The 144179-nt window shown below is 45.5% G+C and overlaps 1 protein-coding gene and 1 pseudogene across 2 annotated transcripts; one reads left to right on the top strand and one right to left on the bottom strand.

The window, feature by feature from the left end:
* The first annotated feature begins 35786 nt into the window (after positions 1-35786).
* On the top strand, positions 35787-125230 carry LOC143815689 (dehydrogenase/reductase SDR family member 4-like). 2 transcript variants are annotated; one of them, XM_077295205.1, is made up of 9 exons: positions 35787-35888; positions 36169-36264; positions 36381-36558; positions 42071-42172; positions 71610-71680; positions 105895-105946; positions 111782-111916; positions 112087-112139; positions 124100-125230. In XM_077295205.1, the coding sequence occupies exons 2-9, from the start codon at positions 36176-36178 to the stop codon at positions 124212-124214; spliced, it is 795 nt and encodes a 264-aa protein (XP_077151320.1). In that variant the 5' UTR covers positions 35787-35888; positions 36169-36175; the 3' UTR covers positions 124215-125230. The 2 variants fall into 2 exon arrangements, with proteins under 2 accessions (XP_077151320.1, XP_077151328.1); XM_077295213.1 differs by having other exon boundaries at positions 124081-124238.
* A 10575-nt stretch (positions 125231-135805) lies between these two features.
* On the bottom strand, positions 135806-141292 carry LOC143794296 (piwi-like protein 1 pseudogene; annotated as a pseudogene).
* Positions 141293-144179: the final 2887 nt, after the last annotated feature.

The following is a 144179-nucleotide window of genomic DNA, read 5'->3' as shown; positions in this document are numbered from 1 at the left end:
GAGCTTAAATAGCGACACCCACTACTGATGGAATCAGGTGAAACAGGAAAGAGGATGACAAGTCCAATTCCACAAGCGGCCACCGGGGGAGCCCAGAATCCAAATTCACAACAGAAGTCTGTCCGAGATCGGTGTCTGATGTTCTCCTGCTGAGCATATGCTGCGCCTGAGGCCTGAGAGAGAGGTCATCTTAGTATGCCCGTGCCAGATAACACTGGACTTCATCAACCCGTGATGTCCTCCTGCCTTTGTCTGTTATCCTGAGACGTGTAAGCTTCCTTGATGTGTGGAATCGGGATCCTGGCATAATTATGTTTTGTTTATTTACTGTCATTTAATTTAAGTAAACTTTGTTTCTTGATACCTGAAGTTGTGCGATGTAATCTAGTTCTGCATATCACCATCTTGTCCACATGCTCAGCTGCCACAGACCCTGCTCGCTGCCCTTCCCTAGTCTGGGTAGGTCCAGGTTACTTTATTTGGTCCAGTGGGTCCACATTCCATTCCCACTTGGAACGCTCGCCCCACGTCGTCATGGTCTGGCAACGTGGAGGCGTTGGCTAGGCTGTGTCTGCGGTCGCAGTTATAACACTATGTCACAGGAGCATCAGATTTGAACCATGGAGCAAATGAGCATGTGCTGATCGAAAAAGGTGTGAAATTTGTTTCAGTCTGTCAGTGATTTGAGAATGGGAGGGAGGTCCTCCTTACAGCAACACAATAACCCAAAGCATAATATTAAAGCAACATTGGAATCGTTTAAGGGGAAAAATGTAAATGTTTTGGAGTGGCTCAGTCAAAGCCGATACCTTAATTCAATTGAGAATCTGTGGTTAGACTTGAAGATTGCTGTTCATCAGAGGAAACTATCTAACTTGAAGGAGCTGGAGCTGTTTTTTCTTGAGGAATAGGCAAAAATCCCAGAGGCAGGATGTGGAAAGCTCATAGAAACTTTTCCAAAGTAACTTGCAGCTGTAATTGCCACAATAGGAGGCTCTACAAAGTGCTGACTTTAGGTGATTAGGCATGCACACTGAAGTCTTCAGTTATTTTGTCCTATTTGTTATTTGCTTCACAGTAGAAAGAAAACTAAATGCTTACAGTTGTAAGCATGTTCATTACATGAACTTATGTAAACCCTACAAAAAAATTGTGAAATTCCAGGTTGTGAAGTAGCAACACATGAAAAATGGCAAAGGGGTGGATAATTTTTGAAAGCCACTGTAATTGCCTGCTGTTTTTATTTCTATTGTGGGGTGGTTTCTATGGTCCCAGTAATAGAAGTGTAATTCTTTATTTTTCATGAAGCTCCATGGCAGCCACTCGCAAAGCTGTGAAACAAGACTGAAAACATCTACAGCATAATGAAATTCTGCTTGTGCTTCAATACACAGCACAAAACAGGCCTTCCTGCTTCACCTTTCATTTCATTTAGAGCTCCAAAATGAGAACAAGGAAGTCTAAGGACGGGAAAGGAGTTTCGGACATGATAATGTAACACCCCAGGTAACTGGTTGTTACAGTGGCATTGCTTTCCTCTTGGGGAGAGAAATGTCATGCTTGGAAGTGAAGAAGGATCCCTTTATCAGGTAATCAGCACATACAACACTGTTCTGACTCCAGGCCAGAAGGGGTAGCTCTGAACCCGGTTTCAGGTGGAGCTTCCCTAGATATAAATATATATTCTGGCCTGTGGGTAGAGTTAGGGAGTTGGTCCAGGAAGACCAGAGGAGAAGGAGTCAGTAGCAGACAGTGAAGGAAAGAGGAGAGAAAGGAAAGCTGGGGCCATGCAGCCACGTGTGGTGCTGCAGCTCCTGGAAGGAAAGAGCCGCAGAACAGTCTGCAGAGACTGGTAGGGGAAGAGAAGCGCAGGAGAACTGAGGAGCTGGAGGGGAGCTGTGACTGGGCTTCTTTCTAAGCTGAAGTGCAGAATATCGGTAGCTGGAAGACCGAGGTTGTGGGGGTAACTTCATGCCCCATGGCAGAAACCGGTGGACAGCTGGATTTTAAATCACCTGTCCACCATTAACACCCGAAGACACAGTAGCAGATAGAGCCTGGAGTCATCTGAGGGACCCTGTAAAAAGGCTCGAGTTACCTGTCATGTGGGTAGTGTCCTACCAACAAGGGGGACAGAGAGAGCGGGAGGACCTTGTGTGAAGCCTAAGGTAGCAAGGGACTACAACACAGTCGTAGTGGAAGGCTTCCAACCCCACCTGGTTAGGGTGATTCCTGAGTCACTTCCAGGCCAGCCGGACCACACCAGCACCTGTGATCTGGACCCTGGACTGTGGCTGCCTTGTGCCAGTAAAGAGGTAAAGAGACTGCAACTTGTGTCCTCTGTATCTTTCTTCCCCACCTACCACCTGTCCCTACTACACCGGGAGCCCTGGGGACACCAGCTTCACCTGTGGGAAGCCATACCATGTTTGCTGCAGTGCCATCACCCCCAGAGGACCCCTTTAAGAAGCGTTGGTCATCCTTGACCAAATACCACAGGTGGCATCACGAATATTTCTTATTCTAAATACCTCTTTAAAGACCATCCCTTTAACTTGGACGCTCAGGGCCACGGACCGTGTCACTGCCACTGTGACCTCCCCTTTAATGACCACCAGACCCGGTACCGAGTAACCCCTAGACCTTGGCGGCCACTCCAATAATGCTGCTGCCGGTCTTCTTTATGTGTGCATCTGCAGGACTCTGACAAAAAATAAACACTGTAGATGAGTCCATGAGTTACTTCTTTCTCCTGTCTTTATGCAGAAGTCCAGGATAGGACAAGTGGAACAGCTCCTACCCCTGCAACTGGAAAATCCCATGATACTATCAGTTCTTCCTCAAGTTCATCAGAAAGTACCAACTGGAGCAACTCAAGACTTGTGGAAATCAGATACTAGCTTATCTGAGGAAAAATCTATTCAATTCTATTCTTTTCTTTGGCCCTTATGCTAAACCTGAGGCTGTATGGACAAATATGGCTTTTAGCAAGCAAACTAGCAGGTACAAAAACTGACAAGTAGGCCCATGTACTGTATAACATCAGATTCTTCCCTTAGTGCCCATTCAATAAAAAACACTTTTGCATCCCTTCTGGCAATGCCTGTTTGAACAAGCTCTTTTAGATGCATATCAATTAAAAAATGGTGAGGATCACACAGATCCCTCTGCTGCCACCCATTTGTCAAGGAATAGCATGCTTCCAACTGTCAAAGCAATCACACCATTGACTGAAAAGTGATAGACAAGGCTGTTTTCAGTAACAGTACAGTTATTGGGGAACTAACAGTGAGCATCTAGTACAGCCGTGGCCAAAAGTGTTGGTATTGGAACGCAAAAAAGGCAAATTGGACCACAAAAATAGGCCAGACAAAATTGTTGGCACCCTCAATTTAATACTTGGTTGCACGTCCTTTGGAATAAATAACTGCAATCAATCGCTTCATATAACCATCAACAAGCTACTTATACCTCTCAACTGGAATTTTAGACCACTCTTCTTTTGCAAACTGCTCCAGTTCTCTCATGCTTGAAGGATGCCTTCTCTGAACAGCAATTCAGTTTCAGTGTGAACTCTGAGCTTTCAGGGCAGCGTGAATTTCTTCAGAACTTGATTGGGGCTGTTTATCCACCATCTGGACTATCCTGCATTGCAACCTTTCATCAATTTTTCTCTGTCATCCATGTTTAGGGAGATAAGCTACAGTGCCATGGACTTGTAACCTTGAGGTTGTTGATATTATTCATATTGTTCAACAATTTTGGTTCTCAAGTAAGTGTGGAACACAAAGACACACAATGCAAAGAATGAGTCAACTTCTCCCCTTTTTATGTAGTTTCAGGTTTGATGTTTGTAGCGCCTCCATCCCGTTCCCGGTCCACACGCATTGCATTGATGCGGTGCACATCCTGCAGGCCTCCTAGCATGCCACTAACAGTGCGTGCACGGGTATTCCCGGTCTCGTAATGAAACAGGGAGCTATTTCCTAATTATGTGTCAGCCAATAGCTGAGTGTTTCATACTACTTCAGGCACCTCTGCCCTTAGGGAGGTGCCTGAGCAACAAGTGTTTCCTGTTGCTAGTTTTCAGGTTGCCTGCACCTACGCGTTTGCTCTGCTTGCATCTCGCTAACACTGTTTGTTTCCTCAGTGTGTCCTCAGTGCTTCCACACCACCTGGAACTCCGCCTGCTACCCGCTTGTGATACTTGTCTCCTGCCTGGTTCTTCGCTACTTGTTACACCTGCCTGCCCGCAAGTCTGGCAGAATCAGCTACCACGTACCCGGGGTCTAACTGGAGGTAGAATCTTGCATCTCCTGGGCTTTCCATTCTTGCCCTGTTTGAGGGGTCTTGCTACAGGAGTCAAGGGCTCGCTTAGTCACACCCCTTTCGGAGCCCTCCGGGTATTGGCCGAGTGGTTTCACAATTAGTTCAATAAACGAATGTGCACTTCACCATCTGTGCCTCTGTTTCCATTCTTTACAATTTTCATATTGCCCACACCTATTACTTGCAAGAGGTGAGTTTGAACGAGCATCATATGCATAAAACAAAGTTGTTTACCCACAATTTCGGAAAGGTGCCAACAATTTTAGCAAACCTATTTTGGGGGTTTGATGTGAAATCACATGCAATTTGCCTTGTTAATTATAATCTTTATTTTTATATAGCGCTATCATATTCTGCAGTAATTATGCAATTCTGCAGCATTATCATTGCTGTCGCTGATGGGGTTCACAATATAAATTTCCTATCAGTATGTCTTTGGAGTGTGGGAGGAAACTGGAGTACCCAAAGGAAACCCACACAAAAATGGGGAGAACATACAAACTCCTTGACCTTGCAGATGTTGTCCTTGGTGGGATTTGAACCCAGGACTCCAGCGATGCAAGGCTGCAGTGCTAACCACTAAGCCACCATGCTTATGTGTTTTAGAGTTGCTCAAATGCAAAGAAATTAAATAAACATGTGTAATTGCAGCGCCCCAGAGTCCTGGTCGTTGCAGTACTGTGGCTCCGCCGCTAAGGGGCTATGGTACGTCTGATGGCACTGAAGGAGTTCATCTGACCAGGTATCACAGACACCAATACATTTCACAGTCTGGCCTCCAGGGGGAGCTAAGGGCACTATTCACTAGGCCACTCCTCAAAGTCTGGTAAAACTGGGGGTTAGGTAGGAAGTTAGAGAGAAAGCTGACTGGGTTGGAACCAGGCAACACCTTGTGGCAGAGGGTGTTGTAGGAGAAGATTCAGAGGGGTCCCTGTCAGGGGTGGGATCCTGACAGAGGCCTAGCAACCAGAGAGAACATTACGGGACCGCGCCTGCACGATATAGCGGCGGTACCCCAAGAAAGGAACAAGAAGCAAGGTATATTGTGCTGAGTGAGAAACGAGATCAACGCAACAAGGAGAATACCAGTAGGAGTCGTGCTGTAAGACGAGGCAACATCCTATTGAGGCGCATAACCGGTGGCCGGAACGCCGAGGAAGTATAGAGCTCCAAGCAAAACTTCAAACCTACGGCAGGACAGTCAGTTACAGGCGGGCTGTCTCACCCAGACCCAGGAAGACTCAGGGGGGTAACAACAGGAGTGGGGAGACGCTAGAGTCCCGGAAGAGCTCCGAGCCTCCCCGTCATACGGGTGCGTCCTAACCATAAGATCCGGGGGACGTAGAGGGAGAACATCAGAATCGAGTTGTGAGGGAACACGAGAAACAGACACAACAGTTGTGGGTACTATCCCGCAAGCACAGCAGGGGAGGACCACAACACACAAGTGCAGGAAGGTAGGCACAGATTTCCACCTGCAAAGGGAACTCTGGAGGTGCCATCGGACCGGCCAGACTTGCGCAGCCCGGTTAACCGTATTCCGGATTGAGGACTCAGAAGCCTTCAGTAAAAAGGTAAAGAGACTGCAACCTGGTGTCCTCGTTATTTACTGCACCGCACTACCACCACCATCCACACCTATTATTTGGGCGCCCCTCAGCAGGGTCACGGACCGGGTCTAGCCACCGTGACAACCCCAGAACAGAGACTCAGAGGCCCGGTACCGGGTACCCCTCGGCCCTGCGGCAGTGGGGTCGCTGCAATCTTGGCGTCACGAACAGGATCTACTTAAGCCTGAAGGATCAGGTCATGTGTGCCTTGGAACTGTGATTTATTATACTTGGACTGTGACTTATTACAAAGACTGTGCTGTGCCAGTTGCCGCCAAAATCCGCCGCCATTATAGCGCTGAGGAGAGCGCAGGAGAAGAAGAGGGGCGTGGAGTGGGCGTAGACGAGCTGGAGAGCGCGAAAGACAATGGTCGCCCAGTCTAAATATTTCTGCACCGTGAGGACGTGTCCGTCAGCAGCCGAGATCCGCCTCCTGATTCTCAATGGTGGGCGGAGGCAGAGAAAACGAAACCGCCCACGAAGGAGAGAGCGGGAAAAGAACCAGGAAGCGACTCACGTGGAGGACGCCATGGCCAGCAGCTCGGAACCCGAATGTGGGGTGGAAGCAGAAGTCTCCCCCAACTACCCGGACGAATACTGCAGCCAATTCTCCACGGATAGCATTGACCTCTTGCAGGCTGAGATGGGAGACTTGATCCATCAACTTTTTCAGCTGAACATGAAGGCCCAAGCTCCGCACCAGGTAGCGCCGGAAGGAAGTCCTCTGGCATCGGATCCTGTGCCGCTGCCGGAGTTGTTGCTGAGGCCCTCGCCGACACCGCCAGCGGAACCCGTCGCGGAGGAGAAGCCTGCATTGGCTGGTGAGTTCGCCGACCCCGTCCCGCTAGCAGAGGGCTTGTTAGTAGGCCCCGTTGCGGCACCCCCTCTCCCTGGGACCCATAGACGCCAGCGCCTGTTGCCATGGGAGGAGGCAACGGGTATGGAGCACCTCCTGAAGGCCCCGATTCTGCCAACTACCCTGCTGTGTGAGGCCCATGCGGAGCGCACGGTATGCCGCTGGGTGAACCCAGGATCCAACCTCATGGAGTTCCCCGGGGTGAAGACACGGGAGGGGGAGATGGTACAGGCCCTGAGCTGGGAGGAATATCAGGCCCAGCTGGCACGGCAGTGGAAAGAGAAGGAAGAGGCGTACCAGGCCGGGCTGGAGGCATACCATCAAAAAGACCTGGCGGTCAAGGACCGGGCCCACAAGGACCCCACCGCTCACCAGGCCCCGCGCAGACAGGGCACCATCACCACCTTCAAGCTCCGCGGAGGCTGGGGCTTCATTAAAGAGCCGGGCCTGTATGCGGAGGTGTTTGTCAACTGAAGGGACGTGGAGTCGCATCTCAGAGAGGGCCACCCAGACCGGGATCTCTACCCGGGGGACGAAGTCAGTTACACCAGGCACTTTGGGGAAAAGGGGTGGTTTGCCCTGAATGTCCACAAGAGGCAGAACCCTGTGACACCCCCGATTAAGGTGACAGTGAAGCTGACCCCTGTAGCAACGGTGCCCCCTTGTGGCCAGCCCATGGTCATCACCAGGACCACCGAGGTCACTCCAACGTGCACTATGGTCAAGACCACGACATGCAGCATCGTCACCTCAACCACCCTTGTGGCCAAGGAGGCACATCTTCAGGTGGGTGGTGCTCTTGCTGCTCCAGAACTGAAGACAGTGGGTACGCAGACCCCCAGATGGGACAACACTCCCCCTTATGCAGTACCGGGCGGTGGGCAATATCCACAGGGGTTGCCTCCGCCGGTGCTGCCTCCTGAATGGTTCCAGTAAATATCCTAACACTCTGTGAATGTACATAGTTAACTGTTTCTACTGTTTTGCTGCTAAAACCCGTTTAGGGTTATTCTTAAAGGGATCCCTTTGTTGACCCGGGATCCCTATTGTTTTTGTTTGTTTTCTACTTTTGCACAGTTATCAAAGGACTGCCGAATCATGGACGGTGAATGATTCAAAAACTGATTCTGTAAATAGTTTGCACCTTCTTAAAGGTGCTCTCTACTGGTTTTACATGAAGAAGGGACACTTTGCGAAGATACTGTTTTTTGAAAACATTACTGGAGTCCTTATTGCGAACAGACTTGCAGCTTGAGAAGTTGCACTACCTCATAGAGACTTGGTCCCCTCTTAAAGGGGATGTTCATTGATAGTACTTAGAGAATGATGATACTCTAAAAAGAAAAGTAATAACGATGGTGGTGGTAGTGCGGTGCAGTAAATAACGAGGACACCAGGTTGCAGTCTCTTTACCTCTTTACTGAAGGCTTCTGAGTCCTCAATCCGGAATACGGTTAACCGGGCTGCGCAAGTCCGGCCGGTCCGATGGCACCTCCAGAGTTCCCTTTGCAGGTGGAAGTCTGTGCCTACCTTCCTGCACTTGTGTGTTGTGGTCCTCCCCTGCTGTGCTTACGGGATAGGATGGAGGATGGAAGGCCGACGAAAAAGACAAATCAATGCCCATCTTAGCACAAAAGATCCGCCAAAATCTGGACACAAACTGGGATCCTCTGTCAGACACAATATTTTCAGGGATGCCGTGCAAGCGAACCACATTCTGAAAAAATAGAGGAACCAAATCGGAGGAGGAAGGCAACTTAGGCAAGGGCACCAAATGGACCATTTTGGAAAAACGATCACACACCACCCAGATGACAGACATTCTCTGAGAGACTGGAAGATCCGAAATAAAATCCATGGAAATGTGCGTCCAAGGCCTCTTCGGGACAGGCAAAGGCAAAAGCAAACCGCTGGCACGAGAACAGCAAGGCTTAGCCCGAGCACAAATCCCACAGGACTGCACAAAGGAACGCACATCCCGCGACAAGGAAGGCCACCAGAAGGAGCTAGCCACCAAATCTCTGGTACCAAAAATCCCAGGATGTCCTGCCAACACCGAAGAATGAACCTCGGAAATAACTCTGCTGGTCCATCTATCTGGGACAAACAGTCTCTCTGGTGGGCAACGGTCCGGTCTATCCGCCTGAAATTTCTGCAGCACTCGTCGCAAATCTGGGGAAATGGCAGACAAAATCACTCCCTCTCTGAGGATACCAGCCGGCCCTGAAACTCCCGGAGAGTCAGGCACAAAACTCCTAGAAAGAGCATCAGCTTTCACTTTCTTCGAACCAGGCAGGTACGAGACCACGAAATCGAAACAGGAGAAAAACAACGACCAACGAGCCTGTCTAGGATTCAGCCGCTTGGCAGACTCGAGATAAATCAGATTTGTGTGATCAGTTAAGACTAGGGTTGAGCGAAACGGGTCGGCAATTTTCAGAAGTCGCCGACTTTTGGCAAAGTCGGGTTTCATGAAACCCGACCTGACCCCTGTGTGGGGTCGGCCATGAGGTCGGCGATCTTCTGAATCTGGAATCGGAATTCCGATACCGATTCCCAATATGTTTAAGATATCGGGAATTGGTATCGGAATTCAGATTTAAGTGTAAAATAAAGAATTAAAATAAAAAATATCGCCATACTTACCCTCTGACGGGCCCTGGTACTAACCGGGAACCTTCCTTCCTTAGAATCAGCCTTCCAAGACTTTGCACTGACGTCGCGGTGACGTCGCGGCTTGTGATTGGTCGTGCGGCCCCCATGTGACCGCTCGCGCGACCAATCACAAGCCGCGACGTCACCGTGACGTCACCGAAGGCCCTGGAAGGGCTGATTCTTAGGAAGGAAGGCTGTCGGAAAGAAGCAGGGCGTGTCCGAGGGTGAGTATATACCTAATAGGAATATACTCACCCTCGGCTTCATTCCGGCAGCCTTCCTTCCTAAGAATCAGTCCTTCCAGGGCCTTTGGTGACGTCACGGTGATGTCGCGGCTTGTGATTGGTCGCGCGAGCGGTCACATGGGGGCCGCACGACCAATCACAAGCCGCGACGTCACCGCGACGTCACCGCAAGGTCTTGGAAGGCTGATTCTAAGGAAGGAAGGTTCCCGGTTAGTACCAGGGCCCGTCAGAGTGTAAGTATAGCGATATTTTTTATTTTAATTCTTTATTTTACACTTAAATATGGATCCCAGGGCCTGAAGGAGAGTTTCCGCTCCTTCAGACCCTGGGAACCATTGGAAACCCAATGCACTGCATTGGGTTTCGAGTTTCGGCCGACCCCGACCCCGACTTTTTTATAGGATCGGCCGATTTCACTCGACCCGACTTTTGAAAAAGTCGGGTTTCGTGAAACCCGACCCGATCCTATAAAAGTAAAGGTCGCTCAACCCTAGTTAAGACCACTACACGATGCTTAGCTCCCTCAAGCCAATGTCGCCACTCCTCAAATGCCCACTTCATAGCCAACAACTCCCGATTACCAACATCATAATTTCGCTCGGCAGGCGAAAACTTTCTTGAAAAGAAAGCACAAGGCTTCATCACAGAGCAATCAGAGCTTCTCTGTGACAAAACAGCCCCTGCTCCAATCTCAGAAGCATCAACCTCGACCTGAAAAGGAAGAGAGACATCAGGCTGACACAAAACTGGAGCCGAAGAAAACCGGCGCTTCAGCTCCCGAAAGGCTTCCACGGCTGCAGGAGACCAATTAGTCACATCAGAACCCTTCTTGGTCAAATCCGTCAAGGGTTTAACCACGCCAGAAAAATTAGCAATGAAATGACGGTAAAAATTAGCAAAACCCAAGAACTTCTGAAGACTCTTAACAGATGTAGGCTGAGTCCAGTCATGAATAGCCCGGACCTTGACTGGGTCCATCTCAATAGTAGAAGGAGAAAAAATAAAACCCAAAAAGGAAACCTTCTGTACTCCGAAGAGACATTTAGAGCCCTTCACAAATAAGGCATTAGCACGCAGGACCTGAAATACCATCCTGACCTACTTCACATGGTACTCCCAGTCCTCAGAAAAGAACAAAATGTCATCCAGATACACAATCATAAATTTATCCAGATATTCTCGGAAGATGTCATGCATGAAGGACTGGAACACAGAAGGAGCATTAGAGAGTCCAAAAGGCATCACCAAGTACTCAAAATGGCCTTCGGGAGTATTAAATGCTGTTTTCCATTCATCCCCCTGCTTAATGCGCACAAGGTTATACGCACCACGATGATCTATCTTGGTGAACCAACTGGACCCCTTAATCCGAGCAAACAGATCAGACAACAATGGCAAAGGATACTGAAATTTGACCGTGATTTTATTTAGAAGACGATAATCTATACAAGGTCTCAGAGAACCATCCTTCTTGGCCACAAAAAAGAATCCTGCACCAAGAGGGGAGGAGGACGGGCGAATATGTCCCTTCTCTAAAGACTCCTTTATATAGCTCCGCATTGCGGCATATTCTGGTACAGACAAATTAAAAAGTCGTCCTTAGGGAACTTACTACCAGGAATCAAATTTATAGCACAATCACAATCCCTGTGAGGAGGCAGGGCACCGGATCTGGGCTCATCAAATACATCCTGGTAGTCCGACAAAAACTCAGGGACCTCAGAAGGAGTGGAAGAAGCAATTGATACCAAAGGAGCATCGCCATGAATCCCCTGGCAACCCCAACTTGACACAGACATAGCTTTCCAATCCAGAACTGGATTATGGGCCTGCAGCCATGGCAGACCCAACACGACAACATCATGCAAATTATGCAGCACAAGAAAGCGAATCACCTCCTGATGTACAGGAGTCATGCACATGGTCACTTGAATCCAATATTGAGGCTTATTCTCAGCCAATGGTGTAGCATCAATTCCCCTCAGTGGAATAGGGAATTCCAAAGGCTCCAGGACAAAACCACAGTGCCTGGCAAACAACAAATCCATCAGATTCAGGGCAGCACCTGAATCCACAAAAGTCAAACCGAGTAGGATGACAAAGAACAAATTAAAGTAACAGACAAAATGAATTTAGGCTGTATAGTACCAATGGTGACAGGTTTAGCGATTTTTTTAACGCGCTTAGAGCATGCTGAGATAACATGAGTTGAATCACCACAGTAAAAGCACAAACCATTTTGACGTCTATGATTTTGCCGCTCAATTCTGGTCAGAACTCGGTCACATTGCATAGACTCAGGTCTCTGTTCAGAAAACACCGCCAGATGGTGCGCAGATTTGAGCTCCCGCAAACGCCGATCAATTTGAATGGCCAAAGCCATTGAGTCATTCAGACTTGCAGGAGTGGGGAACCCCACCATAACATTCTTAATGGCTTCAGAAAGACCTTCTCTGAAATTTGCAGCCAGGGCACACTCATTCCATTGAGTAAGCACCGACCATTTCCGAAATTTTTGACAATACACCTCAGCTTCATCCTGGCCCTGAGAAAGAGCCAGCAAGGCCTTTTCTGCTTGGTTCTCAAGATTAGGTTCCTCATAAAGCAGTCCAAGCGCCAGAAAAAACGCATCCACATTCAGCAATGCAGGATCTCCTGGCACCAGAGAGAAGGCCCAATCTTGAGGGTCGCCACGTAACAAGGAGATAACAATTTTAACTTGCTGAGCGGAATCACCAGAGGAATGAGGTCTCAAAGATAGAAATAATTTACAATTATTCTTAAAATTCAGAAACCTAGATCTATCTCCAGAAAACAACTCAGGAATAGGTATTTTTGGCTCTGACATAGGGCTATGAACAACAAAATCCTGAATGCTTTGCACCCTTGCAGCAAGATGATCCACACTAGAAGTCAGACTCTGAATATCCATGTCTGCAGCTGAACACAAAACCACCCAGAGATTAAGGGGATGAGAGAAGCTGGACAGACTGCAGCAAAGATAGAGAAAAAAAAAATTGTACTCAGGGCTTCTCTTATCCCACTTCTGCGATGCATTAAACACTTTTTTGGCCTGCTGTACTGTTATGATCCTAGTGGCTGAGGATCACAAAACGGACTAGCTAAGTTTATGAACATAGACACGAGCTCTAGGGAGGTGGTAACTGGACTGACCGCAAACCTGATCCTAACCAACACACTAAAGGAAGCCGGTGAACGTGCCTAAAATCCTGGACGTCTCGACGCAGCCTGAGAAACTATCTACTCCTGGAGGGAAAGTAAGACCTCACTTGCCTCAAGAGAAATCACCCCAAAGATATAGGAAGCCCCCAACAAATAATAACGGTGAGGTAAGGGGAAAACACAAACGTAGAAATGAAAACAGATTAAGCAAATGAGGCCCGCTAATACTAGATAGCAGAAGACAGATAGGGAACTGTGCGGTCAGTAAAAAACCCTATGCAAAATATCTACGCTGAGAATACAAGAACCCCCACACCAACTAACGGTGTGAAGGGAGAAACTCAGCCCCCTAGAGCTACCAGCAAGCAAGGAAATCAGATATTAGCAAGCTGGACAAAAATAAACCAAGAAACATGTGACCCCTGATGGTCAAAAAATGAACCAAGCAAAACTTAGCTTCTCTTGAAGAGACTGATAACGAAGGACTGCAGGAGAGCTCCAAAATAGCACTGAAGACATTGACAGCAGGCAACAACTGAGAGTCCAGGTGAACTAAATAGGAAACCAGCTAAGAGATAACGAGACAGCTGATCCTGCCTCAGACCTGCAGAATGACACAAAGAACCACCAGAGGGAGCCCAAAGACAGCACTCACACAGTACCAGTTGTGACCACAAGAGGGAGCCCAAAAACAGAGTTCACAACAGTATCCCATGATCCCCAGGAAGGCTCTAACTTGTTTTTTTTACCACGGTCTCAGCCATGTTTGAATTGCCTCCACTTTACTGATTTGGGGTTTGATCTCTCCTCTACCTGCTACATAACGCAGGTATTTGGCTTCTCCTTTCCCCAAGGCTCATTTCTATGGGTTTATTGAAAACCCCACCTTCCTTAGAGCATCAAACACCACCTGGACCTTTTCCAGATGAGTCTCCGAATCTGGGCTAAAGATAACAATGTCATCCAGGTATGCCACGGCGTATTGCTTATGGGTTGCACAGATTCTATCCATAGCTTTCTGGAAGGTCACCAGAGCTCCCTGCAGTTCAATCGGCATCCGGACATACTGAAAGCATCCATCCGGCATATAAAATGTATTATTCTCCTTGGCTTCCTGTGCCATGAGGATCTATCAATTTCCTTTTGTCAAATCCAAATTAAAATCCTTGCGGGCCTAAGTCTCTTGATTAGCTCATCCACATGTGGCATTGGATGTGGATCGAACTTGGAGACATCATTCAACTTCTGATAGTCGTTGCTGAACCTCCATTCACCTTCAGGTTTTGCAACCAGGACAATCGGGTATGACCAAATGCTCTTGGATTCCTCAATGACCCCGAGTTTTAACATGCACTCCACCTCCTTGGAGATCACTTCTCAACGGGCCTCCAGAATCTGATAAGGCTTCACACTTAAGCGCACCTGTGGCTCCGTCAGAACTTCGTGTTCTACGACCTTCATGCACCACGGTAATTCTGAGAACAGATCCCTGTTCTTCTGGAGCAACTCCCGAAACTGCTATTTTTGGGCCTGCAACAGTGTCTCCACTATGGCAACATTTCAACCTCACCTTCTGGCTGGCCCAGCAAGCACAGAGTTCCAGCTGGCTCTCTGTCTTGACATGACTTGAAGAGGTTGATATGGTAGACCTGATATGGTTTCCGTCTTCCTGGTTGATGAGTATTATAATTTACATCACCAAGCTTCTCCACCACCTCGTATGGCGCTTGCCATTTGGCAAGAACTTGCTCTCCATAGCAGGAATTAGCACAAGAACTCAGTCTCCCGGAATTAACTGACTCACTCTGGCTGACCAGTTGCAAACCCTAGCCTAAGCTTCTTGTGCCTGGAGAAGATGTCCTTTTACAATGGGCATCACCTTCGCAATCCTCTGCTGCATCAGTGCCACATGCTCAATGGTGCTTCTGTGGGGCATGACTTCTGCTTCTCTCCAGGAGACCTCGAAGATGTCAGCCATACAAAAATTTGAATGGCAAGAACCTCATAGAGGTCTGTGGAACCTCACGGATGGAGAACAACAGATATGGTAAAAGACTGTCCCTGTCTCTACAGTCCTTTTCTATGGCTTTTCTCAGCATGCACTTCAGTGTTTTATTAAACCTTTCGACGAGGCCATCAGTCTGAGGAAGGTACACTAAAGTCCTCAACTGGGAGATTTGCAGGACCTTGTATAACTCCCGCATCACCTTACTCATAAAAGTTGTTTCCTGTCAGAATCTCCTTTGGTAAACCTGTCCGGGAAAAACATGGACCAATCAGCCGTCTATACATTTTGCGGAGGAGCTTCTTAGGGGAATTGCTTCAGGATAGCATGTGGCATTGTCCAGGATGAAGAGTATAATACAAAATCTTAAGGACAGAACTCATTACATACACAGTAGTTCTAGGCCTCTGTACCTGAACCACCAAAGGCAGTAGCCATGGAAATACTCACACCAAATTGAAAACACGCAAGAATTGAGTAAACAATCCACCAAAAAGATAAAAAGACACATATTTTTATTATGCTCAATGTATAAAAGGCACTATTAGAACACTAATATCCATATCAATGACAGAGTTTCAATAACAGGGAAACAGGTGCAACAAGAAAAAGTATAAAGGTATGTGCACACACTGCAGATTTGGCTGCGGGTCCACAGCGGATTTGGCCCTGTGGATCGGCAGCAGTTTTCCATGCGGTGTACAGTACCATGTAAACCTATGGAAAACAAAAACCACTGTGCACATGCTGCGGAAAATTCCGCGCAGAAACGCAGCAGTTTATTTTCCACAGCATGTCCATTGTTTGTGCGGAAATGCAGTGTTTCTGCACCCATTGACTATACATTGAGTATGGCAAATCCGCACGTCAAAAGACGCAACGCAATCCACAACAAATCTGCAAGTAATCCGCAAGAAATCTGCATCAATTCTGCAAAAAAACAGCAACCATTTTGGCATGTGTTTTCTGCCAAGAGATGCGGATTCTGTGCGGAAAAATCCGCAACGTGTGCACATTGTTATGATCTGGTGGCCTAGGAGCAGCATGGACGAGCTCTGGAGTAGGTGGCCTCTATACTGACCGCAGACCCTGAACTTAACACCGCAACTATAAGTAGCCGTGGGATGTTCCTGTCACTCCCTCGACACCTCGTCACAGCCGGAGGACTAATTACCCCTAAAGAAAGAAACAGGAAAACTATCTTGCCTCAGAGAAAATCCCCAAAGGAAAGACAGCCCCCCACAAATATTGACTGTGAGAGGAGAGGGAAATTACAAACGCAGACTGAAAACAGAATTTAGCAAAGGAGGCTACTAAAGAAAAGACAGGACAGAGTACTGTGCGGTCAGTATTAAAATACTACAAAAATCCACCACAGAGAACACAAAAATCTCCACACCTAACTAAAGGCATGGAGGGTAACTCTGCGACTCCAGAGCTTCCAGCTTGGCTGAATAAATCCATACACAGACAAAGCTGGACAAGAAAAAACAGCAATTCACTGAACTATAAAGTCCACCGCATGTGGACTGCAAAAACAAAGCCAGGACTTATCTTTGATGATTTGGACAATCCAGCAGGAGAAACCAAGCAGAGATGTGAATCCTCCAGAAAAAACAATGGACAACTGGCACTCACTAAAGGGTGAAGCCAGACTAAATAGCCCCGTCCAAAGTGGAAACACCTGATGACTGCTGTGAAGGACAAACATCAGCACTACCACTTATAACCACCGGAGGGAGCCCAAGAGCAGAACCCACAACAGAATTCACAACAGCACATACATTTACACGGCAGGTACAGCATATTAGGTTAGAGCTCAATAGTCACACCCATAGATAATACCAGCGCCGTGCTACTGGCAGCCCATTGCAGTAGCAGCTATTCGGTTTGTTTCTGTTACAGTTGCCTGTTGCCTGTTCTTGTGGACTTTCTTTTGGACCTTCTGAACTTTGATGGACCCCTAATTTTAATCTTGGATTGATGGATGTTTTATACCCTGTGGATCGCACTGTTCCTGCATGATGGACCACTGTGGGAAGGTGGAAACCACTCACCACAACCAACCAAATGCCTTTGGAAATGCAGCTCTGGATCGGCACCCGGATCTGCCACTAGTACGTACTTCCCCCGCTGCAGCCCTGACGAAGAAGGTCCGGAGATCTTCGAAACGCATAGGAAATTGTGGTCCTGTGCGGTATCCGTCCTTTGCTCTTTGTTTTTGGTGACGTCACCCAAACCACGCCCCCTCCCTTTACCGCTCCTTGCAGCGGCTTTTTTCCAGCCCATGTGTGCCGGCCAGCGGCGCTCCAGGCGCGCGTGGTGGGCATACACTCACCAGGGAGGACGCTCCCCATACCACCAGATGTTTGTGCCGCCCCACGCTGCCTTTTTGGACATTGCACCACTAGTTATCTGGGCCGCTGGCGATCCTGTTCCAACACCCAGTAGGACGGCGACAGCTTTTGCTAAAACACGCCAGCACCTATACAAGCAGCCATACCATTATTCAGTAAGTGTGCTTTTTCTACTAACATTTGTTACGCACTTTTATGTGAGATTTCGGCCATAATAGGCATTTATACTGGTTTTTCTTTCTTTCTGTTTTTATTATTCGTCATTGGTTTGCTGATATTGGTTATACTCCTATTGTGTTGTACGTCTTGCCAAGTTAGACGTTCACTTTTTATACCCATGTACTGCTCTATCTAGTTAGCGCGGTGTCCTAATCCATTTATTATTCAGTTTTGTAAGCTAGTCATTGGCAAAGCAGCTGGGCCTGATGGCCTCAGTCCACGTGTCCTCAGAGCATGCGCAAACCAACTGTGTACTGTCTTCCAGCTCCTGTTTAACTGGAGCCTACAATTACAGAGTTTATCAATGCTGTGGAAGACCACCTGCCTGGTGCTGGTTTCCAAGATCACTTCTCTGACTTCCCTACACGACTATTGTCCAGTGGCCTTAACATCACATGCTATAAAGTCGTTGGAGAGAATAGTACTTGCCTACTTGTGCCCGAGAGTGAGGGCCTACATTAACCCCCTACAGTTTGCATACCAGCAGAGATTCAAGGTGGATGATGCTGTAGAGTCTCTGCTACACACAGTACATTTATTCTTAGTCAATGATGGAACTGCAGTGCGCGCCATGTTCTTTGACTTCTCAAGTGCTTTCAATACCTTACAGCCGCCCTTACCATGAAATAAGTTGACTGATATGTCGGTAGATGAGGGGATGGTGAACTGGATAAACGACTACCTGACTGACAGTTTGCAGTTTGTAAGGATGGGGGAGGTGGTATCTGGCAGTGTACAGAACAGTGTTGGAGCACCTCAGGGTACAGTGTTGTAGGGGGCATTGTGGGGGACGGGGGGGAGGAATATAGAAGGGTGGTTTCTGACTTTGTGGATTGGGCCAGACTAACTGTCTAGAACTAAACGTGAAGAAAACCAAAGAGATGGTGGTGAGTTATAGAAGGAAAAAGGATGGTTACTTACCGATCACTATTGCTGGCCAGGAGGTGGAGATGGTTGAGAGCTACAAATATTTGGGGGTTCACCTTGACGGCAAACTTGATTGGAGGCATCATATGGAGAAGGATTACAAGAAGGGAATGAGCAGGCTGTACTTTCTATGGAAGCTCAGGTCATTCAAGGTGTGCTGTAAAATGCTCGAAATGTTTTACCAGTCCGTTGTGGCAAGCGCCATCTTTTTTGCTATCATTTGCTGGGGCAGCAGTGTGTGAGTAGCTAACGCTAATAAGCGCAACAAACTTATCAAGAAGGCAAGCGCGGCTGTTGGCCTCCATCTTGACTCTTTTGAGGAGGCAGTGGAAGATAGGATTCAGAAAAAGTTTAGGGCTATAATGAACAATAATACACACCCACTACACGTGCTGTTCTTAAAGCAGAAGAGCACATTCAGCAGTCATCTAATTCTACTTAGGTGCAAGAAGGAGAAACTCAGGAAACCATTTGAACCTACTGCTAAGGGGATATATAAGAATTTCCTAAAGGTGAAAAATGACAGTGACCTATGGCTGGTGCACTAATGGCAATGATCACAGATTTAATACCTACACTCACCCAAATTTGTTTGCTACGTAATGTGGTTAGTCATGTGCAAGATCTGTGTCTAGTATTTACTTTATGTAATGCTATTTGTAATGTTGTAGTTTTGGAAAGGCTGTTTGTAGCGCTCCTGTAATACCATAATTTCCCTCGGTATCAATAAATTGTATCGTAAATAGAGATGAGCGGTGTTCGAGTCGAACTATTCGCCAATTTCAAATTCCAGCTGTTTTGGGCGGTGTTTGAGCCGTTCGACGAACCCGAACAATTTGCTTAAAATTCGGCTGTTTGAGTTTCTGTTCGATAACTGTTCGTTCACCAAAAGCCTAGCTTGATTTGCACATTAAAACTGTTTATCATTGTTAATGGACTGTTTCAGTGTATAGTGGGCGGGGGGGGGGATAGATCTGTGCTGAAATAACGCCGATCTCCATTTTTTTTTTCTTTCCCGCATTTACAGAGGGGCGGTGCAGTCTCTCAGCCTATCAGCAGTGCACACACAAACACAGCAATGTGCATGTGATGCACACAAGCAAGGGCATGTGTCATTGGCTGTGTATGTCACATGTCCTTGCCCTATAAGAACCAGCCATTTGCCCCATCGCCACCATTTCCTCACTGCTGCAGCTTAGTGTTAGACGGCACCGCTGCTGCTGTGGGCGCTATACAGACTAAGAGTGTTTTTTTTGGAGTGAATTGTCAGAGAGATAGGTTTAGGGAGTCGAGAGGAGTCAGGACTAGTTGTAATATCAGCCCTTTTCAGGGTAGGTTACAGCAGTTCATAGCACTGCTTGCCAGGCAGGTCTGAGCCAGTGCTCTGCAAGTGTTAGTCTGTGTAATCTGGTTCAGCCAATCCTTTTGGGCTAGTAGCATTGTCTGATAGTCATCTGAGTAGCCTGCCTGTGAAGCTAGCCACACCGCCTGCGTATCTCAATTTTTACTGCATCTAAACCAGTAAATCAGTTTGGGGTTTAGGGCTTAGTAGCAGTGTCTGCACGTCAGCAGAGTAGCCCACCTGTGAAGCTAGCTACATCCCCTGTGTATCTCAATTTTTACTGCATCTAACCCAGTAAATCGTTTAGGGGTTTGGGGCTTAGTAGCAGTGTTTGCACGTCAGCAGAGTAGCCCGCCTGTGAAACTAGCTACACCGCCTGTGTATCTTTATTTTCACTGCATCTAATCCAGTTAATAGTTTTGGGCCTAGGAGCAGTGTATGCACGTCAGCAGAGTAGCCCGCCTGTGAAACAAACTATACCGCCTGTGTATCTCATTTTTTACTGCATCTAATCCAGTTAATAGTTTTGGGGTTTTGGGCTTAGTAGCAGTGTTTGCACGTCAGCAGAGTAGCCCGCCTGTGAAACAAACTATACTGCCTGTGTATCTCAAATTTTACTGCATCTAATCCAGTTAATAGTTTTGTTCCTAGGAGCAGTGTCTGCACATGTCACGGGGGTACTGGGTAGACTACAGCTGATTACCTGGGCCCCTGCAATATCCCTCAAACTAGGGAAACCCTGTCTGTCTCTCTCCCAGAGTTTAGACTGAAGGTGTGCATGTCTGGGCCGCCAGGCCTGACCCTGAGTCCTGTTTCAGTACTAAGCTGAAACCTCCACCCGCCACCCAGTGATAAGACCTCTCACCAACCCCTACAGAAAGCACAGACAGGGGAAACCAAAAAACGCACCACGCCGCAAACACACAGGAAAACACTATAATGTGCACAGGGCAAAACAATACAACTATAGGAAGGAGAAATATAACGAAGGTTAAAACACCACTTAGCTTAATGCTGCAAGGCACAGCACAGCAGGAGGAAACACCAGATTCACTGGACTCAGCAGTAGAACAACAGTTCCCTGCAAGCTCCTTCTCCCAGCTTGGTCGCTTTAGAATGAACTAACACCGACAGTCAGCTGATGAACCAGGTGACTATTTAAAGGATGGAGGGAGTGGTCACCACAAGCATCAGCTGACCCAGCAGCAATGCAATAACACCAGCGGCCACCGGGGGAGAAAAATGCATTAACCCTCGATGACCAGAAAGGAAAAAAGGTTTTAAACTGAGGCAAACCAGATCTGCCACAAATCCAAAATTGGATCGTGACAGTACCCCCCTTTCAATGAGGGGCCTCTGGACCCTCAACACTGGACCTCACCAGTAAACAACCTACAGTGAGAACGTCTCAATTCACCAGAGTTCACCTCCTCAGTCACCTGACCCTCAGGTTTACGGTAGACACAGCACGATGGAGATGACAATGTGGGCGGCACAAATCTCCAGAGCGCCGACCTGTGGAATGAGTTTTGTATGGGCATTACTGAGGGTAACTCCAACTGGTAAGTCTTCGGACTGACAATGGCTGACACCCGATATGGCCCGATTACCCTTGAACTCCAGATTCCAATTCCACACTTCCACCTGATATTTTTGGTGGACACCCATACGTAATCATTCACACACAGGTCCGGACCTGAATGTTTATTTTCACGCATGCGACTGCCACAAGATGGTGAACTTTTAACAGAACCGACAACAGAGGCGTCCCCCTGTGTAGCCAAACTCACTCTCCCACTATGCATCGAGGGAACCACCACCCTCCTCTGACCCCTCCTCCTAAGAGGTCTCTGACATACTGGATTTGAATGTTGTGAGGGTAGAGTCTTGCCCCTACTCCCTTCAAGCACCTCTACTGCCCCCACTGGAGAAGAAGGGGTAGGTTGTAAAAGGACGGCAGAGATCGTAGTTCCCGGACAGCAGTCATCACACGACTGACCCCAGCTGACTACTTCTCTAGACCGCCAGTCTATGACCGGGTTGTGTCTTTTCAACCAAGGGAGACCTAAGACCATGGGAGTTGGTATGCCCACCAAGACGTAGCATGACAGGGACTCTTCATGACAAGCTCCTATACGCAGATGTATATTGTCTACGATTTGGGTAATGCTCCCCTGGCTGAGCGGGGCAGAGTCTAAGGCCTGAATGCTTAAGGGTCTTGCTAGCGTCCTACTCATCAGGCCATGGGTCTGGACAAAATGAGCATCGACCAAATTGACTCCTGCTCCACTATCCACAAGCACCGGAACATTCTCAGTTACCCCACCAACAACCACCTCAGCAGGTAAGGTACACTGAGACGAGAAAATGGAGGAAATATACACTCCCTGGTCGCTTCCTTCCACACAACCATGGGGACGCGGCTTTTTAGATGGAACAGGAATTTTGGCACGAGCTGGGCAGACATTGATAAAATGACCAGTCTGCCCACAGTAAAAACATGCCCCCACACCACGGAGAACCCCAGACAACCCGGTTTGGAAACCAAATCCTCCCACCTGCATGGGTTCGTCCGCCTGGTCAGGTATGTCCTCCTCCCTAGCAAGGACTACAGGGGGCACATTTGTTGTATGCCTCTCCCTCAAGCGTCTATCCACCCGGATGGCAAGGGACATGGTGGCCTCCAACGATTTGGGGGTGGCGTACTGTACCAGAGTATCTTGCAACCTAGGGGACAGACCCTGCACAAAATGGCTCCTAAGGGTCGGGTCATTCCACTGTGTGTCAGTGGCCCACCTCCTGAACTCTGAACAGTACTCCTCAGCCGGCCGACCCCCCTGCTTGATATTACGGAGTTGGGATTCCCCCAAGGAAACGCCATCTGGATCACCAAACACCAGCGCCAGAGCCGTAAAAAACTTGTCCACCGACCGTAGGGATGGTGAACCTGTTGACAGTGAGAAGGCCCAGGATTGGGGATCACCTTTAAGAAGGGAAACGATGATTCCCACCCGTTGATCCTCACTCTCTGATGAACGAGGGCGGAGCCTGAAGTGTAACTTGCAGGCTTCCTTAAAAACCAAAAATGTATCTCTCCCTCCAGAGAACCTGTCTGGGAGAGATATCTTGGGTTCGGGTTGAGCCTGAACCTGAGCAGAGGCCCAGAGCCCCAACAATTGCTGCAGCTGCTGCACCACATCACCACGCAGATCCTTAAGCTCAGTGTTGAGAGTCTGGAGCAGTTGGGCAAAGGCCTGCATTTGAGCCATGGCTCACCAGAAAAATTTGACGGTCGGTGTTAATGTCACGTGGGTACTGTGTAGACTACAGCTGATTACCCGTGCCCCTGCAATATCCCTCAAACTAGGGAAACCCTGTCTGTCCCTCTACCAGAGTTTACACTGAAGGTGTGCATGTCTGGGCCGCCAGGCCTGACCCTGAGTCCTGTTTCAGTACTAAGCTGAAACCTCCACCCGCCACCCAGTGATAAGACCTCTCACCAACCCCTACAGAAAGCACAGACAGGGGAAACCAAAAAACGCACCACGCCGCAAACACGCAGGAAAACACTATAATGTGCACAGGGCAAAACAATACAAATATAGGAAGGAGAAATATAACGAAGGTCAATACACCATTTAGCTTAATGCTGCAAGGCACAGCACAGCAGGAAGAAACACCAGATTCACTGGACTCAGCAGTAGAACAACAGTTCCCAGCAAGCTCCTTCTCCCAAGCTTGGTTGCTTTAGAATGATAACACCGACAGTCAGCTGATGAACCAGGTGACTATGTAAAGGATGGAGGGAGTGGTCACCACAAGCATCAGCTGACCCAGCAGCAATGCAATAACACCAGCGGCCACCGGTGGAGAAAACTGCATTAACCCTCGATGACCAGAAAGGAAAAAAGGTTTTAAACCGAGGCAAACCAGATCTGCCACAAATCCAAAATTGGATCATGACAGCACATCAGCAGAGTAGCCCTCTATACCGCCTGTGTATCATAATTTTTAATGCATCTAATCCAGTTAATAGTTTTGGGCCTAGGAGCAGTGTCTGCACGTCAGCAGAGTAGCCCGCCTGTGAAACAAACTAAACGCCTGTGTATCTCAATTTTTACTGCATCTAATCCAGTTAATAGTTTTGGGCCTAGGAGCAGTGTCTGCATGTCAGCAGAGTAGCCCGCCTGTGAAACAAACTATACTGCCTGTGTACCTCAATTTTCACTGCATCTAATCCAGTTAATAGTTTTGGGCCAAGGAGCAGTGTCTGCAAGTCAACAGAGTAGCCCGCCTGTAGAACAAACTATACCGCCTGTGTATCTCAATTTTTACTGCATCTAATCCAGTAAATAGTTTTGGGCCTAGGAGCAGTGTCTGCACATCAGCAGAGTAGCCCGCCTGTGAAACAAACTATACCGCCTGTGTTTCTCAATTTTTACTGCATCTAATCCAGTTAATAGTTTGGGGCCTAGGAGCAGTGTCTGCACGTCAGCAGAGTAGCCCGCCTGTAGAACAAACTATACCGACTGTGTATCTCAATTTTTATTGCATCTAATCCAGTTAATAGTTTTGGGCCTAGGAGCAGTGTCTGCACATCAGCAGAGTTGCCCGCCTGTGGAACAAACTATGCCGCCTGTGTATCTCAATTTTTACTGCATCTAATCCAGTTAATAGTTTTGGGCCTAGGAGCAGTCTCTGCATGTCAACAGAGTAGCCCACCTGTGAAGCTAACTACGCCGCCTGTGTATCTAAATTTTTACTGCATCTAACCCAGTAAATCCTTTTGGCCCTAGTACCACAGTTTGGCCACTCAGCTCTGCTCGGTTTTCATCCATCGTTTTTTGTGCCAACAACTACAGATCAGATACAGAGTTGCAAATTAGTTAAGCACCAAAATGAGTGGCAAAAGGCCTGCTGCTGGTGGAAAGGGGAATAGGGGTGTTGGAAAGGGAAAAAAAGTAGAGCTGTAGAGCTGTTTATGCATACTATAGCCTGGGAATCAGAGGTCTGCTCCAGAGCTTCTGTGAATCCAGACAAGGAAATGATCTGCACTGATGCCCAGAATCTTTGTGAGTCGGATCCAGGCCCAGATGAAGAAGGTTCTGGGCATAATGTAGACCCTCATTCCCAAACTGTAACTCCTGTTGGTGGAGACAATGAGGAAGATGATGATGAGACTGAGATACCTGATTGGAACGAAAACTTGACTTTTCGGTCGGGGCAGGAAGAGGTTGGCTCTGAGGACGACAGGTGTGAGAACACACAGGATGATGATGACGAGGTTGTAGACTCCACTAACTGTCAACCCCCAGTCCGCCAGTCCATGAGGTCAGCAGAGGAGGTGGAGGAGGATGCTAGTGATGAGTCTGATGACGAGGTAACGGTGCGCCTTCCTGGACAGAGACGGAGTACTGGAAGCACGTCAACAACTGCATCCTCAACCCCAACTGTGCCTCAGACCAGAAGTCATGGTGGCTCTTCAGGTCGCACGGGCTCTAAGCCTTGCATAGCCTGGGCATTTTTTGACATCGCAAAGGATGACCCAACTCATGTTGTCTGTAAGATTTGTCAACAAAATCTCAGTAGAGGCCAAAAAATCACTAGCTTGAGTACTTCATGCATGAACCGTCACATGGATATGAGGCAAAACTTGCAGTGGGAAGCTCACTGTGCTACAATGCGGCCCAGTGGGCCGGGTCAACCACTGTCTGCCCCATCAAGTGCATCCACGTCTTCTTCATCCTCTGTGACTGTGGGGACAGCAGTCGCACTTGGTTTTGGATGCAGACCTTCCACCTCTTTACCCGCAACAGCCAGTGTGATTGGCAGGTCATCAGGACATTTGCAAGTGGAAACACCTGCTGGTGTTGAGCGCTCTCCGACATCGACACCACATTTTGATCAAGGCAACATAACATCTCCGCCTGCACCTTCCTCACAGACCAGCAGTTTGCCGGGGACACCCTACTCAACTCCATCTAAGCACGGCAGCCAGCCCTCAGTCCCTCAGATGTGGACAAGTAAAAGACCATTTCCTCCTAGCCATGAGAAAGCTGAGAGGTTGAATTTCTCCATCTACAAGCTGTTGGCTACAGAAATGCTGCCTTTCTGCCTGGTGGACACAGAGGATTTTCGAGACCTTATGTCCGTCGCAGTGCCCCAGTACCAGATGCCCAGTTGCCACTACTTCTCATAGAAAGCTGTGCCTCCGCTACACCAGCATGTCGCACACAGCATCACCGCTTCCTTGAGAAACTCTGTGTGTGACAGGGTGCATTTCACCACAGACACTTGGACGAGTAGACATGGACAGGGGCATTACATGTCGGTGACTGGGCACTGGGTAAGTACGGCGACATCAGGAGAAGGGGCTGCTGTCCAAGTCTTGCCATTCCCACGAGTTGCTCGTCGATCCTTTGCATCTAGAAGTTACTCCACTGCTTCTGCCTCCTCAACCTCCTCTCGGTCCTCCACCTGCACCCAAAGCCTGTCTGGTAATGCCATCCACATTGTATCTGCGCAGAAGGAATTCTGCACACCTCCTCACTATGCTGTCACCAGGGCTCAATAGCATCAGGCAGTGTTTACATTGAAATGTCTGGGAAATGTGAGTCACACAGCTGAGGAGTTGTGGTCAGCTCTGGAGACTGAGTTCCATCAATGGTTGTCTCCACCTGCAGCCAGGGAAGGCTGTGTGCGACAATGCTGCAAACCTGGATGCGGCCCTTCACCGGGGCAATGTCACACACGTGCCTTGTATGGCTCACGTTTTGAACCTGGTTGTCCAGCAATTTTTATCCCACTATCCTGGACTAGATGGGCTTCAGCAGAGGGCACGGTTGCTGTGTGCTCACTTCCGCCATTCGCATGCCGCAGCTCGACGACTTGCATCTTTACAGAAGTCGTTGGGCCTGCCAGTTCACCGGCTGAAATGCGATGTGCCCACACGGTGGAATTCAACTCTGCACATGTTGCAGTGACTGTGGCAGAACCAACGAGCCCTGGTGCAATACGTTATGACGTATAGCCTGGGCCAATGAGATCAAGAGGTGGGGCAAATCACACTGCAGGAGTGGTCTCAGATCAGGGACCTATGCACCCTTCTGCACAGTTTTGAAATAGCAACGAAGATGTTTAGTGCTGACAATGCCATTATCAGCATGACCATTCCGGTGATTTACATGCTGGAGCACACCTTACACAGTGTCCGGAGTCATGTGGTGGAACAAGAGGAGGAGGAGGAGGAACAGGAGGAGTCATATGCGGAAGAGATCATATCTCCAAGGTCAAGAAGGTTGGCAGCACCAAGGCGGCTGGCATTGGAGGCTGGGGGAGAGGCATTACCGAGGGCGCATGGTAGCAGCCAAACTGTTGAGAAAGGTGCAGTCGGCGAGGAATAAGTGGAGGACGAACTGGTGCTGGGCATGGAAGACTCCTCAGATGAAGGAGACCTTGATCAAATTTCTGTTGTGCGAGGTTGGGGGAAGAGGGCAGACATAGGAAGCATGATTCTCACCTCGCCACCACCAAGATAACAAGGACTTGGTCCTCCTGGATGCACAAGACACATGAGTGCCTTCTTGCTGCACTACCTGCAACATGACACTCGGATTGTCAGAATCCGAAGTAATGCCGACTACTGGGTTGCCACACTCTTAGATCCCCGGTACAAAAGCAAATTTGGCGAAATAATTCCTGCCATAGAAAGGGATTCACGTATGCAGGACTATCAGCAGAGACTGTTACAGAATCTAACATCTGCTTTTCCACAAAACACCAGTGGTGCACGTAGTCAATCTCTGAGTTCTAACTTTCCAACCGTGGGACTATCGAGTCATCACTCTAACCGTAACAGTAACATCGTATCTGGTGGCAACAGCAATTTTTTCCAATCGTTTCAAGATTTTTTTAGACCATCCTTTGCAAGGCCACAGGAGACAAAAAGTCTGATGCACAGCCAACGCCTAGAGAGGATGGTACAAGAGTATCTCCAAGTTAACATCGATGCCATGACTGTGGAACTGGACCCTTGCTCATTTTGGGCTTCCAATCTTGAAAAATGGCCTGAGCTCGCCACTCACGCCTTGGAGATCTTGTCGTGCCCTGCAGCCAGTGTTCTCTCTGAATGTGTGTTCAGCGCTGCTGGTGGTGTGCTGACAGATAAGCGCACGCGGCTGTCCAGTGACAATGTAGACAGAATAACATTCATCAAGATGAAAAAATCCTGGATCCGCAAGGAGTTTTCTACCCCTGTGTTATCTTGGGGAGACTAAAAGCTTGATGATTTTTGAAAATCATCTCATCAACCGTTTTAAAAAAAACTCTGGCGAAATTGATGCCATTCAAGTGGTGTCTGTGGCTGAATTTTTTGAAAAAATGGAGACTCTTTGATTTAGTCCCCTTGCTGAGTTTTACATGACATTGCCATCGTCAATTCCAGGTGGGTGGGGTCATATGCGGAGTTGTTTACTCATACTATGGCCTGGGATTCAGAGGTCTGCTCCAAAGTTTCAGTGTCTGCTACTCAGCAGAGTAGCCCAGCCACCCACCGCCTGTTTACCTAAGTACTATTTTTAACTGCACCTGGCCCAGGAAATCCTTTTGGGCCTAGTTGAATTTAGTGCTACTCAGCAGCGTACCCCACCCATGAAGCAAGCTACACCGCCTGTTTACCTAACTACTATTTTTTAACGGCATCTGGCCCAGGAAATCCTTTTGGGCCTAGTAGAATTTAGTGCTACTCAGCAGCGTACCCTACCCATGAAGCAAGCTACGCCGCCTGTTTACCTATCTACTATTTTTTAACTGCATCTGGCCCAGGAAATCCTTTTGGGCCTAGTAGAATTTGGTGCTACTCAGCAGCGTACCCCACCCATGAAGCAAGCTACACCGCCTGTTTACCTAAGTACTATTTTTTAACGGCATCTAGCCCAGGAAATCCTTTTGGGCCTAGTAGAATTTAGTGCTACTCAGCAGCGTACCCCACCCTCCTTTTTGGGCCTAGAAGAATTTAGTGCTACTCAGCAGCGTACCCCACCCATGAAGCAAGCTACACCGCCTGTTTACCTAACTACTATTTTTTAACAGCATCTGGCCCAGGAAATCCTTTTGGGCCTAGTAGAATTTGGTGCTACTCAGCAGCGTACCCCACCCATGAAGCAAGCTACACCGCCTGTTGATCTAATTACTAATTTTTAACTGCATCTAGCCCAGGAATTTGTTTTGTACCTAATAGCATTTTGTGCTACTCAGCACAGTACCCCACCCATGAACCAAGCTACACCGCCTGTTTAGCTAACTACTATTTTGTAACGGCATTTGGCCCAGGAAATCCTTTTGGGCCTAGTAGCAATTTCTGCTACTCAGCAGAGTACCCCACCCATGAAGCAAGCTACACCGCCTTCTTTCTTTCTCAATCTAACCACTCGGCTCTGGGGTGTCCACTCTCCCTCCAGCTCTCTCCTTCTCACAGGTGGACTACCGCTTGTTTTCACACTGTGGCAAATCTTTAGGGCCCAGGCATAAGAAGTCGTCGAGGTAATGGATAATATGTGCCGCCTTACAAACGTCTATGACGACACATTCGAGGAAGCAACTAAGCGCCTCAAATAGTGAGCAGGATATGGAGCACCCCATGGGCAAACAGCGATCTATGTAGTATGCTCCTTCACACAAGCAGCCCAATGGGAGGACACTATTCGGAGGCACAGGTAGTAACCGGAACGCTCCCTCAATGTCTGTTTTGGCCATTAGGGTGCCCCTTACCAACTTCTTGACCCGCCTGATTGCCTCATCAAAGGAGGTACAGTACATAGTACTGTACTTGGTTCCGTGTCGATATTGTCGTTTACTGACCTGCCCCTTTGATATGACAAATGGTGGATTAGTCTGAATGTATTGAGTTCATTTTATGGCACAACTCCCAACGGGGGTACCACTAAGTCTTCTAAGGAAAGTGTTCTGAATCGACCTGCCGCCATTCTACCTAAAGGTATTTATTTTTATTTTTTTTTTGTCAAGACGTCTGGGTGTTGGTAGAGTGAGTTTAGATTTTTACTCCAGCCTTTCTGGATTTTAGAAGGGCATGACATGCCTATATCTGTGTCTCCTCCTCCTTTTACTCCTCCACCTCTTTTCTTTTCGCATGACTATGTGTAGTTGTGACTTTTCCATGTGTTTGTTGTGTCTTCTGAGCAGTTTGTTAGCTTTTGGACACCTTTTAAGGTGTTTTCTATGTGTTTTCCATGTGTTTGTATGTGTTTGTGTTTGCCTGCCATTGGTTTCAATGGGGTTCGATGGTGTTCGTCGAACGTTCGGCGAACAGTTCGTCAAATACGTCCCTGTTCGACAAAACGAACTGAACCCAAACACTAGGGAGGTGGCTCATCTCTAATCGTAAAGTAAAGTGACAGTGTAATAGTGTATCAAGGGGAACAGTGCGACCTAATCGGCGTTTACATAGTCATTTTAGTATGAAGTCATAATACTCAAGAGTCCCGCTTTTGTGTACAACATTTTTTGGCTTTTACAATTGTTATAAAGCTTAATAAAAGACTTCTTTGTACACACAGTTGATAGTAAACCATTTGTCAACGTTAGGAATAAGTTTACCTTGGTTCTGTGTCTCAAATATTTTGACCCTTATTTGTTGGCTTTTCCTTCCACTGGAAAAGCCACATATTATTATTATTATTATTTATTTATATAGCACCATTAATTCCATGGTGCTGTACATGAGAAAGGGGTTACATATAGGGTTATAGATATTGTTTACAGTAAACAGGTTTACAGTGACAGACTGGTACAGAGGGGAGAGAACCCTGTCCTTGCGGACTTACATTCTATGGGATTTAACTGTGTGAAAACACTAGGAGAGGCAAATAAATTCCTACAATATCCAAGGACTGTCCCTGAGATTTATTGATGGGCATTGCAAAAGCCAACATGACACGAAACTGACACCTTCGCATCTGGACTGGCAAGTTTTTATTTTTGGAAATCAGGTCAATTCTTGGAAAAAGAACTATCTGACCCTTTGTTTTTCCATTTAAAGCAATGGCATGAATAACGTTTGCTTTTAGGCTTTTCACATAAAGCCTTATGCCATTACAAAGGTCACGCTTTTTGTTAAGATTACCTAGGAGAATAATTACAGCTCCTGGTTTCAGCTTTAGTTCATGAGGAGGCATCCCAGTGGGATTCAAAGAGTTAAGAAACTCTACAGGGTAATCTGTAAGAATCACACCCTCCTCTTCCGCAATTGTGTTAATGGAGCGATATGTTGAGTGTCCACCTTGAACTTGACTAAGAATCTTGTAATTCAAGGCATGAGCGTCATCATTCAATGGCACAAGAATTGCTTTATTGGCAATTACTTCTACCATTGCATCAGTAATCTCAATTGAGTCGCCAAAAATAGCTGTAATTAAATCAATAAAAGAATTTGGGATTTCAATTGTGTCTTCTAGTAGACCATATATATTTGACAACTCAACTCTCCATTGCCAAGTTTCAGTACCCATGAGTTGTACTCAATTTCGTCCTGAGACATTCTCATATTCTGTTGTAACTGGAACCATGAAAACTGATTCCAGGATTTTGAGTATTTAATGGTGGACTGTACAATTTTGGCTCTTTTTCCACCTTCCACTATTGGTGGGGTTTGACAAAAGTCACCACCGTTTATGAAAACTTTTCCACCAAATGGTCAATTTTTTCCACATATGTCTTGAAACACATTATCCACAGCGTTCATATTAAAATAGGGAGTCATTGCTACTTCGTCCCAAATAACAACAGATGACTCCCTAAGCTCCTTTGCTTGTAGTGAGGTTGGCTTCATTTTTGACACTGTGGTCTCATTTGTTGTAATTCCAAGGCCAAACTTGGAATGGTAGGTGCTACCATTTTGTAGTAATGTAGTTGCCAATCCAGTGGAGGCTACTGAGCAAATAGACTTATTTTCTGCTTGTAGCATCATGTGCAAGCAGTTGTACAAAAATGTCTTCCCACTGTCTTCTGGGCCGTCCAGAAAAAAACAGTGTGAGCTACTGTCATCTGGCTGTGATGCAGTATTGACTGCTTGCATAATTGCATCGAAAGCTGATTTATGAGCTTCATTAAGCATAGCTTTCAATTGCTCAGCCTCCTGCTTTATTACAACATAATTCAGTTGATACAGTATTTCATCTGGAACATTTACTGGAGTTGGCAATCCGTAGTCAGCACACGACTTTTTATTGCTTAAGAGCACTTCACTAATATCACAAAGAGCCAGTTGCTCAGCAATTTCTGGAGTATACCGCCTGATGTAAATTCGGTTTTATATTTTTTCCATAATGCCAATGGTTTAGCTGGTTCCCCATATACACAAACTAGAGCAAATAATTCACAAAGTTGGTAGGGCATTTGAAAGGCGATTGCATCCGTTATACCGTCTTCCCATTGGGAATCGACTTCCTAAAGATGAAGATCAATGCACGCATTTTTATACATGTCATGTACGGCTCCATTGACAGTCCTTAAGTCAGCATAAGACTTTGCTCTTCTTACGTGAAGTAAAAGGAGTCTTAGGTAATACAGCTCACCATCTGTTAAAGAGAATGTATACATTCGGGCAATTGTTTTCCCAAATTGAGCCAGTCATTTTTTCCATCCTTCTGGTTCAGCTTTTCTGTCCCAGACATAGTGTTCAGGGATTTCACTGTACAAATACTGAGGGGTGGAAGCATCAACTCTGTTTAGCTCAAAATAAGCCTGCAGAGTAGAGGCTTCTGAGTCCAAAATAACCATATCCACATTACCATCATCGAAAAACGCTTGCTGCAAGTTTTCAAGGTGAACAGCAAGCCTTTTAATGGTATGTGAAGCATCATGCATTTTATTTTTTCGGATTCTCCACATGCCCTCAGGTGCGCTTATATAGCGAGAATCTAGGTACATGGCTGGTTCATTCCAGTTAAATGTATCAAACTTGATATTGGCGCAGTCATGTCCTTTGTATACATATTTGAAAAGATAGTTAACACTTTTTATTGAAGCACATATATCAACATTGATTGGCTTCCAATGAAAGTGGACAGTAAAATTACTGGTGTCCCAGCTTTTAGCCCTTGGTGTAACGCAGCATTATGGATGTGATCCATAACGCCGACATAACTGTCGACGCGTAGTGCCTTTTGATTTTGTTTTATATATTCGATCCTGTCGGATTCAATTTTGGCGCAACTGTCAACGATAAATTGTTGCCTCAACTTCCTCGCATTTAAAAGGGGATTGAACTCATCACGAATGGCAAGCCTGTATGCATAGTACTGCAACAGGGTGATTTTTTCTTGTCGATCTTGATCCACTGGTATGGATGGTAGATGAATGTCACCAATTCCTTGATGTTGCACACTTAGGGCAATTGGAGTTGTCAAATTTATTGTCCATCCAATGTCCCCATATGGGAATAGAAGTGGATATGTCATTGTATTACACTTTCTGTGAAGAAAGCTGATTTGAACAGTTTGTTTTTCACTTTTGAGGTGAACTCTGATGTCACTATTAAATGGGGGTTCACCACCCCTCTTGCATTTTGATATATTATAGCTACTTCATTGCACCTTGGTGCATTGTAGCGCCTCTGGTCATCATTGTAGTCATTTATAATTGACATTGTTATTTCGAGTGGATCGCGATTTTCTAATTCAGCAATCCACTCTTCCTCTATTTCAAATTCCCTCTTCATTGTGAAGGCTCTTGCGAGTGGGTTAATTGCTTTAATTTTCTCTCTAAGGGTACCGTCTCACAGTGGCACTTTGGTCGCTACGACGGCACGATCCGTGACGTTCCAGCGATATACTTACGATCTCGCTGTGTCTGACACGCTACTGCGATCAGGGACCCTGCTGAGAATCGTACGTCGTAGCAGATCGTTTGAAACTTTCTTTCGTCGTCAAGTGTCCCGCTGTGGTGGCATGATCGCATCGTGTAACAAAGGTGTGCACGATATTGTATACGATGTGCGCACAGTAACCAACAGCTTCTACATCGCAAATATGTCATGAAATTATCGCTCCAGCGCCGTGCATTGCAAAGTGTGACCGCAGTCTACGACGCTGGAGCGATAATGGAGCGACGCTGGAGCGTCACGGATCGTGCCATCGTAGCGACCAAAGTGCCACTGTGAGACGGTACCCTAAGAGATGATACATCGCTGACCCCCGATCATGTGATGGGGGTCAGCGATGCGCTCATTTCCGGCCGCCCGGCCGGAAGCACCGGTTAAATGCCGCTGTCTGCGTTTGACAGCGGCATTTAACTAGTTAATAGCGGCGGGTAAATCGCGATTTCACCCGCCGCTATTGCGGGCACATGTCAGCTGTTCAAAACAGCTGACATGTCCCGGCTTTGATGCGGGCTCACCGCTGGAGTCCGCATCAAAGCGGGGGTTCTGACCTCGGACGTACTATCCCATCCGAGGTCTGAAAGGGGTTAATATCAGCCAATTATTATTATTCAAATACTGAGGATAAGTGTTCTGTACCCAAATATTTTTGCATTTGGAAAAAATTACATAATAAATTGTTGGTTTCACTTTTTTTTTTTATTACCAGTGAAAAATTAAATATTTTTTGTGGTGAAGCAATATTTTACTGGAAAATATATATTAATTCCTGTGAATCATCTGAAGGGTTAACAAACTTCCTGACAGCAGTTTTGAATGATTGTCACTGTCTAATTTATGTCTCCTCTCTCTGTAATTCTCCCTCTGTATATTGTGCCTCCTCTCTATACTGTTCCCTCTCTATAATAAATACAACCCTCTATAATGTGCTCCCTTTCCATACTATTCCTGTCTTTAACATACCCCCTTCCCTATGCTGTGCTCCCTGTTTATTCTGTGCCGTACTGTGTATACTAAGCCTCTACTCTGTACTGAATCAAAATAGCTAAATGTAGAAAGACAACCTTTATCAAATAATTTCCAGGCACAAGTCCCACAGTAAAATGCAGACATCATAAAGAGCAGGAGAGGACAAACAGTGGAGCACGCAATGTGCTATATCGTTATAGTCCAAGTCATACATAATCATGATATGAGCAGGATGTTTGTTAACGTAATTATAAGGCAAGCATGCCATAACAAACCCATAATGGTACTGTCCTGCTGCAACACCGCCAGCCCCAACATGCATTTTGGCGCACTGTCTGGAGGTGGCACCATCCAAGCAGAATAAAGCTTGTTTTTCAACATTTATCTATTTGTTACTCTACATTGTTGTGGGCTCATTACCATTTATCTTCTTTTTCCCTGCTCTATATTACCTCTTCTGTATACTGCCTCTTGTCAAAACGGTGCTCCCTGTCCATACTGTAATCCCTCTCTATACATCCGCTCTCTTTACTATACCATCTGTCTACATTATGCCCCCTGTCTATACTGTGTTCCCTCTCTATACACCCCATCTCTTTTCTATGCCCTCTGTCTATACTATACCCCCTGTCTATATTATGCCCCATTTATCCTATCCCCACTGTTTATGCTATATAATCTTCTTTATACTTCCTTTTGCCCATCTTGTGCTCCCTATCTATGTCCCCTCTCTATACTGCCTCCTGTCCGCATCTTGTCTCCTCTCTCTACTGCGCCTTCTCTATACTTCACTAATTCAATACTTTGCCCCATGCTGCCTCTCTATATACATTCTCTCTAAACTATGCCTCCTCTCTATACTGCCACCATATCTATATTATGCACACACACAAATGTAAGGAAAAAAAATAATGCAGGTAACTTAATTTAGCAAACGGGCAGAAATACTACAGAATATCTGCAACAACAAAATCTCACCAAATACTCATCATGGGAACATAGGGTTACCTTTCTGTTTTCTGCATCGTGACATTTTGTGTGTTAGTTTAAGAAAGGCTACATCCATATTGTAGTAAAATCCTATTTCAATATCCTGTATGTGATCTATGACAGCTAGTGTGTTCAGGGTTAAACTCGATGACCTACGTGTCATTTTGCTGTACATGTGGGCTGATTCTTTGTAGTAGGTGTGGATTTCTGTTTACCTTCTCAATTTTATCTTGTCAGATGTGTTAAATAGTGAGAGCGCAGCTTTCAAACCACAGACGGCTGGAATTAAATCTCCGATCAGAATCAGGTATATTTTGTATCTTTGCCTTAGGTACTGCAGAAATTATCCTGACAGTAGTATCCTGCAATTTAAAGAGTTCTACAGGCCATTCTGAGTTATAATCCAGTGATATCAGATCCTGTTGATTTAAATGTTTTAATTTGTACTAAAATTGATTTTCTTGCTTCAAATTCATTTTCAGATTCTCTTTTTGAACTGAGAAAGCATATTGCAGTAATCTAATATAATCAATATATTGGGATTTTTTTTAGATTTCTATTTTGTTCCCTCTTCTCAATTTTTATAGCTTAGCAATGCATTCCGAAATGAAAATAAAACCGTGCGATGAAAGCAAAAAAAAATTACACGAAAAGGTTGCCATCGTGACAGGATCCACATATGGGTATGTCTGTGATCAGATAAAAGTTCTGATACCACTATAAAAAGAATGAAGCACAAAAATATTTGGTCCATTTTTTTTTTAACTAGTGATTTTGTGTAAACTTTTTTTTGTTTTAGAATTGGCTTTGCGATAGCCCGACGCCTAGCTCAGGATGGTGCTCATGTCTTAATAAGCAGTCGTAAGAAAGACAATGTCGAAAAAGCTGCTGAACAACTAAAGGATGAGGGACTAAGCGTCTATGCTATACAGTGTCATGTTGGCAAAAAAGAAGACAGAGAAAGATTAGTGGCAAAAGTAAGAGAACTGGGATGTGGAATATATTAACAATATTATGCTTCTGATGCAGGGGTGGGCAATTAATTTTCCCGAGAGGCCACATGAGAGACCGTGACTGTTCTGGAGGCCAAACCAATATTCTGAAATTAATTCTACTCAATATTAATATCGATATATTATAACTCTATTATTGATAATTATATTAATATTAATTGTATCATGTAATAATGAGCAGAATTAAGTTTGCTGACACCCCCTATATATCGTTTGAACACGAGTACAGCCCCTTCTGTATATCGCATGAGCCCCCACAGCCCCTTGTATACTGTAAGAACCCCACACAACCTCCCCCATATTCATGAGCCCTACATCTTCCGGCCCCATATGTGGCATGAGCCCCACACCAGCCTCCCCCATATGCGGCATGAGCCCCACACCAGTCTCCCCCATATGTGGCATGAGCCCCACATCTTCCCCCACCCCGGCATGAGACCCACATCTTCCGGACCCATATGCAGCATGAGCCCCACACCAGTCTCCCCCATATGTAGCATGAGCCCCACACCAGTCTCCCCCATATGCGGCATGAGCCCCACATCATCCTCCCCTATGTGCAGCATGAGCCCCACATCAGCCTCACCAAAATGCGGCATGAATCCCACACCAGCCTCCCTATACCCAGCATGAGTCCCAGAGCCTCTCCATACACTGCATGAGCTGCACACAGCCTCCCTATATACACTGCATGAGTCCCCCATAGCCTCCCCAAGTACAGCATGAGGCCCACATAGCCTCACAATTTGCAGCATGACACCCCCATAGCCACCTCATGTGCAGCATGTCACCTCCATAGCCTCCTTATGTGCTGCATGTCACCCCCATGGCCTCCCCATGTGCAGCATGTCACCCTATCTGCAGCACCTTGTGCAGCATGCCACCCCATCTGCAGCACCATGTGCAGCATGTCACCCCATCTGCAGCACCATGTGCAGCATGTCACCCCATCTGCAGCACCATGTGCAGCATGTCACCCCATCTGCAGCACCATGTGCAGCATGTCACCCCATCTGCAGCACCATGTGCAGCATGTCACCCCATCTGGAGCACCATGTGCAGTATGTCACACCCATATGCAGCACCATGTGCAGCATGTCACCCCATCTGCAGCACCATGTGCAGCATGTCACCCCATCTGCAGCACCATGTGCAGCATGTCACCCCATCTGGAGCACCATGTGCAGTATGTCACACCCATATGCAGCACCATGTGCAGCATGTCACCCCATCTGCAGCACCATGTGCAGCATGTCACCCCATCTGCAGCACCATGTGCAGTATGTCACACCCATATGCAGCACCATGTGCAGCATGTCACCCCATCTGTAGCACCATGTGCAGCATGTCACCCCATCTGGAGCACCATGTGCAGCATGTCACCCCATCTGCAGTACCATGGGCAGCATGTCACACCCATATGCAGCACCATGTGCAGCATGTCACCCCATCTGCAGCACCATGTGCAGCATGTCACCCCATCTGCAGCACCATGTGCAGCATGTCACCCCATCTGGAGCACCATGTGCAGCATGTCACCCCATCTGCAGTACCATGGGCAGCATGTCACACCCATATGCAGCACCATGTGCAGCATGTCACCCCATCTGCAGTACCATGTGCAGCATGTCACCCCATCTGTAGCACCATGTGCAGCATGTCACCCCATCTGTAGCACCATATGCAGCATGTCACCCCATCTGGAGCACCATGTGCAGCATGTCACACCCATATGCAGCACCATGTGCAGGATGTCACCCCATCTGCAGCACCATGTGCAGCATGTCACCCCTTCTGCAGCACCATATGTAGCATGTCACCCCATCTGCAGCACCATGTGCAGCATGTCACCCCATCTGTAGCACCATGTGCAGCATGTCACCCCATCTGCAGCACCATGTGCAGCATGTCACCCCTTCTGCAGCACCATATGTAGCATGTCACCCCATCTGCAGCACCATGTGCAGCATGTCACCCCATCTGCAGCACCATGTGCAGCATGTCACCCCTTCTGCAGCACCATATGTAGCATGTCACCCCATCTGCAGCACCATGTGCAGCATGTCACCCCATCTGCAGCACCATGTGCAGCATGTCACCCCATCTGCAGCACCATGTGCAGCATGTCACCCCATCTGCAGCACCATGTGCAGCATGTCACCCCATCTGCAGCACCATGTGCAGCATGTCACCCCATCTGCAGTACCATGTGCAGCATGTCACCCCATCTGCAGTACCATGTGCAGCATGTCACCCCATCTGCAGCACCATGTGCAGCGTGTCACCCCATCTGCAGCACCATGCCCACCCAAACATCCCATACTCATGAAAAAAAAGAACACCACTTACTCATCTCGGTCCCATTCCCCGGGACTCTGCTTCTCTCCCTGCATCCGGTGCACTGACTCTCCACAGTACCCAGCTGATGCGATAAAATGACATCATCGTGTCAGCAGTTTCACTCGCTGATTGGTGGAGGAAGTAGCCGGAGGTCTCTTCTCTATCAATGCAGTCAGCAACTGTGGAGACAACAGAGACATCGAGCGGGCGGGCACGGTGCGGACCGTGGCCCTCTGGTTTCCAGCCCCCCGGCTGTCTAAGGGTATGTGTCCACGTTCAGGATTGCATCAGGATTTGGTCAGGATTTTCCATCAGTATTTGTAAGCTAACCAGGAGTGGAACAATTAGAGGAAAAGTATAATAGAAACACGTCACCACTTCTGCATTTATCACCCACTCCTGGTTTTGGCTTACAAATACTGACGTAAAATCCTGACCAAATCCTGATGCAATCCTGAACGTGGACACATACCCTAAGTCTGCGGTCCGGACTGAGACAGCCAGAGGGCTGCAGTTTGCCCATGTCTGTTCTGATGGGTCTTTATCTCCGAAGCTTAGTCAAGAAATTATTTGTTTTCTATAAAATACAGTTTTTACTGTGCATTTATATATCCAAATAGTTTCATTATTCTGTTTTACTATCTTCTATTGTTAAACAAAATAAAGCACACATACAGTACAGCAAACTTTCTCTTTTTGCATATATATATATATATATATATATATATATATATATATATACACAATATATATATGGTGTGTATATATACCGTATATATTAAAAAAATATACGTATATATACAGTATATTGAAAAGCATGGCTTACTGTACTTTTCTATATAGTTAAGTGTTATTCTCATCTATGATATTCATAACATATTCACCGCACTCTGGGAAATCTTCTCTGGGACATCTTTCTTCAAAGTAGAATCCCTGATCCAATCCCACCCCATCTGCTGCCTAGAGGCTGCCTAGATTGTAATGCATGTGACCTGTTTTTGTAATATGAGATAGCCTATAAACATAACATGAACATTAAATATAAATACCCTTTACATATATATTCTCTCTCTCGTACATTATACATTGTAAATACATTATATTCTGCATATATCGTCTATATACATATATATACTAAATATAATATATTCACAATGTATAATGTACTGTATATACAGGTGCTTCAGGCAAAATTAGAATATCATCAAAAAGTTAATTTATTTCAGTTCTTCAATACAAAAAGTGAAACTCATATTATATAGTCATTACAAACAGAGTGATCTATTTCATGTGTTTATTTCTGTTAATGTTGATGATTATGGCTTACAGCCGATGAAAACCCAAAAGCCATTATCTCAGTAAATTAAAATACTTTATAACACCAGCTTGAAAAATGATTTTTAAATCCAAAATGATCGCCTGCTGAAAAGTATACGCACTCAATACTAGGTTGGGGCCCCATTTCACCTTTTGTATTGAAGAACTGAAATTGACTTTTTGATGATATTCTAATTTTTTGAGAAGCACTTGTATATATAAATAAATAAATAAATATATATATATATATATATATATATATATATATATATATATATATATATATATATATATATATACAGGGGTTGGACAAAATAATGGAAACACCTGGAAATATCAACAAAAGTTAGTTTAATCTGGTGTAGGTCCATCTTTTGCGGCGATTACAGCCTCAATTCTCTGAGGTATGGATTCATACAAGGTGTGAATTGTTTCCAAAAGGAATTTTAGCCCATTCTGCAGTTAAAACACCCTCCAGTTCTTTGAGCGACGATGGCGGCGGAAATCGATGTCTAACTTGAATCTCTAAAATCGACCATAAATACTCAATAATGTTGAGGTATGGGGATTGTGGGGGCCAGATGAGATGCTCAACTTCTTTAGAATGTTCCTCATGCCATGCTTTAACGATTCTAGCTGTATGAATTGGTGCATTATCATCCTGAAAGATGGCGTTCCCCTCCGGGAACAGTGCTTGAACCATTGGATGCACTTGGTCGCCCAAGATGCCTAAATAATCTTGGCTGTTAATTCTCCCATGAAGGGATATCATTGGCCCGGCGGATCTCCACGAAATAGCACCCCAGATCATCACAGAACCTCCACCATGTTTTACGGTTGGGAGAAGGCAGTCTGGATGGAATGCTTCTTTTGGCTGTCTCCAAACGTACACTCGGCCGGAGGTCGGAAATAGGGTAGACGATGATTCGTCTGAGAATATTGCATGTTTCCACTGCTCGAGGGACCAATTCTGGAGGTTTCTACACCACTCTAAACGCTTGGAAACATTTGTCATTGAGAGCAGCGGTTTTCTAATTGCAGCTCTTCCGTGGAATCCAGATTTGTGCAGCTCCTGACGAACAGTTTTCGTGGAAACTGTGTTCTGTAGGTGTTCATTGAGCTCAGCAGTGATTTTCGGAGCTGTGGTGTTGCGATCCTCTCTCACAATTCGCTTTAGAGTCCGACGGTCTCTCTCAGTCACCTTTGACTTTTGGCCGGACCTGTGCTTTGCTGCAGACATTTTTTCTTCTCTTTCAAATGCAGTCATTACTTTGGAGACAGTACCTCTTGCTACACCAAGCATTCGGGCACTTTCTGTTACACTTGTGCCTGCCTTACGAGCACCAACAATTTGGCCTCTTTGAAAATCTGAGAGGTCTGCCATTGGTATCAGGTTCTCATCAATGTTCTTACAATTATGCAAAACAAACAGTTAATTTACATACACATATCACATAACACAAATAATCAACTACAAAACATTACCATATGTCACGGTTTGCATGTTCATCACATGTTCGAAGATTATGATGCGAAAACGTTAGGTGTTTCCATTATTTTGTCCAACCCCTGTATATATATATATATATATATATATATATATATATATATATATATATAATAAATGAATTGATAAATAACAAGCATTGTTGCTAAATTGTGGCAATCCCTGACAATGCGTTGGCATATAAAATAAGTAGATTCTGTTTTATCCAACATAAATATTTTTTTAATGTATTACTTTATCACTATTATTTATTGTTTGGTAATGAAGATGTTTAAGCTCCAAAATGTTTCAATTTGTTGCTACCTTTGTTAGGCTCTTGAAGTATATGGTAAAATTGACATTCTTGTCTGTAACGCTGCTGTAAATCCATTTGTTGGACCAATATTTGACACCACGGAGGACATGTGGACAAAGGTGAGCATAAAATTCTAATAAATATAAAAATAATATATGTCTCACTAGAGGAGACTTATAATGTAATTATCATTTGTACATTTAAGTTATGGAAATTACATTTGGAAAATCCCGACTCAATGTACTAATTTCTATGGATTAAGTCTAATTTTCTGTGACTTTGTTCTACTTACTTAAGTCTAGACACCTACTATAGCATATCATGCTTTTTACAGTATATAAAATAAGCAAATTTTGCTTAATACAGTGGGGAAAATAAGTATTTGATACACTGCCAATTTTACAAGTTTTCCCACCTACAAACAATGGAGGGGTCTGGAATTTTTATCGTAGGTACACTTCAACTGTGTGAGACAGAATCTAAGGAACAAAAAACAGACAATCCTATTGTATGATTTTTACACAATTAATTTTCATTTAATTGCATGAAATAAGTATTTGATGCAATAGGAAAACAGAACTTAATATTTGGTACAGAAATCTTTGTTTATAATTACATCAGGTCAGATGTTTCCTGTAGTTCTTGACCAAGTTTGCACACACTGCAGGAGGGATTTTAGCCCACTCCTCCATACAGATCTTCTCCAGATCTTTCATATTTCAGGGTTCATGCTGGACAACATTGTGCTTCAGCTCCCTCCAAAGATTTTCTATTGGGTTCAGGTCTGGAGACAGGCTAGGCCACTCTAGGATCTTGACATTCTTCTTGCAAACACACTCCTTAGTTGTCCTGGCTGTGTTTTTCAGGTCATTGTTATGCTGAAAGACTTAGCCACTAGCCACAGCCCATCTTTAATGCTCTTACTGAGGGAAGGAGGCTGTTGTCCAAAATTATCCTGTCCCCTTTGCAGAAAAGCATCCCCATACTAAGATGTTTCCATCACCATACTTCACGGTTGGGACAGTGTTCTTGGTGTTTTACCCATTCCATTATTCTTGCAGAGCCACTCCTTAGTTGCCCTGGCTGTGTGTTTCAGGTCATTGTTATGCTGGAAGACCTAGCTCTTACTGAGGGAAGGAGGCTATTGTCCAAAATTGTCCTATCTCCTTAGCAGAGAAGCATCCCCATACTAAGATGTTTCCACCACCATAATTCACGGTTGGGACAGTGTTTTGGTGTTTTACTCATTATTCTCCCTCCAAACATAGTGATAGCAGTTGATTTCAAAAAGTTCTATATTGGTCTCATCTGACCACATGACCTTTTCCCATGCCTCCTCTGTATCATCCAGATGGTCACTGATGAGCTTCAAATGGGCCTGGACATGATCTGGCATGAGCAGGGGGACTTTGCTTGCCTTGTAAGATTTTAAAACAAAGCAACATAGTGTGTTACTAACAGTAATGCTTGAGACTTTTGAGACTGTGATCCCAGCTCTATTCAGGTCATTGACCAGGTCCTTCTCTGAAGTTCTGGGCTGATTCCTGACCTTTCTCAAAATCATCCTTACCCCACGTGGTGAGATCTTGCATGGAGCCCCAGACCGAGGAAGATTGACAGTCATCTTATGTTTCTTCCATTTTCAAATAAGTGTGTCAAAAGTTACTGCCTTCTCATCAAGCTGCTTGCCTATTGTCCTATACGCCATCCCGGCCTTGTGCAGGGCTACAATTTTGTCCCTGATGTTTTTGACAGCTCTTTGGTCTTGGCTATGATGGAGAGGTTGGAGTGTGATTGAGTTTGTAGACAGGTGTCTTTTACATAGGAAATGAGTTCAAATAGATGCAATTAATACAGGCAATGAGCGCAGAGTAGGAGGGCTTCTAAAGTAAAAACTAACAGGTCTGTGAGAACCAGAATTCTTGATTGTTGGTTGGTGTTCAAATACTTATTTCATGCAATGAAATGCATATTAATTATTTAAAAATCATACAATGTGATGTTCTGGTTTTTACTTTTAAATTCTGACTCTCACAGTTGAAGTGTACCTACGATAAAAAATACAGACCTTTCCATTCTTTGTTGGTGGTAAAAGTTCCAAAATCTGCAGTGTATCAAATACTTATTTTCCCCACTGTATATGTAAAGTAAAATATGTTTTACACTTTAATTGTAGTTTTATATTCACTGGTATTCATAAATTAGAAAAATAAAGAAGCATCATAAATGAATGTATACATATTTTTGCATACTTATTATTGAATTTAGGCCACATAAGTCAGATTCGTAGTCACAATATGAAGCTAATGGCTCGAAATACAATATCTATAATGGGACCCTCAACTTACCATGTGATATGCCATCTATAATACTAGCATGCTCTTAAGTGGCAAGATATACCTCCACATCCTCTCCCCCAGTTAAAACTAGTTACTTTACATTTTAGATGCAATTCATGATGTTATATGGATGGTTGTAGGTGGTATGTGTATGTAATACATTCATTTTCGTGCCACTTTCCTGGGACCTGTAATGTTTTTATTTTTCAGTTGATGGAGCTGTGTGATGGTATTTTTACCATAACCAGTTTCCTCGTATCATGTTCTCATACGCTTTTTGCATTTAATAGCCCTCTGTGTCTGTACTGTTACATAATTAGGCTGATAACTGGTTCATGAGGAATTACGTGAACACCTAATTTCTTACACTCTGCCTGGCCCAAACAATGAAAGCAATTGTTACCATCCACCTTTCGTGTCTCTCCTTTTCCCTCATAGATTGTAGCTTGCGAGCAGGGCCCTCATTCCTCTTGGTATCGCTTTTGATGGATGTGTTTATTTTTATGCTGCAATGTCTATTGTCTTCATAATGACATAATCCTCTTCGATAAGCAAATAGACTATCTCCAAGACAAGGCTCAGGATCCTCTCCATCATGTGATTCTTTTCCATCTTCATCTTTCATATATCACACAGGAGTGAGGCCTGACCCGAGTTTGAGTTGATGACAACGTGCTGGACAAACCGTCTACTCCTACATCATTTCAGAGCAGCAGAGGGGGGCTGGTCATGTGACCGACTGATGACGTCATAACACCCACAGGAAAAAGAAGAAAAAAACAGTTCAGCACTTAAAAGGTTAACACCGAGGGGGCTCCGGATTGGCATGACAATAACATAATGGCCATTTCACGGTCCAACGTCAGCGGCTCAAAGAGGTTCTGAGGTGGCTGGGTGTGTTACAATGCTGTATCCACATCCTCACATGTCATGTGTAGGACACAATGATGGCACACACTGAACATTCTCCGAGGTCAGCCGGTACCACACCGGCAGCCCCCCTCCTCCTCACGGCCTGGGTTACTGATCAAACGCCACTCAGTCGTTCTCTGTGCTCCTGACAAAGGCCCGACATTGGCTCAAACATCGGGCTTTTATCAGTGGCACAGAGGACTGAGCAGCGTTTGACCGGTAACCCAGGCCATGAGGAGGAGGGGGGCTGCCGGTGCGGTACCGGCTGACCTCAGAGGATGCGCAGTGTGTGGCGTCATTGTGTCCTTCACATGACATGTGGTGATGTGGATACTGCATTGTAACGCACCCAGCTGCCTCAGAACCTCTTTGAGCCGCTGACATTGGACCATGAAATGGCCATTATGTTATTGTCATGCCAATCCGGAGCCCCCTCGGTGTTAACCTTTTAAGTGCTGAACTGTTTTTTTCTTTTTCCTGTGGGTGTTATGACGTCATCAGTCGGTCACATGACCAGCCCCCCTCTGCTGCTCTGAAATGATGAAGGAGTAGACGGTTTGTCCAGCACATTGTCATCAACTCAAACTCGGGTCAGGCCTCACTCCTGCGTGATATATGGAAGATGGAGATGGAAAAGAATCACATGATGGAGGGGATCCTGAGCCTTGACTTGGAGAATGTCTATTGTCTGTACAAGTCCCCTCTAAAATGTAAAGTCCTTCAGAATATGTTGGCGCTAACGAAATAAAACTATTATTATTATGGCTTTGTGTTGATTTGCAGCAACCAAAAAAGTGAATTTTGCAATTCTTAATTTTTTTACGCTTACAGTTAGAAATGAGTGAACCTGAACTCTAAAGTTCGGGGTCCGTACTAGACACTTAGGTGCTGTACTCCATACATGGACATCTGCTAGAAGTCCAGTGTACTGTTTAGATTCAGATACAGAATAAAGTTCATTGATTGACTGCACTGCACTTACGAAGCCATCACAGACATGTCAAATATTGACATTTTCTGTGATTTGCCAACGCACTATGTGACCTGGCCTGATCTCACCTCTCATGATGAAATAGCTTAAATACCTGGCCTCTTCCTACCCAATAGCACATTTCTAGGGATTTATTGTGAATACTGCTATCCTCAATGCATCGAGGATCGCCCACAGACTTGTTAGGGATTAACCGGTAGGGTAGTGCAGCACTGATTAGGGTCACCAGGTGCAACAGGTCAAACATCTGGGAGCATGGGAGTTTGTTGCAAGCACACGCCCAGCGGTGGACTCGCTGAGCCCTTACAGACAATGTCACTCCCAAATGTGCCAGAATTTCAGTTTTTAATTTGACATATTTTCTGGAATTAGAGGGCTACACTGTAATACACCTTTTGGGGTTCTCCAGTCAAATAGGGGGCCAGCACCTCTGCCCACCGCTCGGGCGGTAGCATATCACGCTCCGCTACCTGCTCGAACATAGTCAAAAAGGCTTTCACATTAACCTCCGGGGTCACAAACAGACAGTAACATATAAGACCATCCCAGCAAATACCCAGGATGGTGCACATTACAGAGTGTCACTCTTCCTCTGGCTCATTAGGATTAAAGCAGGTGCAACGTTAGGGCTTCCACGGCTGACAAACCCCAGCAGTGGCACCCCGCTTTTGTAGGGCGCCCACCGAGAGGAGGTCATGATAATCTTAGGAAGCTGACAGTCCATTTATGTTAGAGTCCAGGTGACCTGATTTTCCCAACCTTGATTCTGTAAACGTCTTTGAGGGTTCAGTAATGCTCAACGGAGCAGCTCTGTATTTCGTCAGTTCGAGCCATGATGCCATGGCTACTGAAATGTAGAGTCTCTTTTAACACAAGAAGAGCCTTAATTTTATACAGTAGTTCACAATTCTCATTCAGGTAATCTTCCACAGTTTAATTCCTCTTGGTCCTTTTCGTCATCCTTCATGATGTTCTGGGCATCCCAACGTACCAATTCCTGTATCAAAACCAACCACGTGTCAGTGGCCCTGTATTTGACTTGTCGAAGCTGGCACAACTCCTAAAGTTGCCGTTTCTTGTTGCGGCTGTATATCCGCTCTGGTCCTCCTCCCAAGGCCGAGCTGGTGGGATTGGACATGGTAGCGTTCACTACCTTCTATGTCTGCCTCACCTATGGTCTGCTGGTTCTGTCTATATGCCTCCCTGGTTGTCGAGTCCTGGATGGTGTCTACAAACACCAGTCCCCTGCAGCTCATCCAGATCTGCAGCACTGAGTAGTATCTCACTGCTGCCACCAAAATGTGGAGACATGGGAGGTTAATGGGTGCTATAACCCGCTAGCCTGAGACCATCTGGACTAGGGATCATCCCACTAAATGCCTATTCTCCTTTCCTGTGGGCATAATACTATTCAGACAATGCAGGGTGAGGGTAAAACAATGTGGCAATAATTTATTGAACCATAAAACAGACAGTTACATATAGGATAGTCCAAGCAACTATGCAGAATGGTGCACATTAGTCTCACTATTCCGCTGGCTTGCCAGGATTAGAGCAGTTACAACTTGGGGACTTCCATGGCTGACTACCCCCAGTAGTGTCACCACCGCTTTTGTTGGGCACCCATTGAGAGGGTGTAACGACAAGCTTAGGAAGCTGACAGTCCATTGATGTACAAGGCCAGGTGACCTTATTGTCCCAACCTGGATTCTCTAAACATTTTTGAGGGTTCAGTGATGGTCAATGAATTAGCTCTGTATTTCTTCAGTTGGACCCATCATGTCATGACTAGGGTTGAGCGAAACGGGTCGTTCATTTTCAAAAGTCGCCGACTTTTGGCTAAGTCGGCGTCTCATGAAACCCGATCCGACCCCTGTGCTTGTCGGCCATGCGGTACGCGACTTTCGCGCCAAAGTCGCCTTTCAATGACGCGAAAAGCGCCATTTCTCAGCCAATGAAGGTGAACGCAGAGTGTGGGCAGCGTGATGACATAGGTCCTGGTCCCCACCATCTTAGAGAAGGGCATTGCAGTGATAGGCTTGCTGTCTGCGGCGTCACAGGGGCTATAAAGGAACGTTCCCGCCGACCGCCATCTTACTGCTGCTGTTCTGAGCTTAGGGAGAGGTTGCTGCCGCTTCGTCAGAAGCAGGGATAGCGTTAGGCAGGGTCCACTAACCACCAAACCGCTTGTGCTGTAGCGATTTCCACTGTCCAACACCACCTTCGGTGTGCAGGGACAGTGGAAGCTATTTTTTTTTTTTTTTTTCCTCAGCGCTGTAGCTCATTGGGCTGCCCTAGAAGGCTCCGTGATAGCTGTATTGCTGTGTGTACGCCACTGTGGAAACCAACTGCTTTTTTCAAAGCACATATCCTCTTGTTCTTTCCTTTCTGCACAGCTATCTTTTTTGTTTGTCCACACTTTTTATTTAATTTGTGCATCAGTCCACTCCTATTGCTGCCTGCCATACCTGGCTTACATTACTGCAGGGAGATAGTAATTGTAGGACAGTCCCTGTTTTTTTTTTTTTTTTTTTTTGTGGAAGATTAAGATTGGTATTTCTGCTACAGTGCCATCCCTGTGTGTGCCATCTCTCACTGAGTGGGCCATAGAAAGCCTTTTTATTTTTTTCCTTGATTTGTGTTCTAAAATCTACCTCAACACAAAAACACTACATCAATCAGTGGGAGAAAAATATTGGCCTCAGTCAGGGCTTGTGTGCCACTCCTGTGTGTGCCATCTCTCATTCAGTGGGCCATACAAAGCCTATTTATTTTTTTGTTTTTTTTAATATTATTGGGTTTCTAAAGTCTCCGTGAAAAAAAAAAAAAACATAAAAAAACAGTGGGAGAGTAATATTGCCCTTTCAGCTTGTGTGCCAGTCTTGACTCCTGGGTGTGCCACCTCTCTCTCTCTAATTGTGGGCCATAGAAAGCCTATTTATTTTTTTGCTTTGTTTAATATTATTTGGTTTCTAAAGTCTCCCTGAAAAAAAAAAATACATAAAAAAACAGTGGGAGAGTAATATTGCCCTTTCAGCTTGTGTGCCAGTCTTGACTCCTGGGTGTGCCACCTCTCTCTCTCTAATTGTGGGCCATAGAAAGCCTATTTATTTTTTGGCTTTTTTTAATATTTTTTGGTTTCTAAAGTCTCCCTGAAAAAAAAAAAAAACATAAAAAAACAGTGGGAGAGTAATATTGCCCTTTCAGCTTGTGTGCCAGTCTTGACTCCTGGGTGTGCCATCTCTCTCTCTCTAATTGTGGGCCATAGAAGGCCTATTTATTTTTTTCCTAGATTTGTGTTCTAAAATCTACCTCAACACAAAAACAGTACATCAATCAGGGCGAGAAAAATATTGGCCTCAGTCAGGGCTTGTGTGCCACTCCTGTGTGTGCCATCTCTCATTCAGTGGGCCATACAAAGCCTATTTATTTTTTTGTTTTTTTTTAATATAATTGGGTTTCTAAAGTCTCCCTGAAAAAAAAAATACATAAAAAAACAGTGGGAGAGTAATATTGCCCTTTCAGCTTGTGTGCCAGTCTTGACTCCTGGGTGTGCCACCTCTCTCTCTCTCTAATTGTGGGCCATAGAAAGCCTATTTATTTTTTTGCTTTTTTTAATATTATTTGGTTTCTAAAGTCTCCCTGAAAAAAAAAATACATAAAAAAACAGTGGGAGAGTAATATTGCCCTTTCAGCTTGTGTGCCAGTCTTGACTCCTGGGTGTGCCACCTCTCTCTCTCTAATTGTGGGCCATAGAAAGCCTATTTATTTTTTTGCTTTGTTTAATTTTATTTGGTTTCTAAAGTCTCCCTGAAAAAAAAAATACATAAAAAAACAGTGGGAGAGTAATATTGCCCTTTCAGCTTGTGTGCCAGTCTTGACTCCTGGGTGTGCCACCTCTCTCTCTCTAATTGTGGGCCATAGAAAGCCTATTTATTTTTTGGCTTTTTTTAATATTTTTTGGTTTCTAAAGTCTCCCTGAAAAAAAAAAAAAACATAAAAAAACAGTGGGAGAGTAATATTGCCCTTTCAGCTTGTGTGCCAGTCTTGACTCCTGGGTGTGCCATCTCTCTCTCTCTAATTGTGGGCCATAGAAGGCCTATTTATTTTTTTCCTAGATTTGTGTTCTAAAATCTACCTCAACACAAAAACAGTACATCAATCAGGGCGAGAAAAATATTGGCCTCAGTCAGGGCTTGTGTGCCACTCCTGTGTGTGCCATCTCTCATTCAGTGGGCCATACAAAGCCTATTTATTTTTTTGTTTTTTTTTAATATAATTGGGTTTCTAAAGTCTCCCTGAAAAAAAAATACATAAAAAAACAGTGGGAGAGTAATATTGCCCTTTCAGCTTGTGTGCCAGTCTTGACTCCTGGGTGTGCCACCTCTCTCTCTCTCTAATTGTGGGCCATAGAAAGCCTATTTATTTTTTTGCTTTTTTTAATATTATTTGGTTTCTAAAGTCTCCCTGAAAAAAAAAATACATAAAAAAACAGTGGGAGAGTAATATTGCCCTTTCAGCTTGTGTGCCAGTCTTGACTCCTGGGTGTGCCACCTCTCTCTCTCTAATTGTGGGCCATAGAAAGCCTATTTATTTTTTTGCTTTTTTTAATATTATTTGGTTTCTAAAGTCTCCCTGAAAAAAAAAATACATAAAAAAACAGTGGGAGAGTAATATTGCCCTTTCAGCTTGTGTGCCAGTCTTGACTCCTGGGTGTGCCACCTCTCTCTCTCTAATTGTGGGCCATAGAAAGCCTATTTATTTTTTTGCTTTTTTTAATATTATTTGGTTTCTAAAGTCTCCCTGAAAAAAAAAAAATACATAAAAAAACAGTGGGAGAGTAATATTGCCCTTTCAGCTTGTGTGCCAGTCTTGACTCCTGGGTGTGCCACCTCTCTCTCTCTAATTGTGGGCCATAGAAAGCCTATTTATTTTTTTCCTTTTTTAAATATTATTGGGTTTCTAAAGTCTCCCTGAAAAAAAAAAAAAACATAAAAAAACAGTGGGAGAGTAATATTGCCCTTTCAGCTTGTGTGCCAGTCTTGACTCCTGGGTGTGCCACCTCTCTCTCTCTAATTGTGGGCCATAGAAAGGCTATTTTTTTTTTTTTTATTTTTTTTTTTATTAGTGTTTGGTTTCTAAATTGTCCCTGAAAAAAACATTTTATCTTATTTGGTTTCTAAAGTCTCCCTGAGAAAAAAAAAAAAAAAAATTAGGTGGGAGAATAATATTGACATTAGTGCTTGAGTGACAGTCCTGCGTGTGTGTCATCTCTGTGATTTTGTGCCACAGAAAACAGAGTGTGTAACATTGTGCCTGATTTTCCTTGTGGTCTCACCAACCTGTTAAGGGATATAGAAATCATACTGAAGTTATAGCTCACCGTGTAAGTTGTTTGACAGCAACAAATAAAGTTACTTTGGTTAATTTTTTAAAACAATGAGGAAGTCTGGTGCAAGAGGTCGTGGCCGTGGGCGTTCATTGTCAGCTGGTAATGATGGTAGTGGTAGTGGAGCATCAGGTGGTCGTGGGGATAAAAATATTCCACCTAAGTCTGGAGCTGTGGAGCCAGTTTCGTCGTCTGGCTACAAAAGGCCTCGAACGCTCTCTTTTCTGGGAGTAGGAAAAACGCTTTTAAAGCCGGAGCAGCAACAGCAAGTTTTGGCTTACATTGCAGACTCAGCCTCTAGCTCTTTTGCCTCCTCTTCTGAAACTGGTAAATGTAAAAGCAGCGTGTCGCTTGTGGATGTTCACGGTCAGGGACAAGTCGCTTCCTTGTCCTCCTCAGCAAAAACTACAACAAGAGAGAAGGATGCAGCAGGCGACACAACGGGTCACTCCATGGAGCTCTTTACACATACCGTCCCTGGCTTAGAAAGTGAAACACTTAACAGGCCATGCCCATTACAAGTAGATTCTGACATGGAGTGCACTGATGCACAGCCACAGCCAGAGTACTATGCTGCTCCTTTGACTCAGACCACCACATTGCCCTCTCAGGGTACAGATCCACAATCAGACCCTGATGAGACTATGTTGCCCCGCCACGAACGCTATACCACAGACCGACACAGTGACACAGACGAAGTTGCACACGAGCTCGAAGAGGAGGTAATAGATGACCCGGTTGTTGACCCCGATTGGCAGCCATTGGGGGAACAGGGTGCAGCCAGCAGTAGTTCAGAAGCGGAGGTGGAGGAGGGGCCGCAGCAGGCATCAACATCGCAACAGGTTCCATCTGCCGGGCCCCTATCTGGCCCAAAACGCGTGTCAAAGCCAAAACCTGTTGGAGCACAGCGTTGCCATCCGGTTAAAGCTCAGTCTGCAATCCCTGAAAAGGGATCCGATGCTAGGAAGAGTGCAGTCTGGCATTTTTTTAAACAACATCCAATTGATCAGCGCAAAGTCATCTGTCAAAAATGTTCTAATAGCTTAAGCAGAGGTCAGAATCTGAAAAGTCTCAATACTAGTTGCATGCATAGACACTTAACGACCATGCATTTTCAAGCCTGGACTAACTACCAAACGTCCCTTAAGGTTGTAGCACCCTCGGCCAATGAAGCTAGTCATCAACGCAACATCCCTTCCGTCACTGTAAGGCCACCATTTTCCGCACCACCGGCAGTATCTGTGCAGGTTTCTTTGCCAGCCAAAAGCAGTCAGGGTCAGGGAATCACCAGTTTTGTAGGCGGAAATATTGCATCTAGGGCACCGGCGGAAACAATACCGTCTCCAACCGTCTCTCAGTCTGCCATGTCCACCGGCACACCCGCAAGTTCCACGATCTCCATCTCTCCAGTTCAGCTCACACTACATGAGACTCTGGTTAGAAAAAGGAAGTACTTATCCTCGCATCCGCGTACACAGGGTTTTAACGCCCACATAGCTAGACTAATCTCGTTAGAGATGATGCCCTACCGGTTAGTTGAAAGCGAAGCTTTCAAAGCCCTGATGGAGTACGCTGAACCACGATACGAGCTACCCAGTCGACACTTTTTTTCCAGAAAAGCCATCCCAGCCCTGCACCAGCATGTTAAACAGCGCATCGTCCATGCACTCAGGCAATCTGTGAGTACAAAGGTGCACCTGACTACAGATGCATGGACCAGTAGGCATGGCCAGGGACGTTATGTGTCCATCACGGCACACTGGGTGAATGTGGTGGATGCAGGGTCCACAGGGGACATCAATTTCGGGACAGTTGTGCCTAGCCCACGGTCTAGGAAACAGTTGGCTGTAGGCGTTCGCACCCCCTCCTCCTCCTCCTCCTCGTCCTCCTGCAGAAGCTACAGCTCTTCCACAGACCGCAGTCGGCCAACCACTCCATCGGCAGATGACACTGTTGCACACCAGTTGTCCCATTATGGGCCAGCTACTGGCAAGCGTCAGCAGGCTGTATTGGCTATGAAGTGTTTGGGCGACAACAGACACACCGCGGAAGTTCTGTCCGAGTTCTTGCAACAAGAAACGCAGTCGTGGCTGGGCACAGTAGATCTTGAGGCAGGCAAGGTAGTTAGTGATAATGGAAGGAATTTCATGGCTGCCATCTCCCTTTCCCAACTGAAACACATTCCTTGCCTGGCTCACACCTTAAACCTGGTGGTGCAGTGCTTATTGAAAACTTATCCTGGGTTCTCCGACCTGCTCCTCAAAGTGCGTGGACTTTGCTCACATATCCGACGTTCGCCTGTACACGCCAGCCGTATGCAGACCTATCAGCGGTCTTTGAACCTTCCCCAGCATCGCCTAATCATAGACGTTGCAACAAGGTGGAACTCAACACTGCACATGCTTCAGAGACTGTGCCAACAGAGGCGGGCTGTTATGTTTTTGTGGGAGGATACACATACACGGGCAGGCAGTAGGATGGCAGACATGGAGTTGTCAGGTGTGCAGTGGTCGAAGATACAAGACATGTGTCAAGTCCTTCAGTGTTTTGAGGAATGCACACGGCTGGTTAGTGCAGACAACGCCGTAATAAGCATGAGCATCCCCCTAATGCGTCTGCTGATGCAAAGTTTGACGCACATAAAGGAGCAGGCGTCTGCACCAGAGGAAGAGGAAAGCCTTGATGACAGTCAGCCATTGTCTGGTCAGGGCAGTGTACAGGACGAGGTAGCGGGCGAAGAGGAGGTGGAGGACGAGGAGGATGATGGGGATGAGTATATTTTTAATGCCGAACCTTTCCCGGGGGCACTGGAAAATGTGTTGCGTGTCAAGGTGGGGTCCGGTTTTTTTGAGGGACACAAGTGACGTAGATTTGCCTGCAACTGCCCCTCACCCAATCACAACCGGAGATTTGACAACTGGAACTTTGGCCCACATGGCGGATTATGCCTTACGTATCCTAAAAAGGGACACACGCATTACGAAAATGATGAACAATGACGATTACTGGTTGGCCTGCCTCCTTGATCCACGCTATAAAGGCAAATTGCAAAATATTATGCCACATGAGAACTTGGAACTAATATTAGCAACCAAACAATCAACTCTTGTTGACTGTTTGCTTCAGGCATTCCCAGCACACAGCGCACGTGATCGTTCTCACACGAGCTCAAGGGGGCAACAGACTAGGAGTGTTAGGGGTGCACACATCAGAAGTGGCGTTGGACAGAGGGGTTTTCTGACCAGGTTGTGGAGTGATTTTGCTATGACCGCAGACAGGACAGGTACTGCTGCATCAATTGAAAGTGACAGGAGACAACATTTGTCCAGTATGGTTACTAACTATTTTTCATCCCTTATCGATGTTCTCCCTCAACCGTCATTCCCATTTGATTACTGGGCATCAAAATTAGACACCTGGCCAGAATTGGCAGAATATGCATTGCAGGAGCTTGCTTGCCCGGCAGCAAGTGTCCTATCAGAAAGAGTATTCAGTGCTGCAGGTTCAATATTAACCGAAAAAAGGACTCGTCTGGCTACACAAAATGTTGATGATCTAACATTCATTAAAATGAACCACAACTGGATTTCGAAATCTTTTGCCCCACCTTGCCCGGCCGACACCTAGCTTTCCTATGAAAAGCTCTTGCCTGTGGACTACTGTGAATTACTTTTCTAATGTCTAATTTGCTGCAGCTGATTGTCCAGCATACGACATGTTTACACCTCCCTAAATGGCCAAACTCCCCACACGGGGCCGTGGTATCGCGACTTGGCGCAAGCACCCGTGAGACTGCTGTTTGTCTGAAGAGGTGGGTGTACTCGCTTTTGGTCGACGGCATTGCTACTGGGTTCCTCATAGTACAATAAAGTGTCTCTGGCGGTGGTGGTGCGCACCCAACGTCAGACACACTGTTGTAACATGAGGGGCCTTGGGCCTGTAACGCCGGCCACAAGAGAGTTCACCCACCCCCAGGTCAAACATTGCTCTACCACTTCCACAGTTATCTCTCACACTTCCACCAATGTTAAGTCTATGCGCTGACATCCTTCCATACCTGCCACTGACAATACCATTGTGTTGACATGTATGATGGTACTTAACATAGTCAGGGGCAGTGTCCTCTATTTACCACAGTAAATACTTTGCGCAAAATTGGTAGGTCTGAAACAACGCAGAGGATCCCACCCCTGAACCTAATGATTGCACCCTTTAGTGTTTTTGTTTTGTTTTAATGCGAGACATTCACATTTAGTTGTTGTTTTGGACTACTAACTGGCAGACACTCATTACAATCGGCCTCCGTTGACCAGACCACTGCTGCCCGTGTACCCCTGTAACTAATAATAAAGTGCCTACAGCCAGCCCAATTTAATTATGTTAGGCCTTCGAAGCCTGTCTGCGGTCCCTCCTTCCACTAGGCCTCCACTGACCAGACCACTGCTGCCCGTGTACCCCTGTAACTAATAATAAAGTGCCTACAGCCAGCCCAATTTAATTATGTTAGGCCTTCGAAGCCTGTCTGCGGTCCCTCCTTCCACTAGGCCTCCACTGACCAGACCACTGCTGCCCGTGTACCCCTGTAACTAATAATAAAGTGCCTACAGCCAGCCCAATTTAATTATGTTAGGCCTTCGAAGCCTGTCTGCGGTCCCTCCTTCCACTAGGCCTCCACTGACCAGACCACTGCTGCCCGTGTACCCCTGGAACCAATTATAAAGTGCCTACAGCCAGCCCAATTTAATTATGTTAGGCCTTCGAAGCCTGTCTGCGGTCCCTCCTTCCACTAGGCCTCCACTGACCAGACCACTGCTGCCCGTGTACCACTGTAACTAATAATAAAGTGCCTACAGCCAGCCCAATTTAATTATGTTAGGCCTTCGAAGCCTGTCTGCGGTCCCTCCTTCCACTAGGCCTCCACTGACCAGACCACTGCTGCCCGTGTACCCCTGTAACTAATAATAAAGTGCCTACAGCCAGCCCAATTTAATTATGTTAGGCCTTCGAAGCCTGTCTGCGGTCCCTCCTTCCACTAGGCCTCCACTGACCAGACCACTGCTGCCCGTGTACCCCTGGAACCAATTATAAAGTGCATAGAGCCTATTTTTTAATTTAATTTAATATTAATAAAGCCAGGATGAACTACGATATACCACGCTATGAGCTACCCAGTTGACAATTCTTTCGCGAGAAAAGCCATCCCACCCCTCCACCTGCATGTTAAAGACCGCATTGTCCTTGCATTCTGTCAATTTGTCAGTCCAAAGGTATACCTGACAACAGACACATGGACCTGTAGGCCTGGCCACGGAAGGTTACGTGTCCTTTGTGGCTCAATGGGTTAATGTATTGGATGCATGGTCCACACAGGGGACAGCCTGCAAAGTCTGTCTGCAGTCCCTAATTCAAGTTGGCCTCAACTGAATAAAGCTGAGCTTCTACCTTCTGGCTCAGATTAACTGCTGTTTTTAAAAAAATTGGCTTTTCCGTCCTTCTAAAGGTGTCTGCCCCTGCCTGGTGTTGTCCTCAACTGAATAAAGCTGAGCTTCAACCTTCAGTTCCAAACATACAACCAAAAACTGGTACAATACAAAAAGTGGCCTCCAGCTACAAAAACTTTCTCCTACAAGTAGTTAAATGACAGTTTTTTTTCCAGTGAAAACACAGATATGGCATCCAACGAGTGTTGTCCTGTCTCGTCTTCTTTATATTATTGCCAAGAAGCTGCAACTGAATAAAGCTGTGCTTCAACCTTCTGTTCCAAATTACCATTTTTAAAAATGCAATTGGCTGTTCCGGCCTACTAAAGGGGTCTGCCCCTGCCTGGTGTTGTCCTCAACTGAATAAAGCTGAGCTTCAACCTTCAGTTCCAAATTACCATTTTTAAAAATGCAATTGGCTGTTCCGGCCTACTAATGGGGTCTGCCCCTGCCTGGTGTTGTCCTCAACTGAATAAAGCTGAGCTTCAACCTTCAGTTCCAAACATACAACCAAAAACTGGTACAATACAAAAAGTGGCCTCCAGCTACAAAAACTTTCTCCTACAAGTAGTTAAATGACAGTTTTTTTTCCAGTGAAAACACAGATATGGCATCCAACGAGTGTTGTCCTGTCTCGTCTTCTTTATATTATTGCCAAGAAGCTGCAACTGAATAAAGCTGTGCTTCAACCTTCTGTTCCAAATTACCATTTTTAAAAATGCAATTGGCTGTTCCGGCCTACTAAAGGGGTCTGCCCCTGCCTGGTGTTGTCCTCAACTGAATAAAGCTGAGCTTCAACCTTCAGTTCCAAATTACCATTTTTAAAAATGCAATTGGCTGTTCCGGCCTACTAAAGGGGTCTGCCCCTGCCTGGTGTTGTCCTCAACTGAATAAAGCTGAGCTTCAACCTTCAGTTCCAAACATACAACAAAAAACTGGTACAATACAAAAAGTGGCCTCCAGCTACAAAAACTTTCTCCTACAAGTAGTTAACTGACAGTTTTTTTTCCAGTGAAAACACAGATATGGCATCCAACGAGTGTTGTCCTGTCTCGTCTTCTTTATATTATTGCCAAGAAGCTGCAACTGAATAAAGCTGTGCTTCAACCTTCTGTTCCAAATTACCATTTTTAAAAATGCAATTGGCTGTTCCAGCCTACTAAAGGGGTCTGCCCCTGCCTGGTGTTGTCCTCAACTGAATAAAGCTGAGCTTCAACCTTCAGTTCCAAATTACCATTTTTAAAAATGCAATTGGCTGTTCCGGCCTACTAAAGGTGTCTGTCTGCCCCTGCCTGGTGTTGTCCTCAACTGAATAAAGCTGAGCTTCAACCTTCAGTTCCAAATTACCATTTTTAAAAATGCAATTGGCTGTTCCGGCCTACTAAAGGTGTCTGTCTGCCCCTGCCTGGTGTTGTCCTCAACTGAATAAAGCTGAGCTTCAACCTTCAGTTCCAAATTACCATTTTTAAAAATGAAATTGGCTGTTCCGGCCTACTAAAGGGGTCTGCCCCTGCCTGGTGTTGTCCTCAACTGAATAAAGCTGAGCTTCAACCTTCAGTTCCAAACATACAACCAAAAACTGGTACAATACAAAAAGTGGCCTCCAGCTACAAAAACTTTCTCCTACAAGTAGTTAAATGACAGTTTTTTTTCCAGTGAAAACACAGATATGGCATCCAACGAGTGTTGTCCTGTCTCGTCTTCTTTATATTATTGCCAAGAAGCTGCAACTGAATAAAGCTGTGCTTCAACCTTCTGTTCCAAATTACCATTTTTAAAAATGCAATTGGCTGTTCCGGCCTACTAAAGGTGTCTGTCTGCCCCTGCCTGGTGTTGTCCTCAACTGAATAAAGCTGTGCTTCAACCTTCTGTTCCAAATTACCATTTTTAAAAATGCCATTGGCTGTTCCGGCCTACTAAAGGTGTGTGTCTGCCCCTGCCTGGTGTTGTCCTCAACTGAATAAAGCTGAGCTTCAACCTTCAGTTCCAAATTACCATTTTTAAAAATGCAATTGGCTGTTCCGGCCTACTAAAGGTGTCTGTCTGCCCCTGCCTGGTGTTGTCCTCAACTGAATAAAGCTGAGCTTCAACCTTCAGTTCCAAATTACCATTTTTAAAAATGCAATTGGCTGTTCCGGCCTACTAAAGGTGTCTGTCTGCCCCTGCCTGGTGTTGTCCTCAACTGAATAAAGCTGAGCTTCAACCTTCAGTTCCAAATTACCATTTTTAAAAATGCAATTGGCTGTTCCGGCCTACTAAAGGTGTCTGTCTGCCCCTGCCTGGTGTTGTCCTCAACTGAATAAAGCTGAGCTTCAACCTTCAGTTCCAAATTACCATTTTTAAAAATGCAATTGGCTGTTCCGGCCTACTAAAGGGGTCTGCCCCTGCCTGGTGTTGTCCTCAACTGAAAAAAGCTGAGCTTCAACCTTCAGTTCCAAACATACAACCAAAAACTGGTACAATACAAAAAGTGGCCTCCAGCTACAAAAACTTTCTCCTACAAGTAGTTAAATGACAGTTTTTTTTCCAGTGAAAACACAGATATGGCATCCAACGAGTGTTGTCCTGTCTCGTCTTCTTTATATTATTGCCAAGAAGCTGCAACTGAATAAAGCTGTGCTTCAACCTTCTGTTCCAAATTACCATTTTTAAAAATGCAATTGGCTGTTCCGGCCTACTAAAGGTGTCTGTCTGCCCCTGCCTGGTGTTGTCCTCAACTGAATAAAGCTGTGCTTCAACCTTCTGTTCCAAATTACCATTTTTAAAAATGCCATTGGCTGTTCCGGCCTACTAAAGGTGTGTGTCTGCCCCTGCCTGGTGTTGTCCTCAACTGAATAAAGCTGAGCTTCAACCTTCAGTTCCAAATTACCATTTTTAAAAATGCAATTGGCTGTTCCGGCCTACTAAAGGTGTCTGTCTGCCCCTGCCTGGTGTTGTCCTCAACTGAATAAAGCTGAGCTTCAACCTTCAGTTCCAAATTACCATTTTTAAAAATGCAATTGGCTGTTCCGGCCTACTAAAGGTGTCTGTCTGCCCCTGCCTGGTGTTGTCCTCAACTGAATAAAGCTGAGCTTCAACCTTCAGTTCCAAATTACCATTTTTAAAAATGCAATTGGCTGTTCCGGCCTACTAAAGGTGTCTGTCTGCCCCTGCCTGGTGTTGTCCTCAACTGAATAAAGCTGAGCTTCAACCTTCAGTTCCAAATTACCATTTTTAAAAATGCAATTGGCTGTTCCGGCCTACTAAAGGTGTCTGTCTGCCCCTGCCTGGTGTTGTCCTCAACTGAATAAAGCTGAGCTTCAACCTTCAGTTCCAAATTACCATTTTTAAAAATGCAATTGGCTGTTCCGGCCTACTAAAGGTGTCTGTCTGCCCCTGCCTGGTGTTGTCCTCAACTGAATAAAGCTGAGCTTCAACCTTCAGTTCCAAATTACCATTTTTAAAAATGCAATTGGCTGTTCCGGCCTACTAAAGGGGTCTGCCCCTGCCTGGTGTTGTCCTCAACTGAATAAAGCTGAGCTTCAACCTTCAGTTCCAAACATACAACAAAAAACTGGTACAATACAAAAAGTGGCCTCCAGCTACAAAAACTTTCTCCTACAAGTAGTTAACTGACAGTTTTTTTTTCCAGTGAAAACACAGATATGGCATCCAACGAGTGTTGTCCTGTCTCGTCTTCTTTATATTATAGCCAAGAAGCTGCAACTGAATAAAGCTGTGCTTCAACCTTCTGTTCCAAATTACCATTTTTAAAAATGCAATTGGCTGTTCTGGCCTACTAATGGTGTCTGTCTGCCCCTGCCTGGTGTTGTCCTCAACTGAATAAAGCTGAGCTTCAACCTTCAGTTCCAAATTACCATTTTTAAAAATGAAATTGGCTGTTCCGGCCTACTAAAGGTGTCTGTCTGCCCCTGCCTGGTGTTGTCCTCAACTGAATAAAGCTGAGCTTCAACCTTCTGTTCCAAATTACCATTTTTAAAAATGCCATTGGCTGTTCTGGCCTACTAAAGGTGTCTGTCTGCCCCTGCCTGGTGTTGTCCTCAACTGAATAAAGCTGAGCTTCAACCTTCAGTTCCAAATTACCATTTTTTAAAATGCAATTGGCTGTTCCGGCCTACTAAAGGTGTCTGTCTGCCCCTGCCTGGTGTTGTCCTCAACTGAATAAAGCTGAGCTTCAACCTTCTGTTCCAAATTACCATTTTTAAAAATGCCATTGGCTGTTCCGGCCTACTAAAGGTGTCTGTCTGCCCCTGCCTGGTGTTGTCCTCAACTGAATAAAGCTGAGCTTCAACCTTCAGTTCCAAATTACCATTTTTAAAAATGCAATGGCTGTTCCGGCCTACTAAAGGTGTCTGTCTGCCCCTGCCTGGTGTTGTCCTCAACTGAATAAAGCTGAGCTTCAACCTTCAGTTCCAAATTACCATTTTTAAAAATGCAATTGGCTGTTCCAGCCTACTAAAGGTGTCTGTCTGCCCCTGCCTGGTGTTGTCCTCAACTGAATAAAGCTGAGCTTCAACCTTCAGTTCCAAATTACCATTTTTAAAAATGCAATTGGCTGTTCCGGCCTACTAAAGGTGTCTGCCCCTGCCTGGTGTTGTCCTCAACTGAATAAAGCTGAGCTTCTACCTTCTGCCTCTTATTAACTGCTGTTTTTTAAAAAAATTGGCTGTTCCGGCCTACTAAAGGTGTCTGTCTGCCCCTGCCTGGTGTTGTCCTCAACTGAACAAAGCTGAGCTTCCACATTCTGGCTTTCGCCCTATACTATCAGATATTAAACTGCATTTGGCCTACTAGTGTGGTTAGGCCCTTGAAACAGTGTCTGCTGCTCTTGGGTTTGCTACTCCACTGAACAAAGCAATTCCGCCTGTTTAGTCCTGTTACCAATTTTGAACTGCATTTAGCCTACTTTATTCTTTGGCCCTATATCTGTTTCCTCCTCATCCTGCCCATTGCCCAGCCACTGCTAGATGAGTCTGCTGGTACATTGACCTAGACCACTACATTCCCCTTATACTCTACACAGCCAGAATCTGACCCTGCTGAAAGTAAGGTTCCCCTTCCCGCATGTTATACCACCTTACACAGGGACAGAGAAGAAGGTGCAGATGAAAGTGCAGGTTCCTTCATCAGGTGGGGGGGCATACTCGTTGGCGACGTCACTGGCACAGGGCCCCTCAGAGTACGCAAAAGTGTCGCTGCTGGTGGGAGGCGCCCCCGCCATGCAAACACACCGCCGTACTTTGAGGGGCCCTGTGCCAGTGCCAATGCGAACGAGTGGGCCCCCCCTGCTTGCTCAGGATCACAGCACTTGCAACGTTGAAATACTTACCTTTCCCTTCAACACCGCCGTGACGTAGTCCGCATTTCCTGGGCCCACGAAAAACTTGAGCCAGCCCTACTCCCCCCACAACTTTTGCCAAATGACCCCCAATTCCCTATGCCCAACTATTATTATAAAGTTAATTAAGATTGACAAGCTTCAGAAACAAGAATGGATGTTTTTGGCATTAAAATGGGCACTGTAGGTGTTTTCCTGGCCTCCATTCACTGCCGACTATGCTTCCCCATTGACTTGCATTGGGTTTCGTGTTTCGGTCGATCCCCGACTTTTAGCGATAATCGGCCGACTGCACTCGACTCGACTCTGGACAAAATCGGGTTTCACAAAACCCGACTCGATCTTAAAAAAATGAAAGTCGCTCAACTCTAGTCATGACTACTGTAATGTAGAGTCACTCTTAAAACAGGCAGATCCTCCTTTTTATAGTTCACAACTCTCATTCAGGCATTCCTCCATAGGCTTGGAGGAAGGTGGAAGGACACCATCCCTCAGTGCTAGATTGTTCAAACTGCATGCATAGATTGTCCTTCATGTTTGCAGAGCACCAATAAGTAGAGATGGGCGAACCCGAACAGTAAAGTTTGGCATCTGTACTGAATATGTACTGTTCGGGCATGGACACCAAATGAATATTGCACTAGGAAGTCTGTGTTACTGTTCAGATTCGGCCCCACAAACACCAGGTGTTTGCACATGACAGCACAGTAAGCACTGATTCTGATCGGCGGTAAAATCATTACCGCCAGTCAGACAGCCGTGGTTCCCACACTGTCAACAGTGAGCCTGCAGCTATGATTGGAGGTAAAAAGTTTACCTCCAGTCACTGGCGTCGGCTGATGGAACTACTGCTCCCATCAGCCTACACCTGCTACCTCTAATAACAGCGAGAGCAGGTGTGACTGATGGGATTATTCATCAACAGCCACCTGAGCCCTAAATAAATAAATACAAAATAAAAAACACCTTTGGCTCCCCTGTATTTTTGATAACCAGCCAGGCAACTGACAGCTGCAACCCTTAGCTGTCAGCGTTGGTAAGGCTATTTATCAACAATAGAGGGGTCCCCACATCCTTTTTTTAATTACAGTATTTAAATAAATAATAAAAAAGGCAAGGGGTTCCCCCATTTTTGATAACCAGTCTTGATAAAGCAGACAGCTGGGGGTTGCTATTCGCAGACTGGTAAGGGTCCATGGATATTAGCCCCCAGCCTAAAATAGCAGCCCACAGCCACCGATTTGATGCACCAATTCTGGCTCTTTGCCAGGCTTTTCCCACTTTCCCTGCATGAGGTCACCTCTGCTTACTGATGCTGCGCTCGCTGCATCTCATTCATCAGTGGTTTTCAGGCTGGATTGTCGCATCATGGCACTGTTGTGGTTGAAAACTAGTATTCCAACAGACATCGATTATGGTGTGCGACAGAACATCGGAAAATTGAGGGATATTGTTGTTTTATTTTATCACAGGAGACAAGGGATTCAATGAAATGTGCATTAGGTAATTATAACTGTATTTGTTATTTTTAAATAAAAAAGGAAAAGTGTGTTCTGTTTTTATATAAAATAAAACACTTTTTTCTTGTTGTGTTTTTATTTACAACTAAAGGATTAGTAATGGAGAGGTGTCTTATAGACACTTCTCCATTACTAATCTGTGGGATTAATGTCACCAGACAATGCGAAGGTGACATCAACCCCACAAATATGAACCCCAATAGCCACAGCTGCAGGGCAAGTGGGAAGAGTTGAGCAAAGCACCAGAATTGGTGCATCTCATTGATGTACCTTTTCTAGGTGGCTGTGGACTGCTATTTTTAGGCTGGGGGGGCTAATATCCATGGCCTCAAACCAGCCGGAGAATAACAGCTCCCAGCTATCTGCTGTAGCCAAGCTGGTTGTCAAAAATCCCCCATTAATAATGTAAAAAACAGCATGGGGACCCCTTTACTCTTGAATAACTAGCCTTGCTAATGCTGACATATGAGGGTTGCTGACCCCATCTGTCAGTTTAGCCTGGCTGGTTATCAAAATACAGAGGAACATGAGTAATTTTAAATTATTTATTTAGAACGCAAGCAGCGGCTGATGAATACTCCCATCAGCTGTCGCCTGCTCTGACTGTTATTATTGGCAGCAGACATGTGGCTGATGGGAGCAGTTGTCCCATCAGCTCACACCAGTAACTGGAGGTAAACTTTTTACCTTCAGTCACAGCTGCAGGCTCACACTGTCATTTCACAGAGTGGGAGCTGCTCCTGTCTGACCAGTGGTAATGATTTTACCACCGATCAGAAGCAGTGTTTTCCACGCTGTCATGCACATGACAGTGTGGCAAACACATGATATTCCCCCCCCCCAAGTCAAGTGAACGTCCGGGTTCGGGTCTTAGTACTGTTCTGATACCCGAACCCAAACTTTTTTAACTGTTCGGCCGAAACTGCCAGGGGTCCGCTTATTTATTCCAATGGGTGATCAGCATATTAGCAAACTTTATTCAGTTATCCTGTGCCTTCATTTTCCAAGTAGAACAATGCTAGGACTACAATACTATGACAGATACAATAGCTAATCAGCAGCCATTCAACAAAGGGCAACCATTGAACATTGAGGGTATGTGCACACGTCAGGATTTCTTGCAGAAATTTTCCTGACAAAAAAACGGACATTTCTGCAAGAAATCCACATGCATTTTTTTCACATTTTTTGACGCGTTTTTGATGTGTCTTTGATGCGTTTTTTGTGCGTTTTTTCCCAGATGCATAGAATTGCGGGAAAAACGCAGAAAATCCGCAAAATTAATGAACATGCTCATTTTTTTTACTGCGGTGCATTTTTTTTTTTCGCGGAAAAAAACGCATCCATGTGCACAAAACATGCAGAATGCATTCTAAATGATAGAATGCATAATGCATGCATTTTTAATGAGTTTTTATAGCGTTTTTAGCGTGAAAAAATGTGAAAAAAAAGCGAAAAAACCTGAACGTGTGCACATAGCCTGAGGGTATGTGCACACGTCAGTATTTCTTGCAGAAATTTTCCTGACAAAATCTGGACACTTCTGCCAGAAATCCGCATGCGTTTTTTTCGCTTTTTGTCATGCGTTTTTGACGCGTTTTTGACGCATTGTTGGTGCGTTTTTTGTGCGTTTTTTCCCAAATGCATAGAATAGCGGGAAAAACGCAGAAAATCTGCAAAATTAATGAACATGATGCTTTTTTTACCGCGTGTGCACAAAGCATAAATACAAATACCACTGATACATATCAGACACAAACCTATCACAGGGTTACACCCTTATAATGGACATAGATCACAGGGTAAAACTCCACTACTCAATATATCCTACAACAACCACGGAGTAGATATAAACCCAAAGGCATAATTTACTAAAAAATATTACAATTTTATTATAAATATGAAATACACAATAGTACACACAACTATATAGACAAGGTACACATAGAGCTCATGTACGTGGAACATAAAGCACTGTAAGTTACACCATGAGCACATCAACAGACAAAAACCTGTCAATACTGAAACCATGTCAGGTTCAGATAGTAAAACATGAAGGTATGCACGTGTTCCATCTAACCCTATTTGTCTGTTGTGCTCATAATAATAATAATAATAATCTTTATTTATATAGCGCCAACATATTCCGCAGCGCTTTACAGCTCATGGTGTAACTTACAGTGCTTTATGTTCCACGTACATGAGCTCTATGTGTACCTTGTCTATATAGTTGTGTGTACTATTGTGTATTTCATATTTATAATAAAATTGTAATATTTTTTAGTAAAGTGTGCACAAAACATGCAGAATGCATTCTAAATGATAGAATGCATAATGTATGCGTTTTTAATGAGTTTTTATAGCGTTTTTAGTGCGAAAAAAACGCGAAAAAACCTGAACGTGTGCACATAGCCTTATTCAATTGACAGTAAGAGTCAACATTCATTCTTGCATGAACAATAGCCCATGTTCTTGTGCCTACTGAAATAATGTGTCAATAATATAGAGTAAATGGTGTGTCATCACACAGCTGCTACAGTGAAACTGCAAACGGACTTATTAGATTAGTTAATTTTGCCAGCTTTGATGAATTTCTGAGTACAGATCACCGAAAAAAAACACAAATCTGTCAATGAGTGAATGGAAAAAAGCAATCAAGTTATGGACTGTGGAAGAGATGTGTATGACCAGAATGAACACCCATTTCCAGCAGGTGATACCTAGCACCTATCCTTACACTAAAAACAGCTAACAGTAGAGTAGTATTAATAGGGATTAGAATTGATGTTACCTTGATTTTCTTTTTTTAGGTTGCAGCAGCAAGGATTATAATTTATAAGGCAATAATCCCTGACTAGATTCCTGTAATACGTTATCCCTACTGCAACAGCTCACCATAGACGAACTGCAGATAGGAGCAGTATTATTGCAGAATATATAAGGGATTTAAACTGGTCCTGAAAAGATTTTTTCTTGTACATGGCAGCAATAAAATCTGAAGGACTGCAAGTAACACTACCAGCTTTGATGAATTTCTGAGACAGATCACCGTAAAAAACACAAATCTGTCAATGAGTGTATAGAAAAAAGCAGCAGCAAGGATTATAATTTATAAGGCAATAATCCCCAACTAGATGCTTGTAATATGCTGTCCCTAATGTCACAGCTCACCGTAGACGAATTGCAGATAAAAGCGGTATTATAGCAGACTATAGAAGGGATTTAAACCGACTCGAAAAAGATTTATTCTTGTACGTGGCAGAAACAAACTGCAAGCTTTGATGAATTTCTGGGTATGGATCACCATAAAAAATACATGAATTTGTCAATGAGTGTATGGAAAAGAGCAGCAACAAGGATTATAATTTATACAAATCAGTTTTTTGCTCCTAATGTCATGATCAGGAACAAAAAAATTTAAGCGACCAAAAGGATGTTTTAGTTATAAAACGTAATATTTATTAAATAATAAAATAAAAACACTTAAAATTTAAGGAATACATGCTGGGAAAATGGAGGTTAAGATGGTAGACAAATTCATAAACAGCAGCAAGGTATATACAGTAAAGTAACTTTTCTCTGTTGCAAACCATGTATCACAATCCATAAAGTAAATAGATAATTCATCCAATAGTCTAAAAATCACAAAAAGAGTATACAGACAAAAAAAGTTTCTAACGGTGCTAGTGCCTGTACAAAAAGGTACAATGAAACTTTTAATCTGCTAATACTGGTCAAGCACTAATGAATTCATGAATATCATGATTAAAATAAATCAACAGATGTCAAAAGGAAGACACAAAGTGTAATTTTAGTGTTTGACCACTAGATGGAAGAATCATATAACAAAATGAATAGCAAAAATTATTTTCTTTAAAAGCGATCAAAAATTGTGATGAAAATGCAAAATCTTCTCACTATAAGCAATACTCAATACGACCTTATGGCTGCAATGTATGCATACATCAACAGTGGGTATGGAAAGTATTCATACCTCTTTAAATTTTTCACTTTTTGTTTCATTGCAGCCATTTGGTAAATTCAAAAAAGTTCATTTTTTTTCTCATTAATGTACACTCTGCACCCCATCTTGACTGAAAAAAACAGAAATGTAGTAATTTTTGCAAATTTATTAAAAAGTAAAAATGAAATATTGCATGGTCATAAGTAGTGATGAGCGAAATTGCTCGCGACTACTCGTTACTTGCCCGAGTATCACTGTACTCTGTGTACTCGGTGAGCACCGAGCATTTCCGGGATTACTCGGCAGGAACTCGGGTCTCCATTCTGTATTTATGGTGGTCTTTAGAGACCCAATCAACATGCAGGGATTCTCTGCCAAGCACTGTAACAATGCAGCCATCTTTGATGTGGTCATGCAGTGATTGGCTGGCTGCACAGCATCATCAGTGGTATAAGAGACCGGACGCCGCCCTGCTCAGCGCATTCTGCTCCGGAGTCAGCTAGTGTAGGGAGAACTGCTGAGAGATAGGGTCAGAATTGTTCTTTATAGTTAGTGTGGGTCTGCTAGTGTTCAATCCACAAATCCAGAGAAACCAACAGTCCTTTTTAGGGCTAATTCAGGGGTATATAGATTGCAGCGCTAGGTATGCAGGGAAGTCTATGTGCGCATATCCACGCCAGTGCAAGGCCTGCAGGCACTGTATGTGAGTATATAGATGTCACTGCATACATCAAAAAGCTCCATTACTGTCCTGCTGCTGCTTATTTTATATATACCTAGCTGCAGGTATCCGTGGCAATTTTTTTTTTCTTCACCTTATACCTGCTCATTTTATTATACAGCAATCCATGGCCCCATTTTTGCTACCTTTATTTGCTTGGTCATGCTGCAGACTACAGCCAGGTCAATGCAAGAGCATGCAAATCTAAGAATGTAAAACCTTTTTTTTGGTCCCAGGTATCAGATGTGAGTGCGCTCAAAAATCTGTCCTTTTTTTGGTACTATCTAATATTTTGTAGTGTCTTACAACATTTTTTGACACCATTTTGCTGTCCCAAAAATCTGTAGCTGGCCCAAAAATATTTAGCTACAGTTCTTATATTTACCACTGTGAGTTGTACGTCACATGCTTCGCATATCATTGTGCTAAATATATTTAAATTTTAGTACTCCAATTTTTTTTTAGTGTCATAGCCAACTTATTGACACAATTTTGGTGTGCCCAAAAAAATAAACGCCACATTTTGATCAGTCTGTTATCTCTGTCTAACGCCTGGTGTATCTGTGGTGTCCAAATCCTTGCTTTGCAGGCATACATTGCATTGTTTTGTCTCCTAGCTTTGGTCTACTCAGTATTTAGTGTTTTCAAAAATTTAACTAACTTCCGAGGTCACAGGGGTCGCAGCTGTGAAGGGGCCTGGAGTGGTTGCGGGCCCTCCCAGTCCAGCAAAGAAACAGCTGACTCCTGTCTGTGAAAGTTAGACAAGAGGGAGCCACTTTCAGGTTCACTACAAGCAACAATGCTGCTGGACTCAGCCTCCTCCTACCAGTGTGTGTTATGAATCTGCACTGACTGATCCTGCGATTCCCGGCCATGCTGGAGCGGAGAGAGAACTGAAGTCTTCAGATATTTTTGACCATCAGAAGCCAGCAGGTGAGGGGGAAGCCTGGACCAGCATGGTGGCAGGCAGGGCCACTGTTTGTGACCAGCAGTAGCCAGCAGGTGAGGGGGGGCTGGAGCAGCATGGTGGCAGGCAGTGCCAGGGTGTGTGACCAGCAGTAGCCAGCAGGTGAGGGGGACCTGGAGCAGCATGGTGGCAGGCAGTGCCAGGGTGTGTGACCAGCAGTAGCCAGCAGATGAGGGGGGCCTGGAGCAGCATGGTGGCAGGCAGTGCCAGGGTGTGTGACCAGCAGTAGCCAGCAGGTGAGGGGGGCCTGGAGCAGCATGGTGGCAGGCAGTGCCAGGGTGTGTGACCAGCAGTAGCCAGCAGGTGAGGGGGCCTGGAGCAGCATGGTTGCAGGCAAGGCCACTGTTTGTGACCAGCAGTAGCCAGCAGGTGAGGGGGGCCTGGAGCAGCATGGCAGCATGGTGGCAGGCAGTGCCAGGGTGTGTGACCAGCAGTAGCCAGCAGCTGAGGGGGGCCTGGAGCAGCATGGTTGCAGGCAAGGCCACTGTTTGTGACCAGCAGTAACCAGCAGGTGAGGGGGGCCTGGAGCAGCATGGTAGCAGGCAGTGCCAGGGTGTGTGACAAGCAGTAGCCAGCAGGTGGGGGGGGCCTGGAGCAGCATGGTAGCAGGCAGTGCCAGGGTGTGTGACAAGCAGTAGCCAGCAGGTGAGGGGGCCTGGAGCAGCATGGAGGCAGGCAGTGCTGGGGTGTGTGACCAGCAGTAGCCAGCAGGTGAGGGGGGCCTGGAGCAGCATGGTGGCAGGCAGTGCCAGGGTGTGTGACCAGCAGTAGCCAGCAGGTGAGGGGGGCCTGGAGCAGCATGGTTGCAGGCAAGGCCACTGTTTGTGACCAGCAGTAGCCAGCAGGTGAGGGGGGCCTGGAGCAGCATGGTAGCAGGCAGTGCCAGGGTGTGTGACAAGCAGTAGCCAGCAGGTGAGGGGGCCTGGAGCAGCATGGAGGCAGGCAGTGCCGGGGTGTGTGACCAGCAGTAGCCAGCAGGTGAGGGGGGCCTGGAGCAGCATGGTTGCAGGCAAGGCCACTGTTTGTTACCAGCAGTAGCCAGCAGGTGAGGTGGGCCTGGAGCAGCATGGTGGCAGGCAGTGCCAGGGTGTGTGACAAGCAGTAGCCAGCAGGTGAGGGGGGCCTGGAGCAGCATGGTGGCAGGCAGTGCTGGGGAGTGTGACCAGCAGTAGCCAGCAGGTGAGGGGCGCCTGGAGCAGCATGGTGGCAGGCAGTGCCAGGGTGTGTGACCAGCAATAGCCAGCAGGTGAGGGGGGCCTGGAGCAGCATGGTGGCAGGCAGTGCCAGGGTGTGTGACCAGCAGTAGCCAGCAGGTGAGGGGGGCCTGGAGCAGCATGGTGGCAGGCAGTGCCAGGGTGTGTGACCAGCAATAGCCAGCAGGTGAGGGGGGCCTGGAGCAGCATGGTGGCAGGCAGTGCCAGGGTGTGTGACCAGCAGTAGCCAGCAGGTGAGGGGGGCCTGGAGCAGCATGGTGGCAGGCAGTGCCAGGGTGTGTGACCAGCAGCAGCCAGCCGGTGAGGGGAGCCCCATTTGAAAGTTGCATCGGGGCCCATAACTTTGTAGTTACGCAACTGGTTGTAAGTGTGTGGGGTTTTTTTTTTTTACATATTTTTAGCTTTTTCCCACCCCATTACAAACCCAAATAGCCATGAAAGACCTTTGCTGAACATTTCAGCATTAAATCTTTTTTTTTGTTCATTTCCCTGGTAGCTGGGCCTGACATATTAGCCTGGTACTAGGATAATACAGTCTCTTGCCTACACTGTATAGCTGAAATTGGCTGGAAAGAAAAAAGAAGAAAACTGGGAGCCTCTTTCCTATATCAAGTGATCTAATTTCTTCAGATTTTCAGAGGCCGGACACTTTTGTTTTTCAAAATGTAATTTTTTTCATATTACTAGTATGTTTATTTATTTTCTGTTTTTTTCTCCTTAGGTGTTTCATGTAAATGTAATATCGACATTTTCTATGATCAAACTTGTAGCTCCTCACATAGAAAAACAAGGGTAAGAAAATAAGTATACAATAATGAAACTGCTATAGCTTTGTTCACAATGGCATCCTAAAGAACCCCACTCATTGGTTTTCGGTTTTCATTAGTTTAATATCTGCAGATTGTACTATACTTGCTCTCAAAAAGTGCTGCTGAGTAGGATCCAGTCCTGTGGCCAGGACCCAGTCCAGTGGCCAGGTTGTTAATGTCTGGGTGATGGACACAAGCTCTGAGTACCGCCTTTTACCTAACTGCCTCCACAGCTCATTTATTTAGACAGTGTGGCGTAATTGTTGGCATGTGATGGACATGTGATGTCACACCAGTCTGGCTAATCAAAAGAGCTGCAAATACCGTCAAGTAGAAAGTGCTTCACAAATCTGCTCTGTGTACTGAGATTACTGACTGGGTCCTGTGAATCAATTTGCACCAGCTCTACTTGTAAGCCTAAACAGTCCATGACAGATATGTTCAATGGATATAAATAAGACACACATGCTTAAAATACCAGATTATTGTCATGAAAAAAAATAATACCAAGAAGAATCTTGTCAGGACTTTTTCCACATTATATGTCACCAAAAGTCTGTACAAATCCATTGAGAAACCAACTGAAGTCATCTTGTGATGGAAAATAAAAAAAGAAGCTATTTTCCATTTTTGGGTTTATTATTTTTCCTCTCCTTCTTCCCAGAATCATAGCTTTTTAATTTTTTTTGTTGAAATAGCCATATGAGTATTAGTTCTTTTGCAGGATGAGATGTATTTTTGGATGAAAAAAATTCATTTTATTATAAGGTGTAAAGGAAAGCTGGAAAAAAAATTCAAACTGTGGCAAAATTGCAAAAAAATGCTCAATTATGCAATTGTTTTTAAAGTTTTTATTTACCATGTTCACTATATGGTAAAAATTAACTGGCAATTAGTGTTGAGCGATACCTTCCGATATCGGAAAGTATCGGTATCGGAAAGTATCGGCCGATACCGTCAAAGTATCGGATCTAATCCGATACCGATACCCGATCCCAATGCAAGTCAATGGGACGAAAATATCGGAATTAAAATAAACCCTTTCTTTCCTTGTAGGTTAATTCTACATGAAGGAAAACAACTAAGAATAATGTAGGATGTATTGGGGGAGGTGGCGGAGACATTAAAGGCACAGAGGTTTAGCCCAAACAAATAGAATAGCAGGTTTTTTTTGGGTTTTTTTATGACGTTCGGCGTTAGAAAGATTTTGACTATTTTTTTTTTTTTTATTTTGTCAGATATTGATGTTTCACTACTTCCACGTCCTTCACCTTCTTTTTTACTTCTCCCACACTTTCTTCTTCATTATCCTCATCATCAGCTTCTTTGACATCAACTATCTTCACCTTATTCATCTTATTCTACCTCTAATTTTTTTTTTTACATTGTTCATATTCTTTTTATTTAACTATTATCTTTTTCATATTCAACTTCTTCATCATATTCTTATTTGTGACAGGCATTCCCGTAGTTGTTATCTATAAAAGTTTGAAGATTACACCTTCCGTTCTGCCTGTCACAAAAGAGTTACATTTGTCCGCGTTCAGTTTGGCCTGCAGCATCAGGCTTTATCCAGGGGCACCACGAGGAGGAACGGACTCACCCCCATACACTGCTTAGTCTTCTTCTGCTTATAATTTAGATAATATCTTTTGCTCTGATATTTAGTCTTATGCTTAATGTTCTTCTGCTCTTTGTTCTGCAGCCTCTTGTTCTTCTGCTTCTCAGTCTCCCATGTCGTCGTCGTCTCCAGGGTCGTCGTCTCCGGGGTCGTCGTCATCGGGGTCGTCGTCATCGGGGTCGTCTTCAGGGTCATCGTCTCCAGGGTCGTCATCATCTCGGTGGTTGTCGTCTCTGGTGTCGTCATCATCTTAGGGGTGGTCTTCCGGGTCATCGTCTTTAGGGTCTTGAACTTGGAAATGTAGCAGAAGGTACAAGAAGGCTGAGAAAATGCCGAGAAACAGCTGATGGAACTGGAACTCGGATGGCTACCCGAAGGTCCAAGAGCCAATGGAACTACCGTGGACCAGCTGACGTTACTGGAACCCGGTTACTAAGCAGGAGGTACCCGTGCCTGAAAGCACTACCAAGGACCACCTGACGTTGGTGGAACTCGGATACCCAGAGGGAGGCACCTAAGCCAATATCTCTGCCCGGAACCAGCTGACGGTACTGGAACCAGGATGGGGAGCAGAAGGTACAAGAGCAAAAGACACTGCCGAGAACCAGCTGACGGTACTGGAACCCGGATGGGTAGCCGAAAGTCCAAGAGCCAATGGAACTACCGAGGACCAGCTGACGTTACTGGAACCCGGTTACTAAGCAGGAGGTACCCGTGCCTGAAAGCACTACCAAGGACCACCTGACGTTGGTGGAACTTGGATACCCAGAGGGAGGCACCTAAGCCAAAGGCTCTGCCCGGAACCAGCTGATGGTACTGGAACCAGGATGGGGACCTATTCAAGCTTGTCTTCCTAGAGCCCCAACTGGCGGTGTTAGAGCCCAGGGTCAGCAGAAGGAGGAGCAGGGGGAGGGGAGTGTAGGCCGAAGCCTGCACTGGCGGCAGCTTTGGGTCTGTTGTGCCTGCGTGGCGGTCGCAGGACACGTTGCCGGCTACACAGCAGGGGAACAGCTGGCGGTGCTGAACCCCACTGACACATTGGCGAGGTGTTTGGCTCTGTGCAGCCAGCACTTCCGGACAGCAACTAGCGGTGTTGGAGCCCGGGCTCTGCCGGTGGAGCAGAGTGTAGGCCGAAGCCTAATTGAACCGATTTCAAAGGTAACCTTTAACCCCCCCTCAGGGGTTACAAACTAGAAGAGCCACAGCTTATGCAGCAGTAGTGCCGCACAAGTCAAAGGTTGCTCTTTTAATTTTTCTCCTTGCACACGCCGAATGAAACACGTATAACATTTAGCCCTTTATACAGTCAAACTGTGTTGGAGGCGTGAGTTCCCTTCGTAATGAGACGCAGCACAGCTGACAAAAATGCCACCTTGGTGCTTTGCGCGGCCTCCTGAGCTTCGTTATTTGTTGCACAGGAGTCTGCGCTGTCGTGTTATCCCTTGGCCTTGCGCTGTTAGCGCTGCCCATCTTCTGACATCATTTCATGTCGGTTGTTGCGGTTTGCGATGACCATGAATCCGACCCACGCAGTGTCTTTACATAGTTAAAACACTGCGGGGCTGGGATTCATGGCCTGGCGCAGTACATATGTTCGCCTCTCGCACTCGGGTCCTTACACCCGCTTCAGACTGTGCGGCGTCAGCTGATCCCTTATCGCATGCCACGGCCATGAAGCCGCACAGTCCGAAGAAGGCGGAAGGAGATGAGGGATAGGCGAAGAAATGCACCGTTCATGCCCGTCAATCACACCCTCGCAGTCAAAATAAATAAGACACCGAGGGGCGTTGTGTGGGTCAGGGCGGACGCAGAGGCGCAGGCAGCCAAACAATGATGTCAGAAGACGGGCAGCGCTACCAAGGGGGTTGCAGCGTGTCATTACAAAGGAAAGTCACACCACCGGGACGGTTAAATGGTCACACAGAGGACACATTTCAGACGTGTTTTCAGTTCCATATGTGCGAGGAGAATACGTTTATGAGCCACCTTGCACACATGCAGCATTACCGCTGTACGAGGTGGCTGTAAAACGTACAAACGCCTGGGGGAGGGGGGACAGGTTCCCTTCAATTTCAGTTCTTGTGTCTGCGTGGCTGTCGCAGGACACGTTGCCGGCTACACAGCAGGGGAACAGCTGGCGGTGCTGAACCCCACTGACACATTGGCTGGTGTTTTTCTCTGTGCAGCTAGCAGTACCGGGCCCCAACTGGCGGTGTTGGAGCCCGGGGTCAGCAGGAGGAGAGGGAGCAGAGTGTAGGCCGAAGCCTGCACTGGCGGCAGCTTTGGGTCTATTGTGCCTGCGTGGCTGTTGCAGGACACGTTGCCGGCTGCAGAGCAGGGGAACAGCTGGCGGTGCTGAACCCCACTGACACATTGGCTGGTGTTTTTCTCTGTGCAGCTAGCAGTACCGGGCCCCAACTGGCGGTGTTGGAGCCTGGGCTCTGCAGGGGGAGCAGAGTGTAGGCCAAAGCCTAATTGAACCAATTTCAAAGGTAAACTTTAACACCCCCTCAGGTGTTACAAAGTAGAAGAGCCACAGCTTATGCAGCAGTAATGCTGCACAAGTCAAAGGTTGCTCTTTTAATTTTGCTCCTTGCACACGCTGAAAGGAACACGTATAACATTTAGGCCCTTACACAGTCAAACTGATTTTGAGGCGTGAGTTCCCTTCGTAAAGAGACGCAGTACAGCTGGCAAAAATGCCACCTTGGTGCTTGGCGCGGCCTCCTGAGCATCGTTATTTGTTGCACAGGAGTCTGCGCTGTCGTGTTATCCCTTGGCCTTGCGCTGTTACCGCTGCCCATCTTCTGACATCATTTCATGTCGGCTGTTGCGGTTTGCGATGACCATGAATCCGACCCACGCAGTGTCTTTACATAGTTAAAACACTGCAGGGCTGGGATTCATGGCCTGGCGCAGTACATATGTTCGCCTCTCGCACTCGGGTCCTTACACCCGCTTCAGACTGTGCGGCGTCAGCTGATCCCTTATCGCATGCCACGGCCATGAAGCCGCACAGTCCGAAGAAGGCGGAAGGAGATGAGGGATAGGCGAAGAAATGCAGCGTTCATGCCCGTCAATCACACCCTCGCAGTCAAAATAAATAAGACACCGAGGGGCGTTGTGTGGGTCAGGGCGGCGGCATAGGCGCAGCCAGCCAAACAATGAGGCCAGAAGACGGGCAGCGCTACCAAGGAGCTTGTTGCGTGTCAATACAAAGGAAAATCACACCTGAGGGACGTTTTAATGGTCTCAGAGGACTCATTTTAGACGTGTTCAGTTCCCCATGGGCAAGGAGAATAAGTTTCCGAGCCACCTTGCACACATGCAGCATTACTGCTGTACAAGGTGGCTGTAAAACATAGAAACACCTGGGGGAGGGGGGACAGGTTCCCTTCAATTTCAGTTCTTGTGTCTGCGTGGCTGTCGCAGGACACGTTGCCGGCTACACAGCAGGGGAACAGCTGGCGGTGCTGGACGCCACTGACACATTGGCTGGTGTTTTTCTCTGTGCAGCTAGCAGTACCGGGCCCCAACTGGCGGTGTTAGAGCCCAGGGTCAGCAGGAGGAGGAGCAGGGGGAGGGGAGTGTAGGCCGAAGCCTGCACTGGCGGCAGCTTTGGGTCTGTTGTGCCTGTGTGGCGGTCACAGGACACGTTGCCGGCTACACAGCAGGGGAACAGCTGGCGGTGCTGAACCCCACTGACACATTGGCGAGGTGTTTGGCTCTGTGCAGCCAGCACTTCCGGACAGCAACTAGCGGTGTTGGAGCCCGGGCTCTGCCGGTGGAGGAGAGTGTAGGCCGAATCCTAATTGAACCGATTTCAAAGGTAACCTTTAACCCCCCCTCAGGGGTTACAAACTAGAAGAGCCACAGCTTATGCAGCAGTAGTGCCGCACAAGTCAAAGGTTGCTCTTTTAATTTTTCTCCTTGCACACGCCGAATGAAACACGTATAACATTTAGCCCTTTATACAGTCAAACTGTGTTGGAGGCGTGAGTTCCCTTCGTAATGAGACGCAGCACAGCTGACAAAAATGCCACCTTGGTGCTTTGCGCGGCCTCCTGAGCTTCGTTATTTGTTGCACAGGAGTCTGCGCTGTCATGTTATCCCTTGGCCTTGCGCTGTTAGCGCTGCCCATCTTCTGACATCATTTCATGTCGGCTGTTGCGGTTTGCGATGACCATGAATCCGACCCACGCAGTGTCTTTACATAGTTAAAACACTGCGGGGCTGGGATTCATGGCCTGGCGCAGTACATATGTTCGCCTCTCGCACTCGGGTCCTTACACCCGCTTCAGACTGTGCGGCGTCAGCTGATCCCTTATCGCATGCCACGGCCATGAAGCCGCACAGTCCGAAGAAGGCGGAAGGAGATGAGGGATAGGCGAAGAAATGCAGCGTTCATGCCCGTCAATCACACCCTCGCAGTCAAAATAAATAAGACACCGAGGGGCGTTGTGTGGGTCAGGGCGGCGGCATAGGCGCAGCCAGCCAAACAATGATGCCAGAAGACGGGCAGCGCTACCAAGGAGCTTGTTGCGTGTCAATACAAAGGAAAATCACACCTGAGGGACGTTTTAATGGTCTCAGAGGACTCATTTTAGACGTGTTCAGTTCCCCATGGGCAAGGAGAATAAGTTTCCGAGCCACCTTGCACACATGCAGCATTACTGCTGTACAAGGTGGCTGTAAAACATAGAAACACCTGGGGGAGGGGGGACAGGTTCCCTTCAATTTCAGTTCTTGTGTCTGCGTGGCTGTCGCAGGACACGTTGCCGGCTACACAGCAGGGGAACAGCTGGCGGTGCTGGACCCCACTGACACATTGGCTGGTGTTTTTCTCTGTGCAGCTAGCAGTACCGGGCCCCAACTGGCGGTGTTAGAGCCCAGGGTCAGCAGGAGGAGGAGCAGGGGGAGGGGAGTGTAGGCCGAAGCCTGCACTGGCGGCAGCTTTGGGTCTATTGTGCCTGCGTGGCGGTCACAGGACACGTTGCCGGCTACACAGCAGGGGAACAGCTGGCGGTGCTGAACCCCACTGACACATTGGCGAGGTGTTTGGCTCTGTGCAGCCAGCACTTCCGGACAGCAACTAGCGGTGTTGGAGCCCGGGCTCTGCCGGTGGAGGAGAGTGTAGGCCGAATCCTAATTGAACCGATTTCAAAGGTAACCTTTAACCCCCCCTCAGGGGTTACAATCTAGAAGAGCCACAGCTTATGCAGCAGTAGTGCCGCACAAGTCAAAGGTTGCTCTTTTAATTTTTCTCCTTGCACACGCCGAATGAAACACGTATAACATTTAGCCCTTTATACAGTCAAACTGTGTTGGAGGCGTGAGTTCCCTTCGTAATGAGACGCAGCACAGCTGACAAAAATGCCACCTTGGTGCTTTGCGCGGCCTCCTGAGCTTCGTTATTTGTTGCACAGGAGTCTGCGCTGTCATGTTATCCCTTGGCCTTGCGCTGTTAGCGCTGCCCATCTTCTGACATCATTTCATGTCGGCTGTTGCGGTTTGCGATGACCATGAATCCGACCCACGCAGTGTCTTTACATAGTTAAAACACTGCGGGGCTGGGATTCATGGCCTGGCGCAGTACATATGTTCGCCTCTCGCACTCGGGTCCTTACACCCGCTTCAGACTGTGCGGCGTCAGCTGATCCCTTATCGCATGCCACGGCCATGAAGCCGCACAGTCCGAAGAAGGCGGAAGGAGATGAGGGATAGGCGAAGAAATGCACCGTTCATGCCCGTCAATCACACCCTCGCAGTCAAAATAAATAAGACACCGAGGGGCGTTGTGTGGGTCAGGGCGGCCGCAGAGGCGCAGGCAGCCAAACAATGATGCCAGAAGACGGGCAGCGCTACCAAGGGGGTTGCAGCGTGTCATTACAAAGGAAAGTCACACCACCGGGACGGTTAAATGGTCACACAGAGGACACATTTCAGAAGTGTTTTCAGTTCCACATGTGCGAGGAGAATACGTTTATGAGCCACCTTGCACACATGCAGCATTACCGCTGTACGAGGTGGCTGTAAAACGTACAAACGCCTGGGGGAGGGGGGACAGGTTCCCTTCAATTTCAGTTCTTGTGTCTGCGTGGCTGTCGAAGGACACGTTGCCGGCTACACAGCAGGGGAACAGCTGGCGGTGCTGAACCCCACTGACACATTGGCTGGTGTTTTTCTCTGTGCAGCTAGCAGTACCGGGCCCCAACTGGCGGTGTTGGAGCCCGGGGTCAGCAGGAGGAGAGAGAGCAGAGTGTAGGCCGAAGCCTGCACTGGCGGCAGCTTTGGGTCTGTTGTGCCTGCGTGGCTGTTGCAGGACACGTTGCCGGCTGCACAGCAGGGGAACAGCTGGCGGTGCTGAACCCCACTGACACATTGGCTGGTGTTTTTCTCTGTGCAGCTAGCAGTACCGGGCCCCAACTGGTGGTGTTGGAGCCCGGGCTCTGCAGGGGGAGCAGAGTGTAGGCCAAAGCCTAATTGAACCAATTTCAAAGGTAACCTTTAACACCCCCTCAGGTGTTACAAAGTAGAAGAGCCACAGCTTATGCAGCAGTAATGCTGCACAAGTCAAAGGTTGCTCTTTTAATTTTGCTCCTTGCACACGCTGAAAGGAACACGTATAACATTTAGGCCCTTACACAGTCAAATTGATTTTGAGGCGTGAGTTCCCTTCGTAAAGAGATGCAGTACAGCTGGCAAAAATGCCACCTTGGTGCTTGGCGCGGCCTCCTGAGCATCGTTATTTGTTGCACAGGAGTCTGCGCTGTCGTGTTATCCCTTGGCCTTGCGCTGTTAGCGCTGCCCATCTTCTGACATCATTTCATGTCGGCTGTTGCGGTTTGCAATGACCATGAATCCGACCCACGCAGTGTCTTTACATAGTTAAAACACTGCGGGGCTGGGATTCATGGCCTGGCGCAGTACATATGTTCGCATCACGCACTCGTGTCCTTACACCCGCTTCAGACTGTGCGGCGTCAGCTGATCCCTTATCGCATGCCACGGCCATGAAGCCGCACAGTCCGAAGAAGGCGGAAGGAGATGAGGGATAGGCGAAGAAATGCAGCGTTCATGCCCGTCAATCACACCCTCGCAGTCAAAATAAATAAGACACCGAGGGGCGTTGTGTGGGGCAAGGCGGCGGCATAGGCGCAGCCAGCCAAACAATGAGGCCAGAAGACGGGCAGCGCTACCATGGAGCTTGTTGCGTGTCAATACAAAGGAAAATCACACCTGAGGGACGTTTTAATGGTCTCAGAGGACTCATTTTAGACGTGTTCAGTTCCCCATGGGCAAGGAGAATAAGTTTCCGAGCCACCTTGCACACATGCAGCATTACTGCTGTACAAGGTGGCTGTAAAACATAGAAACACCTGGGGGAGGGGGGACAGGTTCCCTTCAATTTCAGTTCTTGTGTCTGCGTGGCTGTCGCAGGACACGTTGCCAGCTACACAGCAGGGGAACAGCTGGCGGTGCTGGACCCCACTGACACATTGGCTGGTGTTTTTCTCTGTGCAGCTAGCAGTACCGGGCCCCAACTGGCGGTGTTAGAGCCTAGGGTCAGCAGGAGGAGGAGCAGGAGGAGGAGCAGGGGGAGGGGAGTGTAGACCGAAGCCTGCACTGGCGGCAGCTTTGTGTCTGTTGTGCCTGCGTGGCGGTCGCAGGACACGTTGCCGGCTACACAGCAGGGGAACAGCTGGCGGTGCTGAACCCCACTGACACATTGGCGAGGTGTTTGGCTCTGTGCAGCCAGCACTTCTGGACAGCAACTAGCGGTGTTGGAGCCCGGGCTCTGCCGGTGGAGCAGAGTGTAGGCCGAAGCCTAATTGAACAAATTTCAAAGGTAACCTTTAACCCCCCCTCAGGGGTTACAAACTAGAAGAGCCACAGCTTATGCAGCAGTAGTGCCGCACAAGTCAAAGGTTGCTCTTTTAATTTTTCTCCTTGCACACGCCGAATGAAACACGTATAACATTTAGCCCTTTATACAGTCAAACTGTGTTGGAGGCGTGAGTTCCCTTCGTAATGAGACGCAGCACAGCTGACAAAAATGCCACCTTGGTGCTTTGCGCGGCCTCCTGAGCTTCGTTATTTGTTGCACAGGAGTCTGCGCTGTCGTGTTATCCCTTGGCCTTGCGCTGTTAGCGCTGCCCATCTTCTGACATCATTTCATGTCGGCTGTTGCGGTTTGCAATGACCATGAATCCGACCCACGCAGTGTCTTTACATAGTTAAAACACTGCGGGGCTGGGATTCATGGCCTGGCGCAGTACATATGTTCGCCTCTCGCACTCGGGTCCTTACACCCGCTTCAGACTGTGCGGCGTCAGCTGATCCCTTATCGCATGCCACGGCCATGAAGCCGCACAGTCCGAAGAAGGCGGAAGGAGATGAGGGATAGGCGAAGAAATGCAGCATTCATGCCCGTCAATCACACCCTCGCAGTCAAAATAAATAAGACACCGAGGGGCGTTGTGTGGGTCAGGGCGGCCGCAGAGGCGCAGGCAGCCAAACAATGATGCCAGAAGACCGGCAGCGCTACCAAGGGGGTTGCAGCGTGTCATTACAAAGGAAAGTCACACCACCGGGACGGTTAAATGGTCACACAGAGGACACATTTCAGACATGTTTTCAGTTCCACATGTGCGAGGAGAATACGTTTATGAGCCACCTTGCACACATGCAGCATTACCGCTGTACGAGGTGGCTGTAAAACGTACAAACGCCTGGGGGAGGGGGGACAGGTTCCCTTCAATTTCAGTTCTTGTGTCTGCATGGCTGTCGCAGGACACGTTGCCGGCTACACAGCAGGGGAACAGCTGGCGGTGCTGAATCCCACTGACACATTGGCTGGTGTTTTTCTCTGTGCAGCTAGCAGTACCGGGCCCCAACTGGCGGTGTTGGAGCCCGGGGTCAGCAGGAGGAGAGGGAGCAGAGTGTAGGCCGAAGCCTGCACTGGCGGCAGCTTTGGGTCTGTTGTGCCTGCGTGGCTGTTGCAGGACACGTTGTCGGCTGCACAGCAGGGGAACAGCTGGCAGTGCTGAACCCCACTGACACATTGGCTGGTGTTTTTCTCTGTGCAGCTAGCAGTACCGGGCCCCAACTGGCGGTGTTGAAGCCCGGGCTCTGCAGGGGGAGCAGAGTGTAGGCCGAAGCCTAATTGAACCAATTTCAAAGGTAACCTTTAACACCCCCTCAGGTGTTACAAAGTAGAAGAGCCACAGCTTATGCAGCAGTAATGCTGCACAAGTCAAAGGTTGCTCTTTTACTTTTGCTCCTTGCACACGCTGAAAGGAACACGTATAACATTTAGGCCCTTACACAGTCAAACTGATTTTGAGGCGTGAGTTCCCTTCGTAAAGAGACGCAGTACAGCTGGCAAAAATGCCACCTTGGTGCTTGGCGCGGCCTCCTGAGCATCGTTATTTGTTGCACAAGAGTCTGCGCTGTCGTGTTATCCCTTGGCCTTGCGCTGTTAGCGCTGCCCATCTTCTGACATCATTTCATGTCGGCTGTTGCGGTTTGCGATGACCATGAATCCGACCCACGCAGTGTCTTTACATTGTTAAAACACTGCGAGGCTGGGATTCATGGCCTGGCGCAGTACATATGTTCGCCTCTCGCTTGGGTTCTTACACCCGCTTCAGACTATGCGGCGTCAGCTGATCCCTTATCGCATGCCACGGCCATGAAGCAGCACAGTCCGAAGAAGGTTGAAGGAGATGAGGGACAGGCGAAGAAATGCACCATTCATGCCCATCAATCACACCCTCGCAGTACAAATAAATAAGACACCGAGGGGCGTTGTGTGGGGCAAGGCGGCCGCAGAGGCGTAGGCAGCCAAACAATGATGCCAGAAGACGGGCAGCGCTACCAAGGAGCTTGTTGCGTGTCAATACAAAGGAAAATCACACCTGAGGGACGTTTTAATGGTCGCAGAGGACTCATTTTAGACGTGTTCAGTTCAACATGGGCAAGGAGAATAAGTTTCTGAGCCACCTTGCACACATGCAGCATTACTGTCGTACAAGGTGGCTGTAAAACGTAGAAACACCTGGGGGAGGGGGGACAGGTTTCCTTCAATTCCAGTTCTTGTGTCTGCGTGGCTGTTGCAGGACACGTTGCTGGCTGCACAGCAGGGGAACAGCTGGCGGTGCTGAACCCCACTGACACATTGGCTGGTGTTTTTCTCTGTGCAGCTAGCACATCTGGGCCCCAACTGGCGGTGTTAGAGCCCAGGGTCAGCAGGAGGAGGAGAGGGAGCAGAGTGTAGGCCGAAGCCTGCACTGGAGCAAGTTGAAAGGGAAGCTTTAACCCCCCTCCAGGCGTTTGTAGCTGAAAGAGCCATCTTGTACAGCACTAATGCTGGAAAAGGTAAACTTAGCTCTTTTAATTATGGTCCTTGCACATGCTGAACCTAACACTTATGAAAAGTGTCCCCTCCTACCGTGATACCGTCCGGTAGGTGGAACTTTCCTTTGTGATGTGACGCAGCACAGCCGTCATTCTTACCCCCTTTGGCGCCGTGCGCCGCCTCCTCAGCGTTGTTTGAATCAGTCCCGGAGCCTGCGCTGTTAGGTTAGCCCTTGGCCATGCACACATTTTGCGCTGCCCGTCTTCTGACATCATTTGGTGTCAGGCTGGCTGCGCCTGTGCGGCCGCGCTGGCCGAGATCCCGCCTCGTACTGTCTTCTGATTTAATCCCACTGGGGGCCTGAGATCCGTGGCCATGCGCAGTGCATATCCTCGCCTCTCACTGCCCTCCCTATGGCTTCTTAAGACTGCGCGGTGTCACGGCCGTGGCATGCTATTAGGGACCAGCTGACACCGCACAGTTTGAAGAAGCCGTAGGGAGATGAGTGAGAGGTGGAGGTTCAGATATGCACTGCGCATGTCCATGGATCTCAGGCCCCCAGTGGGATGAAATCAGAAGACAGTACGAGGCGGGATCTCGGCCAGCGCGGCCGCACAGGCGCAGCCAGCCTGACACCAAATGATGTCAGAAGACGGGCAGCGCAAAATGTGTGCATGGCCAAGGGCTAACCTAACAGCGCAGGCTCCGGGACTGATTCAAACAACGCTGAGGAGGCGGCGCACGGCGCCAAGGGGGTAAGAATGACGGCTGTGCTGCGTCACATCACAAAGAAAAGTTCCACCTACCGGACGGTATCACGGTAGGAGGGGACACTTTTCATAAGTGTTAGGTTCAGCATGTGCAAGGAGCACCACGAAAAGAGGCACTTTTTCCCTTTGCATCATTACTGCTGCACAAGGTGGCTCCTTCAGTAACAAACGCCTGGGGGGGGGACAGGTTCCCTTAAATTTAATGTGTTGTGCCTGCGTGGCGGTCGCAGTACACGTTGCCGTATACACAGCAGGGGAACAGCTGATGTTACTGAACCCCACTAACACATTGGCGAGGTGTTTGGCTCTGTGCGGACAGCACTTCTGGACGGCAACTAGCGGTGTTGGAGACCAGGGACAGGTGGAGGAGGAGGAGGTGGAGGAGGTAGGAGGAGGTAGGAGGAGGTAGGAGGGATTGCCACACACACAGCAGGGGAACAGCTGACGTTACTGAACCCCAATAACAGAGGAGGGACTGTTGACTGTGCGTACAGCACTACCAGGCAACAACTAGCAGTGTTGGAGCCCAGGGACAGGTGGAGGAGGAGGAGGTGGAGGAGGTAGGAGGAGGTAGGAGGGATTGCCACACACACAGCAGGGGAACAGCTGACGTTACTGAACCCCAATAACAGAGGAGGGACTGTTGACTGTGCGTACAGCACTACCAGGCAACAACTAGCGGTGTTGGAGCCCAGGGACAGGTGGAGGAGGAGGAGGTGGAGGAGGTAGGAGGAGGTAGGAGGGATTGCCACACACACAGCAGGGGAACAGCTGACGTTACTGAACCCCAATAACAGAGGAGGGACTGTTGACTGTGCGTACAGCACTACCAGGCAACAACTAGCGGTGTTGGAGCCCAGGGACAGGTGGAGGAGGAGGAGGTGGAGGAGGTAGGAGGAGGTAGGAGGGATTGCCACACACACAGCAAGGGAACAGCTGACGTTACTGAACCCCAATAACAGAGGAGGGACTGTTGACTGTGCGTACAGCACTACCAGGCAACAACTAGCGGTGTTGGAGCCCAGGGACAGGTGGAGGAGGAGGAGGTGGAGGAGGTAGGAGGAGGTAGGAGGGATTGCCACACACACAGCAGGGGAACAGCTGACGTTACTGAACCCCAATAACAGAGGAGGGACTGTTGACTGTGCGTACAGCACTACCAGGCAACAACTAGCGGTGTTGGAGCCCAGGGACAGGTGGAGGAGGAGGAGGTGGAGGAGGTAGGAGGGATTGCCACACACACAGCAGAAGAACAGCTGACGTCACTGAACCCCAATAACAGAGGAGGGACTGTTGACTGTGCGTACAGCACTACCAGGCAACAACTAGCGGTGTTGGAGCCCAGGGAGAGGTGGGGGAGGAGGAGGTGGAGGAGGTAGGAGGAGGTAGGAGGGATTGCCACACACACAGCAGGGGAACAGCTGACGTTACTGAACCCCAATAACAGAGGAGGGACTGTTGACTGTGCGTACAGCACTACCAGGCAACAACTAGCGGTGTTGGAGCCCAGGGACAGGTGGAGGAGGTGGAGGAGGTAGGAGGAGGTAGGAGGGATTGCCACACACACAGCAGGGGAACAGCTGACGTTACTGAACCCCAATAACAGAGGAGGGACTGTTGACTGTGCGTACAGCACTACCAGGCAACAACTAGCGGTGTTGGAGCCCAGGGACAGGTGGAGGAGGAGGAGGTGGAGGAGGTAGGAGGAGGTAGGAGGGATTGCCACACACACAGCAGGGGAACAGCTGACGTTACTGAACCCCAATAACAGAGGAGGGACTGTTGACTGTGCGTACAGCACTACCAGGCAACAACTAGCGGTGTTGGAGCCCAGGGACAGGTGGAGGAGGTGGAGGAGGTAGGAGAAGGTAGGAGGGATTGCCACACACACAGCAGGGGAACAGCTGACGTTACTGAACCCCAATAACAGAGGAGGGACTGTTGACTGTGCGTACAGCACTACCAGGCAACAACTAGCGGTGTTGGAGCCCAGGGACAGGTGGAGGAGGTGGAGGAGGTAGGAGGAGGTAGGAGGGATTGCCACACACACAGCAGGGGAACAGCTGACGTTACTGAACCCCAATAACAGAGGAGGGACTGTTGACTGTGCGTACAGCACTACCAGGCAACAACTAGCGGTGTTGGAGCCCAGGGACAGGAGGAGAAGCAGAGGAACACAATGTAGGCTGAAGCCTGATTGGAGAAAATCGAAAGGGAACCTTTAACCCCCCCCAAGGCATTTGTAGCTGAAAGAGCCAGCTTGTGCAGCAAAAAAGATGCAAAAGGAAAAGGTGGCTCTTTTCATGATGCTCCTTGCAAACACAGAACTAAACACTTATAAAATGTGTCCCCTGATACCGTGTGACCGTCCCGGAGGTGGGACTTTCCTTCGTAATATGACGCAGCACAGCCGTCATTCCTACCTCCTTGGCGCCGTTCCCCGGCTCCTCAGCGTTGTTTGATTCCGTCCCGGAGCCTGCGCTGTTATGTTATCCCTTGGCCAGGCACACTTAGCGCTGCCCATCTTCTGACATCATTTGGTGTCAGGCTGGCTGCGCCTGTGCGGCCGCGCTGGCCGAGAGCCCGCCTCGCAGTGTCGTCTAATGTAATCCCACCGCGGGCCTGGGATCCGTGGCCATGCGCAGTGCATATCCTCGCCTCTCACTCCCCTCCCTACGGCTTCTTAAGACTGTGCGGTGTCACGGCCGTGGCATGCTATTAGGGACCAGCTGACACCACACAGTCTGAAGAAGCCGTAGGGAGATGAGTGAGAGGTGGAGGTTCAGATATGCACTGCGCATGTCCATGGATCTCAGGCCCCCAGTGGGATGAAATCAGATGACACTGCGAGGCGGGCTCTCGGCCAGCGCGGCCGCACAGGCGCAGCCATCCTGACACCAAATGATGTCAGAAGACGGGCAGCGCTAAGTGTGCCTGGCCAAGGGATAATATAACAGCGCAGGCTCCGGGACGGAATCAAACAACGCTGAGGAGCTGGGGCACGGCGCCAAGGGGGTAGGAATGACGGCTGTGCTGCGTCATATTACGATGGAAAGTCCCACCTCCGGGACGGTTTTATGGTATCAGTGGACACATTTTATAAGTGTTAAGCTCTGCGTGTGCAAGGAGCTAAACAAAAATAGCTACCTTTTCCTTGTGCAGCATTACTGCTGCACAAGGTGGCTCTTTCAGTAACAAACGCCTTGGGGGGGGGGGATAGTCTCCCTTACATTTCAGTTGTTGTGTCAGCGTGGCGGTCGCAGGACACATTGCCGGCTACACAGCTGGGGATCAGCTGACGTTACTGAAACCCAATAACACTGGGTCGTATGTTTTGACTGCAGACGGCACTTCTGAGCCTCAACTGGCGGTGTTGGAGCCCAGGAATTTAAGTTCGGGTGGTAGAAAGATGAACACAACAGGAGACCTGGATACTGTAGACAGTCACCTAATTATTTAATCAGGAAGAGGAGTGGCAAATTCCTGCGAGATCCAGGCCTTGTTCATTTTCAGGAAAGTAAGCCGGTCAACGTTATCGGAGGATAGTCGCATGCGACGGTCAGTTAGTACACCACCTGCAGCACTAAAGACACGTTCCGATAATACACTGGCCGCAGGGCAAGACAGCACCTCCAATGCATACTGGCTTAGCTCTGGCCATGTATCCAGCTTTGAGACCCAAAACTTGAAAGGGGAAGAGCCGTCTGGGAGTACAGCAAGAGGGCAAGACATGTAGTCTGTCACCATCTGACGGAACCGTTGCCTCCTGCTGACTGGAGCCGTCTGTGATGGTGTAGACTTTTGTGGCGGGCACAGAAAACTGTGCCACAGTTGGGCCATACTGCTCTTGCCTTGGGCAGAGGCACTGCTTCTGCTCCCTCTTTGTGCAGAGCCTCCACCACTGCCTGGACGCACTGAGCTGCTTTGGAATGCACTAGCAGCACTTCTCTCACTTGGAATGGAGAAGATGATGGAATTGACCAGTGTGTCTTGGTACTCCCGCATTTTTCGCTCCCGGTTCAACGGTGTGATGAGGCTTTCTACGTTGTCCCGGTAGCGAGGATCGAGGAGGGTGAACACCCAATAATCAGACATGTTGAGAATGTGGGCGATGCGGCGGTCGTTTCTCAGGCACTGCAGCATGTAATCCACCATGTGCTGCAGACTGCCAACTGCCCAAGAAACGCTGTCCCCTGCTGGAGGCGTGATCTCTGCCCGCTCGTCATCACCCCACCCTCGCTGTACACACTGACTACTGGACAATTGTGTAACTTCCTCCTCTGGACGGATGTCTTCCTCCTCCATTGACTCCTCCTCATCCTCCTCACAAACTGTCCCCTGCCTACGCATTTGTGAGGAACCACGTGGCGCTGACTGTCCAGAAGATGATGGAAATGCTGAATCCTCATCCTCCACCTCTTCCACAACATCATCCCTTAGCGCTTGCAGTGATTTTTCAAGCAGGCAGATAAGGGGGACAGTCATGCTGACTAGTGCATCATCTGCACTCGCCATCCGCGTGGAATAATCAAAGGGACGCAAAACCTGGCAGACGTCATTCATAGTGGCCCACTCTGTGGTTGTGAAGTCTGTACGGCGCTGACTGCGACTTCTTTGCGCCTGAAGCAGCTGGTACTCCATTACAGCTTGCTGCTGCTCACACAACCGCTCCAACATATGTAACGTGGAATTCCACCTGGTAGGTAGGTCACATATGATGCGATGTTCCGGCAGGCGGTGTCGGCGCTGCAGAGCCGCAATGCGCGCTTTTGCCGTGCTGGAACGCCGCAAGTGAGCACACTCTAGGCGGACCTTGTGCAGCAGTGCATCAAGATCCGGATAGTCCCTCAGAAAACTCTGCACGACCAAATTGAGCACATGTGCCAGACATGGGATGTGAGTGAGGTTGCCGAGGCCCAGAGCTGCCACCAGATTTCGGCCATTATCACACACTACCATGCCTGGCTGGAGATTCGCTGGCACAAACCACACATCGCTCTCCTGCTTGATGGCATTCCAGAGCTCCTGCGCTGTGTGGCTTCGATTCCCCAAAGAAATTAATTTCAAGACGGCCTGTTGACGTTTGGCCACAGCTGTGCTCATGTCGGTCATAACAGGTACACGTTCATCACGGGTCCATGTGGAGGTGGACTGTGACGGCTCCTGCAGCGATGATTCTGAGGAACTGGTGTAGGAGGAGGAGTCAATGCGTACAGAATGGATTCCTGCAATCCTTGGAGTGGGCAGGACACGTCCTGCGCCACTCGCACGGTCTGTACCCGGCTCAACGACATTAACCCAATGGGCAGTGAGGGAAAGGTATCGCCCCTGTCCATGTTGACTGGTCCACGCATCGGTGGTGAGGTGGACCTTGCTACTGACGGCGTTCAGTAGCGCGTGTTTTATGTGTCCCTCCACATGCTTGTGCAGGGCAGGGACGGCTTGCCTGCTGAAGTAAAAGCGGCTGGGCACATTGTACTGTGGGACTGCCAATGACATCAAGTCACGGAAACTGTCAGTCTCCACCAGCCTGAATGACAGCATTTCCAGTGACAGAAGTTTGGCAATGCCTGCAGTCAGAGCCTGTGCTCGTGGGTGGTTTGACGAGAAAGGCCGCCTTTTCTCCCATGCCTGTACTACCGATGGCTGTAGACTGGGCTGGGAGTGTGTGGATGACTGGGAAAGTGGTGCTGCGGGTGGAATTACAGCGGGTCTCTGGACAACAGGGCCAGAGGTTCTTCCACGGCGATCCTGGGAGGAAGCCGAACCAGCTGCGTGTGAGCTGGAGGAAGAGGCAACACGAGCTGAAGAGGTGGTAGCTGCCGCTGTTGGTTGGCCTAGCTCTTCAGTGTGTCTTTCTAACAACGCCGCGTGCCTGGTCCGCACATGTTTCCACATGTTGGAGGTATTGAGGCTGCTGACATTTTGACCTCTTTGACTTTGTGATGACACACCTTGCATTTGACATAGCAAATGTCATCTGCAACTGTGTCAAAAAAGGCCCAGGCACTGCAAGTCTTGGGAGTGCCCTTTTTGGCTTTTGGAAGAGACATGCTCCTAACGGGTGCCAAAGCGGAGGCTGCAGGATCCGCAGTCTTCCCCCTCCCTCTCCCTCTTTGGGCCATACGGGGAATCTCTTCCTCAGAGCTGCTCCCACCACCTTCCTGTCCCTCACGCCAAGATGGGTCAAGGACCTCATCATCTACACTACCCTCTGCCCCCAACTGCTCCTCCTGGGTAGTCTCAGCAGCAGAGCACTCACCAGTAAGTGGCACCTGAGTGTCATCATCAGCGGATGCGGCCTGCGATGTGGTGACCGGAGGCACTGGCCCACCCGCCTCTTCAGACTCAGTGAGAAAAAGCTGTTGGGCATCACTGCACCCTGCCTCTTCTTCCATTTCTCCAATGCTGCTTGGCTGGCCCCCTGTTTCCAAGCCAAGAGATTCAGAGAACAGAAGTAGAGACGGCTCCTGTCCTGGGCTCTCTGTCTGCCTGGGCAATTTGGCAGGTGGTGAAGAGACAGATGGCTGCTCTCCAGTGCTCTGTGTCTGAGAGGATGTGGCACTAATTGAAGTTGATGCATTAGCTGCCATCCATCCGACAACGGCTTCAATTTGGTCTTCACGCAACAGCGGTGTACGGCGCTCTGCGACAAAGCTGCGCATGAATGACTGTTCCCTTGTGAAAGTGGGTGCTGATGAGTCACCGGTGCCCGCAGCGGGCACAGAATCCCCACGTCCCCTCCCTGCTCCGCGCCCACGCCCACGCCCATGTGCCTTACTCACTGCCTTCTTCATCTTGGGTGACTGATAAAGATAAGCAGAAAAGTACTAACGGCTTTGTGTGCTTATTCCTGAACAACTCCTCCTAACAGGTATAAGAAACACTAATTTTCTAAAGTGTGGACTAGACTTTAATATGAGCTAATGTGGCCTACAGAAATGTAAAGTGGTGTCACTGGTGTGTTTGGTGAACTTTATTATTTATTTATTTTTTGGGGGCTGAACTGACAACAGAGAGAGCTGCAGTCACACGGAGACCGTGCAGACAGCCGTAAACGGCGCTGCAAGGCCCAAAAACCCTCCTCTACGTTATCCTATGTAGTGTTTTTCCACAAGTTAGCTGGAGACGGGTGGAAAGACACTAATAGGAATTTTTTGAAAAAATGTGCAGCAGCCTGCACTACTTAAAACAAAATGAAAGTTGATTTTGCGGTATGACGCAGTGAAAAACCCTGAGCTGGAGACAACCAGGCTATGGCTGCTCACAGACTACAGGGCAGGCTGCAGTCACACGGAGACCGTGCAGACAGCCGTAAACGGCGCTGCAAGGCCCAAAAACCCTCCTCTACATTATCCTATGTAGTGTTTTTCCACAAATTAGCTGGAGACGGGTGGAAAGACACTAATAGGAATTTTTTGAAAAAATGTGCAGCAGCCTGCACTACTTAAAACAAAATGAAAATTGATTTTGCGGTATGACGCAGTGAACAACCTTGAGCTGGAGACAACCAGGCTATGGCTGCTCACAGACTACAGGGCGAGCTGCAGTCACACGGAGACCGTGCAGACAGCCGTAAACGGCGCTGCAAGGCCCAAAAACCCTCCTCTACGTTATCCTATGTAGTGTTTTTCCACAAATTAGCTGGAGACGGGTGGAAAGACACTAATAGGATTTTTTGTTAAAAATTAGCAGCAGACTACACTACTTGGAAAAAAAAAAAAAAAAAAAGAACAGTATGAGGCAATGAACCACCCTCCCTGAACTGAATACAACCAGCTATGGATGGCCTATGTGGCTGCACTCAGACTAGAGAGTGGGCTGCACTCACACACACACACACACACAGACCTTGCAGATCGCTGTGAAAACAGCGCTACAAGGCAAAAGCAAGGTGAATAGTAGGTGAACACAGCGGTTGCTAAATTAGCCTTTGGAAAGCACAAAGAAGCAAATCGCTATATCTAAACTGGCCCTCAGTCAGCAAACAGCGTCCTGTCACTAACTGAATTCACAGCAGAGTGATCGCAAAATGGCGCCAGCGACTTTTAAACTGCATCATGACATCATTTCAGCAGCCAATCACAGCCATGCCAGTAGTTTCATGCCCTCCATGCTGAACAGGATGTGCCCACACTTGAAATCATTCTCATTGGCTGAATTTGTGCATTTTGAATCTGGGAACTTCCGATTCCGGTATCCGATACGCGGCAAGTATCGGAATCCCGGTATCGGAATTCCGATACCGCAAGTATCGGCCGATACCCAATACTTGCGGTATCGGAATGCTCAACACTACTGGCAATATGATTCTCCTGGTCAGTAAAACTTTGTAAATACCAAACATGTATAGTTTTTACGACATTATTAAAACATTTTGTTTCACCTTTCACTGGACTTGTTAGTCCCCTTAGAGAATTTGAACCTTTGATATTCCAATTACTTATGTTATATACAGCAATATCATGGAACTGTTGTATATAGCAAAAATCACATCTCTTATGAATACCAGTCAGAAGCTGGACTTCAAATCAGTACCATCAGTACAAGCACAATGGTCTTAGGCTGTCTAAGCAATTCATTGGCGCTCTGTGTTAGTCACAGAAGCGCCAGTAGGCTCATGGATAACAGGTGAGTAGAGAAGGAGATCTTGTGAGGACTAGAGGTTGCCTGCAGGTAAGTACTGGGAGATTAGGTCATAGATTTATGGAGGAGACAGGTTGTGGATGGCTTTGTATGCCACAGTTATGGATTTGAACATGAGTCTCTGGGTAATGGGGAGCCAGTTAGGAGATTGACACAGGAGAGGCCAGGGAATAGTGGGGGATGGGTGGATTAGTCAGGCCGCAGAGTTTAGGATAGATTGAAGGGCTGTGAGACTGTTAGAAGGGAGGGCACAACAATGCAGAAGTTTGCATTAGTCGAAGCACGAGATGATGAGTGCATGGACTAGGGGTTTTACAGATTCCTGATTAAGGAATGTAAGGATCCAGGAAATATTTTTGATTTGTATTCAGCAGGAAGTGGCAATAGCATGGATATGTGTTATGATAGAGAGATGAAAGTCCAGGGTTGAGGGACACCCTCATCATGAGGGCCAGAAAGAGCATTTGCTCCAGTGAATATCAAGCGCTGCATTAAGTGACAAGTGACGTCTCCTCCTCTTTCTCCACCTTAACATCACACACAGTACAGTACTCAAAGGTGGTCCCCCAATTTCCCTTGTTTGCCACCATTTCAAAACTCTTCAACTGCCAACTGAGTGTGGGGAACCATACATGTACGACTCTGCAGAGCTGTTCACATATTCTATTCCATGGGCATCAGAGGTCTGCTCACAAGATACACAGACTCAAAAGGAGGAAAGCATCTGCACCGATGCCCCAAATTTTTTGTTGGATCCTGGGCCGGACAAAGTAGGGTTCCGAGCAATATCCAGACTGCCACCTGGTTATCTCCCAGGGTGGAGGTGATACTGATGAGAATTAGATACCTGAGCTGCATGTGAACTGGATTGTGCTGTCAGGGCAAGAAGATGAGAAGGGTGACTGTCAGGTCTTAGAGTGTGAGAACATAGAGGATGAAGATTAAATTGTGGGTCCCACTTGTTGTAAACTCATAGGTACACAGCTGAGTTGCTTAGCATTTACGCTATGTCGTGCCGCACACCCACTACAAGCAACTCTGTATTGCAACCACAACAAGCAACTCTGACTGTGGCCAGCTGCGGTCACGGGTGTGCAGTTTGCATGGGCGGCAAGGGTTGCCTAGCCTGGGCCTTTTTTGAGACAGAAAAGGATGACCTAACTCACATTATCTGCCAACTTAATAAAGAAGAGGTGAAAATTCCAGTGAATTAACAACTACATGCATGAACCATCAACATGCGTAAGTCTGCGAATCTCACTGAGCTAAAATGCAGCCTAGCGGACCTCGACAACCACCGGCACCCCCATAAACCGCATCTGCTAACTCTTCCTCCTCTATCACAGTTGCAAGTGTTCTCACACAGGTTTCCAGACGCAGAACGTCCACTTGTTTCCCCGCTACAGTCAGGGTGAGTGACAGCCTGCTGTTTTTGACAGATCTCAGGCGCCAACCACATCACATCTTTGTTAATCCACCATAAGATCTCCTCCTGCACCTCATTCACAGTCCAGCAGTTTGTCAGGGCCACCCAAGTCCCCCCTCTCTCAACAAAGCAACCAGCCCTAGGACACGCAGTAGTCGTCACATAAAATATAATTTCCTCCTATAGATGGCAAAGTGAAGAGATTGATCTTCACTATCTACAATCTGTTGGCCACAGAAATGTCGGATTTCCGCCTGCTGTATACAGACACTTTCTGAAAGCTGATGCCCATTGCAGTCCCCCAGTACTAGTTTCCCAGTTGCCATTACTTGTCTAAGAAAGTTGTGAAACCTCTAGATGTCACAGACATCACCCATTCCTTGAAAAAAATCTATGTCTGTCAGGATGCATTTCACCACTGACACCTGGATGAGCAAGCATGTCCAGGGGTGTTACATCTCAATGACTGAGCACTGGGTGACTATTAGTTGTGGAGGCATGTGGGGAAGGTGATGCTCCACAAGTCTTCTAAATCCCAAGGCTTGCAAGGTGCTGGGGGATGAAGAACTAAACCACTACACACCAAGGGATGGTGAAACAAACCACTAGAGATCAAAGCATAGAATACCCACTAAGGTTTTGGAATCCCCAATGCTTGTGGTACAAACCTTTATATCTAACACTTCCTCCACTGCTTCTGCCTCCTTTGCCTAACACTCGTTGCACAAGCGGCTGCTATGGGATGTTGGATTACAGCGATCGAGGGGGGATCATTTTAACAGACAGTTAGTGATGGTGCAGGAGCCAAGCAACAAATGGAGGATGATGAGGAGAAGAGGTTATGTGCACTCAACAGTAATGAGATGAAGAGGATAATTATCCCCTCTCTGTTGTCTGTGGTTGGCGTGTGGGTATATAGCAAGCAAGCTTTAGTGTTACCCTGCCACCAACACACCATGGACTTATACCTCATGGAAGCACCCAATACATGAGCACCTTCTTGCTCCACTATCTGCAACGAGATGACCGTACTGTTAAGATTAGGAATAGTGCTGACTACTGGGTTGCTGTTATGACCCCAATGGCAGAGGGTCTCAGGAATAATTGCTAAGTCTGCAAACACAGAAAACCAGCTCATAGGGCAGTGGTAACTAGGCTGACCATATATCTAATCCTAGCACCACAAATACCAGCAGCCGGGGAACGTGCCTACGTTGATTCTAGACGTCTCGCGCCAGCCGGAGAACTAACTAACCCTAGAAGGGAAAAGAAAGACCTTTCTTGCCTCCAGAGAATAGACCCCAAAAGTTGGATACAAGCCCCCAACAAATAATAACGGTGAGGTAAGAGGAAAAGACAAACATAAGAATGAGCTAGGTATTTAGCAAAGAGAGACCCACTAGCTAATAGCAGAATATAGAAAGATAACTTATATGGTCAGCAAAAACCATATCAAAAATATCCACACTGGAAATTCAAGAACCCCTGAACCGTCTAACGGTCCGGGGGGAGAACACCAGCCCCCTAAAGCTTCCAGCAAGGTCAGGAATCACATTTAGTACAAGCTGGACAAAAATGAGAGCAAGCAAATAACCCAAAAAACAAAGAAGCAGGACTTAGCTTAATTTTGCACGAACCAGGACCAGCAGATAGGAGCAAACAGAATGTGTCTGATTACAACGATGCCAGGCACTGGACTAAGGATCCAGGAGGTTTATATAGCAACACCCCTGAACTAACGACCCAGCTGGGTGCAAACTGAGGGAAGAAAATCCCAGAGTCATATCACTAGTAACCACAAGAGGGAGCCAAAAAGTCTAATTCACAACAGTACCCCCCCCTTAAAGAGGGGTCACCGAACCCTCACCAAGACCACCAGGGCGATCAGGATGAGCAGCGTGAAAGGCACGAACTAAATCGGCCGCATGCACATCAGAGGCGACCACCCAGGAATTATCCTCCTGACCATAGCCCTTCCACTTGACCAAATACTGAAGCCTCCGTCTGGAGAGACGAGAATCCAAGATCTTCTCAACCACGTACTCCAACTCGCCCTCAACCAACACCAGAGCAGGAGGCTCAGCAGAAGGAACCACAGGCACAACGTAGCGTCGCAATAAAGACCTATGGAACACGTTGTGAATGGCAAATGAAACCGGAAGATCCAAGCGAAATGACACTGGATTAAGGATTTCCAATATCTTGTAAGGACCGATGAAGCGAGGCTTAAATTTAGGAGAGGAGACCTTCATAGGAACAAATCGAGAAGACAGCCACACCAAATCCCCAACACGAAGTCGGGGACCACACCGCGGCGGTGGTTGGCAAAACGCTGAGCCTTCTCCTGTGACAATTTTAAGTTGTCCACCACATGATTCCAGATCTGCTGCAACCTATCCACCACAGAATCTACCCCAGGACAGTCAGAAGGCTCCACATGTCCCGAGGAAAAACGAGGATGGAAACCAGAGTTGCAGAAAAATGGCGAAACCAAAGTAGCGGAACTAGCCCGATTATTTAGGGCAAACTCAGCCAACGGCAAGAAGGTCACCCAATCATCCTGATCTGCCGAAACAAAACACCTCAAATAAGCCTCCAGAGTCTGATTAGTTCGCTCCGTTTGTCCATTAGTCTGAGGATGAAAGGCAGACGAGAACGACAAATCAATGCCCATCCTAGCACAAAAGGATCGCCAGAACCTGGAAACAAACTGGGATCCTCTGTCAGACACAATATTCTCAGGAATGCCGTGTAAATGAACCACATTCTGAAGGAACACAGGAACCAGATCGGAAGAGGAAAGCAGCTTAGGCAAAGGCACCAAATGGACCATTTTCGAGAAGCGATCACATACCACCCAGATGACAGACATACCCTGAGACACCGGGAGATCAGAAATTAAATCCATGGAAATGTGTGTCCAAGGCCTCTTCGGGACAGGCAAGGGCAAGAGCAACCCTCTGGCATGAGAACAGCAAGGCTTAGCTCGAGCACAAGTCCCACAGGACTGCACAAATGACCGCACATCCCGTGACAAGGAAGGCCACCAAAAGGACCTAGCCACCAGATCTCTGGTGCCAAAAATTCCCGGATGACCTGCCAACACCGAGGAATGAACCTCGGAAATGACTCTGCTGGTCCACTTATCAGGAACAAACAGTCTGTCAGGTGGACAAGAGTCAGGTCTACCAGCCTGAAATCTCTGCAACACGCGTCGCAAATCAGGAGAAATGGCTGACAAAATAACTCCCTCTTTAAGAATACCAACAGGTTCTGCGACTCCAGGAGAGTCAGGCACAAAGCTCCTTGAAAGAGCATCAGCCTTCACATTCTTTGAACCTGGTAAATACGAGACCACAAAGTCAAAACGGGAGAAAAACAATGACCAGCGGGCCTGTCTAGGATTCAGGCGTTTAGGAGACTCGAGATACATCAAATTTTTGTGATCAGTCAAGACCACCACACGATGCTTAGCACCCTCGAGCCAATGACGCCACTCCTCAAATGCCCACTTCATGGCCAGTAACTCCCGATTGCCAACATCATAATTCCGCTCAGCAGGCGAAAACTTCCTAGAGAAGAAAGCACATGGTCTCATTACCGAGCAACCAGGGCCTCTCTGTGACAAAACGGCCCCTGCCCCAATCTCAGAAGCATCCACTTCGACCTGAAAGGGAAGTGAGACATCAGGCTGGCACAAAACAGGCGCCAAAGTAAACCGGCGCTTCAACTCTTGGAACGCCTCCACGGCTGCAGGAGCCCAGTTAGCAACATCAGAACCTTTCTTGGTCATATCCGTCAAAGGTTTAACAACGCTAGAAAAATTAGCGATAAAACGACGGTAGAAGTTAGCAAAACCCAAGAACTTCTGAAGACTCTTAACTGACGTGGGTTGAGTCCACTCATGAATAGCTTGGACCTTGACTGGGTCCATCTCCACAGCAGAAGGGGAAAAAATAAACCCCAAAAAGGGAACCTTCTGTACTCCAAAGAGACACTTTGAGCCTTTAACAAACAAAGCATTCTCACGCAAAACCTGAAACACCATCCTGACCTGCTCCACATGTGATGAGTCCCAATCTTCAGAGAAAACCAGAATATCATCCAGATAAACAATCATAAATTTATCCAGATACTTCCGGAAAATATCATGCATAAAGGACTGAAACACTGAGGGAGCATTAGAGAGCCCAAAAGGCATCACCAAGTACTCAAAATGACCTTCGGGCATATTAAATGCAGTCTTCCATTCATCTCCTTGCTTAATGCGCACAAGGTTGTACGCACCACGAAGATCTATCTTGGTGAACCACTTGGCACCTTTAATCCGGGCAAACAAGTCCGACAACAGAGGCAAAGGATACTGAAATTTAACAGTGATTTTATTCAGAAGCCGATAGTCTATACAAGGTCTCAAAGATCCGTCCTTCTTGGCCACAAAAAAGAATCCCGCACCAAGAGGGGAAGAGGAAGGACGGATATGCCCCTTCTCCAGAGACTCCTTGATATACGAACGCATTGCGGCATGCTCAGGTACAGACAGATTAAATAATCTTCCCTTGGGAAATTTACTACCTGGAATCAAATCTATGGCGCAGTCACAGTCCCTATGAGGAGGCAGAGCACTGGATCTGGACTCGCTGAATACATCCTGATAATCAGACAAATACTCAGGAACTTCCGAAGGAGTAGAGGAAGCAATAGACACCGGCGGGGAATCAGCATGAATTCCCTGACAGCCCCAACTTGACACAGACATTGCCTTCCAATCCAAGACTGGATTATGGGTCTGTAACCATGGTAGACCCAAAACGACCAAATCATGCATTTTATGCAGAACAAGAAAACGAATCACCTCCCGATGTTCAGGAGTCATGCACATGGTCACCTGCATCCAAAACTGCGGTTTATTTTCCGCCAATGGCGTAGCATCAATACCTCTAAGAGGAATAGAATTTACCAACGGTTCAAGAACAAAACCACAGCGCTTGGCAAATGACAGATCCATAAGACTCAGGGCAGCACCTGAATCCACAAACGCCATAACAGGGTAAGAAGACAAAGAGCAAATCAAAGTCACAGACAAAATAAATTTAGGTTGCAAATTACCAATGGCGACAGGACTAACAACCCTTGTTAGACGTCTAGAGCATGCTGATATAACATGTGTAGAATCACCACAGTAAAAACACAACCCATTCTGACGTCTATGATTTTTCCGCTCATTAACCCTTCATTACCCCATATCCCACCGCTACACGGGAGTGGGAAGAGAGTGGCCAAGTGCCAGAATAGGCGCATCTTCCAGATGTGCCTTTTCTGGGGTGGCTGGGGGCAGATGTTTTTAGCCACGGGGGGGCCAATAACCATGGACCCTCTCCTGGCTATTAATATCTGCCCTCAGTCACTGGCTTTACCGCTCTGGCGGAGAAAATTGCGCGGGAGCCCACGCCAATTTTTTCCGCGATTTAACCCTTAAATTTAATAGCTACAGCGCGGAAATTTTGCACATACACACTACTAACATTAGTAGTGTGGAATATGCAAAAAAAAGGGGGATATGAGATGGTTTACTGTATGTAAACCATGTCTCATATCACGTCGGGTTTAGGCAGGAGAAATGAAAAGCCGGCAATTGAATTACCGGCTTTTCAACATTATCGCGCTGAAGCAAATATAAATATATATATATATATAGGTTCAGACATAGGACTACTGGTAACAAAATCTTGTATGCCCTGCACACGAGCTGCCAGCTGGTTTACACTTGTAATCAAGGTCTGGACATTCATGTCTGCAGCAAGCACAAGCCACTCAAAGGTAAAGGGGAGGAAGAGAGGAAAGAAAAAAAAAAAAAACTCAGAATTTCCTTTCTTATTATCCCACTTCTGCAATGCATTAAACATTCAATGTTGGCCTGGCATACTGTTATGACCCCAATGGCAGAGGGTCTCAGGAATAATTGCTAAGTCTGCAAACACAGAAAACCAGCTCATAGGGCAGTGGTAACTGGGCTGACCATATATCTAATCCTAGCACCACAAATACCAGCAGCCGGGGAACGTGCCTACGTTGATTCTAGACGTCTCGCGACAGCCGGAGAACTAACTAACCCTAGAAGGGAAAAGAAAGACCTTTCTTGCCTCCAGAGAATAGACCCCAAAAGTTGGATACAAGCCCCCAACAAATAATAATGGTGAGGTAAGAGGAAAAGACAAACATAAGAATGAGCTAGGTATTTAGCAAAGAGAGGCCCACTAGCTAATAGCAGAATATAGAAAGATAACTTATATGGTCAGCAAAAACCCTATCAAAAATATCCACACTGGAAATTCAAGAACCCCCGAACCGTCTAACGGCCCGGGGGGAGAACACCAGCCCCTAAAGCTTCCAGCAAGGTCAGGAATCACATTTAGTACAAGCTGGACAAAAATGAGAGCAAGCAAATAACCCAAAAAACAAAGAAGCAGGACTTAGCTTAATTTTGCACGAACCAGGACCAGCAGATAGGAGCAAACAGAATGTGTCTGATTGCAACGATGCCAGGCACTGGACTAAGGATCCAGGAGGTTTATACAGCAACACCCCTGAACTAACGACCCAGCTGGGTGCAAACTGAGGGAAGAAAATCCCAGAGTCATATCACTAGTAACCACAAGAGGGAGCTAAAAAGTCTAATTCACAACAGGTTGCCACTCTGTTAGATTCATGGTACAAGAGTAAATTTTGCTTCCCTCCTGAAAAGGAATGCAGGTATGCTTGAGTACCGTAACACGCTTGTAGACAATCTTCAGTGTTGTTTTCCACAAGACAGCAGGGAGGCATATAACCCCAGGAATGTTTTTTCATCAACATCAAACCATTAGCCACAGCAGGGAAATTGGTATAAGCAATTTTCTCTGAGTCATTAGACACCTTTTCTAGACCAGCCTGTGCACAAACAATACAGAGTACAAGTCTGACACATTGTACACATTGTAAATATCTTGGGTGGATGGAGCAGGAGTATCTGGATCTTATTATTAGTGAAATGAGGAGACTCCAAGTTGCATCTCCATCTGGTTGGCTGCCTGTAGTGGAAGGGGTCTGAGAGGCCCATTATAGAATTTATACACTGGAGAAATTGATGCCACTTTACTGGTGTGTGCCAATAATTTTTTGAAATGTGGAGACCAAGTTGGGTCTCTTTTATGTGTGTAACCTGGACCAGTAATGCTCCCAGACTGCCAGGCCTGCACTTACTGTCAGTCAACTACCTGCTTTACTACCCTTAAATGTTTTTAATGATATTAGTCTATGAAGCTGACATTTGTGGCACCTGAGTGTGGCTGAGCAGAAAAGCAGTTTGAGTTGTTGCATGAGGTATCAGGGCTACCAACACAACAGGCTTAAACTGGTCCCTTACCCTCCTCATCTTCATTTAATCTTAAATTCAAAGCTGTAAATGCTGGCCCAGACCCTGATCCCTCATTCATGGCCTATGGCTGACTTCTCCTGCTGTGCCAGTATCAAACTTGTATTGTGGGTGTATTGATCATCTGTCAACTACCTTTGTTACTATTTGTGTCACCTGAGTGTGGTTGAACAAAAAAGCAGTTTGAGCTGTTACATGAGGTATCAGAGCTTCCAGCAAATCAGGTATTCACTGGTCTCACTCACCTCATCTTAATTGAAACTTAAATTAAAATCTGTAAATGCTGGCCCAGACCCTGATTCCTCATGCACGGCCCATGACTGACTTCTCCTGTGACATTATAAAATTTCTACAGGGGGTCAATTTGTTGCCAGTGTTACTGTTATCTGCTCCTAATTTTGGGAAATGTTTGGATTTCAAGTTGGGTATCCTTCATGTGTGTTGCCTGAACTTGGCAGGCCTTTCAGAGCACCAGATCTACAACTGTCATCATTAGGGTTGAGCGACTTTTCATTTTTTGAGATCGAGTCGGGTTTCACGAAACCCGACTTTCTCAAAAGTCGGGTCGAGTGAAATCGGCCGATCTTATTGAAAAGTCGGGGTTGGGGATCAGCCAAAACACGAAACCCAATGCATTTCAATGGGGAAGCATACTTTTTTAATATTTGCTTCAGCGCGATAATGTTGAAAAGCCGGTAATTCAATTGCCGGCTTTTCATTTCTCCTGCCTAAACCCGACGTGATATGAGACATGGTTTACATACAGTAAACCATCTCATATCCCCTTTTTTTTGCATATTCCACACTACTAATGTTAGTAGTGTGTATGTGCAAAATTTCCGCGCTGTAGCTATTAAATTTAAGGGTTAAATCGCGGAAAAAATTGGCGTGGGCTCCCGCGCAATTTTCTCCGCCAGAGCGGTAAAGCCAGTGACTGAGGGCAGATATTAATAGCCAGGAGAGGGTCCATGGTTATTGGCCCCCCCGTGGCTAAAAACATCTGCCCCCAGCCACCCCAGAAAAGGCACATCTGGAAGATGCGCCTATTCTGGCACTTGGCCACTCTCTTCCCACTCCCGTGTAGCAGTGGGATATGGGGTAATGAAGGGTTAATGCCACCTTGCTATTGTAAGGTGACATTAAGCCAGATTAATAATGGAGAGGCGTCAATTATGACACCTATCCATTATTAATCCAATTGTTTGAAAGGGTTAAAAAACACACACACACAGATGGATTACCTCATGGGACGTGACAGGTCATCTGAAGGTATGTATATTGTGGGTTTATTATTTTGCCAAGCGAGGGTCTTCAAGTGGATTGAGAGAGCAATAAAATATTAAAACAACCGGTGTGTTTATTTCATTTATATACTTTTTAATCAAGTGTGTGTGTGTTTTTTAACCCTTTCAAACAATTGGATTAATAATGGATAGGTGTCATAATTGACGCCTCTCCATTATTAATCTGGCTTAATGTCACCTTACAATAGCAAGGTGGCATTAACCCTTCATTACCCCATATCCCACCGCTACACGGGAGTGGGAAGAGAGTGGCCAAGTGCCAGAATAGGCGCATCTTCCAGATGTGCCTTTTCTGGGGTGGCTGGGGGCAGATGTTTTTAGCCACGGGGGGGCCAATAACCATGGACCCTCTCCTGGCTATTAATATCTGCCCTCAGTCACTGGCTTTACCGCTCTGGCGGAGAAAATTGCGCGGGAGCCCACGCCAATGTTTTCCGCGATTTAACCCTTAAATTTAATAGCTACAGCGCGGAAATTTTGCACATACACACTACTAACATTAGTAGTGTGGAATATGCAAAAAAAAGGGGGATATGAGATGGTTTACTGTATGTAAACCATGTCTCATATCACGTCGGGTTTAGGCAGGAGAAATGAAAAGCCGGCAATTGAATTACCGGCTTTTCAACATTATCGCGCTGAAGCAAATATAAATATATATATATATATATATATATATATATATATATATATATATATATATATATAAAACGAAACCCGACTTTGGAGCTAAGATCGTGTTCCGCCGACCCGATCCCAGAGTGGGATCGGGTCGGGTTTCACGAAACCCGACTTTGCTAAAAGTCGGCGACTTTTAAAAAGTGCCGATCTGTTTCGCTCAACCCTAGTCATCATCCACCTGTTACTGATCAATGTTTAAGCTAGAAATGCTGGTCCAAGCCCTGTCCTATGAATCCGTGCTGCGCAATTATACCTCATGCATGGCCCATGGCTGACTGCAGCTGTGCCATTATCAAATTTCTACTGCTGTCAATTGACACCACTTTTCCTTGGGTTTGCCCCTAATTTTTGGAAATGTTTGGACTCCAAAATGGGTCTCCTTCATGTGTGCTGCCTGAAATTGTCAGACCTTTATCCCCTTACTGCCATCAGAGGAATATTACTTCCGATGGCAGTACCCCCAATTTGATGTGGGCTCTGGCAGTGAGCCCGCATCAAAACTGGGACATGTCAGCTGTTTTTAATCGCGTTCCACCCGTGCCTATTAACTAGTTAAATGCGGTTGTAAAACTCTGACAGCGGCATTTAGCGCGAGCTTCTGGCCACGTGATCGGGGTTCATCAGTGTGTCGACATGACTACCAGAGGTCTTCTTGAGACCTCTATGGTAGTTGATGCCGGATTGCTGTGAGAGCCACCCTGTGGTCGGCGCTCATAGCACTGCAGTAATTCTGCTACATAGAGGCTACCTGAGCATTGCCTCTATGTAGCATAACCGATCAAGTTGTAGCAGCTTCTAGCTTCTATTGAAGCATGCCAAAAGTTAAAAAAAAAAGTTTTTAAAAATATGAAAAAAAAGGTTCAAATCACCCCCTTTTCACCCCATTAAAAATAAGGCAAAAAAAAATAAAAATCAAACCTACACATATTTGGTATCACCGCATTCAGAATTGCCTGATCTATCAATAAAACACGGATTAACCTTATCGCTAAACAGCGCAGCGCTAAAAAAAGTAAAAGCGCAAGAATTACATTTTTTTGGTCGCCACGACATTGCATTAAAATGTAATAACGGGTGATCAAAAGAACGTATGTGCACCAAAATGGTACCATTAAAAACAACAGCTTGGCACGCAAAAAATAAGCCCTTAACCAACCCCAGATCACAAAAAATGGGGACAGCGCTGTAGGTATCGGAAAATTGCATAATTTTTTTTTCTTTAGTAAAGCTTGGAATTTTTTTTCATCACTTACATAAAAAAGAATTTAGACATGTTTGGTGTCTATTAACTTGTATTGACCTGTAGAATCATAATGGCAGGTCAGTTTCAGCATTTAGTGAACCTAGCAAAAAAGCCAAACAAAAAATTAGGGTGGGATTGCACTTTTTTTGCAATTCCACCGCACTTGGAATTTTTTTCCTGTTTTCTAGTACACGCCAATGTAAAACCAATGGTGTTGTTCAGAAGTTCAACTCGTCCTGCAAAAACCAAGCCCTCACATGGCCATATTGACAGAAAAATAAAAAGTTATGGCTTTGGGAAGGAGGGGAACAAAAAACAAAAATGCAAAACCGAAAAAATCTCCGGGGGTTAAGGGGTTAGGTTGTCATCCAAGTGCAGTCCAATGTTTTCCATTCATACATAGACTTGAATGTGTGAGCATTCTATGATTTGTGCAGAAAGTGAGATTTTCTGAATTGGCATGAGAAAAAAAACACTGATATGCTCTGCCCCATAGTATAACATTGGTGCAATAGCTATCCAATAAAACAACAGATATCACTCATCTGATGTATACGCTCATGTGATATTTTTACCTATTTTTATATAGCATGAGGTTTATCAATTAAAATATTTTGTTCAAATGTGTCCCTATTTCTATTACTCTGTTACCTTTTTATTAAGAAATGCATTAACATACATTTTATTTTGCTAGTTTTTAACCTATGTTTTATCTAACTTTTTGTATATTAGTGGAGGATCAATCATTTTATGTTCATCCTTTATTGGATACATACCTCACCCGGTAAGTTATTCCTAAAATTCACTTTAACTTGAAAAGAACATGTTTTTCATTCATTTGTTCTTGGCAAAATTGACTGGGCTATGACATTAGCAGCAGTAAATGTATTTCAAAAGTTTAACTGTAGGTTACAAAAGACTTGTGCATATATTCCATCCTTTGAGATGTGTTAACCACTGGCGTTTTCCTAAATTGTATTTTGCTTTTAAAATTTGTCAGGTTCACCAGGATACAAAATGCTTCATGTGCACATGCATTAATACTCAATTGTACTTGCTTCAACTCATACTTCTCATGCCACGGCCAGTTCTCTGCTTAGCTTTTTTCTCTTGCATTTTCTAACTTCTCTTTCTGGACCTCTTTCATTGCCATCTTTTTGACTAGGACACATAAGGTAATATGGGGTCAAACACACTGATAAAGTAAAGAAAGAAGAGAGGGGGCCAATAAAAGGAAAATTTACAGGTCAAAGGTCAAATAAATTATAATCTAAATCCCTATCTATTTAATGCCATAATCTAAACTCATTTTCAATATGCTTACATTAAAAATTCCCTACTGTTCCCTAACTACACTATGAAAAAGTATGGTAAAAGGTTCACTCTAGCTGCTAAAGATTTGAAAAGAATCAAACAGGAAGGGAGCAGGAACCCATTATCCTCCAAGTTGATTGTCATAATCCAGACCTGCAACCTCTCTAGAGTGTACAGTACTCAGAGACATGAACAAGACATCTGAATTGAAACCTCAAGACTATGCCAAAAAAAATCTGAAAACATTTTTCAAAGATTTTATGGATTGATGAGATGTGAGTGATTCATGACTGACCAGATGGATAGGCCTTTTGCTGGATCAGTAACAGGCACCGACCTTCACTTTGACTCAGACATGAGCTTGTGAAGGTGGGGTACTGCTTTGAGCTGGTATTCAGATAGAGATGAGTTAGTAGGACATTTTTGGGTTGAACATGGACTCAAAATCAACTCCCAAACCTACTGTCAGGTTAGCCAAAGAGCCGGGCCTGCCCACTCTCTGGCTAATCTGCAAGCCCAGCCCTTATAAAATAAAAAAGGCTCATGGAACTACAGGTCCCTGAGAAACATTCCAGGCTTACAGCGCAGAGGACCTCCGCCTCTGCAACACATACAAGCCATTCACAATAATGCTGGTCACTGTCTCACACCTTCCATTGTACAGTTGTGCTCAAAAGTTTACATACTCCGGCAGAATTTTTACTTTCTTGGTCTTTTTTCAGAGATTATGAATGTTAACACCAAAACTTTTTTTCCACTCATGGTTAGTGGTTGGGTGAGGCCATTTAATGTCAAACTACTGTGTTTTCTCTTTTTAAATCATGACAACCCAAAACATCAAATTACCTTGATCAAAAGTTTACATACCCCATTTCTTAATACTATGTATTGTCCTCTCTAACATCAATGACAGCTTGAAGTCTTTTGTGATAGTTGTGGATGAGGTTCTTTATTTTATCAAATGGTACAGCTGTCTACTCTTCTTGGCAAAAGCCTCCATTTCATGTAAATTCCTGGGCTGTCTAGCATGAACAGCGTGCTTGAGATCTCCTCAGAGTGGCTCAATGATATTGAGGTCAGGAGACTGAGATGACCACTCCAGAACCTTCAGTTTGTTCTGCTGTAGCCAATGACAGGTCAACTTGGCCTTTTGTTTTGGATTGTTGTCATGTTGGAATGTCCAAGTATGTCCCATGTGCAGCTTCTGGGCTGATGAGTGCAAATTTGCCTCTATTATTTGCTATTGTATAACTAGCTAACTAATTGCAGATGTTGTCACAATTTTGTGTATTGCAGTCCGCAACTGTCAGTTTTGACCGGCTGGTTATCTAAAGTACAGGGGAATCCATGTAATTTTTTAATTATTTATATGTAGCGCACTCACTGGCTGATGAATATTCCTATCAGCCACCACCTGATCTTGCTGTTATTAACGGCAGCAAGCATAGGCTGATGTGAGTAGTAGTCCCATCAGCCAATACCAGTGACCGTAGGAAAACTTTATACCTCCGATCACAGCTGCAGGCTCACACTGTCATCTGACAGCTTGGAAGCCGCAGATCTCTGACCTGTGGTATTTATCTTACTGCCAATCAGAGCCGCTGGTGTTTCTCGCACTGTCATGCAGATGAAAGAGTGAGAAACACCTGGTTTTCAGGGGGCTGAACCATAGCATGAACTTCATGGTGAAGTCCGTGTTCTTTGTCCATGCCCGAGCAGTAGTTTTTCTGTTTGAACCCTGAATTTTTCTTTTTGGGTTCGCCCATCTCTGGTAGCCATTTGACATACAGGTGATTGTCACAAAATTAGAATATCATCAAAAATTTTATTAATTTCAGTTTTTCATTACAAAAAGTGAAACTCATATATTATATAGAGTCATTACAAATAGAGTGATCTATTTCAAGTGTTTATTTCTGTTAATGTTGATGATTATGGCTTATAGCTAATGAAAACCCAACAGTTATTATCTCAGTAGATTAGAATACTTTATATCATCAGCTTGAAAAAATATTTTAAAATCTGAAATGTTGACCTACTGAAATGTATGTTCAGTAAATGCACTCAATTCTTGGTCAGAGCTCCTTTTGCATCAATTACTGCATCAATGCCCCATGTCATGAAAGCAATCAGTCTGTGGTACTACTAAGGTGTTATGAAGCCCAGGTTGCTTTGATAGCAGCCTTTAGCTCTTCTGCATTGTTGGCACTGGTGTCTCTCATCTTCCTCTTCACAATATCCCATAGATTCTCTATGGGGTTAAGGTCAGGCGAGTTTGCTGGCCAATCAAAAAGAGTGATAATGTTGTTTTTAAACCAGGTATTGGTACGTTTGACAGTGTGGACAGGTGTCAAATCCTGATGGAGAATTAAATTTCCATATACAAAAAGCTTGTTGGCAGAGGGAAGCATGAAGTGTTCTAAAATTTCCTGGTAGACGCCTGCACTGACTTTGGTCTTGATAAAACACAGTGGGCCTACACCAGCAGATGACAAGGTACTCCAAACTAACACTGATTTTGGAAACTTCACACTAGACCTCAAACAGCTTGGATTGTGTGCTTCTCCACTCTTCCTCCAGACTCTGGGACCTTGATTTCCAAATTAAATTCAAAATTTACTTTCAGCTGAAAACATGACCTTGGACCACTGAGCAACAGTCCAGTTCTTTTTCTCCTTGGCCCAGGTAAGGCTACTTTCACACTAGCATTTTTTGTCCTCCGTTGCAATGCGTCATTTTGGTCAAAAAACTCATCCTGCAAAAGTGCTTGCAGGATGCGTTTTTTGTCCATAGACTAACATTAACGACGCATTGCGACGAATTGACACACATCGCAACTGTCGTGCGACGGTTGCGCCGTGTTGTGGCGGACCATCGGCTGCAAAAAACGCTACATGTAATGACCCCCACTTCCCCGCACTTCCCCGCACCTCACAATGGGGCGGCAGATGCGCTGGAAAAATGCACCGCTGCCCTCGTTGTGCGGCGCAGAGAACGCTATCATCGGTAACCTCGGCCCGATGCACTGAGGCGGGCCGAGCCCGACGCTAGTGTGAAAGCAGCCTAAGACGCTTCTGGTGTTGTCTTGTTGTCTATTAGTCATGAGTGGCTTGACTCAAGGAATGCGACACTTGTAGCTCATGTCCTGCATATTTCTGTCTGTGGTAGCTCTTGAAGCAATGGCTCCAGCAGCAGTCTACTCCTTGTGAATCTCCCCCAAATTTTTGAGTGGTCTTTTCACAATCCTTTCAGGGCTGCGGTTATCCCAATTGCTTATGCACTTTTTCTTCCACACTTTTTCCTTCCATTCAACTTCCCATTATTATGCTTGGATACTGCACTCTGTGAACAACTAGCTTCTTTAGCAATGACATTTTGTGTCTTACCCTCCTTGTGGAGTGTGTCAATGACTGCCTTCTGAACATCTGTCAAGTCAGCAGTCTTCCCCATGATTGTAGAACCTACTGAAACAGACTAAGGAACTTTTTTAAATGCTTTTGTTAACTATTCTAATTTACTGTGATAATGACTTTTGGGTTTTCATTGGATGCATGTCATAATCATCAGCATAAACAGATCAGCACAATCAACAGAAATAAACACTTGAAATAGATCACACTGTAATGACTCTATATAATATATGAGATTCACTTTTTGTATTGAAGAACTGAAATAAATTAACTTTTGATGATATTCAAATTGTATGAGAAGCACCTGTATTTGCATGTCATCACTGCAGGCCTGGCAAAAACCCCAAGACTGTTGGTGCCAAAATGGGTGCAAAATTAAAATAATATTTCTTGCCAATTTTGAAGAGTTGAGCAAAATAATTGCCGCATCCTGGTTCAGCTGCAATGTTGGTAGTGTGTGGCTGTCATACCAAAGAACTATGATCTTCTCCTTGCAGCAACCCAGGAACCTCTTATGATTAGTATGCAGCGAGCCAAAGGGGAGGCAGTAGATGTTGCAGAGTGGCCAGCTGGGACATGTCGTTGCACTGGCAGGGGATTTTTCTGTCACAGCTGCATTAATGCTGGACCCCAAAACACTTTTCTCGTGCCCACAACAATTGTCACTAGAGGGAGTGACACTTGTGCAAATGGTATAAGACTCTGGTCTTGGTACAGATTTTGGAGCATCTGTGATGTTGGTACAATTTCTAGCAGCCAGACACACATGTGAGCTTTTAAATGTAACTCTTTACTGAATGAAATAGAGAGAACAGTCTCTTTTTTAAGGGAAAAGTGGTGTAAATTCAGCGTATTGGTTATACTGCATATGATGCTTATAAAAGGGAGGTGTCTTCTCCTTTTGAAACAAGCAAGTTTAGGGCCTCTCAGGGCAGCTGAAGCACAATTCTTTTCACTTGCTATAGGAGGAGATATTATGAACAGTTCAGACAGTTCAGGTAATGCTACACTGATGAAGGGACCTTCACGGGTTGGCTCCCCTTTGCGACATACTAGTAATGTGGAAGCACTCACAGTTTAGTCCCTACAACTTCCTATTGCAATTGGTAGGTCGGAGAGACTTGGTGTGGAAGACTTGTGAAACTGGTGAGGCTGGAAGCACATAGCAGAAGACCAATGGTTCATCTTTATCTCTCCTGACTGTATGGGGCTTTACTCCTTTGTAAAGGCGACTTTGTGGAGGATGACGTCCCATCAGCATGGACTGAAATAGATTAAGGAAACAGTGAAGCGTCCTTGCTGTTCCTTGACTGGACTAACCATGACTGTACTAGTTTGTTCCAGCTCACACTAAGTGAGTTAATACTGAGCTAGCAGACTCTTCCCAGTCATTTTTATGGTAGCTTGTTACAAGGAAATTTAGCACTTTACTTTAATACATTTATGTATTTTGCATCTTCAAACTCTCAGGGCCCAAAGTAATTCTAACACAGTGAAACAAATCTACTGCTTCATGACAACTGTTTCATTCAGCACCAGCAGTCTGGTACTGGGATACCAGAAGTAGACCACACATCAATTGTGCATTGCTTGCCAATACAATGATGTCACCGTGGCCTACTAAGCAAAAGAGGCAACAGAGATAGCACAGATAGCAGGTGATCTGCAGTGCTGTGCTCCAGCTGCCATATACTAGCCAAATGGCCACCTGTCCAGAGTTCTGCAAAACACATCCTGCTTTTTGGAAAATTTCATAAAATTCTCCTTAAAAAATAAATCTTATAAATAACAGCCCTTTAATTAAATGAAAATTAATCCTATTTGTTGGTGTTCTGATAAGGGAATATCTCATTTTACACATTTGCAGCATCTAATTTTGATGTCTTTTTTTGTAGACGATTGGGGCATACGCCATATCTAAGACAACAATTTTTGGACTTACAAATGTTCTAGCTCAAGCAATGCGGCATATGAACATAAGAGTGAATGGACTTGCTCTAGGATTAATCAACACGAGCTTCAGCAAAGCGGTTAGTGGATATTTTCTTGGATTATTCTTTCAATGGCCAACATTAATGTTGTTGAGCAGTGGATCCAATATGTTTTTAATAATTACATTTTAGTAATATTATTGAATTACATTATGCGTGTTCCATTTATACACATAATATCCTAAAATACTATGATTTACTTTTCCTAGGTCCTGAAAAATCCAGAGCTGGCATCTTTGGTGATTCCCATGGGTGTTTACAGGTGAAATACTTTGTTTCCTTTTGTAACAGATAATAATAAAATAAATAAACAATAAAATCTAGGTAAATTAGTTACATCTTATCTACCTTTTTAAAAAAATTGAAACACAAATGAGTGTTTCTTTTTTTGGGATGCTTTGTTATTTTTAATAACATCATTCACTTTAGCATATAATCTACCATATATGGGGAAAAAAAAGAATATATTGTGTAAAAACTATGAAAAAATATTATTTCTATTATGGCTGCTAAAGTTTTGTTTTTATGATGTGCACTGAGCAGTAAAATTAGCAAATTTATTCTGCAGGCAAGTATGATTTATGGTGATGACAAATTTATATAATATTGTATTTTACATTTGTCTTTTGATTGCCTTTTGCATTTTATTAATAGCAGCATCTAAGGGGTAAAACAGTAACAATTGGAGATGTTATTTCAAATGGCGTATTGAAAAAATTCTGACAAACTAATAATCCATTGAATCAATTACTATGTGCTTTTCCTTTACACTTCAAATAGTGCAGATATGTATTCGTTATATATTTGCAGTGTTTATTCAAAAAGAGCCATAGCTTTTTTATTTATTTTTGCTGACATTTGAGGGCTTGTTGTTTTTACAGGACAAAAAAAATTCAAGCCGGATAAAATGGTGAAAAAAAATTGAAATTCTGCATTTGGTTTTTGGGTTTCTTTTCATGACTTTCATTGTGCAGTAAAAGTGACTGGAAATACAATTGTCCGGGTTATTCTTATTATGATGCATTGCTTGGTAATGTCTGATTAGCAAACATGCATTGCTTAGTTTCTATTTAAATGGTGAAAATAAGTCTGAATATTGTAAACAAAAACGTTCTGCTTTGTGTCGCGATTTTCTGAGACCCATAACATTTTTATCTATGGAATAACAAAGTCTATATTATGGCTAACGTGATCTCTGTTAGTCCTAGTCTTGTCACAGACTAACACACAATTGCGATTTATTAAGGGAGGATGGCACATCCACAATGCTTAAAAAGTCAAATCTTTTTAAAAATGTCATTATGAAGACGTTAGAGATATTCACCACAAGTAATAAACTGATGTGTTTTTGTCAGTCAAAGTGCCCTTAATCATAGTCTAAATACACTGAATCCTGTTAACTTAAGTAAAAACAATATTGTACAACAAAGTGTGAATACAATTTGACCCTTCACAGATCTGGGTTATTGATGAGCGAATTTGTTCGGAAAACAATCGCCAAACATAAATTTGGCACGAATATTTCACATTCGGATTCGTGATTGGAAACACAAGCAAAATTTTATATAATCGGGAAAAATCCATAAAATTCAGTAAAAGTGCGGGGAAATATTTGCGTTGCCACAAAAGCATTTTCAGCACTTTAGCAACAATAATGGTGGTGTATAATGAGTGTTTGGCACATGTTTGATGAGGCAGTGGGATTGCAGAGCTCAGAGGTGCGGCGTTCTTGTAAACAGTCTTTTTTTGTTGTTTTTTGTTTGCACTTTATGTGTGCAAATTGCGGCTAGCCAATCAGGGCGCAAGAAACACGCACAATGTCTTGACACAATGGCTTGTGTCATTGGCTGCTCAAATCACAAGTCCCTCTCCATATAAATAGCGGACATCTTGTTTTAGTGCCATTTTGACACTGTAAGAGTGCAGAGAGGCTGCTCCTGACGCTGGCACTGTTAGCAGCGAGATTTTAGCTAGTTAGCTAGGCGGTTGTATATCAGTCAGATACTGTACCTTCCAGCATTTTCTTATTGCAATTACTGAGGTCCACAGACAAAGCCAGCATGGCACATTTCATACAAGTGTGTTGTGCACTGCTTCTATTGTGCTCCATGGACGAGTATAGCATTCTAAATAATAATTTTTCGCTAGCTAAATGTGAAACAGTCTGCTGTATCCCACCTTGTCATTTAGTGCTGTGGGGATATGAAACTGTCTGCAGACTTAAGGCACATAAAAAAAAAAATTATAATTTTGCAATTCCGAAAAGACAGCCCGCCGTATCACACGTTGTCATTTTGTTGGATTGAAATTAAGCTGTAGAGGCCTGATCCAGAGGCCACAGAAAAATTATTGTGTTCCTAATGTCATACAGTAGGGGATGTGACTTTCAAATAGATTGCAGCATCTAGTAGGTTAGAGTCTTGATCCAGAGGCCACTAAAAATTCTTCTGTTCCTAGTGTCATAAAATAGGGGAACTGACTTTCAAATAGTTTGCAGCATCCTGCTGTCCTGCTCTCTCAACTTAGTTTGATTGCTAACGAGAGGAGAAAAAAAAGTAAGATCTAAAAACTAGCCTCCTATATATTCAGACATAGCCTGGTGAGGCATTTTTGTAGGGGATGGCATTTGTGCACATTTAATTGAAGTTCCTTTTCATCAAAGTACTGGCAGTTATAACAGACAGACAGGGCAGGAGACAGGTAAGACAAATAAATAAATCTATTCCCTGTTCATTTGGAACAGAACAAATATTCACCATATGCATTTGTATAATCTATATCCTGGCTGCTGCATTCACTTACATTCACCGCCCTTGCATTAACTCTTTACACTCCATCCATATTGGCCCCTCTGTCCTTTCCTTTCCTATGTACAGCACTCACGCTCTGTTCACATTGCTAAACAGCACAAATCCATTCAGTCCCACCAGCCAACACACAAAACGCTCTCACAAATCACTTAACCATCTGCTCACTCTTTCTATCCTCCTTCTCCTAGTCGCAGGAGACATCTGTCCCATCCCCGGCCCCCCATGTTATAGCCAGTCAAACCTCCCAACTGCTACACTCAGAAACCCCTCTAACCTTATTAATATTCCCTGCATGCCTTCTGTTTCTTTCAATTTTGCCCTTTGGAATTCTCGCTCAGTGTGTAATAAACTCCCCTTCATCCACGACTTCTTCCTTTCTAATTCTCTTAACCTCCTGGCTCTTACTGAAACCTGAATCCAGCAGTCAGACACCACCACTGCTGCTGCTCTTTCATATGGTGGACTACACTTTTCTCATACCTCAAGACCAGACAACAGAGCAGGTGGAGGCATTGGTCTGCTTCTATCAACCAAATGTACCTTCCAAGTTATCCCCCAAGTACCCTCACTTGTCTTCCTTTCTTTTGAGGTCCATGCTGTTTAACTCTACATCCCCTTCTCCATGCTAGTGGCAGTTGTGTATTGTCCTCCCGGCCCCTCTCATCAGTTCCTGGATCACTTTGCCACCTGACTTCCACATTTTCTCTCCGGTGACATCCCCACCTTCATCATGGGTGATTTCAACATCCCCGTTGCTTTTTCCCTCTACCCATCTGCTTCTCACCTTTTATCACTAACCTCCTCTTTCGGCCTCTCACAGCATATTAACTTTCCAATTCATGAAGACGGAAACTCCCTTGACTTGGTCTTCTCCAGGCTTTGCTCAGTGGATGATTTCACCCTCCCTCACTCCCCTCTTCTGCTGTCTGACCACAACCATCTTACATTCTCTGTTAAGAACTGTCATCCCGCTCAGGTCACCCCCACTTTCCACACTTATAGAAACATCCAGACCATTAAAGGGCCACTGTCACCCCCCTCCAGCCATTATAAACTAAAAGAGCCACCTTGTGCAGCAGTAATGCTGCATTCTAACAAGGTGGCTCTTTTAGTTTTAGGTTCAAGTATACCCCAAATAAAGCGTTTTCGGGGATTCCAAAGGTGGCTGGCCGGCGGCCGCAATGCCCGTGCAGGCGCAGTGTGCAAGCCTGGCTGGGACATCAGACGGCCAGAGCAGGACACCAGTACACAGCACAGGCGCCAGTTTTGAAACGATAACAGCGCTGAGGGGGTGGCGCCGAAAACGCAGGAAGATTGGAGTGACGGCAGAGGATCTGGCCAAGCTGGGGAGTGAGGACCCGCCTACCTGGCTAGAGACAGGAATTGTGGCTAAGTATAAAAATGCTTTATTTGGGGTATACTTGAACCTAAAACTAAAAGAGCCACCTTGTTAGAATGCAGCATTACTGCTGCACAAGGTGGCTCTTTTAGTTTATAACGGCTGGAGGGGGGTGACAGTGGCCCTTTAAAACCCAGAAACTTATGAAGAACTTGCAGTCACCATTGGCCCCTATCTCCTTCATCTCATATCCTGATTCTGCACTGAAGCATTACAATGAAACACTGCAAAGTGACCTGAATGAAATTGCACCTCCTATACATAGAACAACTCGGCACAGATGGCGACAACCGTGGTAAACACTGCAAACCCATTTCCTGCAGCGGTGCTCCAGGTGCGCCGAACGTCTGTGGAGAAAATCTTATCTACCCAAAGATTTCATCCATTATAAGTTTATGCTTAAAACATACAACTCTGCCCTTCACCTCTCCAAACAAACCTATTTCAACGCCCTCATCACCTCATTGTCCAATGACCCTAAACATCTCTTTGACACTTTTCATTCCCTTCTCAACCCAAGAGTCTGGCCCCAGCCACAGATCTCCGCGCTGACGATCTGGCCAACTACTTCAAAGAAAAAATTGACCACATCCGACAGGAAATTATCTCCCAAACCACTCATACCATGCACTGTCCTCCCTCCCCCACTGCATCTAGCTCACTCTCTGACTTTGAACCAGTTACAGAAGAAGAAGTAATCAGGCTCCTTGCATCTTCTCGCCCGACCACTTGCACCAGTGACCCCATTCCGTCATTTCTCCTCCAGTCCCTTTCCCCTGCTGTCACCTCTCACCTAGCAAAAATATTCAACCTCTCTCTCTCTCTTTTGGTATCTTTCCCTCCTCATTTAAGCATACCATCATATATCCATTACTTAAAAAAAATCCCTAAACTGTGCCGCTAACTATAGACCTGTCTCTAATCTTCCCTTCATCTCCAAACTCCTGGAATGCCTGATCCTCTCCCGTCTTATCCGCTATCTCTCAGGTAACTCTCTTCTCGACCCTCTTAAATCTGGTTTCCGCTCTATACACTCTATTGAAACCGCCCTCACTAAAGTCTCTAATGATCTACTTACAGCTAAATCTAATGGTCTCTACTCCATGCTAATTCACTTGGATCTCTCCGCAGCATTCGACAGTGTGTATCATCAGCTCCTCCTCACTATGCTCCACTCCATCAGCCGTAAGGACACTGTTCTCTCCTGGTTCTCCTCCTATCTCTCTGACTGCTCTTTAACTGTATCTTTTGCTGGTTCCTCCTCCTCTCACCTTCCCCTTACTGTTGGGGTTCCTCAAGGATCAGTCCTAGGCCCCTTCCTATTCTCTTTGTATACCGCCGCTATTGCACAAATCAGTAGATTTCGTTTCCAGTACCATCTCTATGCTGATGACACCCAATTATAATAATAATAATAATCCTTATTTAATAATCTTTATTTTTATATTTTTATATAGCGCTAACATATTCCGCAGCGCTTTACAGGTTGCACAATTATACAATTCTTCTCCTGATATCACACCTGCCCTTTTAGAAAACACCAGTGATTGTCTTACCGCTGTCTCTAACATCATGTCCTCCCTCTATCTGAAACTGAACCTGTCAAAAACTGAACTCCTCGTGTTTTCTCCCTCAACTAACCTACCTTTGCCTGACATTGCCATCTCCATGTGTTTTTCCACCATTAATCCCAAGCAACATGCCCTCTGCCTTGGGGTCACGCTTGATTCTGTGCTTTCATTCACCCCCCACATCCGATCAATGGCTCTCTCTTCTTATCTGCATTTCAAAAGCATTTCTAGAATTTGTCCTTTTCTTACTTTCAACTCTGCAAAAACTCTTACTGTTTCTCTTATTCATTCTCATCTGGACTATTGTAACTCTCTACTAATCGGCCTCTCTCTTACCAAACTCTCCCCTCTCCAATCTGTCCTGAATGCTGCAGCCAGGATCATATTCCTCACCAATCATTATACAGATGCCTCTATCTTGTGCCAGTCATTACACTGGTTACCCATCCACTCCAGAATCTAATACAAACTTATTACCCTCACCCACAAAGCTGTTGTGAATTAGACTTTTTGGCTCCCTCTTGTGGTTACTAGTGATATGACTCTGGGATTTTCTTCCCTCAGTTTGCACCCAGCTGGGTCGTTAGTTCAGGGGTGTTGCTATATAAACCTCCTGGAACCTTAGTCCAGTGCCTGGCATCGTTGTAATCAGATCATTCTGTTTGCTCCTATCTGCTGGTCCTGGTTCGTGCAAAATCAAGCTAAGTCCTGCTTCTTTGTTTTTTTGGTTATTTGTTTGCTCTCATTTTTGTCCAGCTTGTACTAAATGTGATTCCTGACCTTGCTGGAAGCTCTAGGGGGCTGGTGTTCTCCCCCCGGGCCGTTAGACGGTTCGGGGGTTCTTGAATTTCCAGCGTGGATATTTTTTGATAGGGTTTTTGCTGACCATATAAGTTATCTTACTATATTCTGCTATTAGCTAGTGGGCCTCTCTTTGCTAAATACCTAGCTCATTTCTTACGTTTGTCTTTTCCTCTTACCTCACCGTTACTATTTGTTGGGGGCTTGTATCCAACTTTTGGGGTCTATTCTCTGGAGGCAAGAAAGGTCTTTCTTTTCCCTTCTAGGGTTAGTTAGTTCTCCGGCTGGCGCGAGACGTCTAGAATCAACGTAGGCACGTTCCCCGGCTGCTGGTATTTGTGGTGCTAGGATTAGATATATGGTCAGCCCAGTTACCACTGCCCTATGAGCTGGTTTTTGTGTTTGCAGACTTAGTAACTATTTCTGAGACCCTCTGCCATTGGTGTCATAACACAAAGCACTCCATGGCTCAGCACCACCCTACATCTCCTCCCTGGTCTCAGTATACCACCCTACCCGTGCTCTCCATTCTGCTAATGAACTGAGGTTAACATCCTCAATAATCAGAACCTCCCACTCCTGTCTCCAAGACTTTTCACGAGCTGCGCCAATGCACAATGGAATGCACTACCTAGGTTAATACGATTAATCCCCAATCCCCACAGTTTTACGTGTGCCCTAAAAATGCATTTGTTCCGACTGGCCTACCACCTCAACGCATTAACCTAAATACCCCTGTGTGGCCCATTCAAAAAACTTAAACCATAGTCAGGTTCCTCGCATCATGTTCTCATACGCTCTATACATTTAATAGCCCTCTGTGCCTGTACTGTTACATATTTAGGCTGTTAACTGCTTCATGCAGCTTTACTTGAACAACCGATTTTTACACTATGGCTGGTCCGAACAAGGAAAGTAATTGTTACCATCCACCTCTCGTATCTCCCCTTTTTCCTCAGAGTTTTAAGCTTGCGAGCAGGGCCCTCAATCCTCTTCGTATCTGTTTTGATCTGTGTTTATTGTTATGCTGTAATGTCTATTGTCTGTACAAGTCCCCTCTATAATGTAAAGCACTGCGGAATATGTTGGCACTATATATTGTTTGTAGCATATCTTTTTTGTCATACAGGCCTCATCCACATTCAAACAATTCTTTCTTCTGTGACTACCATGATACAGCATGCCATATTTCACCTTTGAATTTACTGTTACTGAAAGAAATTCAGCTGTTTGCAGAGGTGGTGCAGAGTTTAAAATATTTTTTTTTGTTGCTAATACTGTGCTCCAACGACACTATCTGAGCAACATGACTGGGAAAAAGGGAGTCTGTGGTGGAGGGGGTATTAGGCTTGGTGTTCAATGTGTACATGGGGTAGCTGATAATGTTTGTAAAAGCATTATTGAACCAATGTCATATCCTTTGCAAAGAAAACTGAAAACTGCTGTTACTGGGTGGGCTACTCCATTGCCTTTTTTTGGCAGATGCACAGCGGTATGCTTTGTTGATGAGGCACAGAAAAAGCATGTGCTCGAGTGGATGGGAAGGGCAGCTTCAAGTTGCCTCTCCTCTTCTTCTTCCACCTCAACATCACACCCAGTATAATCCACAGAGGTGGCACCCAAATTCCACTTTCCTCCCTCCAGGTCCAAATTTCCATCCCTGCAACTTACTGTACGGAACCACAGATGGGTGAGTCTAAAGAGCTGTTCACACATTCTATGCCATGGTCATCAGAAGTATACTCAAAAGCTTCACAGAGTCAATAGGAGAAAATCTGCACCTATGACCAAATTTTACAAATGTTACGCTGTGCTTGCCATGAAGAGCAATGCATCCTCAGCCACCACTGTGACTGTGATCAGCAGCGTCCGTGGGTCAGCAGCTTGCAGTGGTGGCAAGGGTTGCCTAGCCTGAGCCATTTTGACACTGCAAAGGATGAACCAAATCATGTAATCTGCCAACATTGTAAAAAAATGAGCAGAGGTAAAAAGTGAAATAATTTAACTACTACTTGTATGAATCTTTACATGCGCAATCAACATGTGTTACTGTGGGAATCCCACTGTGCTGAAATGCCGACCAGAGGACCTCAACAACCATCAGCCGCCCCTTCAATCACATCTGCTGCTTCTTGCTCCTCCTCTGTTGCAATGCCAACTATTGAAATGCAGGTCTTCGACTGCAGAACTTCGGGTTCTTTAATCACTAGAGTCAAGCTGAGTGAAAGACCGCCGTCAGCTGTAGCGAAATCAAACATGCCTGTTGTTTTTGACCAGTCTCAGAGAACAAGCACACCATAACCTTCTCAATCTATTGTCATGGTCCAGCAGTTTGTCCGGTTCGCAGTACTTCGCCTTCTCTCAGCACTGCAGCCAGCCCATGGTTCCGCAGTTGTGGTAATGTAAAAGATTGTTTCCTTTTGCACACGACAAAGCTAAGAGGTTGAACTCCACCATCTCCAATTTGTTGGCCACGGAAATGCTGCTTTTCCGCCTGATAGATACAGACAGTTTCTGAAAGCTGATGGCCATCGCAGTCCCTCAGTACCAATTGCCCAGTCGCCAAAACATTTGTAAGAAAGCTGTGCCTGTGCTACTCAGCATGTTGCAGACAACATCACCCATTCCTTGACTAAATCTCTGTCTGCCAGGGTGCATTTCACCACAGACATTTGGACGAGTAAGCAAGGCCAAGGGCATTACATCTCGCTGACTGGGAACTGAGTGATTCTGGTGGCAGTATTAAAATTGATATGCCATGGAGATCGCAGTCATACAGCTGAAGATTTGTGGACAGCTCTCCAAGCTGAGTGAGCTGCTCCACAGAGAACATAAGATGTGTGCTCACTTCCACCATTCGCATCCCTCAGGTCATCGACTTCCATTGATACAGAGGTCTTTGTCCATGCCAGTTAACAGATTGATATACGATGTGCCGACACGGTGGAATTCCACTCTGAACATTTTGCAGCCACTGAGACAGCAGCAACGAGCCCTTAAACAGTATGTCATGTCGTATTGCCTGAGCCAACGCAGTAAGGATGTGGTGCACAGCACGTTTACAGAGTGGGCACAGATTAAGGACCTCTGCACAGTTTCAAAATGGCTACTAAGATGGATAGCACTGATGACGCCATCATCAGCATCGCTATTCCGGTCATCTATATGCTGGAGCAGACTTTGAATAGCCTAAGGGAGGAGATGGTGGTCCCAGAAGAAGAGGAGGATGATGTCGAAATGATAACATTGTCTCTAAGTTCCAGACTGTCGTCACAGAGGCGGGTGCCAAGGGAGCGTGGATGACTGTGATTGAGACAAACAAACAAACTGTTATAGAAGGTGCAAGATCCGAGAAACAAATGGAGGATGAAGACGTGAAGGTTGAGCAACTGTCAGATGAATCTGATAATACTCTGGTCACTGTTGTTCATGGTTTGCGGGAGGTGACGGAGGAAGCAAGCATCATTGTTACCCAGCCACCAACACAGCATGGGCTTGCAACTCATGGTAGAGCCCAGTATATGAGTGCCTTCTTGCTGCACTATCTGCAACATGATGCATGTATTGCTATGACTAGGAATTCTGCTGACTACTAGGTTTCCACTCTATAATAGAAAGAAAATTGAGGACTCAAATGTTATTATTTTTCTATCTATTGGCTAATACGTTACAAAGATATATTTTTCCAAGGCCAATCCAAAAATTGTATTCGAATTCTACGTCTATTACTATATGTTACAGATTTCACTAGTTATTGTCCATTTATATTCTACTTTTCATATTTTATCTAATACTAGCTGAAGAGCCCGGCATTGCCTGGGCATAGTAAATATCTGTGGTTAGTTATAGCACCTCACTTCTCTTATTTTCCCATCACGCCTCTCATTTTCCCCATCACATCTTTCATTTTCCCCCTCACATCTCTCATTTTCTCCCTCACACCTCTCATTTTCCCCCTCACTCCTCTTATTTTCCCCCTCACTCCTCTCATTCCCCCCTAACACTTGTCATTTCGACCTCACATCTGTCATTTTCCGATCACTCCACTATTTTCCCTCACTCCTCTCATTTTGCACTCACACCTTTTCATTTTCACCTCACACCTCTCATTTTCACCTCAGTATATGCATGTTTGTCATCTCCCTTATATATAGTATACACCTGTATGTCATCTCCTGTATATAGTATATAACTGTATGTCATCTCCCCTGTATATAGTATATACCTGCTGTGTCATGTCCCCTGTATATAGTATATACCTGTATGTCATCTCCTCCTATATATAGTATATACCTGTATGTAATCTCCTCCTGTATATAGTAAATACCTGTGTGTCATCTCACATATATATATATAGTATATATCTGTGTGTCATCTCCTCCTGTATATAGTATATACCTGTATGTCATCTCCTGCTGTATGTAGTATATATCTGTATGTCATCTCCTCCTGTATTAGACCTCGTTCACACGTTATTTGGTCAGTATTTTTACCTCAGTATTTGTAAGCTAAATTGGCAGCCTGATAAATCCCCAGCCAACAGTAAGTCCACCCCCTGGCAGTATATATTAGCTCACACATACACATAATAGACAGGTCATGTGACTGACAGCTGCCGGATTCCTATATGGTACATTTGTTGCTCTTGTAGTTTGTCTGCTTATTAAACAGATTTTTATTTTTGAAGGATAATACCAGACTTGTGTGTGTTTTAGGGCGAGTTTCGTGTGTCAAGTTGTGTGTGTTGAGTTGCGTGTGGCAACATGCATGTAGCAACTTTTGTGAGATGAGTTTTGTGTGGCGACATGCGTGTAGCAACTTTTTGTGTGTCGAGTTGCATGTGACAGGTTAGTGTAGCAAGTTGTGTGCAGCAAGTTTTGCACATGGCGAGTTTTGCGCGTGGCGAGTTTTATGTGTGGTGCCTTTTGAGTATGTGCAAGTTTTGTGTGAGGCAACTTTTGCATGTGTTGCAACTTTTGTGCATGTGGCAATTTTTCCGCGTGTGCAAGTTTTGCGTGTGGCGAGTTTTCCATGAGGTGAGTTTTGCACGTGTGGCGAGTTTTGCATGTGGAGAGTTTTGCGCGTGGCGAGTTTTGAGCGGCGACTTTTGTGTTTCGACTTTTATGTGGCGAGGTTGGTGTATGTGTGGTGAAATGTGCGCTGAGGGTGGTATATGTGTTCGAGCACGTGGTAGTGTGTGGCACATTTTGTGTGTGTGTTCATATCCCCGTGGTGGTGTGGTGATTATCCCATGTTGGGGCCCCACCTTAGCAACTGTACAGTATATACTCTTTGGCGCCATCGCTCTCATTCTTTAAGTCCCCCTTGTTCACATCTGGCAGCTGTTAATTTGCCTCCAACACTTTTCCTTTCATTTTTTCCCCATTATGTAGATAGGGGCAAAATTGTTTGGTGAATTGGAAAGCGCGGGGTTAAAATTTCACCTCACAACATAGCTTTGACGCTCTCGGGGTCCAGACGTGTGACTGTGCAAAATTTTGTGGCTGTAGCTGCGACGGTTCAGATGCCAATCCCGGACATACACACACACACACACACATACATACATTCAGCTTTATATATTAGATAACCAAATGATTTTTATGATTTTTTTCATTACAGTTTCATTACTGTTTTCCAGGTTTGGTGAACCAGAGGAGTGTGCTGGCATAGCATCATTTTTATGTTCTGAAGATGCTTCGTATATCAATGGAGAAAATATTGGTGTGACAGGTGGAATACGAGGAAGGCTCTGATCCACTAGATAAGAAACACTGAACAGAAATTCATTATTGTATATTAATAAAAACCAATAAAAGGAAACATTTACATTTTTTTCTTTCAAACATTAATTTTTCTCTTTAGTTTTTGCTTTCTAAAATAAATTATTTTTCTCATATATTGCCATTTTTTAAATTGTCATTAGTACATACATTTATTAGACAGTTATGAAAATCTTGTTACCACACCTTGTGAAGAAGCCATGCTCACTTACCCATTACCCCCAACTGTTGGTAGATGCTGAATGACTTCACCCCCAGGCCTCCAATACGATGCACAAAGACAGAGGCGAAACCATGGCAACCCCAGTCAACACGCATCGCACCGCGTCAGTGGATATGTGTTGTTATGGCACCGGGTGCTCAGTGTGGGACATGTGCGCATGTCCGTGATGTGTGCGGGCGGGAGCATCGCTTTCGGCCTCTGTAGTGCGATGCGTGTTGACTGGGGTCACCATGGTTTTGCCTCTGTCTTCATGCATCGTACTGAAGGCCTGGGGGTGATGTTATATCCAGCCCTGCGCACTTCACTCACATGCACCGATCATTATGCCCACATTGGGAATACGTGTGCGGGGTATATATAAAGACTAAGACACACAAGTGTATGCACAGCCCCCTGAGGAAGCCCACGCGAAACGCGCGTTGGGGCTGCGTGATCTGACCAATTGCATGGACATATCTGGGTGAGACATTATTTTTTGTATTTGATGCATATTGTTTAAGATCTGGGTATTTATATAGGGCCATAGCTATGGTGATAATGTGTTTCTAATTAACCCTAAACATACCCATTGTGCTGTGACAGTGTTGCAATATATACATTACGGCAACTGATTTCCCAGTCCTGTTTACATATATGCAATTGTGTCTGACTTTTTTGTTTGTGCCCTTCACTATATGATTCGTTTGTCTGTACAATGCTTTTTTATATACTTGTGTATATGGTATTTACTATTTTATTGATAGTTAATAAATATTTGATATATTTTATATGGGTAGTTTGGTGCTCCTTTTTCTTTGTTTGTAAACATATTTTGGAGTATGTTTTATACCTGCTTGTAATAGCCTATTTTTTATTAATTTTATTCTGGGTGTTCTTATTTATAGTATTTTCCTGTGGTTTCACATTAGCTGATCCAGAAGTTATGGATTTCAGGGCACATGAGAAATCATGGCTCTTACAATTGGACAAAGTTTTTTGTGAAGGTCCAGACAGTGCTTTTATTGGCAAATCTAGAGACATGTTTGAATTAACAAAAATATTTAAAAATGTTTAGAATTGAGAGTCCTCAGTGGGTGATACCTTTTAATGGCTAACTGAAAAGATGGTAACAAAGTGCAAGCTTTCAAGACTACACAGGTCTCTTCATCAGGCAGAGACTAAAAGAAATTCTGAAGAATCACATATTTTTTCAGTTAGCCATTAAAAGGTATCAACTACTGGGGACTCTCAATTCTAAATATTTTTCTATCTACTGGCTAACACAGTACCAAGATATATATCTTTCCTGTATCAAAAAAATTTAAAGATTTATTTAATATACAAACTCGGGTAAGGTGGAACAAAGCGTTCATTGAAAAATACTTATCATGTGGCTTAATTCCTAGAGGATTGCGAATCCAAATATTTCCATCTTTCCCAGTTGAGGAAGAGAATTTTAAGGCTAAATGGGAAGAGACAGTGTCTATTTGTCCTAAAGGCTTTATGGATTTATTGGTAAAATCCAATGAGATTAAACTTAATGAGTTGGATAAGGAATTGAATTCTGTTCAGGAGGAAATTAATAAGATCTCATCTGCCGATATGGCAATGAAATGTAAGGAAGAAATTGATGCTGAGCTATTAAAGTGGGAAGGAAATATAGTAGCTAGAAAAACTAAGAAATATCAACGTGACCTTTCTGATTCGAAAAACAATCGGATCTACAAATGGTGGAGAACGAACCACTATAATACAAGGACACAGTCACGTGGTCGTTCAGTTTCTTTCTGATCAGTATCCTCGATTGATGATAAAAGTACTAATGGAGATGGTGTGAAACTCTAACGGGTCGAAGAGAATCAAATAAGGAGAATTGGTTTAAGAATGGCAAGTTTAATAATAAACGGAAAATGACAATGTCACTCTCGAGAGATAAGAAAATGAAAACTAATGCCTTAGAGGTAATTAATCCCTCTACACATGTTCTGTCTGAAGCACAAATTGAGGTATTGGGGTTAGGACTGTCATTTTCAACAGCTAATAACTTTGATTATTTTTTAGCCCTAAAGGATCTACACCTTTTCTCCAGAAAGTTGATTCTGAAACGACTGCACTCAAAAGGTGATTCTAGATCTACTAATGATACTGTACAAGAATTGGAAGCTATTCGTATATTAGAGGAGTTGGAATCTGAATCCTATCCTGTCAATGTGAGTGTTTCTTCGCTGCCCATAACTCCTAAATCCACCACTTCCCCCCCCCCCTTGACATTATGTTCTCAGGTCGACATCTTTACTAAATTGGTTGCTGACTAGTGTTGAGCGATACCTTCCGATACTTGAAAGTATCGGTATCGGATAGTATCGGCCGATACCCGAAAAATATCGGATATCGCCGATACCGATACCCGATACCAATACAAGTCAATGGGACTCAAGTATCGGAAGGTATCCTGGATGGTTCCCAGGGTCTGAAGGAGAGGAAACTCACACAGACACGCACACAGACAGCTCTCCAGCGACCAACGATGCCGAAGTCCCCGGGTAACCAGGGTAAACATTGGGTTACTAAACGCAGAGCCGCGCTTAGTAACCCGATGTTTACCCTGGTTACCAGTGTAAATGTAAAAAAAAAAAACACTACATACTTACATTCCGGTGTCTGTCGGGTCCCCCGGCGTCTGCTTCCCTGCACTGTGTAAACGCCGGCCCTAAAGCAGAGCGGTGACGTCACCGCTGTGCTTTGCTTTACGGCCGGCACTGACACATTCAGTGCAGGAAGCTCTGAGCAGCAGCGCGGACGCCGGGGGACGTGACAGACATCAGAAGGTGAGTATGTAGTATTTTATTTACTTTTACAATGGTAACCAGGGTAAATATCGGGTTACTAAGCGCAGCCCTGCGCTTAGTAACCCGATATTTACCCTGGTTACCATTGTAAAACATTGCTGGCATCGTTGCTTTTGCTGTCAAACACAACGATACACGCCGATCTGATGACCAAATAAAGTTCTGGACTTCTAGCTCCGACCAGCGATATCACAGCGGGATCCTGATCGCTGCTGCGTTTCAAACACAACGATATCGCTATCCAGGACGCTGCAACGTCACGGATCGCTATCGTTATCATTGTTAAGTTGTTCAGTGTGAAGGTATCTTTAAGGCTATTCCCACAGGGCAGTTCCTTCGTATGCGAAGGATCTGTACTTCTTTAGATTATTTTCAGGAACAAGCTGTGGACCTTAGGGGGAGATTTTTGGAGCTGCATTTCTCCTCTTTTAGGTAACAGCGGGGGCTTATCTACAGCATTACAGAATGCTGTAGATAAGCCCCTGATGACAGTGGGCTTACCTCACCATCGATTTTGGGGGTGACAGGTTCCATTTAAAGCCATATCTGAAACTCAGTCTTAAAAACATGGCAAATAAAATTGCCAAATTCTCCTGTAAATAATTCTGCAAAGAGGAAACCATCATACCATTAAAAAATACAAGTGGATTTTCATGGGCCCATCCAGTATGTGGGTTCCAAGGCATAATGGGGTGCCTATGACTATGCAGCAGGGCTGGCCTTGCTGCCAATGTGTAAAACAAAGGAGTATGGGAGTACAAAATGAATATTGTGAAGTGGATTTTCATGAGCCCATCCAGTATGTGGGCTCCAAGGCGTAATGGGGTGCATATATGACTGACTATGCAGCAGGGCTGGCCTTGCTGCCAATGTGTAAACAAAGGAGTACGGGAGTATAAAATGCATATTGGGAAGTGCATTTTCATGGGCCCATCCAGTATGTGGGTTCCAAGGCATAATGGGGTGCATATGACTAAGCAGCAGGGCTGTCCTTGCTACCAATGTGTAAAACAAAGGAGTATGGGAGTACAACATGAATATTGTGAAGTGGATTTCCATGGGCCCATCCAGTATGTGGGTTACAAGGCGTAATGGGGTGCATATGAATTGGTAGCAGGGCAGGCCTTGCATTCATTGCAACATTTTTTCAGGAGGCCCTCCAGGACATCTTATGAAAGGGGTATTGTGGTGCGTGGTAATTCTTGGCATACCATACATTCATACCATAATCTACAACAGTTTAGGAGACCCACTGTTTAACAATGGCCCATTAACCCCTTCGCGACATGCGCCGTACTAGTGCTGCGCTGCCGGCACTGCATTTGTGCCAGCAGCAGTACTAATACGGCACACCGATCACCGCGGTCTCACGCTGAGCGCCGCGGTGATTGGGTGCGGGTGTCAGCTGTATATGACAGCTGACACCCCGCAGCAATGCCCACGATCGGTGCTAGCGCCGATCGCTGGCATTTAACCCCTCTGATGCCGCTGTCAGTAGTGACAGCGACATAGAGGGGGATCGCGCAGGGACGGGGGCTCCCTGCGCTCTCCCACCGGAGCAACACGATGAGATCGCGTTGCTCCGGTGATCCGGAAGGAGTCCCCGGATCCAAGATGGCCACGGGACTCCTTCCGGGTCATGAAATGACCTGGCTAGCCGGCGCCTGCTGAGAGCTGCTGAGAGCAGGCGCCGGAAAGCCACCTAAACTTGCCTGTCAGATCGTTGATCTGACAGAGTGATGTGCACACTGTCAGATCAACGATCTGATCTAATACAGTGATGTCCCACCCTGGGACAATAGTAGAAAGTAAAAAAAAAAAAAATAGAATGTATTAAAAAAAATATTAAAAAAATCCCCAAATAAAGGAAAAAAAAAACATTTCCCAGTAAATCCATTTATGTAAATAAAAAAAAACAATAAAAGTACACATATTTGGTATCGCCGCGTCCGTAACGACCCGCTCTATAAAACTATCCCACTAGTTAACCCCTTCAGTGAACACCACACAAAAAAAAAGGCAAAAAACAACGCTTTAGTATCATACAGGCGAACAAAAAGTGGAATAACACGTGATCAAAAAGACGGATATAAATAACCATGGTACCACTGAAAACGTCATCTTGTCCCGCAAAAAAAAAGCCACCATACAGCATCATCAGCAGAAAAATAAAAAAGTTATAGCTCTCAGAATAAAGCGATGCCAAAATAATTATTTATTCTATAAAATAGTTTTTATTGTGTAAAAGCGCCAAAACATAAAAAAATTATATAAATGAGGTATCACTGTAATCGTACTGACCTGAAGAATAAAGCTGCTTTATCACTTTTACCACACGTGGAACGCTATAAACGCCCCCCCTAAAAGAATTTCAGGAATTGCTAGTTTTTGTTCATTCCGCCTCCCAAAAATCGGAATAAAAAGCGATCAAAAACTGTCATGTGCACGAAAATGGTACCTCGTCCCGCAAAAAACAAGATCTCACATGACTCTGTGGGCAAAAATATGGATAAATTATAGCTCTCAAAATGTGGTGATGCAAAAAACTATTTTTTCCAATAAAAAGCATCTTTTAGTGTGTGACGGCTGCCAACCATAAAAATCCGCCAAAAAAACCCACTATAAAAGTAAATCAAACCCCCCTTTATCACCCTCTTAGTTAGGGAAAACTAATAAAATTTAAAAAAATGTATTTATTTCCATTTTCCCATTGGCGTTAGGGCTAGGGTTAGGGCTAGGGTTAGGGTTGGGGTTAGGGCTAGGGTTAGGGTTGGGGTTAGGGCTAGGGTTAGGGCTGGGGTTAGGGTTGGGGATAGGGTTTCAGTTAGAATTGGGGGGTTTCCACTGTTTAGGGACATCAGAAGCTCTCCAAACGCGACATGGCGTCTGATCTCAATTCCAGCCAATTCTGCTTTGAACAAGTAAAACAGTTCTCCTTCCCTTCCGAGCTCTGCCTTGCGCCCAAACAGTGGTTCCCCCCATATAAAGGGGTTTCAGCGTACTCAGTACAAATTGGACAACAACTTTTGTGGTCCAATTTCTCCTGTTACCCTTGGGAAAATAAAAATGTGGGGGCTAAAATATCATTTTCGTGGAAAATTTTTTTTTTTTCATTTTCACGGCTCTGCGTTATAAACTGTAGTGAAACACTTGTTGGTTCAAAGTTCTCACAACACATCTAGATAAGTTCCTTGGGGGGTATAGTTTCCAATATCGGGTCACTTGTGGTGGATTTCTACTGTTTAGATACATCAGGGACTCTGCAAATGCAACATGACGCCTGCAGACCAATCCATCTAAGTCTGCATTTCAAACGGCGCTACTTCCCTTCCGAGCTTTGCCGTGCGCCCAAACAGTGGTTGCCCCCCATATATGGGGTATCAGCGTACTCAGCACAAATTGGACAACAACTTTTGTGGTCCAATTTCTCCTGTTACCCTTGGGAAAATAAAAATGTGGGGGCTAAAATATAATTTTTGTGGAAAAAAATATTTTTTATTTTCACGGCTCTGCGTTATAAACTGTAGTGAAACACTTGTTGGTTCAAAGTTCTCACAACACATCTAGATAAGTTCCTTGGGGGGTCTAGTTTCCAATATGGGGTCACTTGTGGGGGGTTTCTACTGTTTAGGTACATCAGGGACCCTGCAAATGCAACATGACGCCTGCAGACCAATCCATCTAAGTCTGCATTTCAAACGGCGCTCCTTCCCTTCCGAGCTCTGCCGTGCACCCAAACAGTGGTTTCCCCCATGTATGGGGTATCAGCGTACTCAGGACAAATTGGAAAATAACTTTTGTCATCCAATTTCTCCTGTTACCCTTGGGAAAAAAAATTGCAGGCTAAAACTTCATTTTGTGGAAAGAAAAAATGATTTTTTCATTTTCACGGCGCTACATTCTAAACTTTAGTGAAACAATTGGGGGTTAAAAGTGCTCATGACACATCTAGATAAGTTCCTTAGGGGGTCTACTTTCCAAAATGGGGTCACTTGTGGGGCTTTTCTACTGTTTAGGCACGTCAGGGGCTCTCCAAACGCGACATGGGTTCCGATCTCAATTCCAGCCAATTTTGCATTGAAAAGTCAAACGGCGCTCCTTCCCTTCCAAGCTCTGCCATGCGCTCAAACAGTGGTTTATCCCCATATATGAAGTATAAGTATATGAGCGTACTCAGGACAAATTGCCCAACAACTTTTGGGGTCCAATTTATCCTGTTGCCCTTGAGAAAATAAAAAATTGGGGGCGAAAAGATCATTTTTTTGAAAAAATTAATATGAATTTTTTTTTTACGGCTCTACATTATAAACTCCTGTGAAGCACTTGGAGGTTCAAAGTGCTCACCACACATCTAGATAAGTTCCTTATGGGGTCTACTTTCCAAAATGGTGTCACTTGTGGGGGTTTCCACTGTTTAGGCTCGTCAGGGGCTCTCCAATCGCGACATGGGTTCCGATCTCAATTCCAGCTAATCTTGCATTGAAATGTCAAATGGCGCTCCTTCCCTTCCGAGCTCTGCCATGTGTCCAAACATTGGTTTACCCCAACATGTGGGGTATCCGCGTACTCAGGACAAATTGTACAACGACTTTTGTGGTCCAATTTCTCCTGTTACTCTTGGTAAGATAAAACAAATTGGATCTGAAGTAAAAATTTTGTGAAAAATTAAACGTTCAATTTTTTTTAAACATTCCAAAAATTCCTGTGAAGCACCTGAAGGGTTAATAAAATTTTTGAATGTGGTTTTGAGTACCTTGAGGGGTGCAGTTTTTAGAATGGTGTCACTCTTGGGTATTTTCTGTCATATAGACCCCTCAAAGTCACTTCAAGTGTGAGGTGGTCCGTAAAAAAAATGGTTTTGCAAATTTTGTTGCAAAAATGAGAAATCGCTGGTCAACTTTTAACCCTTATAACTCCCTAACAAAAAAAATTATGTTTCCAAAATTGTGCTGATGTAAAGCAGACATGTGGGAAATGTTTTTTATTAACTATATTATGTGATATAACTCTCTAATTTAAGGGCATAAAAACGAAAAATTTGAAAATTGCTAAATTTTCATAATTTTAGACAAATTTATGCTTTTTTCACTAATAAATGCAAGTCATAGCGAAGAAGTTTTACCACTATCATAAAGTACAATATGTCATGAGAAAACAATGTCAGAATCACCAGGATCCGTTGAAGCGTTTCAGAGTTATGACCTCATAAAGTGACAGTGGTCAGAATTGTAAAAATTGGCCCTGTCACTTAGGTGAAAACAGGCTTCGGGGTGAAGGGGTTAAGAAGATTAATGCCGCCTGATGCACCAGTAAAAATAGGCTCTGTAACTTTAAGAGTCCCTCCTTCATAAATGAAACCAGATGGATCTGCTTACACCACATGGCCAGCTAGGGTTGTTAAATGTTATAATGACATTTCCCAGTGAATGCATTTGTAGTGATTGAAAGCAATGTTAAATTTGAAAATTGCTTCAAAAATGCTGCATCTGAAGTAAGCCTAAGTGGGGGAGGAAATTTTCAGTCTGGGGTTAATTTTTTGGCCTCACAGACAAGTCATTAACCTGCAAAGGATGTACCGTAACATATTTCCCAGCAAAATCCGTTTTGGTTTCATTTTAGTGTGTTTTTTGTTGCACCGGGAAAAATAGCATGAATCTCGGAAAACAATGTTTACAGCTGTGAACTAGGCATCAGGAATGCTTCCAGGGGCGATCCCCATGATGTCACTGTGTCATTTGAGCAGTGTTTCCATCATTTTCAGATGTTTTTAAACCTTAAAAGGACCCCCGGGGGGATCACGGTAAAAATACTCGGGTCTCCCATAGACTTACATTGGGCTCGTTGTTCTGTCCGAGTACCCGAGTATTCCAATCTGCTCGACCCGAGCAACGAGCACCCGAGCATTTTAGTGCTCGCTCATCACTAAAAATTATTATTAAAAATTAATAGACTTTTATATTCTATTTTTATTTATAGCCCTGTCTCAGAGCTGTTGCTAGGGACAAACATATCTCATTGAACAAAATCTGGCTTCAAATCTATGAACCTGTGTTCATCCCTCCCTTTTGTTATTTACTTTCATCGGTGGATTCACATCCTTTATTTATTTGTTTGATTTCATTATGATTTATCTTTATGTCTCCTCATTCTCCACTACTAGATCACCAGGCTTAACGTCTTCTGTGCCGCTGCAGGCAGTCCAATTTTTGACAAAGGTGTCTATGATGCCCATAGTATATTTTTAAAAAATGTATTCCCCTTAGGAAAATATTTGTCAGCCCATGTACTGACACACTCCTTTACATTGGGCCTAGTTGATAATGAGGCCTTCAGCAATGTCTCCTCATTCTCCACCCCTAGATCACCACGTTGAACGTGTTCTGTACTGCTATAGGCAGTCCAATTTTTGGCAAGGGTGTCTATGATGCCCATATTATATTTTTAAAAAATGTATCGCCCTTGGGGAAATGTTTGTCAGCCCATGCACTGCATGTACGAGCATCAAAAGTCTAGGAGACACACTCCTTTACATTGGGCCTAATTTATAATGAGGCCTTCAGCAATGTCTCCTTATTCTCCACCACTAGAACACCATGTTGAACTTGTTGTATGCTGCTACAGCCATTCCATTTTTGTGCAAGGGTGTTTTTGTGATGCCCGTTGTATTTGAAAACAAAACAAATGTCAGTTCCCCAGGGGGAAATGTTGTAAAAATGAGATGCTCATATATTCTTCCCATTTATTTGTATATTTTCCATGTTCCATATCTCTGGACCATCCTCTTATGAGATACTGTATACCTCTACAATAGAAAAATATTGAAATACTATTATATTTGATTTTTATTTATATCCCTGTCTCTGGGCTGTAGCTAGGGACAAATATATCTTGCTGGACACATTCTGGCTTCAAATCTATGAACCTGTGTTCGTCCCTCCCTTTTGTTATTTTCTTTCAGAGGTGGATTCCCTTTTTTATTTTTTATTTTTGTTTGATTTCAGTATTATTTATCATTATGTCTCCTCATTCTCTGCCACTAGATCACCAGGGTTATGGTGTTCTGTGGTGCTGCAGGCAGTCCAATTTTTGCCAAGCCTGTCTATGATGTCCATAAAATATTTATAAAAAAGGTACCCCCCATGGGGAAATGTTTCTCAACCCATGCACTTTGTGTATGGGCGTTACAAGTCTTCTAGACCCACTCCTTAACATTGGGCCTAGTTATTAATTGTGCTAGTTGGGCAGGGGAGTCTATGTGCACATATCCACATTAGTGCAAGGCTTGTAGGCACTGTATGTGAGTCTATAGATCTCCCTGCATACATCAAAAGGCTCCATTACTGTCTGCTGCTGAGTATTTTATATATACCTAGCTGCAGTTATCCCTGGCAATTTTTTGGGGGGTTTTAAGGTTATACCTGCTCATTTTATTATAAAGCAATCCGTAGCCCCTTTTTGCGACATTTATTGGCTTGGTCATGCTGCAGACTACAGCCAGGTGATTGCAATACAAGAGTATGAAAATATAATTCTTTACGTATTTTTTGGGGGGCCCAGGCATCAGATGTGAGTGGGCCTAAAAATAAGTCCTTTTTGGGAGTACTATATAATATTTTGGAGTGTCTACAACATTTTTGGACACTATTTTGTGGCCCCAAAAAACTTTAGCCGGCCCCAAAAAATTTATCTAAAGTTGTTATATTTATCATTGTGAGCTGTACGCCACACTCATCGCATATCATTGTGCTAAATATCTTAACGTTTTTAGTACTCCAATTTTATTTTTTAGGTGTCATAGCCAACTTTTTGACACAATTTTGGTGTGCAAAAAAAAAATCAAGGCCACATTTTGATCAGTCTGTTATCTCTTGCTGACGCCTCGTGTATCAGTGGTGTCAAAATCCGTGCTTTGCAGGCATACGTTGCATTCTTCTGTTTGCTACCTTTGGTTTCCTCAGTATGTCATGTTTTAAAAAAAAAAATGTATGCAGTCTGTTATCTCCGTCACACGCCTGGTGTATCCGTGGTGTCAAAATCTTCTGTTCGCAGGCATACTTTGCATTGTTCTGTCTGCTAGCCTTGGTCTACTCAGCATTTATTGTTTAACAAAAAAAAAACATTTATATAGTCTATTATGTCAGGTTGAGGCCTGGTGTATCTGTGGTTGAAAAATCGTAGCATAGCAGGCATAAGTTGCATAGTTCTGTCTGCTAGCCTTGTTCAACTTATTTATTTTTATTTTTTTTAAATCTGCAAAAAAACAAAAACAATTTATACAGTCTGTTATGTCAGGCTGAGGCCTGGTGTATCTGTGGTGGAAAAACCGTAGCTTCTCAGGCATAAGTTGCATAGATCTGTCTGCTAGCCTTGTTCTATTATTTTTTTCTTTTTTTCAAAAATTCACCAAACCCCCCCAAAAAGTCTTAGACTTGAACCAACACCACCTAATTCATCTTGATGCGCATTTGCTGTGTGATCTTGAACAAGTTCTGCAGAAGAGCTTTCACCGTGTCCTAATTTTTCCTGGTGTAAAAGAGCAGCCAGTTATTTATATCTCGGGGGCTGATCAGGAAGGGACTCTTCACCTCTCGCAAACAATCAGCAAACTGTGGATTATATTCAGCAGATTTGTCTTTTTGCAGGATTTTTTTCCGGAGGTGCGATTCTCCCTTCAAACTGTAGGAGTTCGGTATCGAAATTCAGCCCCCAGTCACGTATCCCTTTCTGAATGCTCTCATCCTTGTGTATGTAGTTCATGAACTTCCCAACTTGACACTCCCTCTGTTCTGGTGGTAAGCTGGTGTGAATGGCCAGGTCTTTCATGATATTTAAGTCGTTTCTCATTCTGTCGGTCAGACCTGTTAGGTTACAGAACTCTGGAACCAGTACATGGTCTGTCTTTGGCTCTCGGCTTGGGCCTCCGGGGGATGTTCACGATTAGTGGCTGGATCATGTCTTTCACTTGTTCATTGTATTGGTTCTTATAGTAGTCCACATGGCTGATCTCGCTTCCGTCTGCCTTCTTGAAAGTGGCCGCTGTAGTCATGTTCCAGGTGATCTCGTCTACACGGTAGGTTTCAGTGTTGTACTTGGTGAGGACGATCTGTCCCATCAGCTCCTTGCAGCAGGCATCCTGGAACCTCTGAGGGCCACACGAGGAGTAGAGGCTGCTCATGATGTCGTACACTGTCTCGTTCCTGAGGACTTTATGGCTGACATCAATGCTCAACAAGATGCTGGACTCGTACTGGAGGATAGTGGTGGAAAACACTGGGCAGGTGGCGAGTCGGTGGGCTCTGACTTCGGTGGCGTCACACGGGTTGTAATAGTTGCGTCCTATCTGCTTCATATCCATTATATTCAGGAGTCTTCGGAAAATGATGTTATAGAAATGGAAGAAGGTGGGCGAGGTCGGTGGAAGCTCATTGTTCATGGTGATTTTTATCCACACGTTCTCTCCATTTCATGTTTGGCAGAACACTTCGGTGACCTAATTCAGTTTTTTTGGTAAAAACAACACGGTTCCATCAAACGCCCTCGCTTTCCCAATGGTTTCTTCATGCTGGTCCAGGATGCCATACCGCAAATGCTTGGACTCCATGGCGTTGTTGAAGTCAATGTGATACTGGTACAGGGCCCACTGTGGTCGGGACACCAGGTTGATGTGGTTGGTCACAAGAGCAATCTTTGTTCCAGAGGCGCCAGCTTTCGATTTCTGGACGTGTTGGATAATCTGTGGGGTATTCATCCCGACGTCATGTAAGTCATGCCTACGGCTGCCCCATTCCCCGATAGACACTTCTGCAAGTCCGGATGACACCTGCAGAACCTGGGGCGATGGTCTCTCTGCTGCCGCTGCTGGCGGACCTCTCTGGCACCCTCTTCCGGTGAGCAAAGGCTCAGGCGCTGGCTGCTGAGGTCTGACTGCTGGTTGGGGTCATTGGGGCTGCTGTACCTGTCCAGGTGGTCTTTCTGGGGCCTGCTCCTGCACAGGAGTTCAGCCGTGGGCCCGGGATCTTATTCGTCCACTTATCTTTTACTTCGTCCACAAACCACGCACTAGTGTGTATTGTGCCTAGTTTTTAATGAGGCCTTCATCAATGTTTCCTCATTCTCCACCAGTAGCTCACCATGGTGAACATGTTGTATGCTGCTACAGCCATTCCATTTTTGGGCAAGGGTGTGTATGATATCCATAAATACATTTTGAAAACTGTAACCCCCATGGGGAAATGTTTGTCAGCCCAAGCGTGTATGGGCATTACTTGTCTAGGAGATCTGCTCCTTAACATTGGGCCTAGTTTTTAATAATGCCTTCCTCAACATAACATCATTTGCCGCCACTAGAACACCATGGTTAACGTGTTCTGTGCTGCTACAGCCATTAAATTTTTGGCCAAGGGTGTGTATAATACCCATAAATAATCTTTTAAACTGTAACCCCCATGAGGAAATGTTTGTCACCCCAAGCACTTGGTGTATGGGAATTGCGAGTCTAGGAGATCCACTCCTTAACATTGGGCCTAGTTTTTAATAATGCCTTCCTCCACATATCATCATTCCCCGCCACTAGAACACCATGGAGAGCATGTTGTATGCTGCTACAGCCATGCAATTTTTGGCCAAGGGTATGTATGATACCCATAAATACATTTTTTAAACTGTAACCCCAATGGGAAAATGTTGGTCAGCCCATACACTTAGTGTATGGGCAGTACGAGTCTAGGAGACCGGCTCCTTGGTAATGGGACAGTTTTGTTTAGGAGGCCCTCCTCCATGTTTCTTCCAAGGGGGGATTATTGTGCTTGCAAATTTGGGTCAAGGCGGTCCTTGCAGTCAATGCATAAGGAAATTGTATGGAAGGATCAACTGAAGACTGTTAACTTGGTTTTCCTGTGGCCTTCCAGTATCTGGGTTCAAAGGTTTATTGGGGTGCATATGACTTGATATCAGGGCAGGCCTTGCATTCAATGCAATATTTTTTCAGGAGGCCCTCCTGTACCTCTCGTGAAAGGGGTATTGGGGTGCATTGTAATTCTTGGCAGCCCAGCCACTTACTGCATAGGCAATAACAGCATAGGAGACCCACTGTTTAATAACGACCCTTTAAGAATATTAATGCCCCCTGATGCCCTTCAAAAAATAGGTTTTGTGACTTTAAGAGTCCCTCCTTCAGAAATTAAACAAGATGTGTCTCCTTATGTATCACACACCACATGCCTAGCTAGGGTTGTTAAATGTTACAATGACATTTCCCAGTGAATGCATTTGTATTAGTTGAAAGCAATGTTATGGTTGAAAAACGCATCAGAAATGCTGCGTGTGAACATAGGTGGGGGAACATTTTGGTCTGGGGTTAATTATTTTGCCTTATATACAAGTCATTACTCTGGAAAGGATGCACCTTAACATATTTCCCAGCACAATCCATTTTGGTTTTGTTTTTGTATGTTTTTTGGTGCACCTGTAAAAATGGTGTGAAACTCTGACAACATTGCTTACAGCTGTGACCTAGGAGTCAGAAATGCTTCCAGTGGTGATCCCTATATTGGTTCTGTGTCATATGAGCAGTGTCTCCATCATTTTCAGACGTTTTAGACCTTAAAAGGACCCTCGGAGGGTTGCGGTAAAAATACTCGGGTTACCCATAGACTTACATTGGGCTCGTTGCTTTGTTCAAGTACCCGAGTATTCCAATTTGCTCGACCCGAGCAACGAGTATCCGAGCATTTTAGCGCTCGCTCATCACTAATCCTTACTTATCCGGTGGACAGCGCTAGGGTGCTTCAAGAGAAAACAAAATATGGGTAAGAACAGGACAATTGCCCTGCAAACAAATGTAGATAGGTAAATTGCTTAATGCAACATAGAATAAAAAAATATTCAAAATAATAATCTTGAACTGGGGAGCGGAGGTCAAAATGAAGGAGTGGAACAGTGCCTTTTGTGTGAAATTTACACTTGTTACTCTTGTTAATACCGTATATAAATTTAAAAAATGACTTGGGTTCCTCCCTATTTTTAATAACCAGCCAAGGGAAAGTGGACAGCTGTGAGCTGGTCTTATGCTGGGAAAGGGACAAAATCCTCGGAGCTTCACAGCCTATTAATATCAGCTGTCTGTTTGTCATTACAGGTTATTAAAAATGGGGGGACCCCAAAAAATATGATGTGGGGTTCTCCCTATTTTTAATTACCAGCTTAGTCAAAACGGTCAGCTGGGGCTGATATTAATAGGCCAGGTCACGTGTTTCAGCGGTCAAGCATTGGCATGGCTGTGATTGTTCGGGTTCTCATCCTTACTTATCACCTATCCGTCGAACAGATGACAATTTGTTTTTACCGGACAACTCCTTTAAGGGAATTTTTTTACTAAAACTGCTTGTCCAGTATCATTCATTGATGCATCGGTGGGTGATATGAGCTGATAACATCTCAGCTTCAAATACCTGGTGGGACGCAAGATTGCCAGGTATCAGTAATGTGTCATAAAAACACTTAATTTCCTTTTTTACGTTTCCATTTTTTCCTCCCCTTCTTCATAGACCCATAACTCTTTTATTTCTGTGTCTGCATAGACATACTTGATTTTTTTTGTGGGACGATTTGTTCTTTTGAATTACATCATTCATTTTTCCACAGTTTAATAGAAAATGGAAAAAAATTCTAAATGTGGTGAAATTGTGACATTATTTTTCAGTAATTTTTTTAGAGTGCTTCTTGCAGTATGAGTCTCCTCATCAATATGATTACGGTGATACCCAACAAGTCCAGGTTTTTTTTATAGTTTTAGTGGTAAAAAAAAAAAAAAGAAGTTTTATAATTTTTGGGGGGTTGTATTTCCATTTTCCAAAACCCGCAACATTTTTATTTTTTGGCCCATGGATCAGGGCTGCCACCAGAAATTTAAGGGCCCCACACTGGCAAAATTTTTGGCCCCTGGAGACTCCACCCAGGCTCCATCTCAGCAGCACCTCCACCCTGTGAACCTTCCACAGTCCCACTGCCCACTCTTGGAAAAAATCAACTTCTGCAGCACGTCCTCAATCACACATTAACACATTAACAGTTCCCATCAAACACCATATCACATACATAGCCAGCAGCCTTTGTTTTGGCCAGAAGATTTTTTCAGCCACCACCACAACAAGGCAGACTCTTATGGCCGGGCCCTACTCTTCTGTACCCTATTAAAGGTTAAAAGTTTATTTAAATATCCAATACTCTTTTTAGGTATATTTTCATTTATTTTTCTTCAAGGGATTGTGTCACACACATTTTTTAAAATGACCAATTATACCATATAGAAGGGACAAATACCATCACACCATGGCCAGGCCTCATATTATCACCACATAGTGACTGAATAAAACTACATACAAGGAACAAATACCACCACACCATGACCAGAATACTAATTACCACCACATAGTGACAGAATAATACCACATTTAAGGGACAAATATTGTAACACCATGACCAGACACATACTACCACCACATAGTGACTGAGTAATACCACATACAGAGGACAAATACCACCACACCATGACCAGATCACATATTACCACCATATAGTGACCAAATAATACCACAAACAGGGGACAAATACCGCCACTCTGTGACCAGTCAAAATATTACCACCATATAGTGAACAAATAATAATGACAAACTGAAAGGATATGCCGTATAGTATATTTCCGTATTGTATGTCCGATTAATGTTCCACTGCTGAACAGAAAAAATAAGGACCCAGCAGTGGCTTTCAGAAAAGGAACTGTGAGCGTTCATGAGCAGCTCTTTCCATTCATTTCTGTAGGAACTCCAAAAACTTCTTAATGACCCTGGTGAGACCTTTATTTATATCTGTATATCCTATAAATAGCCCTGATGGGACAAATTTTCTAATTACAAGGTCAAGATATACAGACATACACTTGTACTTTAGTAAGAGATAAGTATGTACTAATATAACCAATTCTACCTCCATAAAGTGGCCATATTGTGCTCAGATAACAGATCTGGGCAGGCAGTCAGCAGAGGATTTTTATGAGTCTACAGCACTGATCAGACAGTTCTCAGGAGAGGTAACGAGGAACTTTCTGCTGTCTTCACTTGTCTTTATTAGTGGATACTTGGAAACAATTATGGAGCTTTTTTGCATTGCATCATTCCTCTGATATTTCTCCTGAAAATATATAAATAAAGTGACAAATGACTGATACCATTCATTTGCATGTCCCTATCCAGTATATCCTTGGCTAGTCATTACTGACAGTATCAGACTATATGGACGCATCTTATTTAGGAGGAGAATGGTTGTCCCTAGTTGTCAGTTAGGTCTGGGATACTGATTTTGCAATGTGACTGATTTTAACCAGCGAATGGCAGCTGCAGTTCTGAGAATTGCATGGCACACAGTAAATTGATTTGTACAGGAGCTGTAGCGCTATAGGTAAGATCAGGTAGTTGTGTCTGCTTGAGCCAGGTGCTATATGCACATTTCCAGGCGTAACAGAGAACTGCACAAAAAGGGTCCACAGGCTTTATATATTAAAGGGGTTGTCCAGTACTAGGACAACCCCTTCTTGATCAAAATGTTTGGCCACCATAAAATAATAAAGCCTGTACTCACCTCCTGTGCCGGCGCTGTTACTGTGATGTCAGCACTCGCTCTCCCCCGGACTCTCGTGCGGTGTTGTGTCACACATATAATAGTTTGTGAAAATCTAAAAAGTGACCCCAGCGACCATATGAAACTGACATGATAATCAGTGCAGACCCTGACCGCGCTCATTTCTAAACCTACATATAGTGAAATAATCACTGCTTAACTGCATGAACTATTCCGTCCATTATATAATGACCCTAATGATAAATATGAGAATGCAGAACTACTGGATCGGACCTTTGCTCTTAATTGCTTTACACAGTGCTTTTTTGGATGACAGTTTTCTGCTAAAAAAATGCAAAGTATTGGCATTAAAAATGCTGCACACATTAAAAATGTAAAAGAAATGCAGGAAAATCACTGAAAGAATTGACACGCTGCAATTTTTCTAAGAGATCGCATAATGTCTAAAAAACGCAAGGAAAAAAATATTTGGGGGCTACTGTAAAATGTTCACTTATAATATACATATACAGGTATTTGACATCAGATCATGCATTATAGATAAAGTACGGTATGTTACTAAAGTGAAGGCTCATTGAGGGCGATAATTGATGAACATACACACATGCATTGTGTGCTGGCATTAGGGCACAGAGCGCAGCGCTCATCTGCAGACATGGCCACTCTACAGTCACTCTACACTGATTGCGCCACATATATCAGCACCATGTAGGGGATTATTTATCACGGGGGTCTATTACACCAGTGATCCAATGGGAATCTGCCAGGAAGGGTTAATTGTGACTTCAGGCCTTAACACACATACACTAGAACCACAAGTAGTATAGGCTTACACATATTTCAACAAGAAAATATATATACTGTGCACTATACATTACTTACAACATGCAGTATGTAAGGAGGAGAACCGGGCCACGGGTACCAGTCCTATGCCGGGTCCTGAACAGTCAGGGCTGTCTCCTCTGTTGTCAGGGGGAAGGAGTAAGAGACCGGACAGACATTTGCACTCAGAAATAGGGGGTGTGGCTATGTGGCAACAGCCACTGCATGCACGGAAGCAGTCAGTCTTGGTGGGAACAGGCAGCATGCAGCACAGGGAGAGAAGTGCTCCAGCCCTTGAGCTCCAGGGCTGAGCCAGCCCGCGTCCATTTACTCCCACCATGACCAGCGGGGATTGCAGAGAGAGAAATACAGCGCGCCTGGTAACTGGCTGTGAGCGAGGGGCAATGCACTTCGTGACCGTGAGTACAGCGCATGTGGTGCAAAGAGAACCGGTTACTGGACAGACGTTTGCGTCCCACTTTACCAGAATATACCTTTACACCCACAGGGGGCCCTAATCGTGCTGTGGCCTTGTTTGCTCCAGCCACATATGTTCAAGGACTAGGGGCTCAGCGGAAGGTACTGGAGACCGACCGCTGCTACCAGAAGACGGACCGCCGTTACCAGCTGAATCTCCTTGGACCAACACTGCACCAGCCGTTGACGGCGCTACCAACCTCCAAGTTGTACCTGCATTCTGAAGAACTCCTGACATGATAAGTGCATCACAGAACTACTGTCACTTTGTTTATTTACCCTGCATATTCTCCACAATTGGACTGCTATTCCCCTTGTTTAACCCTTCATCTCCCTGTGAGGAGATAACCCCCTGTTAAATTAAAACTCTTAAATTTGTTAACCCTTGCTCTGCCTTCTATCTGTCACTGCATCCCACAACCTGCTTACACTTGGCATATTTGGCACGATGCAGTCCACAGGCGTAGAAGAGAAGGACCTGGCGGCACTGGGTACCCCAAGGGCCAATATTCCGCTGGGAGCCATGCTGAGCAACCTTCCAAAGTTCACAGGGAGCAACACTTTACTATGGGATTGGACTGAGCGGGTCAAGGGAATCAAGAAACAGCTGACCGCACCACCAAGACGCTGAACTCATGAAACCACAGGCTGTCAGCATGAGCCGGCCACTAGATATCGGGTGCTGGACCGAGAAAACATCACAATGCAGCTGCGAGTAAGGAAGGAGATGGCAGCACTCACCGATCTTCAGTGCAAGTAAAACTTTATTGCAGTAAAATCTTCACGGCCCGGGGGCGCATATACAGCAGAGTGTACAGGTCAAACAACGGCCGTTTCGTGCTGCTCAAGTGCTTCAACAGGTTTGGGTCAAGGGAATGTTGAAGATGCATCCCATGACCCCCGCAATGCAAGCAGATATTGCCATGATGGCTCTGGATGGAGAAGAGAGGTGCT

The sequence above is a fragment of the Ranitomeya variabilis genome, chromosome 1 (genome assembly GCF_051348905.1).
Source record: "Ranitomeya variabilis isolate aRanVar5 chromosome 1, aRanVar5.hap1, whole genome shotgun sequence".
Classification (NCBI taxonomy): Eukaryota; Metazoa; Chordata; class Amphibia; order Anura; family Dendrobatidae; genus Ranitomeya; species Ranitomeya variabilis.
The sequence above is the reverse complement of the archived record's forward strand: the minus strand, read 5'-3'. Positions and strand labels throughout refer to the sequence as shown.

Coding starts and splice junctions, on each gene's coding strand:
- LOC143815689 (XM_077295205.1), top strand. CDS start 36,176: ATGCATTCCGAAATGAAAATAAAACCGTGCGATGAAAGCAAAAAAAAA. Junction 36,265..36,380: donor GTGACAGGATCCACATATGG/GTATGTCTGTGA, acceptor TTTTTGTTTTAG/AATTGGCTTTGCGATAGCCC. Junction 112,140..124,099: donor ATTCCCATGGGTGTTTACAG/GTGAAATACTTT, acceptor ACTGTTTTCCAG/GTTTGGTGAACCAGAGGAGT.